At 54.9% G+C, this 120,119-nt stretch overlaps 9 protein-coding genes across 13 annotated transcripts; 6 read left to right on the top strand and 3 right to left on the bottom strand.

The window, feature by feature from the left end:
• Nucleotides 1-14,608: 14,608 nt before the first annotated feature.
• On the top strand, nucleotides 14,609-21,453 carry LOC120390325 (mucin-1-like). The gene is made up of 5 exons (XM_039512908.1): nucleotides 14,609-14,709; nucleotides 16,222-16,348; nucleotides 18,161-18,277; nucleotides 19,220-19,372; nucleotides 20,247-21,453. Exons 2-5 carry the CDS (start codon nucleotides 16,300-16,302, stop codon nucleotides 21,332-21,334), a joined length of 1,407 nt encoding a protein of 468 aa, XP_039368842.1. The 5' UTR covers nucleotides 14,609-14,709; nucleotides 16,222-16,299; the 3' UTR covers nucleotides 21,335-21,453.
• A 4,227-nt stretch (nucleotides 21,454-25,680) lies between these two features.
• On the top strand, nucleotides 25,681-31,179 carry LOC120390327 (phospholipase A2 inhibitor subunit gamma B-like). The gene is made up of 4 exons (XM_039512909.1): nucleotides 25,681-25,787; nucleotides 26,214-26,330; nucleotides 27,676-27,822; nucleotides 30,826-31,179. The coding sequence occupies exons 1-4, from the start codon at nucleotides 25,739-25,741 to the stop codon at nucleotides 31,038-31,040; spliced, it is 528 nt and encodes a 175-aa protein (XP_039368843.1). The 5' UTR covers nucleotides 25,681-25,738; the 3' UTR covers nucleotides 31,041-31,179.
• An 8,035-nt stretch (nucleotides 31,180-39,214) lies between these two features.
• LOC120390107 (phospholipase A2 inhibitor subunit gamma B-like) lies at nucleotides 39,215-49,448 on the bottom strand. The gene is made up of 6 exons (XM_039512419.1): nucleotides 49,431-49,448; nucleotides 44,336-44,468; nucleotides 43,700-43,816; nucleotides 42,104-42,256; nucleotides 41,591-41,731; nucleotides 39,215-39,494 (listed from the first exon to the last, which is right to left on the bottom strand). The coding sequence occupies exons 1-6, from the start codon at nucleotides 49,446-49,448 to the stop codon at nucleotides 39,280-39,282; spliced, it is 777 nt and encodes a 258-aa protein (XP_039368353.1). The 3' UTR covers nucleotides 39,215-39,279.
• A 6,043-nt stretch (nucleotides 49,449-55,491) lies between these two features.
• LOC120390004 (phospholipase A2 inhibitor subunit gamma B-like) lies at nucleotides 55,492-59,194 on the top strand. Its single transcript, XM_039512194.1, has 5 exons — nucleotides 55,492-55,612; nucleotides 56,112-56,228; nucleotides 57,406-57,558; nucleotides 57,927-58,067; nucleotides 58,932-59,194. Exons 1-5 carry the CDS (start codon nucleotides 55,564-55,566, stop codon nucleotides 59,141-59,143), a joined length of 672 nt encoding a protein of 223 aa, XP_039368128.1. The 5' UTR covers nucleotides 55,492-55,563; the 3' UTR covers nucleotides 59,144-59,194.
• An 8,108-nt stretch (nucleotides 59,195-67,302) lies between these two features.
• On the top strand, nucleotides 67,303-71,443 carry LOC120390106 (phospholipase A2 inhibitor and Ly6/PLAUR domain-containing protein-like). Its single transcript, XM_039512418.1, has 5 exons — nucleotides 67,303-67,366; nucleotides 68,384-68,500; nucleotides 69,732-69,884; nucleotides 70,233-70,373; nucleotides 71,253-71,443. Exons 1-5 carry the CDS (start codon nucleotides 67,318-67,320, stop codon nucleotides 71,441-71,443), a joined length of 651 nt encoding a protein of 216 aa, XP_039368352.1. The 5' UTR covers nucleotides 67,303-67,317.
• A 4,823-nt stretch (nucleotides 71,444-76,266) lies between these two features.
• On the top strand, nucleotides 76,267-83,672 carry LOC120390144 (phospholipase A2 inhibitor subunit gamma B-like). The gene is made up of 6 exons (XM_039512482.1): nucleotides 76,267-76,577; nucleotides 76,864-76,991; nucleotides 80,230-80,346; nucleotides 81,468-81,617; nucleotides 82,338-82,478; nucleotides 83,311-83,672. Exons 1-6 carry the CDS (start codon nucleotides 76,465-76,467, stop codon nucleotides 83,520-83,522), a joined length of 861 nt encoding a protein of 286 aa, XP_039368416.1. The 5' UTR covers nucleotides 76,267-76,464; the 3' UTR covers nucleotides 83,523-83,672.
• Nucleotides 83,673-90,034: 6,362 nt separating this feature from the next.
• Nucleotides 90,035-96,619, top strand: LOC120390145 (phospholipase A2 inhibitor and Ly6/PLAUR domain-containing protein-like). 5 transcript variants are annotated; one of them, XM_039512486.1, is made up of 6 exons: nucleotides 90,035-90,148; nucleotides 93,184-93,311; nucleotides 93,805-93,921; nucleotides 94,665-94,817; nucleotides 95,197-95,337; nucleotides 96,273-96,619. In XM_039512486.1, exons 2-6 carry the CDS (start codon nucleotides 93,191-93,193, stop codon nucleotides 96,482-96,484), a joined length of 744 nt encoding a protein of 247 aa, XP_039368420.1. In that variant the 5' UTR covers nucleotides 90,035-90,148; nucleotides 93,184-93,190; the 3' UTR covers nucleotides 96,485-96,619. The 5 variants fall into 5 exon arrangements, with proteins under 5 accessions (XP_039368420.1, XP_039368418.1, XP_039368421.1 ...); XM_039512484.1 differs by having other exon boundaries at nucleotides 92,960-93,311; XM_039512485.1 differs by lacking the exon at nucleotides 90,035-90,148 and adding an exon at nucleotides 91,948-92,503.
• Nucleotides 96,620-100,126: 3,507 nt separating this feature from the next.
• Nucleotides 100,127-105,154, bottom strand: LOC120390105 (phospholipase A2 inhibitor and Ly6/PLAUR domain-containing protein-like). The gene is made up of 7 exons (XM_039512417.1): nucleotides 105,133-105,154; nucleotides 104,929-105,034; nucleotides 104,236-104,363; nucleotides 102,882-102,998; nucleotides 101,865-102,017; nucleotides 101,348-101,488; nucleotides 100,127-100,486 (listed from the first exon to the last, which is right to left on the bottom strand). Exons 1-7 carry the CDS (start codon nucleotides 105,152-105,154, stop codon nucleotides 100,272-100,274), a joined length of 882 nt encoding a protein of 293 aa, XP_039368351.1. The 3' UTR covers nucleotides 100,127-100,271.
• Nucleotides 105,155-108,882: 3,728 nt separating this feature from the next.
• On the bottom strand, nucleotides 108,883-116,472 carry LOC120390148 (phospholipase A2 inhibitor and Ly6/PLAUR domain-containing protein-like). The gene is made up of 6 exons (XM_039512491.1): nucleotides 116,178-116,472; nucleotides 115,467-115,594; nucleotides 113,046-113,162; nucleotides 110,643-110,795; nucleotides 110,126-110,266; nucleotides 108,883-109,218 (listed from the first exon to the last, which is right to left on the bottom strand). The coding sequence occupies exons 2-6, from the start codon at nucleotides 115,513-115,515 to the stop codon at nucleotides 109,004-109,006; spliced, it is 675 nt and encodes a 224-aa protein (XP_039368425.1). The 5' UTR covers nucleotides 115,516-115,594; nucleotides 116,178-116,472; the 3' UTR covers nucleotides 108,883-109,003.
• Between the last annotated feature and the right edge of the window lie 3,647 nt (nucleotides 116,473-120,119).

Genomic DNA, 120,119 nt, shown 5'->3' with positions numbered 1-120,119 from the left:
GCTCAGTGGTTTGAGTGATTGGCTTGCTAACCCCAGGGTTGCGAGCTCAATCTTTGAGGGGGCCCCTTAGGGATCTGGGGCGAAATCGGTACTTGGTCCTGCTAGTGAAAGCAGAGGGCTGGATTCAGTGACCTTCCAGGGTCCCTTCCAGTTCTAGGAGATAGTGTAGCAGGGTGGACCCCTGTTCCGGCCCTGAAGGGGTTAAAAACAGTCCTGGGAAGGGGCCGAGGCTTGAGAAAGCAGCTTTTAAGCTGGGCTGATTGGGGAAGTGGCTGCAGCTGGGCTACGCCCCAATCAGGCCCAGCTGGCCCCTATAAGAAGGCCAGGGAAGCCAGAAGCCCAAAAAGTCTCTCTCTGTCTGTAGAGGGAGAAGGGCCTGGCTGAAGGGAGCTGGACACAGGGTACCGGAATGGAGCAGGGCTGGGGGAAGGCAGAGGAGCTGGGGAGCTCCAGCCTGGAAAGCCCCAGGCTGCGGCCTAGCACAAGGCTAACAGGTACTGGGGGTTGCAGAGGGCAGCCCAGGGGTAGGCCAAGGCAGCAGGTCCAAACCCTCCTTGCCAGTGCTGAGTGGCTGATGCTGCAGCCTGCCCCAGGGCGCGGGGCTAGACGGTGACTGGCAGTAGCCATACACTGAGGTGAGGTGGGGATAGAGGGTGGGGGTTCCCTGAGGAGGGGAGACCCTGAGAGAAAGGGGTCACTGCCAGGGGGAAGCACCCCAGATAAAGGGGCACCGGGTCCTGGGAGGACACAGGGGCCAAAAGGCAGCGGATCACCAGCCTGCAGAGGGCGCTCCGGAGGCTGGAGAGTTAATTGCCAGAACAGACCAGCAGGAGGTGCCGCAGGGGTGAGTCCGACCCGTTTACAGATAGGTATAGCGCCGTATACTTTATTTTAATTTTTTATTTTATCAAACAAAAGGAAAGAAAACACACATGTGATTACAGATGAAATCTGACCCTGAGAGATGTTCCAGGAAGCTTCTTTTACAGACTAGCCTCCTTCTAGTCTGGGTCCAGCCATCACTCCCACCCCTGTGGTTACTGCCCTTTGTTCCAGTCTCTTTCAGATAACCTTGGAGGTGGAGAGGCTCTCTTTAGCCAGCTGAAGACAAAATAGAGGAGTCCCTCAGGGGCTTAAATAGACTTTCTCCTGTGGGTGGAGACCCCCTCCTCTCTCCTATACAAAATACAGCTCCAAGATGGAGTTTTGGAGTCACATGGGCAAGTCACATGTCCATGCATGACTGAGTTCCTTACCAGCCAGGCCACATTCCTGGGAGAGCTCCGATGTGGATTGGCGTCTCCAAGTTCATTACTTGCTTAAGTGTTTCTTGACTGGGCACTTAACTTGCCAATTCCTTTCTCAAGAAGCTGCCCAAATGCTTTACTAAGGCTACTTAATGAAACCAGTACACGGCCAATATCCATAACTTCAAACACACAAATGACACGTGCATACAAATAGGATGAATAGATTGAGTGGATCATAACCTTTTGCAGAGATACGTTACATGGCATCTGTAGCATAAAACATATTCCAATTATGTCATATGTACATTCATAAGCATATTTCCATAAAGCTTTATGGGGTGCAAGGTCACACAGACAATCCCCATAAAGCTGGTGGATATTCCAACACTTAGATTGACCAGACCAGCATAAAACAGCTTCTCTATTACCTCACTGGTTACTCAGGAGTCCAGACAACACAGTTTCCTTAAAGTGATCCAGCCTCAGGCCTCCATCCAGGTACCCACGTCAAATACGATGAAAATTTCTGTAAATTTTATTTCATCATATAAAATAAAAGGTTCTACTAGTCCCAAAGGATCGGACACATCACCTGCCAGGTTAACGAATGTTCCAGATCTTACCCAAATACACGCTACAGCCAATTCTTATTAACTAAACTTTATTAAAAAACTAAAGAGAGAGAGTATGGTTAAAAGATCAATATACAGACAGACACGAGTTCAGTTCATTGAGGTGCAGATTCACAGCAGAGATGCTGAGCTTTGTAGTTGCAAAGAGTTCCTAGCTTATAGTCCAACGTTCAAATCTCATATTCAGGGCGTACCAGCATAACTGGGGCCTCAGGCTTGCGACTCAAACTTCCCCTGATGAAGCCCAAGCAGATCTGAGATGACAGAATCAGGACCCAAGGATCTTTTATACAATTTCATTGACAAGTTGGAGTTCCTCAGGGAACAAAAGGTAATTCGGGTGACTTTGAAGGACGTCTATCACCGGTACTTAGCTAAAGAATTAACATAAGGCCATTTGCTGGTTCCTCCACCATTCCCGGTACATTTCAAAGAGAGACGAATACCGAGATTCCCGTGTTTACAATTCATTTAAATGACAGGATGTTCTTTTGACCTCTGAGTGATCAGAATACAGCACAGACAGGTATCAGAGGGGTAACCGTGTTAGTCTGGATCTGTAAAAAACGACAAAGTCTATAAGGTGCCACAAGACTCAGACAGAAGTATTGGAGCATGAGCTTTCATGGGTGAATACCCACTTCGTCAGATGCATGTGTCTGACAAAGTGCGTATTCACCCACGAAAGCTCATGCTCCAATACGTCTGTTAGTCTATAAGGTGCCACAGGACTTTTTGTCACTTTTTACAGCATAGACAGGGACTGTTGAGTACATTGTCCACCCAACTCATACATCTGTAAATTCACAAAACTACAAACATTCTCTCCCCACATGTCTTCTGAGGGTTATTTATTTAGCAGGATGTTTAACTCTTTCTAACCATGCGTCACAGTGAGGCTGGTGTGGAAGGGAGAAATTAAAGCTCCTGGATACACCTTACGGACCTTCCAACACTGATATGAGCTGTGTTTACACTGAATTCGTTGTAAGGCCAAATTATTGAGGCATGCGTTGGCCCCAGCCATACTCTGGGAAACACGTTAGTGATTCCAGGGTTTGGTCTATGTGTTAACGTAACGTGGCCATTCATGTTTTTCAAAGAGCACTTACTCTGGCATTCAGCCGTGAAGGCTGAGAGCTGTTGTGCCTCAGTTTCCCCTTTGCACAGCAGTTCCAGCCTATAGTGGTTTTTTTCTGCTGTGTACAGTCCCGAGATCAGATACAGGCACAAACTGTGGGATATCAGCATCACCAGGCCTTTTAACATACAGTGTGTTGTCATGTCATGAAAGAGTCTAACCATGAAGGCTTTTACAACATCATGAGTTTCTTATGTATCACCCCCAACATGTTCAAGTGTTTTTCCAAAAATCCCTGCCCGCTGTACATTGTTACAGTTCTTGGTATCAGCTAACCACAGTCACAGAAGTGAACATGAGCATTAACATTAACATCACATATTACAAGCCTACGTTCACAACCATGTGTGGCATGCCACGCCTTTGGCTCAACGCCATCGGGGTTTGGGCATTTTAGGGTTAACCTCCGGCTTTCATGAGCAGGATCAACTTTTCCCCTTTCTCCCTGTTCCCCACCCTGTTCCGGAGGGTCAAAATCTGCTTAACAGAATCCATTGGCCGGCTGGGTGCGTCCTCTTTGCTAACAGCTCCAGGCGAGTCTTTCTCCTCCCAGCCAGACCGGTAATTTGCAGCAACACAGACACTCGCCTGTGCACCTGTTTTCAGATCCTCCAGCTTTACCAATTCCAAGGCTGGACTCTGCCTTAAAGAGAGACCGCCCATTTTCACTAGCACGTTAGACTCGGGGCTCTTTTGTCCTTCCCTTACCGACCTCTGGTTCCGCATGGAATCCGACGTCACGTCCACAAAGAGACTCCAAGTCAGATCCAAAATATCTAGAGATGAGAGTTTGCCTGCTCTCCCCTGCATCCTTGTGGGTTCAGTCATAAGGCCGTTCTGCTCTGAAAAACCAGTAACCCGATCTTCCCCCAGTACCTGAGTCACGGACTGCTTAGTCAAAGAATCAACATGGAGCCGTTCATTTACCAACAACATTGTCTCCCCAACAAGCTGGTGAAGATCGTAGGGCTGTTTAAACTCCCTAACAATTTGTATTCCATCTGAAATCTTTTCAAAGCTCTCCACACCGGGTCTTTCTGAAGCAAGGCCGGTGGCTTCATACACATTTGGAAGACTCTGGCCATTAGGCACCAACACACTTTCCTCAGAAGACAGACTGCTTCCGATCAACAACGGCCCATTAAGAGTCAATGGAAACAATTCCTTCACCCAGAAATTCCTTTCCTTCTGCAATATCCTGCACAGCAACAGATTCTTTCTGAGCGTTATTTATGTCCAGAACCGACTTGGGCACAACAGACAAATCGCCACATTTCTTCTGAGTTTCACTTACATCCAGAATCACCTCTGGCTCATCAGGAGGGTTTTCACACAATTCCCTTTCCGGTAAACTGCTAGATGTCACAGTCACAAGATTAGAAGCGTTCTCTTCCTTGTTACAAGTTTCCACACTGTCAGTGGGTAACAGTCAAATCACCTTCCTGCTTTTCTTGTGCCCGGCTATGCTATCACCCTGGGCAGAGAAGGTTGCCATATCTTTACCCAGCAACACACTAGCAACAGGCAGAAGAGAAGCACCAGAATCACTTGGTCTCTGGGAGCTATTTATGACATTAACTGGATGCAACCTAGTTACAATGTCATTATTCCTAACCGGCACAAATTCAGGACCACTTCCTTCCTGGGCTTTAGTTGTATCCAGAATCAATCCTGGGTCAACTGATAAATTTTCAACCATCACAGGCTTGCAGGTTTCTTCTGTCTGCTTTACAGACAGAAAAGAGCTGGAGAAACATTCCCCTTTACCAGACACACAGCTTGGGATCTCATTTCCCTCGGCCCAGCACACAGGGCTGTTCACGGACAATGGCTTGGAGATTGGGGTAGCTCCCTTCATGGGCAAGTCATTACCCTTAACAGACACAGGGACATTTCCTCCACTGTCACAATTCTCCACACTGGTAGCAGGTAAGGTGCAGGGATACTCATGTTCCACTAACCTTCCCTTCCCAAACTGCTGATTAGACAAAGCCATCAGCTCCCAAGGCTGCCTCTGCTCATCTGAACTCTCTGTGCCTCCCCTCCCTTAACAGATAAACTGCTGCTTTCCACAAATAGTTCTTATTACACTGAGCTGCTTTAAGCTCATCACTTTTACCTGGGTCAGGCTGACTTCCCCAAGCTTTACTAGCCAACAATTAATCACCCACCAAGAACGTCCCCCTTCCTTCCTCAGCCAGGGCTTTAACCTCATCACCAACTTTAATTTGCTTCCTGAGCCTTGTCTAATGCCGGATTCACTTCTGAGATACCAGAGAGACACTCAGAGCTTTCTTCCACATGTGCACTGCTTCTTTGCCCAGATAAACAGCCGTCTTCCTCAGACAAACGTTTGGAGAAACCCTCCATAGGCAAATCCTTGCCCCTAGTAGACACAGGTTCAGGATTATTTCTTTCCTGTGACTGATTTATGTCAACCTGGCTGAACAAAGCTTTAATATCATCCCTAATCATAAGATCCTTAGGTAATAACTTCCTTACCCCAGCTATAACTGCATGTTTAACACCATTCCAGTCCAGATGGATTCTGGCTAAAGTCACACACACAGTAAACTCATAGAGGATCACAATATTCACACTGATTTGGTAAATAATCTTCCTCTTTGACAAGATCTGTTTTAACAAGAGTGATCTTAGAAGCTGTAATTTCCCCTACGCAGCTTTTCCCATTGACTTTTACATTCTCTTCACAAGTTTCCTTCACCTGAGCTCACAGCAAAAGCATTTACATAAAAGGTGGCAGTGTCGGGGTATATTTGGTTACACACAGACAATTGCTTAGAGTCAAACAACATCCCAACATTGTTACAACCTGGATAGATTCCATCCCCATCTCTGTTGTTGAGGGGAGCCGGCTTTTCAGGATGAGACACTTCCTGTTGTTCCTTTATTCTCTTGAGTTGGAGCTTAAGTCTGTCCACTTTTGTCTCAGCTTCTAGTTCCTGCAATTGAATAGATGCCGTTCTTTGTTCCTGTTCAAAACACGGGCATTCTCTTTCCACAGCAGCTAGTTTTTGCTTTTCTTGCCATTGAAGGTAGGAATTCTCTGTTCATGTTCAAACTGCCGCGGGTTTCTCACCACAAGCATTTTCGCTGGCTCTGCTTCCTTATCGCTGGCAATTAACAGATTTTTCAGTTCCTGCTCTGGGGCCTTTTTCTTAAAAGACAGACCCTTCTGTGAGCACAATTCTTCCAGGATCTTGATCAGGGGTCATTCACTGTAACCGATTTTTAACCCTTTAACTCTCCAATATCAAAATTAAATGTTGACGAGCGTGTGGTTCTGATCCAAAACCCAATTAACCTGTGGTAATTTGCATCCAAGCGCGACTACGCCACGGTGACCAGGGTCCCAGTGGGGGCCAGCTGTGGTCACTCAATTAGGGTGAACTGCAAAGAACGGGGCAGACAATCCCTGTAGAGCTGGTGGATATTCCAATCCTTAGATTTACCAATCAGCATAAAACAGCTTCTTTATTACCTTACTGGTGACTCAGGAGTCCAAACAAGGCAGTTCCCTTCAAGTGATCCGCCCTCAGGCCTCCATCCAGGTACCCACGTCAAATATGATGAAAATTTCTGTAAATTTTATTTTATCATATAAAAGAAAAGGTTCTCCCAATCCCAAAGGATCAGACACATCACCTCCCAGGTTAACGAATGTTTCAGATCTTAATGTATCAGGGGGTGGCCGTGTTAGTCTGTATCCACAAAAACAACAAGGAGTCCGGTGGCACCTTAAAGACTAACAGATTTATTTGGGCATAAGCTTTCGTGGGTAAAAAGAAGTGGGTTTTTTACCCACGAAAGCTTATGCCCAAATAAATCTGTTAGTCTTTAAGGTGCCACCGGACTCAGATCTTAACCAAATACACACTACAGCCAATTCCTATTAACTAAATGAAACGTTATTAAAAAACAAAAGAGAGAGAGAGTATGGTTAAAAGATCAATATACAGACAGACATGAGTTCAGTTCACTGAGGTGCAGATTCATAGCAGAGATGGTGAGCTTTGTAGTTGCAAAGAGTTCTTGCAGAAATAGTAAATAGCTTATAGTCCAATGTCCAAATCTCATATTCAGGGCGTACCAACATAACTGGGACCTCAGGCCACGTTTACACTACCCGCCGGCGGGTAGTAATCGATCTATGGGGGGATCGATTTATCACGTCTTGTCTAGACGCGATAAATCAATCCCTGAATTGACGCCCGTACTCCACCTCGGCAGGAGGAGTAAGCGGAGTTGATGGGGGAGCCGCGGCAGTCGACTCGCCGCCGTGAGGACGGCCAGGTAAGTCGAACTAAGATACTTCGACTTCAGCTACGCTATTCTTGTAGCTGAAGTTGTGTCTCTTACATCGACCCCCCTCCAGTGTAGACCAGCCCTCAGGCTTGCGACTCAAACTTCCTCCAATGAAGCCCAAGCAGATCTGAGATGACAGAATCAGGACCCAAGGATCTCTCGTACCATTTCATGTCTTTTGACAAGTTGGAGTTCCTGGGGGGACAAAAGGTCATTAGGGTGACTTTGAAGGACGCCCATCACCGGTATTTAGCTAAAGAATTAACATAAGGCCATTTGCTGGTTCCTCCACCATTCCCGGTACATTTCAAAGAGAGACGAATACCGAGATATCCCGTGTTTACAGTTCATTTAAATGACAGGATGTTCTTTTGACCTCTGAGTGATCAGAATACAGCACAGACGGGGACTGTTGATTACATTGTCCACCCTACTCATACATCTGTAAATACACAAAAACTGAAGCATTATCTCCCCACATGTCTTCTGAGGATTATTTATTTTGCAGGACGTTTAACCCTTTCTAGCCATGCGTCACACCCAACCCGCTACCGCTACCCGCAAGTGGATGCAGGCACATGTCTCCTTGGTGATGGGCAGCAACAGTGGAGGACATCAACTCACCCTCTTCCTCCAGGTCCTGGCTGGGTCCATCCCCTCCTGACCCCCTTTCCTGCCAGCCCCCTGGGGCCCACTCGTTCAATAAGACCTCTGCAGTCTGGGGGGATCTTATGGTGAAGGCACAGGACACCTTGGTTCTAATCCCACTCTGCCACCAGCCCCCGTTTCTCAGTCCAAAAATGCATGGAAGTCAGTGGGGAGTCTCCCAGTGTAAGGGCTGGGTTTTGGATGGGGTCTGTGTTGTCCCACCATTAGCCAGGGCAGCTGGCAGGACCTTGGCTGGCAGGAGAAATACTTAGGGACCCACTCCTGACACCAGCACTTACCCTGGGGAAGTCTGTGCACTCCCATCTGAGGTGGCTCCCCTGCTGGTGTCAGGAGTGGTAAATCATAGGACAGTCTTGCAGTTAACACCCTGGACTAGGCTCTGGGTTTGATTCCTGCCTCTGGCACAGGGCTGGGGACTCAGGAGATGTGGATGCAGCTCCCTGCGTGACCCCGGGGCAAGTCCCGGCTCCTTGCCTCAGTTTCCCCATTTACAAAATGTGGATAATGATCCTTCTTTTGTCTATTTAAATGCAGTCTCTTTCGGGGGGCAGGGACTGACCCTCATTGTATGTCCCAATTTGGGGGGGGGGTGTCTGCACAGCACCTGGAGCAGTGGGGACCTGATTGCAGCTGGGGGGCGGGACGAGGAAGCTGGTGTGGCTGTCTCTCCACTTCCGCCTCTGAGGGAGGCTGCGCCGCCTCACAGTTTGGTCTGCAATAGACTTTTCCAAGCAAAGATAAAAAAGTGTGGGGGGGGGGGCATCAAGTGGGACAGGGCCGAACACAGTCCAGGCTCTGACCTGCCATCAGGCAGAGCTGTAGCCTTTTATTCACCCCACCTTTAAGCAGGGCTCAGGTAGGGGGTGAGCGCCATGCACAGTCTATGGGGCTCAGATAGGGGTGACCAAGGAGCGCAGGCCCCCTGGCCTATGGAGGGGAAGTCCTGGCACCCCAGGGGTGAGGTGGCAGGGGGGACGCAGGCTCACCCGTCTCCACCGCGTCCCAGCGCAGGGCTCTAACAGCAGTGGAGGGGTCTGCCACTGGGTCAGCGGGGATCCACCCGCAACACGTTGGCCAGATCTCGACCAGACGGTTGCCCGGTTTCCCCAGGCGGCTTCCTACTGTCCCCCTTGGGGGTACATGCATCTGGGGGTCCTCCTCAATCTCCCCAGAATACACCGCCAAGGGTGGTGGTAGCAGCTCCTCGGCGTCGGGAGTTGCAGGGCTTTCTGGTGGCTCGTGCAGGCCCTCGGGGCAGCCGCAGTCCTCGGCGCCCTGCTGGGGAAGACGCATCTGTCTCCCTCAGCAGCTGCCTCCGAACTGAGCTGCTGGGTCGGCCTTTTATACTTCCCCTTCCTGTCCCTGGCTCTGCGTGCGGGGTGTGGCCCCCTGGCTCCGCCCACAAGGCAGCTTGCAGCATGCCGCTTCCGTCTCGAGGCCACACCTCCTCGCTACAGGCTGGGTTTCACCCTTAGGAGATCTTAGCTGTTTGCTTGAAGTTGGTGCAATTTGTTTGCAGGACCACCCATAGGCTCAGCGGCAGCTGCCACCCCCTCCTCCAGCCCCACCTTTGCTTTTCCACCATTGCTTGGGCCCAGGGTGTCTCTGCGTCTCACCGTGATGCTCCCTTCTGGATGGGCAGATGTCCTGTAAATTGCAACAGAAATGTCACCCATCTCGTGGCATCTCCCTGCCCCAGGACAGCAGCGAAGGGGCAGTGCAAATTTCACTGGGACACAGCAGGGGTCGTGATGTAACCATTCGAGCCCACTGCTTCCCAGAGCTAGGGAGAGAACCTAGGAGTCCTGGCTCCCACACCCCCCACTCTAACCCACTAGACCCCACTCCCTTCCCAGAACTAGGGACAGAACCCAGGAGTCCTGGCTCCCAGACCCCCCACTCTAACCCACTAGACCCCACTCCGCTCCCAGAACTAGGGACAGAACCCAGGAGTCCTGGCTCCCAGACCCCCCACTCTAACCCACTAGACCCCACTCTGCTCCAGAACTAGGGACAGAACCCAGGAGTCCTGGCTCCCAGACCCCCCACTCTAACTCACTAGACCCCACTCCGCTCCCAGAGCTAGGGACAGAACCCAGGAGTCCTGGCTCCCAGACCCCCCCACTCTAACCCACTAGACCCCACTCCGCTCCCAGAACTAGGGACAGAACCCAGGAGTCCTGGCTCCCAGACCCCCCACTCTAACCCACTAGACCCCACTCCGCTCCCAGAACTAGGGACAGAACCCAGGAGTCCTGGCTCCCAGACCCCCCACTCTAACCCACTAGACCCCACTCTGCTCCAGAACTAGGGACAGAACCCAGGAGTCCTGGCTCCCAGACCCCCCACGCAAACCCACAAGACCCCACTCCCCGCCCCGAGCAAGGGCCCGACCCCAGGAGTCCGGGCCCCCAGCCCCCCCCCCCACTCTAACCCACTAGACCCCACTCCCCCCCCAGAGCTAGGGATAGAACCCAGGAGTCCTGGCTCCCAGACCCCCCACTCTAACCCACTAGACCCCACTCCCCTCCCAGAGCTAGGGACAGAACCCAGGAGTTCTGACTTCATTTCCCCAACGGCTAGACCCCACTCCCCTCTTGGTGCCATGAATAGAAACCAGGCCTCCTGGCTCCTTTTCCTTTAACTCATTACCCGCCACACCCCTCCTGGAGGCAGGAGAAGAACCCAGGAGCCCTGACTGCCCAGCTGATTTAGACACTCTGTTCCACACCCTACATTTGTTGGCCTCAATCCAAGGCCTGGCTGTATGAATATCAAAGGCTGTTTGTCAGGGCTTTCCTAGTTTGGCTGGCAGCTTCCACCAAGAAGAGATACCCCTTTGCAACATTCCCATAGCAGCCCCAAAGATGCACGGTGTGGTCCATTTTCCCTACCCAGAATTCCCCTGAGTGCATTCCCACGGCCGCCCCATGCACCCATCCTGTGGGTTGCACTCTGGTGCTTTATGACAGTGGTTCCAACCCGTCCCATGCTCTAACCCTGCCCTTCCCCCAGTTGGAAGGACAATGAGGCAGTGACTATGCTCCCCATGAGAGGCACTGGTGCCAGAAGTGAGATCCCCAAATATTTATTCTGCCAGCAAAGGTTTGGGCCTAAAGTCACACATGGGGCTAGATTATGGCAATTTACTTCTCACCCAGGCTGAAATAATTCCCCCTCCCCCCACAACTTCCCACCAAAACTTTTATGACTCTCAGATTTTTGAGCTTTTCAAGGTGTTGTTTTTTTTAAATTAAATCCGACGTTTCTTCTGGGTTGGGGGCGGGAATCCAGTTCTCCTCTTGCATAACATTTATGACACAGAGTGAGAGAGTTTGGGTGACCGATAGACGGAAGAGAAACAGAGGCCACACCCAATTTGCAGAATATTTGGGGGTTTAGGTTGAAATGATTCACTTTGGGCCAATAATTGTTCACTTAGTAGCAGGTTGTAGCCAAAACTTCTCCAGTTTTAAGCCCTTTCCAGCCCATCTTATTTCTTATTTTCATCTGAACAATTTTCATGTTTTGGCTGAAATCATCCCCCTCCCCCGGCAACTTCCCACCAAAAGTTTTATGACTCTCAGAGTTTTGAGCTTTTCAAGGTGGTTGTTTTTTTAAATGAAATCTGACGTTTCCTCTGGGTTGGGGGCGGGAATCCAGTTCTCCTCTTGCATAACAGTCATGACACAGGGTGAGAGAGTTTGGCTGCCTGATAGAAGGAAGAGAACCAGAGGCTACACCCATTTTGCAGCCGGCTTGAAACCAGAGCTGTTCCCAAGATCATTAGGAAGGTGATGGGAACCCCTGGGAGGATTTTGCCAGGTGCCAGCCTGGTAGAATCTCGACTGCTTTGCAGGGCCCTGGTTCTTCGTCATGCCCGGGTCCCCCTGTTCCGCTCTGCATTTAAACGGGGCTGAACGTGGGTGTCAATAGACCAAACATGGGGAAAGGACCAAAAACACCTCCAGAGCTTTAGCTGTCCCCATGCCCAGCACATCAATGTACCAAGAACTTGGCAAAGGTTCTTACGAGATCCGGTGGAGGTTGGCAATCTTGTTATAATGTATAAAACGAAAAGGAGAGACAGGCCCTGTGACTTTCCCAAGGACACAGGGTGATTGGTGGAGCTGGGAAGAGACCCGAACCCGGGAGTCTTGGTTTCCAGTCCTTCTGCACTAACCTACCAGAACCCACTCCCCTCCCAGAGCTGGGGAGAGGACCCAGGAGTCCTGACAACCAGTTTTAACTATTAGCCCCTCCATCACTTCTCAGTGGAACCCAGGAGTCCTGACCTGAAGGCCCCCTTCCTCCTGCGTTAATCCACTAGACCCCACCTCCTTATGGAACCCAGATTTCCAAGGTCCCAGGCATCCTGGTTCTCACCCCCACTTCTCTCACCCCTGAATCCCACTTTCCCAAGGACAGGAGTGGGACCCAAGGGTCCTGCCCTTGATCTACATGGCTCCAGGAACAGAACCCAGGAGTCCTGTCGCATTGTCCCATGTTTGACCTGTTACCCCACATTGCCACCCCAAGTCTTCCCAGGGGAGTTGCTTTCACTCATTCCCCTAATCCAGTGGTTTTTCCACCTGTATACCTGTTTCCAGATAACGCAGTCTACCATGAATGCCCGTCTGAGCAGAGCTGAATTTCAGAGCTGGGCGGCCGGAGAGCAGCAGCTGCTGGCCAGGGGGTTCATGTCATTTGAGTCGTGCGGGAATTAATTTCTCTAATCCTGCTCCCGTCCCTCCCCGTAATGCCCGTGGCCATTTTTGCTGACAAGAGTTTGTGTTTTCAGAGTTTGGGGTCAAAAGTTTTTGGGGCTTGGGTGGAAAACGATTCCCTTTTAGGCCAACAATTATTCACATAGTAGCCGTTTGTAGCCAAATCTGAGCCAGTTTTAAGCCCCTTCTCAACTCTTATTTTTTATTTTCATCTGAACCATTTTCATTTTTTAGCTGAAATTCACCCTCCCACCCCCACAACTTCCCACCAAAAGGTTTGTAATTCTAAGGGTTTTGAGGTTGTCAGGGTTTTAGTTATTAAATCTGATGTTATCGCTAGGCAGGAACCCAGCTCTGTGCTTGTATAATATTTATATCACAGCGTGTGGGAGTTGGGGTTGACCGACAGAAGGAAGAGGCGCCGAGGCTACACCCAGTTCACAACCAGCTTGAAACGGAGCTGTGGTCAAGGTCATTAGAAAGGCGATGGCTTACCCAGCCGGGGAGGATCAGTTCCCTTCTTCGCTCTGCGTTGTGTCTCGACTGCATTGCCGGGTCTGGGTTCTCCCTCTGTTCCGCTCTGCGTTTAAACGGGGCTGAACGTGGGTGTCAACGGAAGGACGGAGGGAAAAGAAGAAAACCACCCTCAGAGCTTTAGCCCTCCCCATGCCCAGCACTGCAAGGTACCGAGGACTTTGCAAAGGGAGAGGTTTCTCGTTGCTTTGCGTGTGGAAGTGGAGACGCATAAGAACGGTCAGACCAAAGGTCCATCTAGCCCAGTATCCTGTCTGCCAACAGTGGCCAATTCTGGGTGCCCGCCAAGGGAATGAACAGAGCAGGGAATCATCATCCAGCCCCTGTCGCCAGAGTCACCCCAAGCAAAAAAAAAAAAAGGCACCATCCCACCATAACAACCCCACCGTGCGCCACCCCATGAAACCGAAACAAAAAAAACCCCAAGCCCTGACCCGCTGAAACAACCCCCCAAGAGCCACCCCACCAAGCCAACCCCCCCCAGCACTGCCCTGCCGAAACAACCCCTCTAAGCACTGCCCCACTGAAACGGAAAAAAAACAAACCTGAACGCCGCCCCGCCGAAACAAACAAACAAAAAATCCCGGAGCGCCGCCCCGCCAACCCCCCCCCAAAACCCTGAGTGCCGCCTCACTGAAACAAACAACCCCCCCGAGCACTGCCCCACCCTGCCAAAAAAAACCAAACCCGAGCGCCGCCCGCCGAAACAAAACAAACAAACAAACCCCCCACAGCGCCGCCCCGTCACCCCAAGCTTGGCTGCCCCTTACAAGGTGCCGCCCCAAGCACGTGCTTGGTCGGCTGGTGCCTGGAGCCGGCCCTGCCTGTCACTCATTCCCAGCTGCTGGGAATGACTGGGGACACTGGGGACACCATCCCTGCCCAGCCCGGCTAATAGCCGTTGATGGACCCGTCCGCCATGGATTTATCCAGTTTTCTATAACCCTGTTATAGGTCTGGCCCATCTCTGAAGTTCTGAAGTTCTGCGCTGCTGCGGGCGGTGGTGCTGCCTTCAGAGCTGGGCGGCCAAAGAGCGGGGGCTGCTGGCCCGGGGCTCTGCCCCTCTGAAGATAGGGGTGCAACTACTCCCACGGTTCTCCGCCGTTACAGGATTTCTCCCACGTACCCACGACGAGAGCGCTGGTACACCTAGGGGTACGCGATCCCCAGTCTGGAACCCCCTGCTCGAATAGGATTTCCCGGCAGGAAGAGAGGAGTATTTGTCAGGGTGCACAGGAGGGCAGGGCTGGTGAGGGGAACAGGAATGTATAGGCATGACCAGAAGAAACCTGCTAAACCATTTGTTTCTATATTACATCACAGCATCTACCCAAGCCCGTCTATAAAAAGAGAAGACAGGAGCACCTTTCTGTTTTGCGGAATTAGTCATTTCCTTCACCCCAGGCAAACTTCTCTCTAAGGAGCGTTAGGTAAGTGATACCCCGCTGGTCTGTTGGTGCTCTAACCACTAGACCCTACTCCCCTCCCAGAGCTGGGGAGAGAACCCAGGAGTCCTGGCACCCAGCCCCCCTGCTCTAACCACTAGACTCCCATCCCAGAGCTGCGGAGAGAACCCAGGAGTCCTGGTTCCCAACCCCCCTGCTCTAACCACTAGACTCCCCTCCCCTCCCAGAGCTGGGGAGAGAACCCAGGAGTCCTGGGTCCCAGTCCCCCGCCCCAGCTCTAACCACTAGACACCACTTCCCTCTGAGAGCCAGTCATAGAACCCAGGAGTCCTGGTGCTCACCCCCACTCCTCCACCGTATGAATGCAGATGAGGGCAAGCGCCAGCATGCGAATGGGGTGGCTGATGGGTGCGGCAGGTTCGCATCAAAGGAGAAGCACCATTGTGCTCCGGTTCTCCTCCCAGCGGGTGCCTGAGACTGAGGGGAGGTGGGGTGAGAGAGCCGCTCACTCCGCACCGGAGAGGTGACTCTCTGACTCCCGTGTAGACACTTGGACTGCTTCAGCCGGGCTCAGGAAATCAGCTCTGCCCCCTGCCTCACCAGGGAGGATGGGGCAGAACAGAGACTGAGGGTGGCTGAGCTCCCAGCTAAATGTGGAGAAACTGAGGCAGCTGCAGACCCCCCCCCCCCGGCAATGCCGTGACACCCCCCCTAGGGTGGGAAGCCCCCAAGCGCAGTGCACAGGGGTGGGAGGGAGAGGGCAGAGGTCGCTGCCCCCAGGACGGAGGGGGAATGTCTCCCCCCACTCTATGGCTGCCTGGTGGTCTGTGCCAACATGCATGAGCCCAGCTGGGTGCGGGAGGTGTCACAGCTGTGTGGCGTGGGGAGCAAAACCCCCACTCAGTGTGGGGGAGGGGTCAGTCAAATTCCTCCTCCCCCTGGGGAACCTGGGGTGATGGGGCACGGCCCCAGGCCCTGGTCTGTGGGGAGGGGGCGGAGAGGGAATTTGGCTCTGGAAGAGGGATTAGGGTTTGTCCTGCCCCGGGATCTCTCCGCGGTTAAAAGCAGTGCATGGCTGAGAGCTGCTTTGCAGGGAGCTGGACACTGTGTATCGAGGACTGTTTGTAATGGCACGCTGTCACTTTAAGAGTGTGTGGGTCAGGGGAGTGGGGTTTCCTGGTCCTGCTGGCAGTCTGGGGGCTCTGCAGGGAAGTGTGGGACCGGAGGCAGCTTGCAAAGAACCAGCCTAGAAGAAGGTGGGTGAGTTGTCTCTCACCGCCATAGGGAGCAGCCTGTTTTGTCTCCCTCTTGTTTTTGGTTTTTTCTGTGTGATCATTCTGGATTCACAGAAACAGAGTCACCAGCAGGAGCATTTGAGGTTTGTCTCTGACTTCTCTGTGTGGGTGCCATGAACATACCAGCCACAAAGGGATCGGAGGTGCGGCTACCCCAGAACTGTGGCGAATAGCTCTGTGGTTCCACCCACCTTATCAATGGGCTCATGCACGTGCCGTCCCCCGTCTGATCTCATTTCAGCCCGTCTGTGATAAATCCCCCGGACGGAGATTTGGCTGCATCAGAGACCCCAGTGCCGATCTATGCTTCCCCATCAACATGGAGGCTTCTCTTGCCGCCTGCATCCTCGCTGCTCTCCTGGCTACGGGTGAGTGGGGTTGGCAGTTGGCGTGCGGGCCTGGTCTTTCCGTGTGCCATCCCAAGCCTGGATGGTATTACCCAGAAAGACACAGACTCGGTTCGGCGGCGAAAGGGCTCCAGGAAACACTGTCCTAGCGTCCCGGCTGCGTGGTTACAGCCTCCTAACAGCTCAGTCAGTTGCGTATCACACTCCCGACGTGGTGAGCCACCACCCTGGACCTTCTCCTGTTGGTTCAAACACACCGGGTCCATCCATCACTCTGTCCTCCTCCCTTTGGCTTTCCTGGGGGTCGGTGTGGCCCTGCTCCGGCTCCCAGGACGGTGTTTATCCGGTAGTTTTATGTTGGGATGGCCCTGTCCTCGCCCTCTGGAATGTGTTTACGTGAGTTCCCGGTGCCTGGTACTTCTCAGGAGAACTCGTGTTTTAGCAACACTAGCAACCCTGCTGCCAAGTTCCGGTACCAGACGCTGACCTGGTATCGCTCTGCTTTGACTTTGGGTCCAGCCACCGGGATTACCCCAGACCCTGTGCTCCTGGTGCTCTCAAGTGAGGCTGTGTCCCTACAGGGGCTGATTTCCTAACTTCTCCAACGTACCAACAGCTCAGAGCTGCCTGCCGGGTGAAACTCTGCATGAGCGAAACCGAAACGCAGCCACAGGATAACGGGGGCTGAGCTGGGGTGTCTGAGTGACAACGTCCGAGGAGGAGAGGGCTGGAAGTCACAAAGTCCCCGTGATGGCGAGTGCAGCAATTCTGGAAATGGGAGGAAATATTTACAGTTTAAATCACTAGAACGGAGTCATGACTGGGCAGGTTTCAGAGCTGGCCAGAGGCCAAGGGCATTTCGAACGGGGATTGTCTGTGGTGTGACAGGCAGCGGAGCTGAATTTGAGCAGCAGGAGCTCAGGGCAACATGAAGGGTCGATGAATGTGATCCCCAGCCGGTGTCAGGGGGGCGCAGCTGCACTGGAGTCAGTGGGGCCGGGCCCAGCCGGTGTCAGGGGGGCGCAGCTGCACTGGAGTCAGTGGGGCCAGAGCCCAGCCGGTGTCAGGGGGGCGCAGCTGCACTGGAGTCAGTGGGGCCGGGCCCAGCCAGTGTCAGGGGGGCGCAGCTGCACTGGAGTCAGTGGGGCCGGGCCCAGCCAGTGTCAGGGGACGCAGCTGCACTGGAGTCAGTGGGGCCGGGCCCAGCCAGTGTCAGGGGGGCGCAGCTGCACTGGAGTCAGTGGGGCCGGGCCCAGCCGGTGTCAGGGGGGCGCAGCTGCACTGGAGTCAGTGGGGCCGGGCCCAGCTGGTGTCAGGGGGTGCAGCTGCACTGGAGTCAGTGGGGCCGGGCCCAGCCAGTGTCAGGGGGGCGCAGCTGCACTGGAGTCAGTGGGGCAGGGCCCAGCTGGTGTCAGGGGGTGCAGCTGCACTGGAGTCAGTGGGGCAGGGCCCAGCCGGTGTCAGGGGGGCGCAGCTGCACTGGAGTCAGTGGGGCAGGGCCCAGCCGGTGTCAGGGGGGCGCAGCTGCACTGGAGTCGATGGCAGGTGGGACTCGGCCCTTGCTGCACCGCACTGGAGAGCGACACCAGCTCACACCCGCTGGGGATCAATCTGGGAAACCCCCCTGGGGAAATAAAACTTGCAGCAAACCCAGGGAGACGCAGCCCCCGAGCAGCGTGAAATGTCTGTAGCCAGCTGGGACCAGGGACCGAACTGGGGCAGCGCGGTGGATGAGGGACCCCAGGGCGCCGTACCCGGTGCTTCCCCACAGAGCCCAGGGGAAGGTGAGGGAGGGACAAATCCAGGTGGCTGATGTTCTCTCTCTGGCTCCAGGGGCCTGTCTGCGGTGTGAGGTTTGCAGAGGCGAAGGAACCAGCTGCTCGGGCACCGTCCAGACCTGCGCCACTGGGCAGGACTCTTGTGGCATCGCTCTGACAGAAATGACATGGGGTAGGTGAGAGGGACCCTACCCAACCCGGGCCAGGGAACAGCCTGGGGAGCCAGGATGCCTGGGTCCTCTCCTAGTCCCAGCTCTGGGAAGGGAGTGGGGTGGATGGGTCTGAGCGGCAGTTAAGGAGCCAGGACACCTGGGTTCTATGCCAGACCCTGTGGTTAGCTCCCCAACGGGACCTTCGGCTCAGCACTGCGATGCCGAACCCCCAGGCGAGTCACCAGCCAGTGGGTCGGGGCCTGGACCCCCCCGTATGGTGCATGGGCAGAGGGAGGTGCCTGAGGATGGGATCCATCAGAGCCTGCACACAGAGCAGACAGCCACCTAAACCAGCCAATAGGAAGTGCCGAGGAGAGGGGTGTGGCTTAAGCCCTGCCCCTCACCCCAAGTTAAGCCCCTAAGTCTGGGCTGAATGGAGGCGCCCAGCTCTGCTTGGGATCCAGAGCCGGGAGCCCCTCGCCGGGAATCCGGGGTCTGGACCGGGTCGGCCCTTCCTTGCTAATGTCGGCGCCGGAGGAGGGGCTGCCAGGAGACCCCAGTGGCTGGGGGCTCAGCTGGACCCTGAGGGAGACAAGTTCAAATCCCCGCTCGGCCCAAATCGGGCTGGGGTCTTCAGCCCCAATCTCTCCCCTCCTGCGGTCGTGCCTGGCCCCCTGGATCCGTGTGTGTGTGTGTGTGTGTGTTGAAGCCGCCCCACATTGTATGAAATAAACATTCCCTGGAACCTGATTCCCCCGCAGCAGGAGAGTGGGGAGCTGGAGAATGTAAATACTGGATTTAGGTGGTGAAATTGCTTTGTCTAGCCGTGCGGGACCTCAGGTGAGTCACTTCCATGCCCTGTGCCTCAGTTTCCCCATGGGTAGAGGAAAGCTAATGGCACAGGGCCATCAATGGGGTGTGAGTGGAAGGGGAATAAATCTTAGATGTCTCCTCCTGTGCAGCGGGAATGAAGACCCAAACCGTTCTCCAGGGCTGTGTTACATCCAGCCAATGTAGATCCGGCCCCGTCTCTGTGAATTTCGGGAATGGAATGGAAATAAGGACAAGCTTCACCTGCTGCGTGGGAGAGGCCTGCAGAACAACCACAGTTACAGGTAAATCTCCCCATCTCCGTCTCTCCTGCCCCATGCCTCTGCACCTCCTGCTGCCTGGAACCTACCTGGTGTTAACTTCCTCAGACTGCTCCTCTGACCCTGCAGGGGGCACTCCTTGGAATAACACTCAGCCCCTGGGAACAGTCCTCCTGTCCTGCAGGGGGCACCCTATTGAATAACACTGATCACTTGGGAACAGTCCTCCTGTCCTGCAGGGGGCGCTCCTTGGAATAACACTGATCACCTGGGAATAGTCCTCCTATCCTGCAGAGGACACCCCAAGGAATAACACTGATCACCTGGGAATAGTCCTCCTGTCCTGCAGGGGACACCCCATGGAATAATACTGATCACCTGGGAATAGTCCTCCTGTCCTGCAGGGGGCACCCCATGGAATAACACTGATCACCTGGGAATAGGCCTCCTGTCCTGCAGGGGGCACCCCATGGAATAACACTCAGACCCTGGGTAGATGGAGTTTAGTGGTTGGGGCTCAGGGTTCTCACCAGGTGTGAACCCAGCTGGCCCCACCCGGGGCAGGATCCAGGGCTCCCTGCTGCTAGGGTTGCCATATTTCCAGTTCCCAAATAGAGGACACTGCCAGGGAGAGGGGACCTGGGGGGTACAATTGAGGGGTGCATTAGGGGTAATTGGAGCTGCAGGAGGGGTGTGTGTGTACTGGGAGGGGGTACCTGGGGGATCCTGGGGGGGGGTGTACTGGGAGGGGGTACCTGGGGGATGCTAGGGGTACCTGCGGCCTGTCAGGTGGGGGCAGTGTTACTCCCTGTCACTGTGCAGGGCGGATGGTGCAGGCCCGGGATGCAGCGCCAGCCTGTCCGTCAGCGCCTCCCTATGGGTCTCTCCCCCTCTCCAGGTCACCCCTCCTGGACAGGCTCTGCGGCCTCCGGCACAATGGACGCGCCTCCGGGACCCGGGGCCTCCAACGCGACAGACGCGCCGCCCGGACCCGGGGCCTCCAGCGCGACGGACGCATCTCCGGGACCTGGGGCCTCCAACGCGACAGACACACCTCTGGAACCTGGGGCCTCCAATGCGACGGACTCACCTCTGGAACCTGGGGCCTCCAATGCGACGGACTCACCTCTGGAACCCGGGGCCTCCAACGCGACAGACACGCCGCCGGAACCTGGGGCCTCCAACGCGACAGACGCGTCTCCGGAACCTGGGGCCTCCAACGCGACGGACGCGTCTCCGGAACCTGGGGCCTCCAACGCGACGGACGCGTCTCCGGAACCTGGAGCCTCCAACGCGACAGACGCGCCTCCGGAACCTGGGGCCTCCAACGTGACGGACGCGTTGCCAGGACCCGGGGCCTCCAACGCGACAGATGCGCCTCCGGAACCCGGGGCCTCCAACGCGACGGACGCGTCTCCGGGACCTGGGGCCTCCAACGCGACGGACGCGCCTCCGGAACCTGGGGCCTCCAACGCGACGGACGTGTCTCCGGAACCTGGGGCCTCCAACGCGACGGACGCGTCTCCGGGACCTGGGGCCTCCAACGCGACGGACGCGCCTCCAGAACCTGGGGCCTCCAACGCGACGGACGTGTCTCCGGAACCTGGGGCCTCCAACGCGACGGACGCGTCGCCAGGACCCGGGGCCTCCAACGCGACAGACGCGCCTCCGGAACCTGGGGCCTCCAATGCAACGGACGCGTCGCCAGGACCTGGGGCCTCCAACGTGACAGATGCACCTCCTGGACCCTTGGCCTCTAATGCAACGGACACCCCTCCGGGACCTGGGGCCTCCAACGCTCCAAGCGTGGCTCCAGCAGCCACAACCTCCCGTGCGGCGGTTGTGACTTCAAAGACCACAACCTCCGGCGCGGTGGGCGTGACTTCAAGGACCACAACCTCCGGCGCGGCGGGCATGGCTCCAGGACCAGCCGGGTTTCTCCTTGCAGCTTTTGCTGGTCTCCTGCTGCTGACGCTTCTCTCCTAATTCCCCACCGGGTGCAATGGCCACTCTGCACTGAAATCCCCCCTGCAGCCTGCGTCAGCCCCTCATCCCTCCGGGGGTTCTCAGCTCCCCTTGATATTGTTGCACTGAATAAAACACACTGGAGATCAAACGCTCTGGGATTTTATTTATTCGTTTCAATGGAGGGAAAATGGGATTCTCGTGGGTGGGACCATCAAGAACCCCGGTAAGAACATAAGAGCAGCTACAGCCAGTCCGGTGCTGTGTCCCCGACACTGGCACAACCAGAACTTCCAGGGCAGTGCACAGAACATGGTAATTTAAGACAGACCAAGCCCTGTCTTCCCCTCCCGGCTTCTGGCAGTCACAGGTTTAGGGACACCCAGAGCAGGGGGCTGTGTCCCTGACCATCTTGGCTAATTGCCCTAATTGATGGCCCTATCCTCCAGGAACAGATCTATCTCTTTTTTCAACCCTGCTGTACCCATCCCCACATCCCCTGGCAGTGAGTTCCACAGGTTAATTGTACACTGCGGGAAAAAGTACAGCCCCTTGTTTGTATGAGACCTGCTGCCTGTTTGTTTCATTGGGTGACCCCTGGTTCTGGTGCGGTGGGACAGGGGAAATAGCAGTTCTCTGGTCACTTTCCCCACCCCATGGCATGATTTTCTAGCCCTCTGTCACATGCCCCCTGAGTTGTCTCTTTGCCAAGCTAAACGGCCCTAATCTTTCCTCATATGGGCCAAAAAATTGTTCCATTTTCAGCCGGAAACATTACATTTTTCACCTTTGTTTTGGCTGAAAATTGTTTGGGTTTTGATAATTTGGCCTCAAAACATTGTTGGGTTTAGGCTGAAAATCATTCATATTTAGGCCAATCGTCGGTCAATTTGTAGCAGTTTGTAGCCAAAACGTATCCAGTTTTTAGCGCTTTTCAACCCACATTTTTTTTGTATGATCAGCTGGACAATTTTCATTTTCCGGCCGAATTTTTTTTCACCTGCAATTTTCTGCCAACGGTTTCATGCTTGTCAGATTTGTGAGGTTTTCGGCGGGGCCGCGTGTGTGTTACTCTGGGACTGGGGGTGAGAATCCCTCTCTGCTCTTCCATAACATTTATGACACAGTGTGAGGGAGCTGGGGCTGAGGGACAGGAGGAAGAGGTGCAGAGATCAAGCACAAATTACAACCAGCTTGAACCCGGAGCTGCTGTCAAGGTGATTAGGAAGGTGATGGGAACCCCCAGGCATGACTTTGCCAGGCCGGTAGAATCTCAACTGCATTGCAGGGCCCTGGATGGTCTCCATGCGCAGGTGCCGTGTCATAGGTTTATTCCCCACTCTGAACTTTAGCGTTCACAAGATGGGGACCTGCACGGGCTCCTCTAAACTAAAATCCTAGTTTAGATCTGGTAAAGCTGCCACCAACTAGAAATTCCAGTGTCTCGCACACTCCCTGTTCCCCGAAACTTTCCCTGGGGAACACAGATCCCAACTTCCTTGGATCTTAACACAAAGGGAAATAATCCATTCCCCCCACCTCCTTCCCCCTCCCCTTGTCCTTGGGAGAGATACCTTGATTCAAACTCCTTGAATCAAACAAAGAGGGATTCACTTTCCCCCCCTCCCCTTCCCCTGAAAATCCAAACAAGGGAAGAAATCAATCAAGTTCTAAAAAAGAAAAGATTGTATTAAAGAAAGAAAAAAAAGTACATTATCTCTGTATTACCAGGATGCAAAAATACAGGGTCTAACTTAGAAGCCTGGAGAGGCTTTTCCTCCCCTCCTCCTTCCTCAGAATAATCAAAGTAATAGCAAACAGAAATAAAGATATTTCTTCAGCAAATACACAATTGCAAATGTAGAAATCAATTATAAGACTAAACCGCCTTCTAATACTCACTATACTGAATAGAAGAAAATACTTCAGGAAACCTTGGAGAACTTGAAGAATATGTCTGGCCTCTCTTAGATCCAAAGAGAGAACGAACTCAAAACAAAGAACACAGACAAAGGCTTCCCTCCACAGAGATTTGAAATTATCTTGTCCCTTGATTGGTCCTCTGGTCAGGTGTTCATCGGGTTACTGCTTGTTAACCCTTTACAGGTAAAAGAGACGTTAACCCTTAACTAACTGTTTTATGACATGCCGCTGTTCCGGTCTGCATTTAAATTGGGGCTTAAATTGTGTGTCAGTGGGATGCACGGGGAAAAGGATCAAAAACACCCTCAGAGCTGTGGCCCTCCCCACGCCCCAATGTACCAAGAACGTTGCAAAGGTTATTACGAGAGCTGGTGGAGGTTGGCAATATTGTTATAACGTGTGCAATGAAAAGAGAGACAGGCCCTGTGACTTTTCCAAGGACACAGAGTGACTGGAAGAGCTGAAAAGGGAACTCAGGCTCCTAGCCCGGCTGTAACCCAGGAGATCCTGCTTCCACCTAAGAGCTGGGCCTAGATCACAGGAGTCCCGACTCCCAGACCTTTTCTTTAATCCACCAGAGGACACAGCTGGTGGCAGAACGTGGAAGTCCAGCCCCCCTGCTTTACTTTAGTAGCCCCCACTCTCCTCCCAGAGCTGGAGAGAGAACCCAGGAATCCTGGCAACCAGTTTTAACTACTAGCCTCCCTCCCTTTCCACCCCTATGGAACCCAGGAGTCCTGACCAGCAGGCCTCCTTCCTCCTGCATTAACTAGACCCCACGCCCTTAGGGGACCCAGATTTCCAAGGCCCACCCAACCCTACTCCACTGTGCCCCACTGTATGGAACCCAGGAGTCCTGCTTCTCCCAAGCACAGGATCCAGAAGTCAGGCCTCTCTGTCCCTTGTGTGACCCGCTGCCTACGTTGCCACCCCAGGCCTCTTAAGGGGAGTTGGTTTCACTCCTTCCTCTCATTCGATTCCCTGGCAGGAAGGGAGAAGAATTTGTCCGTGTGCACAGATGACGAAAGGGTGGGCAGGGCCAGTGAGAAGAACAGAAACGTATAGACTCTACCTGGTGAAGAAATCTCACAGATTTCTATATTACATCACAGCAGGTACCTATAAAAACAGGCAGACACAGCCCAGGTGTGACAAGACAGAACAAGAGACAGGCGCAGCTTTTCCACTCTGCAGAATCAGCCACTGACCACCCCAGGCAAACTTCACTCTAAGGAGCGTTTGGGTAAGTGATACCCCTCCAGGCCGTTGATGCTGTAACCACTAGACCCCACTCCCCTCCCCAAGCTAGTATACAACCCAGGAGTCCTGGCTCTGAGCCCCACTCCTCCACCATATTAATGCTGATGAAGGCAAGAGCCAGCGTGCAAGCTGGCAACTGACAGCTGCAGCGGGGTCATATCAAGGGAGAAGCACCATTAAACTCCAGTTCTATACCCAGCGACTGCAAACAGCTGCCTGAGACTGATAGGCTGTGTCAGGAGAGAGCCGCCTGCTGCCTCACCGGAGAGGGGACTCTGACTTCAGTGTAAACTCTTGGACTCTTCTGCCGGGAGCAGGGAAATCAGCTCCGCCCTGGCACAACAGAGCATGAGGGTGGCTGAGAGTGGGGAAACTGAGGCAGCTGCAGAGTACTGGCAATTCTGTGACACGCCGCAAGGCTGGGAAGTGCCCCAGCACAGTGCATGGGGGCGAGGTGGGGGCGGAGATAGCTGTCACCAGGAGGGAGGGGAATGTCTCCCCCCAGCCTATGGCTCCCTGATGGTCTGTGGCAAAGTGAGGGACCCCAACTGAATGGGGGACGTGTCACAGCTGTGTGGTGTGGGGAAAAAAATTCACCTGAGTGTGGGGAGGGGTCAGTACAATTCCTCCTCCTCTTGGGGAAACTGGGGTGATGATGCCGGGCCCCAGACCCTGATCTGTGGGGAGGGAGAACAGAGATAATTTGGCTCTGGAGGAGGGATAAGGGTTTGCCTTTTTCCAGGCCCAATGATCTTTGTGTATCAAGCACTGTTTGCAGTGGCAAGCTATCGCGTTAAGAGTGGGCGGGGGTGGTTTCCTGGTCCTGCTGGCAGTCGTGGGGGCTCTGCAGGGAGACGTGGGACCAGATGCGGCCTGGACAGAACCAGCCTAGAACAAGATGGGCACATTGTCTCTCGCTGCCACAGGGAGCAGCCTGCTTTGTCTCACCCTGTTTAAGAGGCTGCCTGCTTTGTGTCCCGCTTGTTTGTGTTCTTGTGTGTGATTGTTCTGGATTCCCAGAAACAGCATCACCTCACGCTGTAACCTTCCAGCAGGAGCATTTCAGGTCAAGGGCTCAGTGCTACGGCTACCCCAGAGCTGTGGCAAATGGCTCTGTGGTTCCACCTGCCCTGTGTACGATCCTTCATCTGATCTCATTTCAGACCATCTCCGATAAATCCCCCAACTTGAGATTTGATTGCATCAGAGATCCCAGTGTTGATCTACTGCTTCTCCGTCACCATGGAGGCTTCTCTTGCCATCTGCATCCTCGCTGCTCTCCTGGCTATGGGTGAGTGGGGTCTGTTCCTACAGGGGCTGATTTCCTAACTTCTCCAATGTACCAACAGCTCAGAGCCACCTGCCAGGTGAAACTGTTGATGAACGGAACCGAAACGCAGCCACAGAATAAGGGGGGCCGAGCTGGGGTCGTCTGAGTGACAACGTCCGAGGAGGAGAGGGAAACCAGGGACATTCCTGAAAGGGGATGTGCACCAAGGATTTGTCTGAAAGGAAACAGATCTGATTCTCAGGCACATGAGCTCAAGGCAATATGAAAGGCATTTCTACATCATCATCCCCAGTTGGGGTCAATGGGCTGTGGCTCCACTGGTGTCAATGTGGCCAGATCTGCAGCTGGGTTCAGTTAAATTCAGGGGAAAGTGAGGGTGCAAGGAAGGGACGAATCTAGACCCTCATGTTCTCTCTCCTTCTCCAGGGACCTGTCTGCAGTGTGAGTTTTGCACTGGAGCAGGAAACAACTGCACGGGCAGCATGCAGACCTGCGCCGCTGGGCAAGACTCTTGTGCCTTCATTCGTACCGATGTCACAATGGGTAGGTGAGATGGACCCTAACCGATATGGGTCAGGGAACCGGCTGGGAGCCAGGACTCCTGGATTCTATTCTACGCCTTCCTCTGGGACGGGCTTGGGGTGGCTGGGTTCCACCAGGAAATGGCTGGGAGCCAGGACTCCTGGGTTCTGTGCTGCACCCTGTGGGCTAGTACGCGAAAGGCATCTCAGTATTGCAAACAGTCGGTCTCCAATAAAAGGCCCCCCAACTTTTAACTTTTTTTAAGGGGGAGAGGAGAGAAAGCCAGGTCCTCCCTCCCACGGACAGAGCCAGCCGCCCCACGGCTCTCTAAGGAAACACCACTGGGCCCCTAGTGCCGCTCCGGGGGGCAGGTGCTGGTGCTGGGAGCTTGGGGAAGGGGCTCTGGGACCCCAAAAGCTGCAGCGGCTGCAATTGAAGCCTCTGGTGGCCACATGTGTCCACTGCAGCTGTGCTTGGGAATCAGTCCAGGTGACTAGCCAGCCCGTGGGCCGGGGCCCACTCAGGATGGGAGCCGCAGAAGCCAGCACAACCAGCAGGGGCCGCCTAAGCCAGCCAATAGGAAAGGCCGAGGAGAGGGGTGTGGCCTAAGCCCCGCCCCTCACTCGGAGTTTGGCTTCACGGAGGCGCCCAGCTCTGGTTGGGATCCACAGCTGGGAACCCCTCACCGGGAGTCCGGCATCTGGACCGGGTCAGCCCTTCCTTGCAGAAGACGGCATTGAAAGAGGTCATGCCTGGCCCCCTGGCCTCTGGGTGGGTCTCTCTGTCTCTGCTGTTGAAAAAACCGCACATTGTATGAAATAGTAAATCGTTCCCTGGAACCTGATTCCCCCATGTCCACGGGGAGCATCCGACCCACTAGGCTCCTGGGTATCCGGGGGGAGCAGCCCAGCATCTCCTCCCCTGGCTGGGCTTTGTGCAGGGCCGGATCTGGTGTGCGTGCGCCAAAGGCATCCCCTGGCTCCGGCCCTGCAGGTGAGATCGTCAGGGGAACAACTAGTCTGTGAATCCCGCCATGGCTAAGGGGTGATGCCCAGTGTTGGGATCTCAGCAGCCTGGCACCTACCCCCTGGTGGGAACTTAGCATCAAAAGGACTTTCTGGGTAGGAGATTCAGGCCCCCAGGGTTCGGTGGCAGCTGAGTGGGGAGCTGGAGGATGTAAGCGCTGGGTTTAGGTGCTGAAATCTCTTTGTCTGGCCCTGTAGGACCGTGGGTGAATCACGTCGCTCCGTGCCTCAGTTTCCCCATGGGTAGAGGAAGGATAATGGCACAGGGCTTTGTTGTGAAGAGGGCATTGATGGGGTGGGAGTGGAAGGGGAACAAATCTCAGCCTTCTCCTCTTGTGCAGTGGGAGTGAAGGGACAGAGCTTTCTCAAGAGCTGTCTGCCATCCAGCGAATGTAAAGTCGGCCCCGTCTCGATGAATTTTGGGCAGGTGATGACAACAAGGACGAGCATCGTCTGCTGCGTGGGAGACGCCTGCAGAACAACCACAGGTACAGATACCTCTCCCCAACTCCGCCTCTCCTCCCCCATCCCCGGCACCTCCTGCTGCCCGGAACCTGCCCCATATTAACTTATTGAGCCTGGTCCTCCCACCCTGCAGGGGGCACCCCATGGAATAACGCTGAGCCCCAGAATGGGTGGAGTTTAGTGGGTGGGGCTCTAGGCTCCCACTTGGGTGGAGTTTAGTGGGCGGGGTTCTAGGCTCCCACCAGGTGTGAACCCGGCTGGCCCCACCCAGGGCAGGGTCCAGGGCTCCCTGCTGCAAACCCCTCCCCCGCCCCTGCTGCCCCCGGCGTCCCCGGAGCTACAGCTCCCCCTGCAGGGGGCACCCAGGGCTGAGCTGTGCAGCCCCCAGCTGCTCTCCCTGCCCCGACGCCTCCTGGGGCTCGTCCCCCGAGCTGACTGCGTTTGCTCCGCTTCGTCCCAGTGCCCCCGGCGAACACCACACCCAACGGCCGGCGCTGCCGTGGCTGCTACGCGTTGAACGCTGGTCGATGCAATGAGCAAACCATAGCGTGTACTGGACCTGAGATGCAGTGTATTGATATTGCTGGGACCATAACATCTGGTAACTTCCGTTCATTTATTCAGGGGTTCTTTTTCCTTTGCTGTTCACCCCCCATCCCCCCATAGGGCAGAAGCGAGACGCTGGGTGGGGGCCGTTGGGTAAAGGTATCGGCTGCAGATCAGGACACCTGGGCTCTGTTCCCGGCACTGGCCTCCACTGTGAACTTGGTGTGACGGGTTGGATCACAGAAACCCCCTGGGGAGCTGCCAACTGATGTGCCAAGACTACTTCTGCCCCTGCTTTCCCTGCCAGCCTGGGAATCCAGCACCCTGTCCTGCTGAGCCAGACACGCCCGTCTGCGCCAACACAGCCCCAGGGTCTGAACCACGTGCCCCAAAGCTGCAGGCTTTACTGAAGGCAGCTCACAGAAGTGTGCTTGTCTTTAACACTCAGATGCCCAACTCCCAATGGGATCTAAACCCAAATAAATCCATTTTACTCTGTATAAAGCTTATACAGGGTAAAGTCATAAACTGTTCATCGTCTATAACACTGATAGAGAGATAATACACCCCCGCCCCAGGTATTAATCCATACTCTGGGTTAATTAATAAAAAGTGATTTTATTAAATACAAAAAGTAGGATTTAAGTGGTTCCAGGTGATGACAGACAGAACAAAGTGAATTACCAAGCAAAATAAAATAGAACACTCAAGTCTGTATCTAATACAGTAAGGCCTGGTCTACACTAGGGTGGGGTGGGGGGTCGATCTAAGGTACGCAACTTCAGCTACGTGAATAGCGTAGCTGAAGTCGAAGTACCTTAGCTCGAATTACTTACCCGTCCTCACGGCGCGGGATCGACGTCCGCGGCTCCCCCGTCGACTCCGCTATCGCCACTCGCTCCAGTTCCGGAGTCGACGGGAGTGCGTTCGGGGTTCGATATATCGCGTCTAGATGAGACGCGATATATTGAACTCTGAGAAATCGATTGCTAGCCGCCGATCCGGCGGGTAGTGAAGACGTACCCTAAGAAAACTGAATACAGATAAAATCTCACCCTCAGAGGAGTTCCAGTGAGCTTCCTTTTCCAGACGAGTCTCCTTCTAGTCTGGGTCCAGCAATCACTCCCACCCCCTGTAGTTACTGTCCTTTGTTCCAGTCTCTTTCAGGTATCCTTGGAGGCGGAGAGGCTCTCTCTTTAGCCAGCTGAAGACAAAATGGAGGGGGTCTCCCAGGGGTTTAAATAGACTTTCTCTTGTGGGTGGAGACACCTCCCTCCCCCTGTGTAGAATCCAGCTCCAAGATGGAGTTTTGGAGTCACATGGGCAAGTCACATGTCCATGCATGATTGACTTTCTTACCAGCCAAGCCACATTCCTGGGAAAGCTCAGCTGTGGATTGGCATCTTCAAGTTCATTGTTGGCTTAAGTGGTTCTTGATTGGGCACTTAATTTATCCACTCTTTTTTCAAGAAGCTGCCCAAATGCTCTACGAGGCTGGTTAAAACCAAGCCAGTACACAGCCAATATTCATAACTTCAAACACAAAAATGACACATGCATACAAATAGGAGGAATAGATTCAGTAGATCATAACCTTTGCAGAGATATGTTACATGGCCTATGTAGCATAAAGCATATTCCAATTATGTCGTATTTACTTTCATAAGTATATTTCCATAAAGCTTTATGGGGTGGGCCAGTGTCTTCCCCTCCCTGTGCCTTTGGGTCTCCTCCATCCATTGCCTGTCAATAGTTACGTCTATAAACTCCTTATTGTAGGGCCTGGCTTAGTCCTGGGAACCCCTGTTGTGCCCGGCACTGGACAGACCCCTGACCAAGATTGGGGTCTCCTCTTGTGCTGGGTGCCGCAAAGACTTTTGACTGAGATCGGGGTCCCCTCTTCTGCCAGATGCTGAAGGACTCCTAGTGAGATACAGTCCCTGTCCCCAAAGAGCCTGCAATCTAAGCAGGCAAATGAAGGATCTTTCTCCCCATTTTAAAGGTGGGGAAACCAAGGCACGGAGCAGTACCAAGACTTGCCCAGTGTGACACAGGAAGGCTGTGGCAGAGCTGGGATCTGAACCTAGTTTTGCGAAGTCCCCTCATGGTGCCTTAATACACTACAAAGCTGCCCTGTTTAGAGATCCCACTACTGCCACCAGAAAAGAGCTGCTGCTTTGCAGATGAGCTGTGGGGTTAATACAGGCCTCATCCAATGTAGATGTTGTCAGTGGGCTCTGGATTGGGGCTGCAAGTGACTGGTTTACAGACACACAGCGAGACTCTGTCCGAGTGGAGGAGAAGGGGGAGGCCATCCTGGGCCAGACAGGCTGGCGGGAGCAGACAGATGGAGAGGTGAAGGCTGTGGGGGTCAGGGGAGGTTGGTGGGGCCCTGAGGAGGGGGAGGCCATTGTGTCCTAGTCCAGCTGGAGGAGTGGAGCTGCCCCCCTGACAGTCACCTGTTTCTCCCAAACACGCAGGTGGAAGTCAAATGCAGACGGTCATGAAGGGCTGCGCTTCCGAGTCCATCTGCGCCAATATAAAAGTGGGTTCAGGGACCTTCGCAGGCAGCAGTGTAGATCTAACCACGGCCAAATGCACAGTGGCCTCCGGTGCGGTGGGCGTGGCTCCGGGACTGGTCGAGATCCTCCTCCCGGCCCTCGCTGGGCTCCTGCTGCTGAAACTTCTCTCCTGATTCCCACCCGGTGCAACAGCAACACGGCACTGAAATCCACCCTGCAGCCTGCGTTAGCTGCTCTCCCCCCTGGCAGGGGTTTTCGGCTCCGGGATGGACTCACATCCCCTTGATGTTGCTGCACTGAATAAAACACTGGAGACGAAACGCTCTGGAAATTTATTTATTTATTTATTTATTTATTTATTTAAAATGGGAACAATTCAATTCTAGTGGGTGGGACCATCAAGAAGCCTGTTAGGAACAGAAGAGCAGCCACAGCTAGTCTGGGGTCCTGTCCCCGACAGTGGCACAACCAGAACTTCCAGGGCAGTGCCCAGAACATGGCCATATTGGAGAGACCCAGCCCTGTCTTCCCCTCCCGGCTTCTGGTAGACAGAGGTTTAGGGACACCCAGAGCAGGGGGTTTTGTCTCTGAGTAACTGGCAAATTGCCATTGATGGCCCCATCCTCCAGGAACTGATCTAGTTCTTTTCTGGACCCTGCTATACTTTTGCCCATGCCCACATCCCCTGGCAAGGAGTTCCACAGGTTAATTGTACATCGTGGGGAAAAGCACAGCCCCTGGTTTGTATGAAATCTGCTGCCTGTTCATTTCATTGGGTGACCCCTGGTTCTGGTGCTGTGGCACAGGGGAAATAGCAGTTCTCTGGCCACTTTCCCCACCCCATGGCATGATTTTCTAGCCTTCCATCATATCCCCCCTGAGTCGTCTCTTTGCCAAGCTGAACGGCCCTAATCTTTTTAATCTCGCCTCATATGGAAGTGGTTCTGTGCCCTCAGATCAGGCTTAGAACGACCCCAGTGGGAAATTAGGCAGCGCCGTGTCCCGGGCACCAGGCTGGAGGCTCTGAAACGGCTTGGAATGAAGTTCAGACAGGCCCCTCATGCAGTGACCCCCCTCGGGCCAGACTCTCACCAGGGCCAGTCTCTGACCTCGGGGCGTTCAGCCCCCTGTGCACACCGTGAGCTCCCCAGGGAGCCTGCCTGAATCGTACCCCTGTGAACGCCCCCCCGCCCCCCCTAGTGCCCTGCCCCCCAACGTCGCCGTCAGCAGCGACTCCGCCAGCGGGTGACACAGAAGGGTTGGTGAGGCTACGATGATGTCACGGAGTTAATGGAATCCGTGACTTCCAGAGAGCTCCGTGACATTTCCTGCTTCAGCCCCGGGGCAGTGGGGCTGGAGCTGGCAGCCAGTGGGGGCCCCAGAGATCTGAGCTACCGCAGGTGGCAGGACCCCCCCACAGCTCCCGGCCACCAGCCCCAGAGCTCCAAGCCGTGGCAGGCGGCAGGGGGCTCCCACTGTTCCCAGTCGCTGTGGGTGGAGGGCGGCCCCCGCAGCTCCCAGCCACCACGGTGGCGGGGAGAAAACCCTGAAGCTGGAGCTGCGGTGGGTGCTGGACCCCCCAACGCCCCATTTTGTTACCGTTAGTTTTAGTAAAGTCAGGGACAGTCACGGGCTCCTGTCAATTTTTGTTCTCCAGCTCCCCCAGCTGCTTTGTGCAGAGGATGGGCCCCGGCCATCAGTTGCCAGGGAGGGGGTGGCTGAATGGGGGTGCAGGGACACATAGGGATGGGGGGGGGTTAGGGACATGTGGACGTTGGCAGATGTGCCTGACTAAATGGGAGAAGCCAGGGGTCAGTCGGGGTCTGCATGGGGCAGGGTCCCCCACTCCCTAATAACCCCCCCTCAAAAAAACCTGTTCCACGCTTCTCCCACCCACACCCGACCACCCTCCAGATTTACTCCCAGGCTCCTGCCCTCCCTCAGCTCCTCTGTTACCCCGACTCCCCCCGGCCTTTGCAACGCTTCTGAGGGCTGCAGGAACTACGTAGTTGCGTTGTGGTTTAAATGAATTATCACTCGGAGTTCTGTATTAACGTGCCTAGTAAGGAATCTATTTATCAAAAAAACCCAACCATTTCTTGAAACTTTTTCGTTGCCTGCACTGTTACAGACATACTTGCTAACAGGTATTTTGAAATAAATTACCAAAATAATTGAAACTGGTGGGAGTATACTGTGTTCTTTTGACAGATAACATATGCAGAATTTTGAAGAATTGTACAATATTGTGTGCAGAACTTTTAATGTTTTGGTGCAGAATTAAAAAATTTTTGGTGCAGAATTCCCCCAGAGTAAATAATTTAAATGATCATTAACAGAAATGACATTTGCCACCTAGTGGTGCATTAAAAAACTACAAACAAGCTGATTTTATACAATTTATACGGACAATAATTCAAAAAAAGTCCCTCTTAATTTTTCACAGCTCCCCCCAAATGTCTAGGGGACAGAAATTGTCTATAGATGGAAAAGTCCCAGCCCTGGACACACGTAAGGAATTGTACTCACCGGTGTTCCCGATGCTGGCAGCTCTGGAGCAGCTGGCTGGATTAATAGCTGCATTTCTCTGATGAATGCATCTGTTCTGGAATTTGAATGCTCGTGCTCAGTTGGTTGAAGAGCTCAAGACAGGGCAGAGTGAAGTTTGTCCAGGCCCTGAGAGTGGCTTTCCGGCGTTTCAGCCTTGGATCTGGATTGTCCTGCTGGCCACACGTCGTTCATGGCAGAAAACACCCTCTGCACTGAAACATTACGGCCCGGCAGGCAGAGGCTCCATTCTGCATGTGGCACTGAGGATTTCCCTGAGATGTTTGATTGCTTTATCCCATCTGCCGCATACCAGCATCACTGTAGTTGTGTCATTCCAGCCACACAGTTCCCCCGCCCCCGGCACAAACTCCTTTAACCGAGGGACTCCGTCCAACAGCACCTCCTCGTCAAGCGTCACATTCAGGCATTTCTCGTGCAGTGACTCGACAGCTGCGTCAGTCTCAGGTCTGAAAGGAGCTGGCTTTAGAGGCAGACACTTCAAACCTCTCCAGTCCGCCGTGTGCTTTCCCCAGGCACGGAGGGGTTTAGCGAGGAAAGATCTTGACACACTGAGATAGCGCTGGGGTGACTCTCCTGGGGATGGTGTTTGCCCTGGGACACAGGACCTCGCCTGGCGACTGGCCCTGGAAAACGGGGCCGTATCGTCACCTTACCATGTGTCGAAGAAAAACTCAGTTCTCGCTTTTTGTTTGGGTGCAGCAAAATCAAATACTTTATTCTTTCTCTAGTAATTACAATAGAGGGAGGGAGTGTCCTAGGAAACAGGGTTGCCCCTTGTCCCGGACAGGTCTCTCTCAATTAGTAAACAATCACTACAAGCATTTATACCTTTGTTACAGACAATAGCTAGCAATCCTGGAGACAGTAAAAAGAAAACATTTGCATTTGTTTATACATAAGCTTCTTTGCTATCTTATTTGTCTTACTACTAGAAAAAAAACAAGACTGCACATTGCAAGGTCGTAATAACTTTTCACACAGTTCACTCTGTACCACATTATCTTGCTTCTACAAATTTCACATCATTAGGGTCACAGCCAGTCTAACTCATGCTAACTTAGCTAACATACATTTAAGATCCTTCAAATCCTTGTTAATTATTAATTGGCTTCCACACATGATAGGGCTTTTGACCAGAGCTGGCCCGTGCCACTGGAACCCCGCCAGTAATGCCATGGGGTGGAGCCTGCGGACAGGATCCTGTTTGTGGTGCCAATTATGTAAGCGGGGGATGGTCCCGCTCTTGGGGGGAACTTTCTTGGCTTCTGCACTATGGAGGTGGAATCGGACGGTGAAAGGATCCGAGTCCTCGCTCCCACTCCCTCTACCCAGGGGCCGGCCTGCCCTCGGGGGCGCCTCTTCCCCTCTGTCCCACGGGGCACAGTCCTCGTAGCCCCGACAAGGCAGGGGCAGCACTTAGGAAGGATGGAGCAGGGGTTTCTTCCCCCCCAGTTTTCTACCACAGTGGGGTGCAAACAGGAAAAGGCACCCGCAGCCCTTAGCTGGGGTCCGAGTGGGACGTGGCTGCTGCCAGGGATGTCCCCCAGGGCTTCCCCCGTCCCCTCGGCTCCGGGCTGTGGGACATGAGCGGCAGGTATCGTAGGCCGGGGGGGGGCTGAGCCTCCCCAAACAGCCAGGCCTGGCCCACGCTCTGCCCCAAGGCCCCGTCCTGCGTCCCGCGATTCCCCCATGGCCCCAGCCCCGGCTGCGCCTCTTCCCACCCTCGCTCAGCCTCTTCCCCGAAGCGGGTGGGGGCTGGGGTTGGGGCGAGGGGGGCTGGCCAGGGACTCAGGGCTGGGGATGCCAACTTTCTAACGGCACAACACCGAACACCCTAGCCCCGCCCCTTCCGTGAGGCCACACCCCCTTCCCGAGGCCCTACGCACCACTCGCTACATCCCCCCCCCGCCCGGTGCCTCGCTCTCCCCCACCCTCACTCACTGTCCCTGGGCTGGGGTGTGGGAGGGGGTGAGGGCTCCAGCCGGGGGTGTGGGCTCCGGGGTGGGGGCCAGAAATGAGGGGCGCAGGGTGTGGAAGACGGCTCCCGGCTCAGGCAGGGGGTTGGCAGGCACGGGGGCGAGGGGTCCGGATGGGAGTGTGGGCTCTAGCGCGGGCTGGGGATGAGGGGTTTGGGGTCAGGAGGGGGCTCCAGGCTGGGGATTGGGGATGCGGGGTTTGGGGTCAGGAGGGGGATCTAGGCTGGGGATTGGGGATGAGGGGTTTGGGGTCAGGAGGGGGCTCCAGGCTGGGGGGTGGGGCAGAGGGGATAAGGGTCAGGAGGGCTCCAGGCTGGGGATTGGGGCAGAGGGGAGTGGGGTCAGGAGGGGGCTCTAGGCTGGGGATTGGGGCAGAGGGGTTTGGGGTCAGGAGGGGCCTCCAGGCTGGGGGGTGGGGCAGAGGGGTTCAGGGTGTGGGAAGGGGCTCTGGGCCGGTGTTCGTGCCGCCTGGCGCTCCAGGCCTGGGCCTGCCCGGTGCTGGGGCTGGCCAACCCGAGGCTGGGCTGGGGTGGTTTGAGCTTGGGGCCAGCCAGGGCAGGGTGGCCTGGGGCCCGGGCTGGCTGGTGCGCCGGCGCTTGGGGCAGCTGGGGTGGGGTCCTCCGGCTGCAGTGAGGGGCTCAGGGCTCTGGAGAGGGAGGGGGCAGGGCCTTGGGCAGAATGGGTGGGGCCGAGTGATAGCATCCCCGAACGAGGGCTTCACGCGCTGCCCATGGTGGGAAATGTCAATCCCCCGGCTGTGTGGGCTGCTGCTGCTCCGTGGCCGGGACGGGGGAGCTGTCCAGATGGCTCTGTCCACCCCCACCCTGAGCAGAGCCGGTGTAATGCATTCCCCACATCCCCCCCAGGCTGGGCGGCTGAGAGCCTGGGCACCCATCAGCCCCCAGCAGCGCTCGCCGAACCAGCGCCGGAGGGGACTCAAAGCCCTTCCTGTGGGGAAATAGCTCCTCGCTCCCCCGCTGGTGGGATGGGCAGGACCTGGCCAGCCTTGGCCCAGAGAAGGGACCTGGCGAGTGCTGAGCTCCAGGAGTCTCCCCCACAAAGGGGCACCTGAGGACGTTATTGTCTGTATCTCGGCGTCTCCATCAGCAAATACAAATATTTATTTTCTGAAATTAGTTTATGGACCCAGGGGAACCGTGTGGCTGGAATGACACAACTACAGTGATGCTGGTATGCGGCAGATGGGATAAAGCAATCAAACATCTCAGGGAAATCCTCAGTGCCACACGCAGAACAGAGCCTCTGCCTGCCTGGCCGCAATGTTTCAGTGCAGAGGGTGTTTTCTGTCATGAATGACGTGTAGCCAGCAGGACAATCCAGATCCAAGGCTGAAACGCCGGAAAGCCACTCTCAGGGCCTGGACAAACTTCACTTTGCCCTGTCTTGAGCTCTTCAACCAACTGAGCACGAGCATTCAAATTCCAGACCAGATGCATTCATCAGAGAAATGCAGCTATTAATCCAGCCAGCTGCTCCAGAGCTGCCAGCATCAGGAACACCGGTGAGTACAATTCCTTACGTGTGTCCAGGGCTGGGACTTTTCCATCTATAGACGATTTCTGTCCCCTAGACATTTGGGGGGAGCTGTGAAAAATTAAGAGGGACTTTTTTTGAATTACTGTCCATATAAACTGTACAAAATCAGCTTGTTTGTAGTTTTTTAATGCACCACTAGGTGGCAAATGCCATTTCTGTTAATGATCATTTAAATTATTTACTCCTGGGGGAATTCTGCACCAAAAATTTTTTAATTCTGCACCAAAACATTAAAAGTTCTGCACACAATATTGTACAATTCTTCAAAATTCTGCATATGTTATCTGTCAAAAGAACACAGTGTAATCCCACCAGTTTCAATTATTTTGGTAATTTATTTCAAAATACCTGTTAGCAAGTATGTCTGTAACAGTGCAGGCAACGAAAATGTTTCAAGAAATGTTTTTTTTTTTGATAAATAGATTCCTTACTAGGCACGTTAATACAGAACTCCGAGTGATAATTCATTTAAACCACAACGCAGCTACGCAGTTCCTGCACCCTTCAGAAGCGTTGCAAAGGCCGGGGGGAGTCGGGGTAACAGAGGAACTGAGGGAGGGCAGGAGCCTGGGAGTGAATCTGGAGGGTGGTCAGGTGTGGGTGGGAGAAGTGTGGAACAGGATTTTTTGAGGGGGGGTTGTTAGGGAGTTGGGGACCCTGCCCCATGCAGACCCCGGCTGACCCCTGGCTTCTTCCATTTGGTCAGGCACATCTGCCAATGTCCACATGTCCCTAAAACCCCTCCCCCATCCCTATGTGTCCCTGCACCCCCATTCAGCCACCCCCTCCCTGGCAACTGATGGCCGGGGCCCATCCTCTGCACAAAGCCGCTGGGGGAGCTGGAGAACAAAAATGGACAGGAGCCCGTGACTGTCCCTGACTTTACTAAAACTAACGGTAACAAAATGGGGCGTTGGGGGGTCCAGCACCCACCGCAGCTCCAGCTTCAGGGTTTCCTCCCCGTCATGGTGGTGGCGGGGAGCTGCGGGGGCCCCCCTCCACCCACAGCGACTGGGAACAGAGGGAGCCCCCTGCCGCCTGCCACGGATGGAGCTCTGGGGCTGGTGGCCAGGAGCTGTGGGGGGGTCCTGCCACCTGCGGTAGCTCAGAGCTCTGGGGCCCCCACTGGCTGCCAGCTCCAGCCCCACTGCCCCGGGGCTGAAGCAGGAAATGTCACGGAGGCCTCTGGAAGTCACGATTCCATTACCTCCGTGACATCATCGTAGCCTAATCAACGCTTCTGTGTCACCCGCTGGCGGAGTCGCTGCTGACGGCGACGTTGGGGTGCAGGGCCCTGGGGGGTGCGGGGGGGCTTTCACAGGGGTACGATTCAGGCAGGCTCCCTGGGGAGCTCACGGTGTGAACAGGGGGCTGAACGCCCCGAGGTCAGAGACTGACTCTGGTGAGAGTCTGGCTCGAGGGGGGTCACGGCAGGAGGGGCCTGTCTGAACTTCATTCCAAGCCGTTTCAGAGCCTCCAGCCTGGTGCCCGGGACACGGCGCTGCCTAATTTCCCACTGGGGTCGTTCTAAGCCTGATCTGAGGGCACGGAACCGCTTCCATATGAGGCGAGATTAAAAAGATTAGGGCCGTTCAGCTTGGCAAAGAGACGACTCAGGGGGGATATGATGGAAGGCTAGAAAATCATGCCATGGGGTGGGGAAAGTGGCCAGAGAACTGCTATTTCCCCTGTGCCACAGCACCAGAACCAGGGGTCACCCAATGAAATGAACAGGCAGCAGGTTTCATACAAACAAGAGGCTGTGCTTTTCCCCACGGTGCACAATTAACCTGTGGAACTCCTTGCCAGGGGATGTGGGCATGGGCAAAAGTATAGCAGGGTCCAGAAAAGAACTAGATCAGTTCCTGGAGGATGGGGCCATCAATGGCAATTTGCCAGTTGCTCAGAGACAAAACCCCCTGCTCTGGATGTCCCTAAACCTCTGTCTACCAGAAGCCGGGAGGGGAAGACAGGGCTGGGTCTCTCCAATATGACCGTGTTCTGGGCACTGCCCTGGAAGTTCTGGTTGTGCCACTGTCGGGGACAGGACCCTAGACTAGCTGTGGCCGCTCTTCTGTTCCTAACAGGCTTCTTGATGGTCCCACCCACGATAATTGAATTTTTCCCATTTTAAATAAATAAATAAATGAAATTCCAGAGCATTTCGTCTCCAGTGTTTTATTCAGTGCAGCAACATCAAGGGGATATGAGTCCATCCTGGAGCCGAAAACCCCTTCCGGGGGGAGAGCAGCTAACGCAGGCTGCAGGGTGGATTTCAGTGCCGTGTCGCTCTTGCATCGGGTGGGAATCAGGAGAGAAGTTTCAGCAGCAGGAGCCCAGCGAGGGCCGGGAGGAGGATCTCGACCAGTCCCGGAGCCACGCCCACCGCGCCGGAGGCCACTGTGCATTTGGCCGTGGTTAGATCTGCACTGTTGCCTGCGAAGGTCCCTGAACCCACTTTTATATTGGTGCAGATGAACTCCGAAGCGCAGCCCTTCATGACCGTCTGCATTTGACTTCCACCTGCGTGTTTGGGAGAAACAGGTGATTGTCAAAGGGGCAGCTCCACTCCTCCAGCTGGACTAGGACACAATGGCCTCCCCCTCCTCAGGGCCCCACCAACCTCCCCTGACCCCCACAGCCTTCACCTCTCCATCTGTCTGCTCCCACCAGCCTGTCTGGCCCAGGATAGCCTCCCACTTCTCCTCCGCTCGGACAGAGTCTCGCTGTGTGTCTGTAAACCAGTCACTTGCAGCCCGGATCCAGAGCCCACTGACAACACCTACATTGGATGAGGCCTGTATTAACCCCACAGCTCATCTGCAAAGCAGCAGCTCTTTTCTGGTGGCAGTAGTGGGATCTCTAAACAGGGCAGCTTTGTAGTGAATTAAGGCACCATGAGGGGACTTCGCAAAACTAGGTTCAGATCCCAGCTCTGCCACAGCCTTCCTGTGTCACACTGGGCAAGTCTTGGTACTGCTCCGTGCCTCGGTTTCCCCACCTTTAAAATGGGGAGAAAGATCCTTCATTTGCCTGCTTAGATTGCAGGCTCTTTGGGGACAGGGACTGTATCTCACTAGGAGTCCTTCAGCATCTGGCAGAAGAGGGGACCCCGATCTCAGTCAAAGGTCTTTGTGGCACCCAGCACAAGAGGAGACCCCAATCTTGGTCAGGGGTCTGTCCAGGGCTGGGCACAACAGGGGTTCCCAGGACTAAGCCAGGCCCTACAATAAGGAGTTTATAGACTTAACTATTGACAGGCAATGGACGGAGGGGAACCAAAGGCACAGGGAGGGGAAGACACTGGCCCACCCCATAAAGCTTTATGGAAATATGCTTATGAAAGTAAATACGACATAATTGGAATATGCTTTATGCTACATAGGCCATGTAACATATCTCTGCAAAGGTTATGATCTACTGAATCTATTCCTCCTATTTGTATGCACGTGTCATTTTTGTGTTTGAAGTTATGAATATTGGCTGTGTACTGGCTTGGTTTTAACCAGCCTCGTAGAGCATTTGGGCAGCTTTTTGAAAAAAAGAGTGGGAAAATTAAGTGCCCAATCAAGAACCACTTAAGCCAACAATGAACTTGAAGACACCAATTCACAGCTGAGCTTTCCCAGGAATGTGGCTTGGCTGGTAAGAAACTCAGTCATACATGGACATGTGACTTGCCCAGGTGACTCCAAAACTCCATCTTGGAGCTGGATTCTACACAGGGGGAGGGAGGGGGTCTCCACCCACAAGAGAAAGTCTATTTAAACCCCTGGGAGACCCCCTCCATTTTGTCTTCAGCTGGCTAAAGAGAGAGCCTCTCCAAACCCAAGGATACCCGAAAGAAACTGGAACAAAGGACAGGAACTACAGGGGGGTGAGTGATTGCTGGACCCAGACTAGAAGGGGACTCGTCTGGAAAAGGAAGCTCACTGGAACTCCTCTGAGGGTGAGATTTTATCTGTATTCAGTTTTCTTACTGTATTAGATACAGACTTGAGTGTTCTATTTTATTTTGCTTGGTAATTCACTTTGTTCTGTCTGTCATCACCTGGAACCACTTAAATCTGACTTTTTGTATTTAATAAAATCACTTTTTATTAATTAACCCAGAGTATGGATTAATACCTGGGGGGTATTATCTCTCTATTGGTGTTATAGAGGGTGAACAGTTTATGATTTACCCTGTATAAGCTTTATACAGGGGTAAAATGGATTTATTTGGGTTTAGACCCCACTGGGAGTTGGGCATCTGAGTGTTAAAGACAAGCACAGTTCTGTGAGCTGCCTTCAGTAAAGCCTGCAGCTTTGAGGCACGTGGTTCAGACCCTGGGTCTGTGTTGGGGCAGACGGGCGTGTCTGGCTCAGCAGGACAGGGCGCTGGATTCCCAGGCTGGCAGGGAAAGCAGGAGCAGAAGTAGTCTTGGCACATCAGTTGGCAGCTCCCCAGGGAGTTTCTGTGATCCAACCCGTCACACCAAGTTCACAGTGGAGGCCAGTGCCGGGAACAGAGCCCAGGTGTCCTGATCTGCAGCCGATACCTTTACCCAACGGCCCCCACCCAGCGTCTCGCTTCTGCCCAAAGAAAAAGAACCCCTGAATAAATGAACTGAAGTTACCCATCGTTATGGTCCCAGCAATATCAATACACTGTGTCTCAGGTCCAGTACACTCTATGGTTTGTTCATTGCATTGACCAGCGTTCAACGCGTAGCAGCCACGGCAGCTCCGGCCATTGGGTTTGGTGTCAGCCGGGGGCACTGGGAAGAAGCGGAGCAAACGCAGTCAGCTCGGGGGACCAGCCCCAGGAGGCGTCGGGGCAGGGAGAGCAGCTGTGGGCTGCACAGCTCAGCCCTGGGTGCCCCCTGCAGGGGGAGCTGTAGCTCCGGGGACACTGGGTGCAGGGGAGGGGTTTGCAGCAGGGACCCCTGGACCCTGCCCTGGGTGGGGCCAGCCGGGTTCACACATGGTGGGAGCCTAGAGCCCCACCCACTAAACTCCACCCATTCTGGGGCTCAGCGTTACTCCATGGGGCGCGGAGGACCAGGCTCAATAAGTTAATATGGGTCAGGTTTCGGGCAGCAGGAGGTGCAGAAGGATGGGGCAGGAGAGGCGGAGCTGGGGAAAGGTACCTGTAACTGTGGTTGTTCTGCAGGCGTCTCCCACGCAGCAGACGATGCTCGTCCTTGTCATCATTCCCTGCCCAAAATTCATAGAGATGGGGCCGACTTTACATTCGCTGGATGGCACACAGCCCTTGAGAAAGCTCTGTCCCGTCACTCCCGCTGCACAAGAGGAGAAGGCTGAGATTTGTTCCCCTTCCACTCCCACCCCATCAATGCCCTCTTCACAACAAAGCCCTGTGCCATTAGCCTTCCTCTACCCATGGGGAAACTGAGGCACAGAGAGACATGATTCACCCACAGTCCTACAGGGCCAGACAAAGAGATTTCAGCACCTAAACCCAGCACTTACATCCTCCAGCTCCCCACTCAGCTGCCACCGAACCCTGCAGGCCCGAATCTCCTGCCCAGAAAGTCCTTTTGATGCCAAAGTTCCCACCGGGGGTAGGTGCCAGGCTGCTGAGATCCCGACACTGGGCATCACCCCTTAGCCACGGCGGGATTCACAAACTAGTTGTTCCCCTGACGATCTCACCTGCAGGGCCGGAGCCAGGGGATGCCTTCGGCGCACGCACACCAGATCCGGCTCTGCACAAAGCCCAGCCAGGGGAGGAGATGCTGGGTTGCTCCCCCCGGATACCCAGGAGCCCAGTGGGTTGGACGCTCCCCGTGGACATGGGGGAATCGGGTTCCAGGGAACGATTTACTATTTCATACAGTGTGCGGCTTTTTCAACAGGAGAGACTGAGAGACCCACCCAGAGGCCAGGGGGCCAGGCACGGCCATAGGAGGGGAGAGATCTGCGCTGAAGTCCCCAGCCTGATTTTGTCTAAGTGGAGATTTGAACTTGGCTCCCCCAGGGCCTAGCTGAGCACCCAGATGCTGGGGTCTCCTGGCAGCCCCTCTTTCAATGCCGTCTTCTGCAAGGAAGGGCTGACCCAGTTCAGATGCCCGACTACCAGTGAGGGGTTCCCAGCTGTGGATCCCAACCAGAGCTGGGCGCCTCCGTGAAGCCAAACTTAGGCCACACCCCTCTCCTCGGCCTTTCCTATTGGCTGGCTTAGGCGGCCCCTGCTGGCTGTGCTGGCTTCTGCGGCTCCCTTCCTGAGTGGGCCCCGGCCCACAGGCTGGCGAGTCACCTGGACTGATTCCCAAGCACAGCTGCAGTGGACACATGTGGCCACCAGAGGCTTCAATTGCAGCCACTGCAACTTTTGGGGTCCCAGAGCCCCTTCCCCAAGCTCCCAGCACCTGCCCTGCCCCCCGGAGCAGCACTAGGGCTCAGTGGTGTTTCCTTAGAGCGCCGTGGGGCGGCTGGCTCTGTCCGTGGGAGGGAGGATCTGGCTCTCCCTCCTCTCCCCCTTAAAAAAAGTTAAAAGTTGCAGGGCCTTTTATTTGAGACCCACTGTTGCAATACTGAGATGCCTTTTGCATACTAGCCCACAGGGTGCAGCACAGAACCCAGGAGTCCTGGCTCCCAGCTGTTTCCTGGTGGAACCCAGCCACTCCAAACCCGTCCCAGAGGAAGGCGTAGAATAGAACCCAGGAGTCCTGGCTCCCCAGCCTGTTCCCTGACCCATGTCGGTTAGGGTCCATCTCACCTACCCTGTGAGACATCGGTAAAAACGAAGGCACAAGAGTCTTGCCCAGCGGCGCAGGTCTGCATGGTGCCCGTGCAGTTTTTTCCTGGTCCAGAGCAAACCTCACACTGCAGACAGGTCCCTGGAAAAGGAGAGAGAACATGAGGGTCTAGATTCGTCCCTTCCTTGCACCCTCACTTTCCCCTGAATTTAACTGAACCCAGCTGCAGATCTGGCCCCACTGACACCAGTGGAGCCACAGCCCATTGACCCCAACTGGGGATCATGATGTAGAAATGCCTTTCATATCACCTTGAGCTCATGTGCCTGAGAATCAGATCTGTTTCCTTTCAGACAAATCCTTGGTGCACATCCCCTTTCAGGAATGTCCCTGGTTTCTGGCCAGCTCTGAATCCTGCCCAGTCAGGACACAGTTCTAGTGATTTAAAGAATAAATATTTCCTCCCATTTCCAGAATTGTTTCACTCCTTTCCACGGGGACTTTCCTCCTCGGACGTTGTCACTCAGACATCCCCAGCTCAGCCCCCGTTATTCTGTGGCTGCTTTTTGGTTACATTCACTAACAGTTTTACCTGACAGGCTGCTCTGAGGAGTTCGAGGAGTTAGGAAATCAGCCCCTGTAGGAACAGACCCCCCTCACCCGTAGCCAGGAGAGCAGCGAGGATGCAGATTGCAAGAGAAGCCTCCATGGTGATGGGGAAGCAGTAGATCGGCGCTGGGGTCTTGGATGCAGCCAGTTCTCTGGCCGGAGGATTGATCACAGAGGGGCTGAACTGAGATCAGAAGAAAGGTTGCACATGCATGATCCAATCGACAGCGGTGCGGAACCACTGAGCCATTTGGCACAGTTCTGAGGTAGCCCCACTTCTGACCCCTTGGTGGCTGGTATGTTTATGGCACCCACACAGATAAGTCAGAGAGAAACCTGAAATGCTCCTGCTGGAAGGTTGCAGCATAAGATGACTCTGTTTCTGGGCATCCAGAACAATCAGCCACAAGAACATAAATAAGAGAGAGAGAAAGCAGGCTGCTCCCTAAACCATGGGAGAGAAACCAGGCAGCTGCCCATGGCAGCGAGAGACAACTCAGCCCACTTTGTTCTAGGCTGGTTCTTTTCAGGCTGCATCTCGTCCCATGTCTCCCTGCAGAGCTCCCAAGACTGCCAGCAGGACCAGGAAGCCACTTTCTCTCCCCCTCACCCCTCTTAAAGTGAGAGCGTGCCATTGCAAACAGTCCTTAATACAAAACATCCATTAACAGTCATATGGTGGAGGAGTGGGGCTGGGAGCCAGGACTCCTGGGTTCTAGCCTTAGCTCTTGAAGGGCAGTGGGGTCTAGTGGTTAGAGCAGGAGGAACAGGGAGCCAGGACTCCTTGGTTCTAGCCTTAGCTCTGGAAGGGGAGTAGGGTCTTATGGTTAGAGCACAAGCAGATGGAGGGATATCACTTACCAAATGCTCCTTAGAGTAAAGTTTGCCTGGGTGAAGTCGGTGGCTAATTCTGCGAGTGGAAAAGCTGTGCCAGGCTCTCCCTGCTTCCTGTTACACCGGGGCTGCTCCTGGCTCTCTGCCTCTTTTTATAGAAGGGCTCAGGTACCTGCTGTGATGCAATATAGAAACTTGAACGGATCTGCACACTTTAGAGTCTGTACGTTCCTGTTCCCCTCGCCAGCCCTGCACGTTGAGCGTCTGTGCACACTGACAAATTCTCCTCCCTTCCTGCCGGGAAATCGAATGAGGGGAATGAGTGAAAGCAACTCCCCTTGGAGGGCTTGGGGTGGCGACCAGGGGTAGCCAGTCACGTGTCTGAGGGAAGGAACGGGGCAGCAGGACTCCTGGGTTCTGTTCCTGATGCGGGAGCAGGATTTTGTGGGTTTGACACTCAATCTTTCCAGACAACTGTTCCCCTTTCAGGACTCTGATTTGTCTTGTGTACCCCCAAGTTCCCCCTCACTTAAAAACGACTCGCTCCCAAAATCAGACATAACAATCCCAAAGCGCCACAGCCGCACTGTTACTGACACATTGCTGCCTTTCTCGTTGTTATCACATCATTATAAAATAAATTGATTGGGATGTAAATAAAATATTGCACTTGCATTTCAGCGGACAGTCTAGAGAGCAGTGTAAACACGTCATTGTATGAAATGTTAGTTTGTACTGACTTCACTGGGGCTTTTTATGTGGCCTGTTGTACATCTAGCCAAATGTCTAGATGAGTTGATGTACCCCCTGGAAGACCTTTGTGTACCCCAGGGGTACACAGATCTTTGGTTGAGAATCACTGGATTAGAGAAAAGGCAGCAATTTTTCAGTCAGAGGGTGCTGTGACTTTTGGTTTTTTTTATTTCTCCTTGTACAAGCAAGTCGTTTTTTAAGTGAGGGCAAACTTGGGGGTACGCAAGACAGATCAGAGTCCGAAAAGTGGTACAGTCTTCTGGAAAGGTTGAGAGCCACTGGGTTAGATCGAGGCTTCGACCCAGGGCTCCTGGCTTCTCTTCCCAGCCCCAGCAATCACACCGTGACCTTGGGAAAGTCACAGGACCCGTCTCGCCTTTTCACTGTAAACATTACAACAATATTGCCAACCTCCACCGGATCTCGTAATAACCTTTGCAACGTTCTTGGTACCTTGCAGTGCTGGGCATGGGGAGGGCTAAAGCTCTAGGGTGTTTTTGGTTCTTTTCCCTCCTTTGTTCCATTGACACTCACGTTCAGCCCCGTTTAAACGCAGAGCGGAACAGAGGGAGCTGGGCATGAAGAGGAACCAGGATCCTGCAATGCAGGGATTCTACCAGGCCGGCAGAAGCATTCCAGGGGTTCCCATCACCTTCCTAATGAGCTTGACAACAGCTCTGGGTTTAAGCTAGTTGTGATTTGTAATGGTTTTGGCCAAAAACAGAACAATTTTTGGCCAGAAATGTCAAAAACAAATCGATTTTAAGGCAAAAAAAGTCAAAAGCTGAAAATCGTTTAAGTTCACAAGTGAAGCATTTTCAGTGACAATGTCCTGGAAACTGAACAACTGTCAGCTGGAAACAAAACAAGTTTGGCCCAAAGTCACCCAATCTTTGGCCACAAACGGACAAAATCTTTGGATTCAAACTTAGTTGTGATGGGAAATTTCCTCGCAGCTCCTCATGGAAATGCCCCTCACTGAAATGTGTTGGGTGGGTTCTTGGTCAGCCCTCTGCCGGTACGAAAAGAAAGGGGAAGGGCGGAAGAGAAATCGAGATCTTGAGACTGACAGTCCCCAGGGCCAATGGGGAGAGGGCAGTGCTCCAGGTCAGCTTGATTGACAGGGCATTGAGGCAATCAGGACCCCGGGGGCCTGTCCTCTGTGTGAGCTGGGGCTGGCTGAGCCAGGGCAGGGCAGAGCTAAGGGGAGAGCAGCAGCCCGAGTTGGGAGCTGGAACTGGAGCAGGCCGGAGCTGGGTGGCTGAGAGTCTGGGCGCCCATTAGCCCCCCCGCCAGCCCCCAGCAGCGCTTGCCGCCCCGGCACCGGAGGGCACTCAAAGCCTTTCCTGTGGGGAAATAGCTCCTCGCTCCCCCGCTGGTTGGATGGGAGCCAGGGGAGGGCAGGGCCTGGCCAGCCTTGGCCCAGAGAAGGGACCTGGCCAGTGCTGAGCTCCAGGAGTCTCCCCCACAAAGCCGGGCAGTTTTATTTCCAGTGGCACCCTTGGTGCTGCCCTGAGACCTTTCAGTCGCTCCTGACGGAAACCTGAGGACGTTATTGTCTGTACTTCGGCGTCTCCATCAGCACATACAAATGTTTGCTTTCTGAAATTAGTCTATGGACCCGGGGACTTTTTCACAGTTCCTGGAGGGCTCTTAATCGTACCAGGTTGTTACAGCCTGGGAACAGGTCTCTTTCCTAACTTCCTTAATATCTGAGTGTGCTCTAGATATGACATTGCTTAGAGGGAAATGTTCTTGATAATATTTAACACGTCTAGTGTCAGATTGTATTTTCATTATGGCACGTTGAGAATCATTCAGTTGGGTAACTGTAGATACAGACTCAGGATTCCTCTAGTACATTATAAAACTGAACAGTTTCCAGAGGTTAAAACCAGCTTTTAGATCAGTCCTTTGTAAATACAAGTTCAATTTATAAATTGGTTTTTATGTTTGGAATCTTTACACCCGGAGTTCCTTGAACTCGAGAGTGTTTCATTTGTGCTGGAGAATTATCAAATGCATCGTATAAATAGATTACAATATTTAAGACTTTATTTCTAGTTACTGAGTAACTTAATAAGGAAAGAAAACACATCACCATTGGAAAAAGGTGATAACATTGTAATCTACTGGAAATACACCGTCAGATGTTGTAGAGATGATGGGAAACTGTTGTTGGCCAATCTATAGAAATATTTTCTTTCCAATGATCACTTTTAAAGCTTTTGGTTTTTCCTTTTTTTTAAACTAATGCCAAAATGACCTTCTCTAATTTATTAGTTATTCCATGTTTTAGAAGAATATTTGTGGGAAAACTGAACTGCTTTACTTCATAACTTTTTCATGAGCAATGAGAAACACAAATTAAAAGTGTGTATATTTGCTTGCTTATAGTTCTCCAAAAGGCAATATAAACTAAAATAAAAAAGTTTGTGGGTGTCTGAAGGTGATTGGTGTGACATGGTGCAAATATTCTGCATGAATTTTATTTACCCGTTAAAGTTATTAGTTCTTGTATTAAGGCTCCAAAACTGATAAAGGACAGGAAATGCAAAGTAATGCCTATTGGAAAACATTATCCCAGTTATACAGACAAAATGATGGGGTCTAAATTAGTTGTTACCACTCTAGAAAGAGATCTTGGAGTCACTGTGGATAGTTCTCTGAAAACATCCACTCAATGTGCAGTGGCATCAAAACAGTGACCAGAATGTTGGGAACCTTCAGAATGGGAAAGATAACAGGACAGAAAATATCATCATGTCTCTGTATAAATCCACAAGTGAAGCATTTTCAGCGACAATGTCCTGGAAACAAAACAAATTTGGCCAAAAGTCACCCAATCTTTGGTCACAAACGGACAAAATCTTTGGATTCAAACTTAGTTGTGATGGGAAATTTCCTCGCAGCTCCTCATGGAAATGCCCCTCACTGAAATGTGTTGGGTGGGTTCTTGGTCAGCCCTCTGCTGGTACGAAAAGAAAGGGGAAGGGCGGAAGAGAAATCGGGCTCTTAAGACTGACAGTCCCCAGAGCCAATGGGGAGAGGGCAGTGCTCCAGGTCAGCTTGATTGACAGGGCATTGAGGCAATCAGGACCCTGGGGGCCTGTCCTCTGTGTGAGCTGGGGCTGGCTGAGCCAGGGCAGGGCAGAGCTAAGGGGAGATCAGCAGCCTGAGCTGGGAGCTGGTGCTGGAGCAGGCCGGAGCTGGGAGCTGGAGTACTGGAGACCAGCCGGGCTGCCGGGGAGCCAGGACTGAGCTACACCAGAGGACCTAGTGCAGAGACACGTTGGCCTTGGAGAAAGACATTAACCCTGACGGGGAGGCCGACGCTGGGGAGAAGGGTCCTGCCCCCTAGCGCCTGAGGGCATGTGGGCACCGCCAGAGCAGGGGCCGACGAGCGGTGTCACCGCAGCACGGCTGGGGCCTGGGACATGCGAGGACCAGACTGTGAACTCCCCTTACGTCCCAGAGACGGCTGGCTGTGGTGTCCCCGGGCCCACAGGGCGGGGTCCTTGTTCCTTTAACCTGCAATTTTTTTCCTTATTTTCCTTACAGTTCCTGTTGAATACATTGTGTTGGGTTTGCACGTAATGCAGGGCTCAGGGACACGTCCGGTGTGGAGAGAACATCTGGGGGAGGGGACACCCTAACCCCTGGCCTAAGTGACCACCATGAGACAGGAGGGTCAGCCCCCCAGGGATCCTGAGCCCAGCCATGTTGGGGTCACAAGGACTCTGCTGCGCAGGAGGGAGGAAGGGGAGCCCTCGGGGGCAGCCGGCCTCTGGCGTAGGGAGTTGGACCGAGGACTCAGATCCTGCCCCCATCCGATACCACCTGGGATGCTGCAGAAGCCAAGAAAGTTCCCCACAATAGCGGGACCATCTCCCGCTTCCGCTTACATAATTGGTGTCACAAAGAGGATCCACCCCGTTGCCTTACTGGCTGGGTTCTGCTAGCACTGTCCAGGTCTGGCCACGGGCCCTGCCAGGGCTGGAATTGAAGAACTACAAACCCAGGTTGCTGAACTTCAGCGTGAATGATCAGAGCAGGCTGAGGCGTCCTGGGCCCATCCCAGCGGTACCATTTCAGATTGGGGGGGGTGGGAGGAGCAACTTTAACCATGATTCCGGGAGCTACTCAGGCACCTGAAAACGCTACATTTTTTTGGCAGGTAATAATTTAGAATTAGCAGACAGGAGAAAGAAAGAAATATCTAGATCTATATACAAACCCCAGTTAAACCCTCATTTTACATTTATATCTAAATTTAGAACAATCAGGAGTTAACACAGCAGGATATTCCCAACCCCAAGCCTTGAGGTAAAAGCATAAAAACGGCCAGATTGGGTCAGACCAATGGTCCGTCTAGCCCACTATCCTGCCTACTGTCGGAGGATAACGCCAGGTGCCCCAGGGGGAATGAACCGAACAGGGAATCATCAAGTGATCCAACCCCTTTCGCCCATTCCCAACTTCTGGCAAACAGAGCTATGTACTCCATCTTTGGATCTATCCTCCATGAATTTATCTACTTCTTTTTTTAACCCTGTTAACTCTTGGCCTTCACAACATCATCTGGCAAGAAGTTCCACAGGTTAACCGTGCATTGTGTGGAAAAATACTTCCTTTTGTTTGTTTTAAACCTGCTGCCTAGTAATTTCACTGGGTGACCCCTAGTTCTCATGTAATGTGAAGGAGTAAATAACACTTCCTTATTCACTGTCTCCTCACCCTTCAACATTTTATAGACCTCTATCATATTCCCACTTACTTGTATCTTTTCCAAGCTGAAGAATCCCAGTCTTTTTAATCTCTCCTCATACAGAAGCTGTTCCATCCCCTTAATCATTTCTGTTGCTCTTGTCTGTACATTTTCCAATTCCAATATATCTTTTTTTCAGATTGGCTGACCAGATCTGCACACAGTATTCGACGTGTGGGCATACTATTGATTTATATAGAGGCAATATGATATTTTCTGTCTTATTATCTATACCATTCTTGATGATTTCCAACATTCTGTTCCCTTTTTTGTCTGCCGCCGCCCATTGAATGGATGTTTTCAGAGAACTATCGACAGTGACTCCAAGAACTTTCTGGAGTGGTAACAGCTAATTTAGACCCCATCATTTTGTATGTGTAGCTGGGATTATGTTTTTCCAATGTGCATTACTTTGCATTTACTTACTTTTATCACTTTTGGAGTCTTAATACAAGAACTAATAACTTTAACCGGCAAATAAAATTCATGTAGAATATTTGCTCAATATCAATGTCCTTACCCTGTGCCACCAATCACTCTCAGACACCCACACACTTGTTTATTTTCATTTATATTGCCTTTTGGAAAATTATAAGCAAGCAAATATACACACTTTTAATTTGTGTATCTCATTTCTCATGAAAAAGTTATGAAGTAAAGCAGTTCAGTTTTCCAAAAAATATTATTCTAAAACATGGAATAACTAATACATTAGAGAGGGTCATTTTGGCACTAGTTTAAAAAAAAGGAAAAACCAAAAGCTTTAAAAGTGATCATTGGAAAGAAAATATTGCAATAGATTGGCCAACAACGGTTTCCCATCATCGGTTTCCCATCATCTCTACAACATCTGATGGTGTATTTCCAGTAGATTACAATATTATCACCTTTTTCCAATGGTGATGTGTTTTCTTTTCTTATTAAGTTACTCAGTAACTAGAAATAAAGTCTTAAATATTGTAATCTATTTATACGATGCATTTGATAGTTCTCCAGCACAAAAGAAACACCCTCGAGTTCAAGGAACTCCAGGTGTAAAGATTCAAAACATAAAAACCAATTTATAAGCTGAACTTGTATTTACAAAGGACTGATCTAAAAGCTGGTTTTAACCTCTGGAAACTGTTCAGTTTTATAATGTACTAGAGGAATCCTGAGTCTGTATCTACAGTGACCCAACTGAATGATTCTCAACGTGCCATAATGAAAATACAATCTGACACTAGTCGTGTTAAATGTTATCAAGAACATTTGGCCGCTAAGCAATGTCATATCTAGAGCACACTCAGATATTAAGGAAGTTAGGAAAGAGACCTGTTCCCAGGCTGTAACAACCTGGTACGATTAAGAGCCCTCCAGGAACTGTGAAAAAGTCCCCGGGTCCATAGACTAACAGAAGAAAGCAAACATTTGTATGTGCTGATGGAGACGCCGAGGTACAGACAATAACGTCCTCAGGTTTCCGTCAGGAGCGACTGAAAGGTCTCAGGGCAGCACCGAGGGTGACACTGGAAATAAAACCGCCCGGCTTTGTGGGGGAGACTCCTGGAGCTCAGCACTGGCCAGGTCCCTTCTCTGGGCCAAGGCTGGCCAGGCCCTGCCCTCCCCTGGCTCCCGTCCCACCAGCGGGGGAGCGAGGAGCTATTTCCCCACAGGAAGGGCTTTGAGTGCCCTCCGGTGCCGGGGCTGCGAGCGCTGCTGGGGGCTGGCAGGGGGGCTAATGGGCGCCCAGACTCTCAGCCACCCAGCTCCGGCCTGCTCCAGCGCCAGCTCCCAGCTCAGGCTGCTGCTCTCCCCTTAGCTCTGCTCTGCCCTGGCTCAACCAGCCCCAGCTCACACAGAGGACAGGCCCCCAGGGTCCTGATTGCCTCAAGGCCCTGTCAATCAAGCTGACCTGGAGCACTGCCCTCTCCCCATTGGCCCTGGGGATGGCAGTCTCAATATCCTGATTTCTCTTCCACCCTTCCCCTTTCTTTTCGTACCGGGAGAGGGCTGACCAAGAACCCACCCAACACATTTCAGTGAGGGGCATTTCCATGAGGAGCTGCGAGGAAATTTCCCATCACAACTAAGTTTGAATCCAAAGATTTTGTCCGTTTGTGGCCAAAGATTGGGTGACTTTTGGCCAAACTTGTTTTGTTTCCAGCTGACAGTTGTTCAGTTTCCAGGACATTGTCGCTGAAAATGCTTCACTTGTGAACTTAAACGATTTTCAGCTTTTGACTTTTTTTGCCTTAAAGTCGATTTGTTTTTTGACATTTCTGGCCAAAAATTGTTCTGTTTTTGGCCAAAACCATTACAAATCACAACTAGCTTAAACCCAGAGCTGTTGTCAAGCTCATTAGGAAGGTGATGGGAACCCCTGGAATGCTTCTGCCGGCCTGGTAGAATCCCTGCATTGCAGGACCGTGGTTCTTCTTCATGCCCAGCTCCCTCTGTTCCGCTCTGCGTTTAAACGGGGCTGAATGTGAGTGTCAATGGAACAAAGGAGGGAAAAGAACCAAAAACACCCTAGAGCTTTAGCCCTCCCCATGCCCAGCACTGCAAGGTACCAAGAACGTTGCAAAGGTTATTACGAGATCCGGTGGAGGTTGGCAATATTGTTGTAATGTTTACAGTGAAAAGTCGAGACGGGTCCTGTGACTTTCCCTAGGTCACGGAGCGATTGCTGGGGTTGGGAAGAGAAGCCAGGAGCCCTGGGTCGAAGCCCCGATCTAACCCAGTGGCTCTCAACCTTTCCAGAAGACTGTACCACTTTTCGGACTCTGATTTGGTTTGCGTACCCCCCAAAAACGATTTGCTTATACAAGGAGAAATTAAAAAAAAAAAAAGTCACAGCACCCTCTGACTGAAAAATTGCTGCCTTTTCTCTAATCCAGTGATTCTCAACCAAAGATCTGTGTACCCCTGGGGTTCCCAGAGGTCTTCCAGGGGGTGCATCAACTCATCTAGACATTTGGCTAGTTTTACAACAGGCCACATAAAAAGCCCCAGTGAAGTCAGTACAAACTAACATTTCATACAATGACGTGTTTACACTGCTCTCTAGACTGTCCGCTGAAATGCAAGTGCAATATTTTATTTACATCCCAATCGATGTATTTTATAATGCTGTGGTAACAACGAGAAAGGCAGCAATGTGTCAGTAATAGTGCGGCTGTGGCGCTTTGGGATTGTTATGTCTGATTTTGGGAACGAGTCATTTTTAAGTGAGGGGGAACTTGGGGGTACGCAAGACAAATCAGAGCCCTGAAAGGGGAACAGTTGTCTGGAAAGATTGAGAGTCAAACCCACAAAATCCTGCTCCCGGCTGAGAACAGGACCCCAGTATCCTTGCTCCTAGCCCCCTCCACTAACCCACTAGCCCCCATTCCCTCCCCAGAGTTGTGGAGAGAACCCAGGAGTCCTGACAACCAGTTTTAACTTACTTGACACCCCCCCACACTTCTCTACGGGACCCAGGAGTCCTGACCTGCAGGCCTCCTTCCTCCTGCATTAACTCACTAGACCCACACCCTTATGAAACCCAGATTTCCAAGGCCCACCCAACCCTACGCCACTGTGCCCCACTGTCCACTCTATAGAACCCAGGCGTCCTGGCTCCCGTCCCCACTTCTCTCACCACTGGATCCCGCTTCTCCCAAGGACAGGAGTAGGACGCAGGAGTCCTGCCCTTAAGCTAGATGTCATCAGGAACAGAACCCAGGAGTCCTGCTGCCCCGTTCCTTCCCTAAGACATGTGACTGGCTACCCCTCGTCGCCACCCCAAGCCTTCCAAGGGGAGTTGCTTTCACTCATTCCCCTCATTCGATTTCCCGGCAGGAAGGGAGGAGAATTTGTCAGTGTGCACAGACGCCCAATGTGCAGGGCTGGCGAGGGGACCAGGAACGTACAGACTCTGAAGTGTGCAGATCCGTTAAAGTTTCGATATTGCATCACAGCAGGTACCTGAGCCCTTCTATATAAAGAGGCAGAGAGCCAGGGGCAGCCCCGCTGTAACAGGAAGCAGGGAGAGCCTGGCACAGCTTTTCCACTCGCAGAATTAGCCACCGACTTCACCCAGGCAAACTTTACTCTAAGGAGCATTTGGTAAGTGATACCCCTCCATCTGCTTGTGCTCTAACCACAAGACCCTACTCCCCTTCTGCAGCCAAGGATAGAATCTGGGAGTCCTGGCTCCCAGTCACCCTGCTTTAACCCACCAAACCCTACTCTCCTCCTGGAACTGCAGGCAGAACCCAGGAGTCCTGGCTCCCTGTCCCTCCTGCTCTAACCACTAGACCCCACTCCCCTTCCAGAGCTAAGGCTAGAACCCAGGAGTCCTGGCTCCCAGCCCCACTCCTCCACCATATGACTGTTAATGGATGTTTGTATTGAGGACTGTTTGCAATGGCACGCTCTCACTTTAAGAGGGGTGAGGGGGAGAGAAAGTGGCTTCCTGGTCCTGCTGGCAGTCTTGGGGGCTCTGCAGGGAGACGTGGGACCAGATGCAGCCTGCAAAGAACCAGCCTAGAACAAAGTGGGCTGAGTTGTCTCTCGCTGCCATGGGCAGCTGCCTGGTTTGTCTCCCACTGTTTAGGGAGCAGCCTGCTTTCTCTCTCTCTTATTTATGTTCTTGTGGCTGATTGTTCTGGATGCCCAGAAACAGAGTCATCTTATGCTGCAACCTTCCAGCAGGAGCATTTCAGGTTTCTCTCTGACTTATCTGTGTGGGTGCCATAAACATACCAGCCACCAAGGGGTCAGAAGTGGGGCTACCTCAGAACTGTGCCAAACGGCTCAGTGGTTCCGCGCCCCTGTCGACTGGATCATGCATGTGCAACCTTTCTTCTGATCTCAGTTCAGCCCTTCTGTGATCAATCCTCCGGCCAGAGAATTGGCTGCATCCGAGACCCCAGCGCCGATCTACTGCTTCCCCATCACCATGGAGGCTTCTCTTGCTGTCTGCATCCTCGCTGCTCTCCTGGCTACGGGTGAGTGGGGTCTGTTCCTACAGGGGCTGATTCCCTAACTCCTTGAACTCCTCAGAGCAGCCTGTCAGGTAAAACCGTTAGTGAATGTAACCAAAAAGCAGCCACAGAATAACGGGGGCTGAGCTGGGGATGTCTGAGTGACAATGTCCAAGGAGGAAAGCCCCCATGGAAAGGAGTGAAACAATTCTGGAAATGGGAGGAAATATTTATTCTTTAAAGAACTGTGTCCTGACTGGGCACGTTTCAGAGCTGGCCAGAAACCAAGGATATTCCTGAAAGGGGATTTTCCCCACGAGTTTGTCTGAAAGGCAGCAGATCTGAATTTCACTAACGTGAGCTCAAGACAATATTAAAGGCATTTCTGCACGATCCCCAGCTGGGGTCAAAGGACCGTAACTCCACTGGTGTCAATGGGTGAGACCCACAATTAAATTCAAGAGAAAGTGAGGGTGCAAGGAAGGGATGAATCTAGACCCTCATGTTCTCTCTCCTTCTCCAGGGACCTGTCTGCAGTGTGAGGTTTGCACTGGATTTGGAAGCAACTGCACGGGCAGCATGCAGAACTGCACCGCTGGGCAAGACTCTTGTGGCATCTTCCTTACTGAAATCATAGTGGGTAGGTGAGATGGGCCCTAACCAACCTGGGTCAGGGAAGAGGCTGGGGAGCCAGGACTCCTGGGTTCTATTCTATGCCTTCCTCTGGGACGGGTGTGGGGTGGCTGGGTTCCAACAGGCAATGACTGGGAGCCAGGACTCCTGGGTTTCTATGCCAGTCGCTGTGGGGCTACCTCCCAATGGGGCTTAGCCTCAGCATTGCAAGCAGCGGGTCTCAAACAAAAGGCCCGGTCAGTCAGAGGGAATTCACGGTGTTTGCAGCTTGGAGAGTTCAAACACTGTCCTGGTGACGGTCGGACGTGCCGTCAGTACAGGCAGACACCCGTACCATGTGAAGAAGAGGTGCTAGGTGGAATACCACCACCACCGTGACGCGGTTGTGACTAACTGTATGAACTGAAGAGAACAAGTCTGCTCTAAGAAAGTGGCTCAGACATTTTTGCTAGCAGAGCACTTGTAAATATCGACTGGTCTCTTGGGTATATGGGAGGTAATCTCCCTCTCCCCCTCACCCGCCAACCTCCTCCCTGGCTGGGCTTTGTGCAGAGCTGGATCTGGTGGGCGTGTTCCCAGGGCGTCCCCTGGATCAGGTCCCACAGGTGATATTGGCAGGGGAACATTCAGTTTGTGAATCCCGCCCTGGGCTGGCTAAGGGGTGAGCAGGACACACGGCATCAGGATTTCGGCAGCCCTGCATGTACCACCTCCTGGAAACTTTGATAACTGACGCTTTCTTAGAGAAGACTTGTTCTCTTCAGTTCATACAGTTCGTCGCAACCGTGTCCCGTTGGTGGTATTCTTCCTGCCACCTCTTCTTCTTTCCACGCTCCGGGTGTCTGCCTTTACTGACACAGCACGTCACCAGGACAGCATCGGAACTGTCCAAATTGCAAACACTGCGGATTTCCTGTGACTGCCTGGACTTTATGGGCCGGAGATCCTGGGCCCCCAGGCTTAGGCGGCAGCCGAGTGGGGAGCTGGGGGATCTAAGCACTGGATTTAGGTGCTGGAATCACTTTGTCTAGCCCTGCGGGACCTTGGGTAAGTTACTTCCCCTCCCTGTGCCTCCGTTTCTCTGTAGGTAGAGGAAGGATAATTGCACATGGGCGTCATTGTAAAAAGAGCATCAGTGGGGTGTGAGTGGAAGGGGAATAAATCTGTCTTCTCCTCTTGTGCAGTGGGAATTGAGTCCCAGAGGATTCTCAAGGCCTGTGTGCCGTCGAGTCAATGTGAAGCCGGCCTCATCTCTGTGAATTTTGGGAACATAGTGACATCAAGGACGAACATCACCTGCTGCGTGGGAGACGCCTGCAAAACAGTCCATGTTACACGTAAATCTCCCCATGTCCGCCTCTCATCCTCGATCCCCCTGCACCTCCCGATGCCTGGAACCTGCCCCATGTTAACTTCCTGAGACTGATTCTCCCGCCCTGAATAACACTGAGACCCTGGGTATGTGGAGGTTAGTGGGTGGAGCTCACCAGGTGTGAACCCGGCTGACCCCACCTGGGGCAGGATCCAGGGCTCCCTGCTGCAAACCCCTCCCCCGTCCCTGCTAACCCCGGCGTCCCCGGCGCTACAGCTCCCCCTGCAGGGGGTGCCCAGGGCTGAGCTGTGCAGCCCCCAGCTGCTCTCCCTCCCCCGACGCCTCCTGGGGCTCGTCCCCCGAGCTGACTGCGTTTGCTCTGCTTCGTCCCAGTGCCCCCGGCTGACACCACACCCAACGGCCGGCGCTGCCCGAGCTGCTTCGCTCTGGACACTGAGCAGTGCCATGAAGGGACCTTAGAGTGTGCTGGATCTGAGACCCAATGTATTGACGCCACTGGGGCTATAATGTTTGGTAACGTCTCTTCATTTATTGTGGGATTATTTTTCCTTTGCTGTGTTCCCCCCGTCGGGCAGAAGCGAGACGCTGGGTGGGGGCCGTTAGGGAAAGGTGTCGGCTGTAGATCAGGACACCTGGGTTCTGTTCCCAGCACTGGCCTCTGGTGAGACCTTGGGTCAGTGTCTTCCCCTCCCTGGGCCTCTGGTTCTCCTCCCATGTGTTGCCTGTCTGTAGTTTAGACTCTTCGTGGCAGGGTCCGGTTTAGTCCTGGGAGACCCGTCATGCCGGGCACTGCGCAGACTCACAAGGAAGCTAAGGGACCCGTTCTGTGCTGGGCACTAATAACTCATAGGGAGCTATAGTCTGTGCCCCAAAGAGCCTGCAATCTCTGTAGGCTGAGTGGGGATCATTCTCCCCATTTAAGAGGTGGGGAAACTGAGGCACAGAGCACTGCTGTGACTTGCCCAAGGTCACACAGGAAGGCTGTGGCAGGGCTGGGAACTGACCCTAGTTTGTCCAGTCCCATCACGTTGCCTTAGCTCACTGCAAAACCACCCGTTTTAGAGATCCAACCAGAACTGAGCTGCTGCTTTGTAGAGGAGCCGTGGGGCTAATACAGGCCAGGTGTTGTCGGTGGGCTCTAGACTGGGGCTGCAAGTGACTTGGTCAAGGACACACAGTGAGTCTGAGTCGGAGGGGGGCGGCCATCCAGAGACAGACAGGCTGGGGGGGGCAGAGAAAATGAGTAGATGGAGGCTGCGTGGGGGGGGGAGTTTGGATGGGCCCTGAGGAGGGGGAGTCTGTTGTGTCCTGCTCCAGCTTGAGGAATGGAGCTGCTCCCCTGACAACCACCTGCTTCCCCTTCCCCTCCCCACGCAGGTCGCAGCCCAATACCGATCGTCATGAAGGGCTGCGTTTCCGAGTCCATGTGCCACCACTTAAATGAGACTTCGTCGGCCTTCGCAAGGATCAATTTGAATCTAACCAGAGAGAAATGCACTCAGCCCTCCGTTGTGGTGGGCGGGGCACCAGGAGCAGCCGGGCTCCTCCCGGCCCTCGCTGGGCTCCTCCTGCTGACGCTTCTCTCCTGATTCCCCACCCAGTGCAACGAGCCACACGGCACTGAAATCCACCCTGCAGCCTGCGTTAGCCGCTCTCCCCCCCCTGCAGGGGTTCTCGGCTCCCGGACGGACTCACCTCCCTTGATGTTGTTGCACTGCATAAAACGAACCTGAGACCAAACTCTTTGGATTTATTTATTTAAATGGGGAAAAATGTGATTCTCGTGGGTGGTGCCGTCAAGAAGCCTGTTAAGAACAGAAGAGCGGCCACAGCTAGTCCAGTGTCCTGTCTCCGACAGCGGCACAACCAGAACTTCAGGGGCAGTGCCCAGCAAATGGCAATTTAGGAGAGACCCACCCCAACTTCTCCTCCCGGCTTCTGGCAGTCACAGGTTTAGGGACACCCAGAGCAGGGGGTTGTGTCCCTGACCATCTTGGCTAATTGCCATTGATGGCCCCATCCTCCAGGAAATGATCTAGTTCTTTTCTGGACCCTGCTATACTTTTGCCCATGCCCACATCCCCTGGCAAGGAGTTCCACAGGTTAATTGTGCACCGTGGGGAAAAGCACAGCCCCTTGTTTGTATGAAACCTGCTGCCTGTTGGCTTCATTGGGTGACCCCTGGTTCTGGTGCTGTGGCACAGGGGAAATAGCAGTTCTCTGGTCACTTTCCCCACCCCATGGCATGATTTTCTAGCCTTCCATCATATCCCCCCTGAGTCGTCTCTTTGCCAAGCTGAACGGCCCTAATCTTTTTAATCTCGCCTCCTGTGGGCGCAGTTCCGCGCCCTCAGATCAGGCTTAGAACGACCCCAGTGGGAAATTAGGCAGCGCCGTGTCCCGGGCACCAGGCCGGGGGGTCTGGAACGGCTCGGAATGAAGTTCAGACAGGCCCCTCCTGCCGTGACCCGCCTTGGGCCAGACCCTCACCAGGGCCAGTCTCTGACTTCGGGGCGTTCAGCCCCCTGTTCACACCGTGAGCTCCCCAGGGAGCCTGCCTGAATCGTACCCCTGTGAAAGCCCCCCCGCCCCCCCTAGTGCCCTGCCCCCCAACGTCGCCGTCAGCAGTGACTCCGCCAGCGGGTGACACAAACGGGTTATTAGTTGTTGGGATCACGGTGTAGAACAGAGCTTGTCAGCAAAGTCCATCTCGGGGGGACCCAGAGCCCTGGGCTCCCCCCACCCCAATTCCCAAACCAGGAGACCACTCAGCGTCCAGCAGCCCACCCTCCATCACACCCAGGTGCCCGGCCTCCCCCTTCCTCTGCTCCCAGCTCCTCCGGCTGGCTCCTGCCGAGGATGGGCCCCGGCCATGTTGCCAGGATACAGTGTCCAGCCATTGTCTGGGCCCAGGCAGCTAGAGGACCTGGCGATCCCACCTGCCCTCTAGGGATCTCTGCACAATCACACACCCCTGTCCAGTATCAGAGGGGTAGCCGTGTTAGTCTGGTTCTGTAAAAGCAGCAAAGAATCCTGTGGCACCTTATAGACTAACAGATGTTTTGCAGCATGAGCTTTCGTGGGTGAATACCCACTTCGTCGGATGCAAGTAATGGAAATTTCCAGGGGCAGGTAAATATAAGCAAGCCAGAAGCAAGCTAGAGATAACGAGGTTAGATCAATCAGGGAGGATGAGGCCCTGTTCTAGCAGTTGAGGTGTGAAAACCAAGGGAGGAGAAACTGGTTCTGTAGTTGGCAAGCCATTCACAGTCTTTGTTTAATCCTGAGCTGATGGTGTCAAATTTGCAAATGAACTGAAGCTCAGCAGTTTCTGAGCAGTCCTCGCCCACAGACAACCTGCCAACCTGAAGCATATTCTCACCAGTAACTGCACACCGCACCTAGTAACTCTAGCTCAGGAACCAACCCATGCAACAAACCTCGATGCCAACTCTGCCCACATATCTACACCAGCAACACCATCACAGGACCTAACCAGATCAGCCACACCATCACCGGTTCATTCACCTGCACGTCCACCAATGTAATATATGCCATCATATGCCAGCAATGCCCCTCTGCTATGTACATCGGAAAACTGGACAGTCTCTAAGGAAAAGGATAAATGGACACAAATCAGATATTAGGAATGGCAATATACAAAAACCTGTAGGAGAACACTTCAACCTCCCTGGCCACACTATAGCAGATCTCAAGGTGGCCATCCTGCAGCAAAAAAACTTTAGGACCAGACTCCAAAGAGAAACTGCTGAGCTCCAGTTCATCTGCAAATTTGACACCATCAGTTTAGGATTAAACAAAGACTGTGAATGGCTTGCCAACTACAGAACCAGTTTCTCCTCCCTTGGTTTTCACACCTCAACTGCTAGAACAGGGCCTCATCCTCCCTGATTGATCTAACCTCGTTATCTCTAGCTTGCTTCTTGCTTGCATATATACCTGCCCCTGGAAATTTCCACCACTTGCATCCGAAGAAGTGGGTATTCACCCACGAAAGCTCATGCTGCAAAACGTCTGTTAGTCTATAAGGTGCCACAGGATTCTTTGCTGCTTCTACACCCCTGTCCCACCACCTAGATACTGGTGCAACGCACAGGGTAAACTGAGGCACACACCGGCTTCAGACATAACATTAAGAAAATTCCCACCTTGGCACGCACAGGCTGGGAGCTACAGGGGAGAACGTCAGTTCAGCCTCCAGCGGGGGTGCAAACCCTTTGGGACCTGTCGAAGGAGCCATGGTACGAAACAGACGTGCTGGAGCCAGGGACCCAGCTGTGGGGCTGTCCTGTGGGATTCTGGGGCCGGGCAATAAGAAGGGGACGTTCCCAGAGAGCCTGTATCACGGTGAGATGCATGGGACACTCTGGGGTGCTGCGACACGTCTGTTTCGCCTTAGCCCCACTCCCTGAGCCCCCCTGCTCCGTTTCAATCTGCCTTGCGGCGGGTCCGCAGTTCATCAGAGCCTTTTGTGCAGGGCCGGCCTTACCCACGCGCCAGCTGCGCAGGGCGCCAGGAAATTGCCCCAGCGGCCAGCCCGATCCCCCAGCTGAGCTACCCAGGAAAGCTGCCCCCTCCCCTGCTCCGCCTCGTCCCCATGGCCCCCACCCCCCACTCCACCCCGTCCCCAAAGCCCTGCCCCTGCTCTGCCCCAGCCCTGCCCCCACTCCACCCCTTCCCCTGAGCTATGCGTCCCCGTGGGTGCTGGGGGGCGGTTTCCCCCTGCCCTCAAGTCCCAAGGCTGGGAGCCAGGGGAGCAGAGTAGAGCAGGCTGGGGCCAGGTCGCTCCACTTCCCGCTGTTAGGCCTGAATGAAGATATAGCAGACAAAACAGGTATACCAACCTGACTGAAGTCAGGCTAACAGAGGTTTCTGGGTAATCCCAGAGTGGAAAAATACTGAGAAGCAGCATTGTCTCACAAAGCCCTGGAAAAAGTGAGATAAACCAGGGGTTGCATTCCTGGCATAGTACCAGCAGTGCAGTGTTAGGAACAGTGTTTGAAGAACTGATAAGAAACTCTAGCATCCCACAGTTCAGATTCTAACTCCCTGGTTGAGTTCTAGGCTTGTTTAAAACTCCCCTGTATTCCTAACTTTTGGTGCTTGTTAAGATATTATTAAATAATCTGTAGTTGTAGACATAAAGTCTAGGCATGTGTGTATATTAAAAGTGTCTAGTTTCAAGTTGTTAGACAAAGGGGGGGTGGGCTGCTCAAGTGAATGGTGTATGACGTAATAAAACTGTCTGTACAGGCTAATACTAAGTTGTAAAGGGGGGCTGGTTCTCTCTCTGGAGACGAGCTGCTCTCTATTGACGCGTGCACTTGTCAATAAAGAGCTTTTGATCGGACCTTGCTGGTGTTGCCTGTCTCTCTGCGGTCAGACAACGAACTTCGCTGTCGGGGTTAGAGTCCCTGGCACCGCCGCCCCGTGAGTGGGGGTCGGGGCCGCCCTGCAATCACCGGGCAGCAGGATGTGGAGCAACCTAGCCCCATCCCCCTCCACTGGGAGGCGGTTTCCCCCCTGGCCCCCAAGCCTGCTCCTGTCCTCCTGCGGAGGCCTGGGGCCAGCCCGCCCCCCGGCAGAGGCCTGGGGCCGGGGCCAGCCCCCTCCTCCTACAGGGGGCTTGCGTAGGGCACCAAAATGCCTAGGGAGGGCCCTGCTTTTGTGTGCTGTCCATCCATCTCGGCTTGGCTCTTCCAACCTGCCTCTGAGCCTCCACCGTGAAGTTTAACACCCTGGTTCTTTGAGAGTTTTTGGATTTCCTCCAACCAAACCGGCTCAGCCTGGCCTCCCTCCGCTGTTCATTGGTGCCAGCATAACGTTCTGCTTTCCAGCCTGGTCAGGATCTGCTTTTACTTTCACTTTGCTGGGCATTGGCCTAGCACAGACCTGCACATCTGTAGACCCTCTAGCTCAGGGCTGGGCTTACGGTCCCAGTGGTTGCAGGTTCGATTCCACCCAGTAATGACACACGCAGGAGGGCTGCTCCGTCCAAAGAGACAGCAGCACCAGTCTGAAAAAGCACCTGCCACTTAACCTCTGCGGGAGGGGAGAGAGTTCAAATATTTGATTATTATTGTCGGGCCTAGGACCCCCCCAGGGCTAGGTGCGATACATTGTGATTGCTATTTATTAGGTGTATTACGGTAGCCCCCAGGCACCCCAGTCATGGCCCATGACGCCACTGCGCTAGGTGCTGTACATCATTAATGCCATTTATCAGGTGTCTCCAGCCTATCACGGTGACCTTTGACCCAGTCACCTCATCCTCCTCAGGGTCCTACCTGTCCAGAATAGCTAACGGGAACTGGGGATCTCTCCCGACCAGGAGATATAAAGGAGCATGACCTGTCCACGAATGGGTGTGGCCGTTGTCGGCCAAGCCCAGCTCAGGGAGATGTTCCTGCCAGGCCCACAGCTCTTCAGGTGGGAGTGTCCGGAGCAGGCCATGCAGGGTCCGGTGAAACCTCTCGCACTGAGCATTTCCTGGAAGGTGACAGAGTGTCGTTTGGCTTTTGGCTATGCCGGACGGTTTGCACAGTTCAGGTATTGCCTCTGACTGAAAATTCCTCCCACACAATGGCGTCAGCCTGCAAAAAGCTGAATCATTCATACACATAACTGGCCCAGGTGGCTACAGACGCCACCTTGTTACTGTGATTTTGCACAGGAGAACAAAGGGGTTTCCGCCCACAAGAGAGAGAATATAAAAGACCCTGGACGCCTCTCCAATTTTGTCTTAGCTGGCTCAGAAGAGAGCCTCTCCGCCCTAAAGAGATGCCTGAAAGAAAAGGAACAAAAGAAAGTAACTACGGGGGGGTGTGAGTGGTTGCTGGACCCAGACTAGGAAGGAGTCTAGTCTGTGAAAGAAGCTTATTGGAACATCTCAGAGGGTGAGATTTACCAGCATTTAGTTTCCTACTGTATTAGGCTTAGACTTGTGTGGTTTTGTTTTATTTAGCTTGACAATTTAATTTTGTTCTATCTACTATTACGTGGAACCACTTAAATGATCCAGTTACTATCCAAAGCACCTTGTTTATATAGTGATCTTCCTTCACTGGGACCAATGAGTTTCGCATCGTCAAGCTGTGATCAATTGTTGTTTGACGAGGGCTTGTTTTCTTAAATTGTCCTTCTCATCCTTTATCATGTTCTCTCATCAGTCTTTCAGAGAGTTACCCAAGGCTGATTGTGATCACAGCTTTCTTGTGCCTGTTGAGAGGTGCCTGCCCCAGCTTTTAGAGTCATCAATCTGCCCTCCTCTGACATCTCAACTGGGGCAGGTTGCAATCTCCTGGCGCCTTTACGTCAGTTCTTGATTCCTCCCTAGAAGATCTGGTCTGGTGATGCCCTTCACACTTATCTTCTAACACACACATTCCTCATTCCCACACAAAACAGGATTGATTTACACGGAGCATTTGAACAGGAACATCAAATTGCAATGCAGGAGAAAACAATCCGGGAATCCTTTTACTTATTTCAAAATGCTAATTTTAAACCTACAACAAAGACGTGACCCTAAAGGTCTGTTACTGCCTTGAAATCAGCTCCAGACACAAGATTCTGGCTGATGCATCTTTGCCAATGGCCCACTAGGCCGTTCCTTCCTGCTTTCAGAGAGGGTGGCTGGCAGAATATGGTCAAATCATACATCAATACATTTAATTCATGCTATGTTATTATTCTTTATCCTTCATTCTAAATTATACAAATTACAAACATAAAAACCTGCTACTACAACTCGACTATGACCCACTTTCCAGACTGTAGAACCCAGGCGTCCAGACTCCCACCCCCACTTCTCTCACCATTGGATCCTGCTTCTCCCAAGGACAGGAGTGGGACCGAAGGGTCCTGCCCTTAATCGACATGGCACCAGGAACAGAACCCAGGAGTCCGGCCGCCCTGTCCCTTGTTTGACCCCCCATTGCCATCCCACACCTTTTTAGGGGACTTGGTATCGCTCATTCCTATAATTCGATTTCCCGGCAGGAAGGAAGGAGGATTTGTCAGTGTGCACAGATGCCTAAGGGGTGGGCAGGGCTGGTGAGAGGAATAGAAACTTATAGACTCTCCCAGGCGAAGTGAGCAGACCCATGTAAGTTCCTCTATTACATCACAGCAGGTACCTGAGCCCTTCTATAAAAAGAGACAGAGCCAGCCCCAGTGTGACAGGGCGGAACGAGAGACAGGTGCAGCTTTTCCGCTCTGAGGAGTCAGCCACCCGCTTCACGCCAGGCAAACTTTAAGGAGCGTTTGGTAAGTGATACCCCTCTGGTCTGTTGGTGCTCTAACCATGAGACCCCCTCTCCTCCCCTCCCCGAGCTGAGGAGAAAACCCAGGAGTCCTGGCTTGCACCGTGCCCCCTCTCTGACCCTCAGTCCCCTCCCAGAGCTGGGGAGAGAACCCAGGAGTCCTGGCTTGCACCCTGCCCCCTCTCTGACCCCCACTCCCCTCCCAGAGCTGGGGATAGAACCCAGCCCCACGCCTCCACCCTATGAATGCTGATGAAGGCAAGAGCCAGCATACAAATGGGGCAGCTGGCGGGTGCAGCGGGGTCGTATAAAAAAGGCAAATATTGTTGCACTCCAGTTCTCTTCCCAGCGAGTCTAAACAGCTGCCTGAGACTGAGGGGAGGTGGGGTGAGAGAGCCGCCCGCTGCTGCACCGGAGAGGTGACTCCCTGACTCCCGTGTAGACACTTGGACTGCTTCAGCCAGGACCAGGAAATCAGCTCTGCCCCCGCCCTTACCAGGGAGCATGGGGCAGAACAGAGACTGAGGGTGGCTAAGCTCCCAGCTAAATGTGGGGAAACTGAGGCAGCTGCAGAGCACTGGCAACGCTGCGACACCCGCCAAAGGTGGGAAGTGTCCAAGCGCAGTGTACGGGGTGGGGGAGGGAGAGGGCAGAGGTAGCTGCTGTCAGGAGGGAGTGGGAATTTCTTACCCCAGCCTGTGGCCGCCTGATGGTCTGTGGCAACACGAATGACGTCAAGCGGGTGTGGAAGGTGCCACTGCTGTGTGATGTGGGGCGGGGTCAGTACAATTCCTCCTCCCCCTGGGGCATCTGGGGTGATGGTGCAGGGCCGCAGACCCTGATCTCTGGGGAGTGGGACACAGAAGGAATTTGGCTCTGCACAAGGGCTAAGGGGTCGCCCTGGCCTGGGACCTGGGATCCCTACGCTGTGCGTGGCTGAGAGCTGCTTTGCAGGGGGCTGGACGTCGTGTCTCAAGGACGGATCACACTGGCAAGCTATCGCTTTAAAAGTGGGGGCGGGGGAGTCTGTGGGGTTTCCTGGGTCTCCTGGCAGTCTAGGGAGCTCTGCAGGGAAGTGTGGGACCAGAGGAAGTTTGTAATGAAACAGCCTAGAACAAGGTGGCCTGAGTTATAGCTTGTTGCCATAGTGAGCAGCCTGTTTTGTCTCCCTCTTGTTTGTGGTTCTTGTGTAGGCTTGTTCTGGATCCCCGGAAACAGTCACCTTAAACCGCAACCTTCCAGCAGGAGTATTTCTGGTTTGTCTCTGACTTCTCTGGGTGGATGACACGAGCACACCAGCCACGAAGGGGTCAGGGTTTTGGCTACCTCAGAACTGAGGATACCCCCACCCCGTCGACCAGCTCATGCATGTCCAATCTCTCTTCTGATCTCAGTTCAGACCATCTGTGATAAATCCCCCAGCCGGAGATTTGGCTGCATCACAGATCCCAGCGTCGATCTACTGCTTCCCCATCGCCATGGAGGCTTCTCTTGTCGTCTGCACCCTCGCTGCTCTCCTGGCTACGGGTGAGTGGGGTCTGTTCCTACAGGGGCTGATTTCCTCACTTCTCCAACGTCCCAGCAGCTCAGAGCCACCTGCCGGGTGAAACTCTTCATGAGCGAACCCGAAACGCAGCCACAGGATAATGGGGGCTGAGCTGGGGCGTCTGAGTGACAACGTCGGAGGAGGAGGGGGCTGGAATTCACAAAGTCCCCGTGACAGCGAGTGCAGCAATTGTGGAAAAGGGAGGAAATATTTACAGTTTAAATCACTAGAACGGGGCAGGTTTCAGAGCTGGCCAGAGGCCAAGGGCATTTCGAACGGGGATTGTCTGTTGTGTGACAGGCAGCGGAGCTGAATTTCAGCAGCCGGAGCTCAAGGCAACATGAAGGGCCAGTGAATGTGATCCCCAGCCGGTGTCAGGGGGGCGCAGCTGCACTGGAGTCAGTGGGGCAGGGCCCAGCTGGTGTCAGGGGGGCGCAGCTGCTCTGGAGTCAGTGGGGCAGGGCCCAGCCGGTGTCAGGGGGGCGCAGCTGCACTGGAGTCAGTGGGGCAGGGCCCAGCCGGTGTCAGGGGGGCCCAGCTGCACTGGAGTCAGTGGGGCCGGGCCCAGCCGGTGTCAGGGGGGCGCAGCTGCACTGGAGTCAGTGGGGCAGGACCCAGCCGGTGTCAGGGGGGTGCAGCTGCACTGGAGTTAGTGGAGCAGGGCCCAGCCGGTGTCAGGGGGGCGCAGCTGCACTGGAGTCGATGGCAGGTGGGACGCGGCCCTTGCTGCAGCGCACTGGAGAGCGACACCAGCTCACACCCGCTGGGGATCAATCTGGGGTTTGGGAGGTGGGAAAACCCCCTGGGGAACTAAAATCTGCAGCAAAATCCAGGGAGACGCAGCCACAGATCAGTGTGAAATGTCTGTAGTCAGCTGGGACCATTGACAACACTGATGAGGAACCCCAGGGCGCCGTACCCGGTGCTTCCCCGCCGAGCCCAGGGGAAGGCGAGGGAGGGACAAATCCAGATGGCTCCTGTTCTCTCTCCGGCTCCAGGGGCCTGTCTGCAGTGTGAGGTTTGCTTCGGCCTAGCAACCAGCTGCACAGGCGACCTAGAGACCTGCGCGGCCGGGGAAGACTCCTGTGGCGTCGCTCTGACAGAATCCACACTGGGTAGGTGAGATCGGGGTTAATTTGTCATGGGAGAGGTGCTGGGGCTGAAGCATTTTTTTTCACTTTCATAACTGACGCAGCGAGACCAGAGGTGCCGCCGGGGCTCAGAACAGCGCGAGATGGACCCTGAGCAACGTGGGTCAGGGAACAGGCTGGGGAGCCAGGACGCCTGGGTCCTCTCCTAGTCCCAGCTCCGGGAAGGCAGTGGGGTGGGTGGGTCTGAGCAGCGGATAAGGAGCCAGGACGCCTGCATTCTATGCCAGACCCTGGCGACCAGCTCAATTGCAATGCCGAGCTCCCAGGCGACTAACCAGCCCCGATCTCCCCCCTCCTACGGTTGTGCCTGGCCCCCTGGCCTCTGGGTGGGTCTCTCTGTCTCCCCGTTGAAGCCGCCCCACATTGTTTGAAATAGTTAAACATTCCCTGGAACTTGATTCCCCCGCGTCCACACGGAGCATCCTCCCCACTGGGCTCCTGGGGTCCCAGGGGCCACTCCCCGCTCACAACTCCTCCCCCCGGCTGGGCTTTGTGCGGGGCCAGATCCGGTGGGCGTGCTCCGGGGGCGTCCCCTGGATCTGGCCCTGCAGGTGAGATCGGCAGGGGAACGCCTAGTCTGGGAAGCCCACCAGGGCTAAGGGGTGAGCCAGACGCACAGTGTCAGGATTTCGGTGGCCCTGCACGCACCCCCTGTTGGAAACTTTGGCAACGAAAGGACTTTATGGGCAGGAGATTTGGGGCCCCAGGGTTACGCGGCAGCTGAGTGGGGAGCTGGGGCAGGGACATTTGGTGCCTGCTGATAGTGGAGGGGGGCACAATTTAAATGTTCACCCCCACTATAGCTTGAGCCACGGCCCCTCCAAACACCCCCCCTTACCCTCTGCATCCCCCCCCCAGCTCTCAGCTGTTTGCTGCCAGTCCTCCCCCCGGCAGCAGCTTCCGGCTCACTGGCTCCAGCAGCTGCTGTGCAGGGAGTGGAGCGAGCGGGGCCAGAAAATCAGGCCTACCGCCCCCATCCCCGTCCCGTGTGTCGCCTCTGTACTGGTGGTTATAAACGCTGGATTTAGGTGCTGAAATCGCCCTGTGGGACTGCAGCTGACTCACTTTCCCCTCTTCATGCCTCAGTTTCCCCCGGGTAGAGGAAGGCTAGTGGCACAGGGCCGTCGCGGTGAAGAGGGCGTCAATGGGGTGGGAGTGGGAGGGGAATAAATCTCCGTTTTCTCCTCCTGTGCAGCGGGAATTAAGACCCAGAGCATTCTCAAGGGCTGTATGCCGTCGAGTCAATGTAAAGCCGGCCCCGTCTCTGTGAATTTTGGGCAGGGAATGAGAACACAGACAAGCTTTGCCTGCTGCGTGGGAGACGCCTGCAGAACAACCACCGTTACTGGTAAATCTCCCCAGCTCCGCCTTGCCTCCCCCATCCCCGGCACCTCCTGCCCCACGTTAACTTTCTGAGACTGGTCCTCCTGCCCTGCAGGGGGCGCCCCTTGGACTAACACTCAGCCCCTGGGTGGGTGGAGCTTAGTGGGTGGAGCTCACCAGGGGTGTGAACCCAGCTGACCCCAGCCGGGGTGAGGTCCAGGGGTCCCTGCTGCCCCCGGCCTCCCCGGAGCTACAGCTCCCCCTGCAGGGGGCACCCAGGGCTGAGCTGTGCAGCCCCCAGCTGCTCTCCCGGCCCCGATGCCTCCTGGGGCTCGTCCCCCGAGCTGACTGCGTTTGCTCCGCTTCGTCCCAGTGCCCCCGGCTGACACCACACCCAACGGCCGGCGCTGCCCAGCCTGCGTCGCTGTGTTTGCTGATCAGTGCAGCGAGAAGACCATACAGTGCACGGGCGACGAGACCCGATGTGTCGACATCGTCGAGACCCTAACAGCTGGTAACCGCCGTTCATTTCTTCTGGGCTTATTTTTCCTTTGTTGTTTTATCCCCCGTCGGGCAGAAGCGAGACGCTGGGTGGGGGCCGCTAGGGAAAGGTATCGGCTGCAGATCAGGACACCTGGGTCCTATTCCCAGCATTGGGCCAGTGTCTTTCCCTCCCTTTGTGTCTGGTTCTCCTCCCGTCCATTACCTGTGTGTAGTTTAGTCTCTAAGCTCTCCGTGGTAGGACTGACTCAGTCTTGAGAGCCCCTGTCGTGCCAGGTGCTTCACAGATCCCCCACCCAGATCGGGGGCCCCTTTTCTGAAAGATGCTGAAGGACTCCCAGCAGGATACCGTTCCTGCCCTCCAAAGAGGCTGCAATCAGAAGAGGCAAAATAAGGATCGTTCTCCACCTTTTAAAGATGGGGAAACTGAGGAACAGAGCGGTGCCGTGACTTGCCCAAGGTCACACAGGAAGGCTGTGTCAGGCCTGGGAATTAAAACTAGTTTTGCAGAGCCCTATCATGATGCCGTCAATCACTATGAAGCCACCCTGCTTAGAGATCCCACCGCTGCCACCAGCACTGAGCTGCTGCTTTGCTAGATGAGTGATGTAGCTAATTCTGGCCAGATCCAATACGGGTTTCATTGGTGGGCTCTAGATCAGGGCTCCAAGTGACCTGTTCAAGGACACACAGCGAGTCTGCATCAGAGCGGAGGAGAAGGGAGAGGCCATCCAGGGTCAGACAGGCTGGGAGAGGTGGGGGGCAGATGGCGAGATAGAGGCTGTGGGGGAGTCTGAAGGGGCCCTGAGGATTGGGGGGACCATTGTCTCCTAGTCCAGCTCAAGGAGTGGAGCTGCTCCCCTGACAACTGCCTGTCCCCTCCCCCCCACAGGTGGAAATCCAGTGCAGATGGTCATGAAGGGCTGCGCTTCCGAGTCCGTCTGCGCCCAGATAAAATTGGGTTCGTCGACCTTCGCAGGGCTCAGTGCTGATCTAACCACGGCCAAATGCACAGTGGCCTCCGGCGCGGTGGAGGTGGCACCAGGGCCAGGCGGGCTCCTGCTGCTGAAGCTTCGCTCCTGATTCCCCACCGGGTGCAATGGCCACAGCGCCCTGAAAAACACCCCTGCAGCCTGCGTTAGCCGCAGTCCCACCCAAGGGTTCTCGGTTCCCCGGATGGAGTCAAGCCCCTTGATATTGCTGCACTGAATGAAACAAACTGTAGAGCAAAGTCTTTGGAATTTATTTCTTTCTTTCAATGGAGAAAAATTTAATTCTCGTCATTGGTGCCGACAAGAAGCCAGTTAAGAACAGAAGCGTGGCCACACCGGGTCAGGTGAATGTTGCAGCTAGTCCGGCATCCCGTGTCTGACAGTGGCCACCATCAAAGCACATGGCAATTTGGGACAGAGCCACCCCTGACTTCCCCTCCTGGCTTCTGGCAGTCAGAGGATTACAGGCACTCTGAGCACGGGGTTATGTCCCTAACCATCTTGGCTAATAGCCATTGATGGACCTCGCCTCCAGGAACTCATCTAATTCTCTTTTCAACCCACTTATACTTTTGTCCATCACCACATCCCCTGGCAAGGAGTTCCACAGGTTAACTGTGCATTGTGGGGAAAAGTGTGACCACTTGTTCATATTGAAACTTCTGCCTGTTTATTTCATTGGGTGACCCCTGGTTTTGGTGCTGTGGCACAGGGGAAATAGCAGTTCTCTGGTCACTTTCTCCACCCCATGGCATGATTTTCTAGCCCTTTGTCGCACCCCCCCCCCTCTTTGTCGTCTCTTGGCCCTAATCTTTCTAGTCTCGCCTCATACGGAAGCCGTTCCGTGCCCTAAGATTAGGCTCTTAAAGCAGGAAACACACACTGGGGGTTACACAGCTCAGGAGAACATCACTTCAGCCTCCAACAGGGACTGGGAGCCAGGACTCCTGGGTTCTATCTCTGGCTCTGGGAGGAGACAGGCGTCTAGAGGATAGAGCAGGAATAGCTGGGAGCAAGGACTCCTGGGTTCTATCTCTGGCTCTGGGAGGAGAGGGGTGTCTAGTGGTTAGAGCAGGAATAGCTGGGAGTCAGCTATTCCTCCTGGGTTCTCCTGGGTTCCGTACAGAAAGGTCTGGGGGTCTGGTGGCTGTCACCCCTCCCCCTCCCCACAGCACGGTGCCCACGGCCCGCCTGCTGCATCTGACTACAGTGAGGCCCAGCGCAGGGTGTGAGCCGGCTCCCACTTCCATCTCCCCAACAGCACCGCAGGTGGCAGCGGTTTGAAAGTGAAGTGGAGTGCATCTACACTTCCAACGGGGAACCGGGGCTGCTGGGTTCTCTCCCTGCTGTGGGGTGAGGAGTGCAAGCCAATGGCTGTGACAGGGGATGACCTGGGAGGTCAGATCTCTGCCCCACCTTTAGCAGGGAACCCGGAGCAGGACAGAGCATGGCCGGGGATGAGCTCCCGGTCCAACGAGGAGTGAATCACCAGCTAAGACGTACGTGGGTGTGAACCTGATGTGGAGTTTTTGGAGTAGGGCCAGAGGCGTTTTTGCTGAGTGTTGTTTGAGGATGACCTGGTAACAAGGCAGGATGGTTCCAATGTGCAGGTTTGGTCACTAAAATATTCATCTTGCAAAAAGGGAAAGTCGCTGTCCACCAAATATTGGTGCCCGCCCGGCTCGGTAGGACGGTTGCCCTTGCAGCTGATGAGAGAGGAAAAGGCCGATAAATTCAAAGCAATTTGGGCTGACTTTTTAGAGGTCTGTGATTAACGTAGACGCTGAAGATGGATATGTCTGGACAAACTGGAGAAATGGTCTGAGGTAAATAGGATGAAATTCAATAAGGACAAATGCAAAGTGCTCCACTCAGGAAGGAACAATCAGTTGCCACACACAGAATGGGAAACGACTGTCTAGGAAGAAGAACTGCAGAGAGGGCTCTGGGGTCATAGTGGACCACAAGCTAAAGATGAGTCAACATGTGACGCTGTTGCAAAAACAGCAAACACCGTTCTGGGCTGTATTAGCAGGAGTGTTGTAAGCAAGACACGAGAAGTGATTCTTCTCTGCTCCGCGCTGATTAGGCCTCAGCTGGAGTTTTGTGTCCAGTTCTGGGTGTCACATTTCAGGAAAGATGGGGACAAACTGGAGAAAGTCCAGAGAAGAACAACAAAAATGAGTAAAGGTCTAGAAAACATGAGCTAGGAGGGAAGATTGAAAAAATGGGGTTTGTTTAGTCTGGAGAAGAGAAGATTGGGGGGAGGACTTGATACCAGTTTTCAAGTACATAAAAGGTTGTTACAAGGAGGAGGGAGGTAAATTGTTCTTCTTAACCTCTGAGGACAGGACAAGAAGCAACGGGCTTAAACTGCAGCAAGGACAGTTTAGGTTGGACATTAGAAAAAAGTTCCTAACTGTTAAGCACTGGAATAAATTGCCAAGGGAGGTTGTGGAATCTCCATCACGGAGGATTTTTAAGAGCAGGTCAGACAAACACCTGTCAGGGATAATCCTTAGTCCTGCCTTGAGTGCAGGGGTTTGGACTAGATGACCTCTCAAGGTCCCTTCCAGTCCTACAGTTCTATCATTCTATGTCGCTTCCCCTCCTATTTACGTTGTGTATTCTGATGAATCTGGTATTTATACATAGAGAGAACATGAAAGGGGTATAAATATCTTCTTGCTGTATGTTCCAGGCTATGCATCCGATGAAGTGGGCTGTAGCCCACGAAAGCTTATGCTCAAATAAATTTGTTAGTTTCTAAGGTGCCACAAGTACTCCTGTTCTTTTTGTGGATACAGACTAACACGGCTGCTACTTTGAAACCGGTCTTTTTTGAATGGAACTGGACCTTTGATTTAAAACGTTCTGTTCAGCCGAAGGATCTGGAGATGGTGGCAGTTTTAGACTCTGGCTACAGAAGGCAGAAGCTACCACAACGTACCGGTATATGGGACACTTAACAGCAATAACTAAACGTGCAACCTGAAAGCATGAGGAGGTACGCAGCCATTAGCAGCACTGCGCGAAACTCCAAGCCCAGCCATGACTTGACTGTTAAAAAAGCCTGTGCCGTTACGAAAATACATCAAGGCATCTACATTTGTAGTAACAAAAACAACAAAGAGTCCGGTGGCACCTTAAAGACTCTGAAGAAGTAGGTTTTTTTTACCCACAAAAGCTTATGCCCAAATAAATCTGTTAGTCTTTAAGGTGCCACCGGACTCCTTGTTGTTTTTGTGGATACAGACTAACACGGCTACCTCCTGATACATTTGTAGTGGTATTTTATAGAGCTACCTGCAAAACAATTTCCCTCCCCCCCCAGCACATACCCATTTTATTCATCATGACACTGAAACAGCTCCAAAGAATTAAATTTCTGGCAATTATCTAAAACTTTTCATATACGGTCCCAAACTTTTCCCAATAGCATTCACTTGCATGCAAAAACCCTCCAAAACCCTTCAACCAAACACTTTGCCAAATGCAGTAAAAGTCTATTTTAGGGTTAGTATTCGTAAATTGTGAAGAAAATTTTAGATTACAGGGTAAAAACCTCTCATTTACACAGGGCTTTCTACAGTTAAAAAATAAAATGTGAAAAGAGCTGTCACAGCTTTCTACTTGCTGGCAGGGCCGAGATACCGGCACCATGGAACACCTTCACCAGCACCAACCTGTCTTCTTGACTTTTGAGTGATTATCTTCAAAAAACATCTCTCTCAAACCTCCTCTCTTTTCCTGACTTTTTCAGATGGTTCCTAAAACTGCATCTTCTCCAGCTAAATACATTGTTTCCAATCAAAGGCCTAATGCAATAAAAATGACATGAAAAAAAAAGTTGTATAATATGAATTATCTTAAACGTTTCAAAAATAAATAAATAAATCCAAAGCAGAGGGGAAGTTTTACCCCCTGTCCCAATGGTGGAAGAGACCGTACCATGCTGGCAGGCAGCTGAGTCAGCTTTATCCCTGCTTCCACGCGGTACCTAGCAGAGGGTGAGAAGATTCGTCCCCCTGATCCTGCTGATATCAATGGGTTTGTTACGTCCCACAAAACAAAACATACAAAGGGATAAGGTGCAAACCGTTAAAGGATTTATTGACTCAAGGTAAGTGTAGCGAGATGGTGTGGTTCCCTGCCGCCCCGGAGAGGGACGAGTCTCCAGGAATCAGATATACAGCCAAGAATGAAACTTAAGGGATGGCAAAAAACTTGGTTAACGCCAGGTGAAGAAAAATCTTGGGCTCCTTCCTTAGAGAAAATCTAGTTGTGCCCCAGCTTCTACCCACTAGACTCCCCTCCCCTCCCAGAGCCAAGGATAAGACCCAGGAGACCTGGCTCCTGGCCCCACTACTCTAACCACTAGGTCCCAGTCCCCTCCAGGAGCCAGGAGCAGAATGCAAGACACTTCATTTAATCCAACATACCCCTAGCAGGCCAGGAATAGAAGCTACGTTACTTTTGGCATCTGGTTCATGGCAGGTCTCTGACCTTTTAAAATCTAGCTTTCAATTAAAACTTTTCTTGCAATTATGTTTTCTTCTAAAAAATATCAGGCCTTGTTGAAAAAATTCTCCACCTTTTTTTCCCCAACCAAACCAGAAACCAATTTTGTGGGGGAGGGGGATGGAGGGACGTGGAAAAGAAAATAATTGGGGGAGGAAATGAGAAATGTGGACAACATTTTTGAGGAATATTTTGGTGAAATTTTGGGAGTTAAAAAAACCGAAAGGCAAAGAAAAAGGATCTCCTTCTCGAAAACAATGCCTCGTTCCTCAAAAACAAATTGCGAAAGCTGTTTCCCACCATCCCTTTTTGCGACTTTAAGCTAACACATGCAATTCTTGGTCTGGGTTTCCAGGAAGTTGCATAAACGAGCATTTGTCAAGTGCTCCAGCTTCTACATTCATGGTTGGATCTTCCTGAAAATCCATACACCTTTAAAGGAGCCAGGGAAGAGCTAGTGACGCAGATTTGGCATCGTTTCGGGATGGGGGAGATTCCTGAGATGCGGCCTCTCCGCCATTAAAAGTAGAGTGTGGTTTCGTGCCACTTCACGTGAAGCCGGACATTGTGTCTTGAGGATCGTGTTTAGGTATGGGTTTAAGTTTAAGAAACGGTGGTTTCCGGTCCTGCCGGATGGCCAAAGAACTCAGAAGGGAAGCGTGGATCAGAGGCAGTCTGCAAAGAACCAGCCAAGAACAAAGTGGGTGAGTTCTCTCGCTCTGCCATACGCAGCAGTCTGCGTTGTCTCTCTTCTTTTGGGTTCTTGATATTTTTCCTAGATTCTCAGAAACAAAGTCTTTCAAGACAGCAACCTTCCAGCTGGAGTATTTGTGGTTTGTCTCTGACTTCGCCAGGTGGACGCCGCGAACATACCAGCCACGAAGGGCTCCGTGATGCGGTTACCCCAGAACTGTGGAAATAGCTCTGAGGATCCTCCCACCCTATCAACTGGATGTGGCATGTGCAATCTCCCTTCTTATCTCATTTCAGCACATCTGTGATAAATCCCCCAGCCACAGATTTGGCTGCATCACAGACCCCAGCACCGATCTACTGCTTCCCCATCACCATGGAGGCTTCTCTTGCCGCCTGCATCCTCGCTGCTCTCCTGGCTATGGGTGAGTGAGGTCTGTTCCTATAGGGGCTGATTTCCTAACTTCTCCAACATACCCAGCAGCTGAGAGCCGCCTGCCAGGTGAAACTGTTAACGAACGTAACCGAAAAGCAGCCACAGAATAAGGGGGGCTGAGCTGGGGGCGTCTGAGTGACAACATCCGAGGAGGAGAGGGCTGGAAGATGCAAAGTCCTGGTGACAGTGAGTGAAACAATTGTGGAAATGAGAGGAAATATTTATTCTTTAAATCACTAGAACCAGGGGCGGCTCTAGAAATTCCGCCGCTCCAAGCAGGGCGGCGTGCCGCGCCACTCACGCCGCCCTTCCCCGGTCCCGCGGCCGGGGCAGAAGTGCCTGCGGACGGTCCCGTAGTCCCACGGCTCCCATGGAGCATCCGCAGGCCTGCGGGAGCGCCGTCTGAGCCGCGGGACCAGCGCACCCGCCGCAGTCATGCCTGCGGGAGCTCAAGCAGAGCCGCGGGAAGAGGGGACCCTCCGCAGTCATGCCTGCGGCAGGTCCGCTCGTCCCGGGGCTCCGGTGGACCTCCCGCAGGCATGACTGCGGAAGGTCTGCCGGAGCCAAATGCTGCCCTGCCAGGACAATGCCGTCCCACGCGCCTGCTTGGCGCGCTGGGGATTGGAGCCGGCCCTGACTAGAACGGAGTCGTGACTGGGCACGTTTCAGAGCTGCCGAGGACAAGGACATTTCAAACGAGGACAAGGACAACCCTGTGGTTGGGTGGGAGGAGGGATAGCTCAGTGCTTTGAGCATTGGCCTGCTAAACCTAGGCTTGTGAGTTCAATCCTTGAGGAGGCCACTTAGGGACCTGGGGCAAAAATTGGTCCTGCTAGTGAAGGCAGGGGGCTGGACTCAATGACCTTTCGAGGTCCCTTCCAGTTCTAGGAGATTGGTATATCTCCAATTATTACCACTGGAGTCAGTGGGGGCAGGGCCCAGCCAGTGTCAGGGGGGCGCAGCTGCACTGGAGTCAGTGGGGCAGGGCCCAGCTGGTGTCAGGGGGGCACAGCTGCACTGGAGTTGATGGCAGGTGGGACTTGGCCCTTGCTGCACCGCACTGGAGAGCGACACCAGCTCACACCCGCTCGGGATCTCTCTGGGAAAACCCACTGAGGAAATGAAACCTGCAGCGAATCCAGGAAGATGCAGCCAGGGCTGGCTCTAGGCTTTTTGCTGCCCCAAGCAAAAAAAAATTTGGTGGCTCCCCCCCCCCCCCCACGCATACCCCTGCTGCCCCAGCCCTGGGCTCCCCCCTTCTCCCCCACCAGTGCCCCCCCACACCTCCTGCCGCCCCAGCCCTGGGCTCGCCCCACCCCCTCCTGCACCCTCCTTCCACCGTAGCCCTGGGTCACTGGTAACTCGCTCCCAGGGCGGGTTATTCAGCAGGAATTTTGGATGTGCACAAAACACAGACAGGATTGGTTCCCATATGGTTACAGAACTGCATTAAAGTGGGACAATTTTCAGCTTGTGTGACTGGAAGATATCTGGATGCATATTATAAGACTGCTCCATAAATGAGGAAAAGTTGAGGTGCCTTTATTATTGTTTTGTTCCATTCTTTCTTTCTATGGGGAATTTGCCAATGCAAATATCACTGTCTTCCTTTTAAACAAACAAACAAAAAGGCAATGGCTGTTGAAAATAGCAATTCCAGTTCTAATAACCACTGGGAAGCATTTCTTGCCCAATTTTATCCTACTTTTCTACAGCAAGTTACAGTGGATCAGTATATTTGATTTGGGAGAAATGAAGTAACAGCTGCCCAAACTGAGCTTGAGCACTCCTGAATTTTTGAGGTGTTCAAATCTGGAAGGCAGGTGCTGGGTGTGTGGGGGGGGGGACTGTGGGCTCCGTGGGGGAGCACGGCAGCATGTATGCAGCAGCGTGTCTGGAGCTGCACAGAGCCAGACATGCTGGTCTGAGTGGCACGGTAAGGGGGCTGGGGGGTTGGAGAAAGGGTGGGGGGTTCTGGGGGGGCAGTCAAGGGACAGGGAGCAGGGCGGGGTTGGATGGGACGGAGGTTTTTGGGGGCAGTCAGGGGCAGGGAGAAGGGGGTTAGATGAGTCAGAGGTTCGTGGGGCAGTCAGGGGATGGGCAGCGGTTGGAGTCCGAGGGGTTTGTCAGGGGACAGGTAGGGGGTGGGGTCCTAGGGGGAAGTTGGGGTGGCCTCAGGAGGGGCAGTTGGGACAAGGGAAGGGAGGCTTAGATGGGGGTGGGGTCCTGGGGGCAGTTAGGGGCAGGGGTCCTGGCAGGGGCAATCAGGGGACAAGGACCAGCAGTGCTTAGATAGGGGTGGGGTCCTGGGGGGCAGTGGGGGGCAGGGGTCCTGGCAGGGGGCAATCAGGGGACAAGGACCCGCGGTGCTTAGATGGGGGGTGGGGTCCTGGGGGCAGTTAGGGGCAGGGGTCCTGGCAGGGGGCAATCAGGGGACAAGGACCAGCGGTGCTTAGATAGGGGTGGGGTCCTGGGGGCAGTTGGGGGCAGGGGTCCTGGCAGGGGGCAATCAGGGGACAAGGACCAGTGGTGCTTAGATAGGGGTGGGGTCCTGGGGGCAGTTAGGGGCAGGGGTCCTGGCAGGGGGCAATCAGGGGACAAGGACCAGCGGTGCTTAGATAGGGGTGGGGTCCTGGGGGCAGTTGGGGGCAGGGGTCCTGGCAGGGGCAATCAGGGAGCGTGGGGGTTGGATGGGTTGGGGTTTCTGTGGGGGGGGGCAGTCAGAGGGAGTGGATGGTGGCAGGGTGGGGCTTCCCTCCCCCTGGAGTGTCCTGTTTTGTGAATGTTAAAATCTGGTCTCCCTGCCATCCACAGCACGCTGCCGCACGAGGTCTCTCTCCTTCCTTTCCAGTTGGTAGTGGCCAAGGGAATGCTGGGAAATGTAGTTCTGTCCCTGCTCCAGGGCTGGCTCTATAGGCAGGGAGCTAACAAGGAACTACAGCTCCCAGGGCCCCCTGTTGGTTCTCAGCTCCCAGGCTGGATCCCTGCCGCCCCTGTAAATGCGCTGCCCCAAGCACCTGCTTGCTTTGCTGGTGCCTAGAGCCACCCCTGGGTGCAGCCACAGAGCAGTGTGAAATGTCTGCAGCCAGCTGGGACCATCGTCAAAGCTGGGGCAGCGCGGTGGATAAGGGACCCCAGGGCGCTGTACCCGGTGCTTCCCCACCGAGCCCAGGGGAAGGCGAGGGAGGGACAAATCCAGGTGGCTCCTGTTCTCTCTCCGGCTCCAGGGGCCTGTCTGCGGTGTGAGGTTTGCAACGGACCAGGAACCAGATGCACGGGCCAACCAGACACCTGCACTCCTGGGCAGGACTCTTGTGCCATCGCCTTGACAGACTCCACATTGGGTAGGTGAGAGGGACCCTACCCAGCCTGGGCCAGGGAACAGCCTGGGGAGCCAGGACGCCTGGGTCCTTTCCTAGTCCCAGCCCTGGGAAGGGAGTCAGGTGGGTGGGTCTGAGCAGTGGTTAAGGAGCCAGGACACCTGGGTTCTGTGCCAGACCCTGTGGTTAGCTCCCCAATGGGGCCTTTGGCTCAGCACTGTGATGCCGAACCCCCAGGCGAGTCGCCAGCCAGGGGGCCACCAGAGCCAGCAGGCTGAGTGATCAGCCGCCTAAGCCAGCCAATAGGAAAGGGCGAGGAGAGGGGTGTGGCCTAAGACCTGCCCCTCCCCCTTAGTTCTGCCCAAAGTCCCGGCTGCACGGAGACACCCCGGTCTGCTTGGGATCCACACCCAGGAACTGCTCGCCGCGACTCTGGCGTATGAACCGGATCAGGCCTTCCTTGCAAAAGATGGCGGTGGAGGAGACCCCAGAGGCTGGGGCACTCAGCTGGGGTGTGGGGGAGCCAAGTTCGAATGCTCACTCGTTCCGAATCCAAGTGAGATCTGGAGCCCAGCGCTCTCCCCTTCTACAGTCGCGCCTGCCCCCCCGGCTCCTGGTGGGTCTCTCTGAGCCTCCCACATCCGTGAGGAGCCTCTAACCCACTGGGCTCTTGGGAATACGGGGGGGGGCACCCTTCCACCTCCTCCCATGCCTGGGCTTGGTGCGGGGCGAGATCCGGTGGGCGTGCTCCGAGGGTGTCCCCTGAATCAGGCCCCGCAGGTGCTATCGGCAGGGGAACGCCTAGTCTGTGAATCCCCCTGCGGCTAAGGGGTGAGCAGGATGCACAGTGTCAGGATTTCGGAGGCTCTGCACGTACCCACTGGTGGGAACTGTGGCAACGAAAGGACTTTATGGGCAGGACATCTGGGGCCCCCAGGGTTAAGCAGCAGCCGAGTGGGGAGCTGGCGGATCTAAATACTGGACTTCGGTGGTGGAATCAATTTGTCTAGCCCTGTGGGACCTTGGGTAAGTTGCTTCTCCCCATGCCTCAGTTTCCCCATGGGTAGAGGAAGGCTAACGGCACAGGGCCATTGATGGGGTGTGAGTGAAATGAGAATAAATCTCTGTCTTCTCCTCCTGTGCAGTGGGAAGCAAGAGTCAGACAATTATCAAAAACTGTGTGTCCTCCGACGTATGTAAAGCCAGCCCTTTCTCCGCACACTTTGGCAACGCAATGACAAGGATGAGCTTCAAATGCTGCGTGGGAGACGCCTGCAAGACCACCGATATTACAGGTACCGCTCCCGGCTCTCCGTCTCCTCCTCCATCCCACGGCACCTCCTGCTGCCTGGAACCCACCCCATTTTAACTTCTGAGACTGGTGCTCCCACCCTGCAGGGGGCGCCCCATTGAATAACACTGAGCCCTGGGGTTAGTCCTCCCACCCTGCAGGGGGCGCCCCATTGAATAACACTGAGCCCCTGGGATTAGTCCTCCCACCCTGCAGGGGGCGCCCCATTGAATAACACTGAGCCCCTGGGATTAGTCCTCCCACCCTGCAGGGGGCGCCCCATTGGATAACACTGAGCCCTGGGATTAGTCCTCCCACCCTGCAGGGGGCGCCCCATTGAATAACACTGAGCCCTGGGATTAGTCCTCCCACCCTGCAGGGGGCGCCCCATTGAGTAACACTGAGCCCTGGGATTAGTCCTCCCACCCTGCAGGGGGTGCCCCATTGAATAACACTGAGCCCCTGTGCAGGTGGAGTTTAGTGGGCGGGGCTCTAGGCTGCCTCCAGGTGTGAACCCAGCTCTGACCCCACCCACGGCAGGATCCAGGGCTCCCTGCTGCAAAGCCCTCCCCCGCCCCTGCTGCCCCCGGCATCCCCAGAGCTACAGCTCCCCCTGCAGGGGGCACCCAGGGCTGAGCTGTGCAGCCCCCAGCTGCTCTCCCTGCCCCGACGCCTCCTGGGGCTCGTCCCCCGAGCTGACTGCGTTTGCTCTGTTCCTTCCCAGTGCCCCCGGCTGACCCCACACCCAACGGCCGGCGCTGCCCGGGCTGCTACGCGTTGAACGCTGATCATTGCAATGAGCAAACCATACATTGTACTGGATCCGAGACCCAGTGTATTAATGCCACCGGGACCATAACAATTGGTAACTTCTGTTCATTCATTCTGGGGCTATTTTTCCTTTGTTGTTTCTCGCCCACCCCCTGTAGCTGTGAAGTGAGTCACTCTTTGGGGTCACTAAGTGAAGGCGATTGGCTGCAGAGCAGGACACCTGGGTCCAATTCTCAGCACTGGGCTGAGGTGTGACCTTGGGCCAGTGTCTTCCCTTTCCTGTGCGTCTGGTTCTCCTCCATCAGTTTCCTGTGTCTAGTTTAGTCTCTAAGCTACTCGTGATAGAGACTGGCTTAGTCTTGGCAGCCCCGGTTGTGCCAGGTGCTGCACAGACTTTTGATGGAGATTGGGGTCCCCTCTTGTGCCTGATGTTAAAGGACCCCCGGTGAGATACAGTCCTTGCCCCCAAAAGCCTGCAATCTAAACATGCTAAAAAAGGATCATTCTCCCCATTTAAAAATGGGGAAACTGAGGCACAGATTGTGCCATGACTTGCCATAATGGTGCCTTAAGTCACTACAAAGCCACCCTTCTTAGAGATCCCACTACTGCCACCAGCACTGAGCTGCTGCTTTGCTAGATGAGCCGGGGGCGCTATAACTGGCCTGACACAATCTGGGGACTGTCGGTGGGCTCTAGATTGGGGCTGTGAATTATTTGTTCACGGACACACCGCAAGCCTTTGTCAGAGCACAGGAGAGAGGGAGGCCATGTAGGCCCAGACAGGCTGTGGGGGGACCAGAGCAGATGGGGAGATGTAGGCTGTGGGGCACCTTGGTGGGGATCTGAGGCGGGGGGGGGGTGTTTCATCTTAATCCAGCTTGAATAGCCTGACAAAAATTGCCTCCTCCCCCTCCCCCTTTCAGATAGACGTAAAATGCAGACTGTGATGAAGGGCTGCGCTTCCGAGTCCATCTGCGTCATGGCACAAGTGGCTTCGAGGATGTTCACAGATATCAGTGCAGATCTAACCATGGCCAAATGCACAGAGGCCTCCGGCGTGGCGGGCGGGGCTCTGGGACCAGCCGGGATCCTCCTCCCGGCCCTCGCTGGGCTTCTGCTGAAGCTTCTCTCCTGATTCCCCACCCGGTGCAACCGACACGCCGCACTGAAATCCGCCCTGCCGCCTGCGTTAGCCGCTCTCCCCGCCAGGTGTTCTCGGCTCTCGGATGGACTCACCTCCCCTCGATGTTGTTGCACTGAATAAAACACACTGGAGAGCAAAGTCTTTGCATTTCTATGTCTCTGTTTATTTCAACGAGGAAAAATTTAATTCTCGTGGGTGGGGATGTGAGAAGCCAGAAGCGCGGCTGCACCAGGTCAGGTGAATGGTGCAGCTGGTCCAGTGTCCCGTCTCCGACAGCGGCACACCCAGAATGTACAGGCAGTGCCCAGAACATGGCCATATTGGAGAGACCCAGCCCTGTCTTCCCCTCCCAGCTTCTGGCAGTCAGAGGTTTAGGGACACCCAGAGCAGGGGGTTTTGTCTCTGAGCAATTGGCAAATTGCCATTGATGGCCCCATCCTCCAGGAACTGATCGAGTTATTTTCTGAACCCTGCTATACTTTTTCCCATGCCCACATCCCCTGGCAAGGAGTTCCACAGGTTAATTGTGCATCGTGGGGAAAAGTACAGCCCCTTGTTTGTATGAAACCTGCCGCCTGTTCATTTCGTTGGGTGACCCCTGGGTTCTGGTGCTGTGGCACAGGGGAAATAGCAGTTCTCTACTCACTTTCTCCACTCCATGGCATGTTTTTCTAGCCCTCTGTTGCACCCCCCTGTCGTGAGGTGGTGTGGCCCCCCCCACCCAGAGGGGGGAACCACCCTCTGTGCCCAGGTAGGTGGAGCCAGATCCGCCTCGCCCCTCCCACAGGCGCAGTCTGGCTGCCGGAAGCACAGTCGGCATCTTGCGGCTGGATTCCCCGCTGACTCAGTGGCGGCTTCTCCACCAGTGCTGGGGCCCTGGGTCGGGGTCCGGTGGAGCTGGGTGGGCCCGGGCCCCCCCTGCCGCCCCACCCCGGGGTGGCAGCCTCCCCTCTCCAGGTCAAGAGGCCTGGGTTTGTCGGCCACCCGCAGGAGCTAGGACGCCTGACTACGGTATTTTCTCTGCCCCTGCTTGACGGGCCCAGGGACTAGAGACAGCAGGCTGCCCTGCCCTGCTCAAGGACCGGAGCACAGGGACTCCTGGGAGGCCTTGCTCCTGCCTCGGGGCCGGAGCCTGTTCCCTCTTTGGGGGCCCAGACCCGTTAGCCCGGTCGGGATGCTCACGCCTAGTGAATTTGCTAATTCCCCTCTGATACTCGGTGGTGGTCCCGACGGTGTAGCGGGGCGGTGTGGCCTCCCTCCGACTCAGAGGGGGAGGGACGACCACCACACCACTACACCCCCCTGGCTCGTCTCTTCGCCGAGCTGAACGGCCCTAATCTGTTTAGTCTCGCCTCATACGGAAGCCGCTCCGTGCCCGAAGATTAGGCTCAGAAGGACCCCAGCGGGGAAATCAGGCCGCACAGGCTGAGGGTTACACAGCCCAGGAGAATGTCAGTTCAGCCTCCAACGGGCACTGGGAGCCAGGACTCCTGGGTTCTATCCCTGGATCTGGGAGGGCAGTGGGGTGTATTGGGTGAGGGGGGGGTTGGGAGCCAGGACTCCTGGGTTCTATCCCTGACTCTGGGAGGGCAGTGGGGTGTATTGGGTTAGGGGAGGGGGAGTTGGGAATCAGGACTCCTGGATTCCATCCAGAAAGGTCTGGGGGTCTGGTGGCTGTCACCCCTCCCCCTTCCCATCCCTGCAGCACGATGCCCACGGCCCGGCTGCTGCATCCGACCACACTGAGGCCCAGCCCAGGATATGAGCTGGCTCCCACTTCCATCTCCCCAACAGCACCGCAGGTGGCAGTGGTTTGAAAGTGAAGTGGGTGGGGGGCTGCGTCTACACTTCCAAAGGGGAGTTGTGGCTGCTGGGTTCTCTCCCTGCCGTGGGGCGAGGAGTGCGGGCCAATGGCTGTGACGGGGGGATCTGGCCTCGCCCAGGCGCTGCTCAGGAACAAGCCCTCACCACCACTTCCTTATCTGCAAAATCCAGGGCCTGGGGCATCAGGTAACCACTGCTGACAGATGGCAGGGGTGGGGCAGGGAAACCCCTTTCCTGGAAGCAGGGCTCGGCAGACGCCAGCAGCTCTGAGAACACCAGCGCCGGCGTCTCCAAACGAACCTGGGGGCCCTCCAGCCAGCGCTGCTGCAGAGCAGCGAGATCAGGGGCTTTGCTGATGCAGTTCCCCCTTTCCCACCCAAGCAGCTAGTCAAAGTGCAGCCGCGGTTAATGTTGGACCGGGCTGGAATTGCAAAGCCCCCTGCTCCCACGCTGGAGACGTGACTCTCCCGGGCTCCAATTAATGTTCTTGGAGGTCTTTGTCCGTGACCCAGGAGGTCACATCTCGGCCGCACCCTTAGCAGGGAACTGGGGACAGGACAGAGCGTGGCAGGGTATCAGCTCCCGACCCAAGGAGGGGTGAATTGCAAGCTAAGACGTACGTGGGTGTGAACCTGACTTGGAGTTTTCTGATTAGGGCTGGAGGGGGGTTTGCTGAGCGTTGTTTGAGGAAGCATTGGGGCGGGGGGAGGTAGAACGGACACAGGGCCACTCGGAGGCAGGGATAAAGCCGACTCAGCTGCCTGCCAGCATGGTACGATCTCTTCCACCGTTGGGACAGGGGGTAAAACTTCCCCTCTGCTTTGGAGACCAGCTCATCCAGTGATGGTTCCGACCTACCTGGCTCTCCTTCCACCTTGTCCTGGTTTGCCTCCCGTCCAGCCGGACCGTGGGTGTCTTTGAATGGAGTCGCTCAGGGATCAGCGAGCGACGTGTCCCCAGGAAGCTGTTATTCTCTCACCAAGCGTCTCAACTGATTGTGCTGTTGTAGAATAAATCCTCCTCATCGCCCCGTCAGTCGTAGTTTGGGTTATCCAGCTAATTTTTATCCTTCTCCTGTAATGCCGAAACTCAAATTCTGGAGTCATCTCTCAATGTTCTTTCTAAGGACGTCTGGACAGAAGGGCCGACCACATCTAGTGCAATTTAGTGCAGATGCGGCCCCTTTAACTTTCGATGACACGGAAGTTGTGGGAAGTTGTTGGATGCAGTTTTTGCAAGCTGTGTCCTTCTGGTTTCTTCCTCACTTCTTCAGTCAGATGTCATTAACTTCCCTAAATAGGGGAAACTATTCATTGGTTTCACCACTTGACCATCAAGACACAAGTGTTGCCTTCCAAGTGCCTTTTACGTATTGCCATACTTTTTGTCATCCTAACATAGAAACATAGACTCATAGAAGATGAGGGTTGGAAGGGACCTCAGGAGGTATCTAGTCCAACCCCCTGCTCAAAGCAGGACCAACCCCAACTAAATCATCCCAGCCAGGGCTTTGTCAAGCCTGGTTTAAAAACCTCTAAGGAAGGAGATTCCACCACCTCCCTACGTAACCCATTCCAGTGCTTCACCACCCTCCTAGTGACATCGTGTTTCCTAATATCCAACCTAAACCTCCCCCACTGCAACTTGAGACCATTGCTCCTTGTTCTGTCTTCTGCCACCTCTGAGAACAGCCGAGCTCCATCTTTGGAAACCCTCTTCAGGTAGTTGAAGTCTGCTATCAAATCCCCCCTCACTCTTCTCTTCTGCAGACTAAATAATCCCAGTTCCCTCAGCCTCTCCTCATAAATCATGTGCGCCAGCCCCCTGATAATTTCCATTGCCCTCCGCTGCACTCTCTCCAATTTGTCCACATCCTTTCTGTAGTGGGGGGCCCAAAACTGGATGCAACACTCCAGATGTGGCCTCACCAGTGCTGAATAGAGGGAAATAATCACTTCCCTTGATCGGCTGTCAATGCTCCTACTAATGCAGCCCAATATGCAGTTAGCCTTCTTGGCAACAAGGGCACACTGCTGACTCATATCCAGCTTCTCATCAACTGTAATCCCCAGCTCCTTTTCTGCAGAACTGCTGCTTAGCCAGTCGGTCCCCAGCCTGTAGCAGTGCATGGGATTCTTCTGTCCTAAGTGCAGGTCAATGCACTTGTCCTTGGTGAACCTCATCAGATTTCTTTTGGCCCAATCCTCCAATTTGTCTAGGTCACTCTGGACCATATCCCTACCCTCCAGTGCACCTGCCTCTCCCCTCAGCTTAGTGTCATCTGTGAATTTGCTGAGAGTGCAATCCATCCCATCATCCAGATCATTAATAAACATGTTGAACAAAACCGGCCCCAGGACCGACCCCTCGGGCATTCCGCTTGATACCGGCTACCAACTAGACATCGAGCCGTTGACCACTACCCATTGAGCCCGACGAGCTAGCCAGCTTTCTATCCACCTTATGGTCCATTCATCCAGCCCATACTTTTTTAATTTGCTGACAAGAATATTGTGGGGCACCATATTGAAAGCTTTGCTAAAGTCAAGATATATCATGTCCACCACTTTCCCCATATCCACAGAGCCAGTTATCTCATCATCGATATAATCATATCGTTAATCCTCATTCCATATTTCTTGCTGCCATTGCTCCCAAAAGGAAGCAGTGCCATGAATTGGTTCCTTGGCGTGTCTTACGTTGTTGTTGTCTGTGCTATTGACCTGCATGCCCTGGTTGGTGTCTTCTAAACGTTCCCTCATTCTGACTTTTATGTATATGCTAAATAGTTGCAATGATACAATGCAACCACGGGGTTCACCGCTTTGATACTGCAATACATAGTTCACACTTCGTTTGGATTGCTGCTTTCTGTCCCCAGGACAAGCTTGTTATTAATTACAGATCTTGGAAGTCAATCCTACATTCTTCAAGAATATGTATCATCTTGTCGTGTTGGAGCTTATGAAATCCCTTCCCATGCTCTACAAATTACTTCTTTCCCACGCTACCATAAGATCCTCCGGGCAAAAATTGCCTCTCGCATAGCCACTCCTGGGCGAAACCCTGCTGGCTTCTGCTAATTCTTGTCTCAAGATGTGTCCATATGCCAACAACTTTCCACAGATCTGTGAGTGAGTGGCTTCTTGGGTTTAGAGTTATATGTTCTTCACAGTCTCTAGCATTATCAGACTTCGGCAGAGGAATACCTCTTGGAGTCCTCCAGAAGTTCTCCTGGTGTGCATATCTGATTGAGAAGTTCTGGCAGGTAAGTTTCTGAATTGTCCTTCAGGGATTGTAGCATTTCAACCATGATCCATTCCTCCCCATCTACTTTCCCTCACTTTATACTTTCTAGTGCTCTTTCTAGTTTCCACGTTGTAATAGCCAGTGTTTTTTCTTCTCCAATTTCAATGTCTCTATCTTCCAGTTTTTCAGGATCATCAAACATTCTGTCACATATTCCATCCATCTTCCTAGGATGTTGTTGGCTTTGTGGCATCCTCCGACTCATTAGTTTTGATAGAGTTTGTTCCTTTTCTTAACTTCTCTATTTGTCTCATGGTTCTTTTTGTGGTTCAGTTAATCTCTTTGTGGTTGTATCTGATATTCTTTGATTTCAAGGCCTCTTTGTTCTAGCCATTTTTCATTTTCCTCTTTGCATGCTTTTGGGATGGGTTTGTGTATCTTTCGATCTCCCTCACTCCACCAATCACTGCAATCTGTTCTTGAGTTTATTATTGGATGGTTTAGGATAAATAATTTTTGTAAAGCTTCTTTTCGTGTAATTTTTTATCGCATTAGACCTTTGACTAGAAACCTCATGTTTAGCAGAAGACACTGGAGAAGATGCAGTTTTAGGAACCATCTAAAAAGGTCAGGAAAAGAGAGGAGGTTTGGCAGACATGGTTTTTGAAGACAATAGCTTGAAGTGTCAGAGGGTGCTGTTATCTCGGCCCTGCAAGCAGTTAGAAAGCTATGACTGCTCTTTTCACATTTTATTTTTGTAATTGTAAAAAAAAACAAACCACCCAGTTGTAAATGCTGGGGTTTTACCCTGAAATGGAAAATTTTCTTCACAAGTTACAAATACCGAGCCTACGACGGGTTTAAATTGCATTAGGTGAAGTGTTTGGATGAGCATTTTGGTTGGTTGGTTGGTTGGTTGGTTGGCTTTTCCACGCTGTTCAATTTATTTCAGGAAACTTTGCAAGACAAGTGAAGGCTATTGTGAAAGGATTGGGATCGTAAATCGTCTGTACAGCATTTTGTAATTCTTATTCCAGTAGATCTCTTCTTCTTTGGCTAAGGCAAAGCCGAACGGTTGAGTTGAGAGGTGTGTGCCAGATGGCACAATGTGTGTAAAAGGCGTTATTCTAGTCTCTATAAGTTTTTATACCATGTCTATCACTGTAGTGTCTGAGTGTCTTCCAGAAGTCCTGCCACCCTGTCCCTGGTACGACCAGCTACCCTAAGTTGCATCCCAAGCCTTCCAAGGGGAGTTGGTTTCACTCATCCCTCTAACTCGATTTTCCAGCAGGAAGGGAGGAGGATTTCTCAGTGTGCGCAGACGCCCAATGGGTGGGCAGGGCCGGCGAGGGGAATAGCCTCTTATAGACTCTCCCGGGAGCGCAAATCGAAGTTCTCATATTGCATCACAGCACATAACTGAGCCCGTCTATAAAAAGAAAGAGACAGAGACAGGACAGAGCGAGAGACGGGTGCAGCTTTTCCACTCTGCAGAACTAGCCACCGACTTCACCCCAGACACACTTTACTCCAGGGAGCTTTTGGTAAGTGATACCCCGCTGGTCTGTTGGTGCCCTAACCACTAGACATCACTCCCCTGTTGTAGCCAGTGATAGAACCCAGCAGTCCTGGCTCCCAGCCTCCCCTCCCCACGCTGTCCACTAGCTCCCACTCCCTTTCCAGACCTGGGGATAGAACCAAGGAGTCCTGCCTCCCAGCCTCCCCCACGTCTAACCACTAGACCCCACTCCCCTCCCAGAGCCAGGGAGATAACCCAGTAGTCCTGGCTCCTAGCCCCCTGCTCTAACCACTAGAAATCAATTCCTTGATGGAGCCAGGAATAGAACTCAGGAGTCCTGGCTTGGAGCCCTGCCCTCCTCCACTAGATCCCACTTTCTCCCACAGCCAGGGAGAGAACCCAGGAGTCCTGGCTCCCAGGCTCCCCTCCCCACCCTATCCACTAGCTCCCACCCACCTCCCACAGCCAGGGATAGAACCCAGGAGTCCTGGCTCCCAGGCCCCACCCCAGCTCTGTCCACGAGTCACCACTCCCCTCCCAGAGGCAGGGATAGAACCCAGGAGTCCTGGCTCCCAGCCCCACTCCTCCACCACACACATTGTAATGAAGGCAAGAGCCGGCTTGCAGTCCCGGCACCCGAGGGGAAGCACCAGTGAGTGCGAACAGCTGCCTAAGCCTGAGGGGTGGGGTGGGGTGCGAGCCGCCCGCTGCCGCATGGGGTAAATTTACTCCCGGGTCAATTCTTGGACTGCTTCAGCCGGGCCCAGGGAGATCTGCTCTGTCCCCCACCCCCCCGTCACAAAGTTCAGTCCCCGCTAGTGGTGCCTCCTGCTGGCCATCCTGGGGACTAGCTCTGCCAGGCATCACGTTCTCCTCCAGCGTCTTTCTCTCCAGGAACTGCAGCCTCCTTTTCACGACTCAGCCCTCCAGCCGGGTCACCATAGGTGTCCCCCCCTCTTCCAGGGTAGCAAATTCCCTCTTGTCCAACGCGCTCAGCATCAGCAGCTGGGAGGGGGACCCGGGCCCACCCTCTAAGCCAGCTCCTGGCTCAGGGACCGTGTAGTCAGCAGCCGAGTTCGGCACCATCCCGTTCCTCGCTGCTTTCCCCCGGAGCCTTCTGCTACCGCCTCACTCTCCCCGCTCCTCTGGGTTTGTGGGTCCTAAAGTACTTCCTGTGGGCCACCTGCCTTTAGCCCCCCACCACACCACCCCCCACCCTGGCCAGGGAGCCTGGGGCAGAATAAAGCATGAAGGCGGCTCAGTGCCCAGACACATGGGGGAAACGGAGGCAGCTGCAGAGCACTGGCAATGCCATGACACCCTCCAAGGGTGGGAAGTGCCCAAGCGCAGTGCATAGGGGTGGGGGGCAGAGGGCAGAGGCAGCTGCCACCAGGAGGGAGAGGGAATGTCTCCCCCCAGTCTGCTGGATGGTCTGTGGCAAGATGAGTGACCCTGAGGAAGTAGGGGAGGCACCACTGCTGTGTGGTGTGGGGAGCAAAACCCCTCCTCCTTGGGGGGAGGGGTCAGTAGATTTCCCCTCCCCCAGGGGAACCTGGGGTGATGCTGTGGGGATCCCCAGGCCCTGATCTCTGGCGAGAGGGGCTGTGGCAGGGTGGAGTAGGTCCGGAGGTCCCCGCTGGAGGCCTCATGGCCCTGCCTCACCCTGCCCGAGAACAGAGCAGAGAGAAATCCTCCAGGCAGCCTAGAGTGGCTGCAGAGGAGCGGCCAATCAGAGGGGCTGATGGAGCAGCCAATCCGAGGCCAGAAGGGTCCTATATAAGACAAGCAGCAGAGCAGAGAAGTTCAGTTCCTGCCTGGAGCTCGATGAGGGAGGACCGGGTGCCTGGCTGGCTCGACGAGCAGCAGGCCACGGGCAGCTCGCCAGGCAGAACCAAGCCCAGGGAAGGCTGCCAGAGACCGGCTGCCTGGCTGGCCGGATAGAGCAGCAGCAGGACCATGAAAATGTCAATGTGGGCAGGCTGAGCCCAGGGGGCTGAGCCCAGGACCTGGCCAGACCTGAGGAGGGAACCGAGATGGGCCCTGCTGGTCTGGCTGCAGACTGAGCCCAGGGAGGGCTGCTGAAAAGGTCACCGGCTGCGGGTACCGGCTGGGCCCCGGCTGGGTGGCTGAAGAAGGCAGTGCCGCGGGGAAGAAGCCTCTGAGCTACAGCCCCATAGCAGGGCCGTGATAAGAACTCGGGACTGTATATCCCGGAAGGGGGGGCAGCGTGTGCGGCTCGGCCGGAGACTGAGCTGCGAAGACCAGCCGAGAGAGCCAGCGGCCGGGGGGTGCTTGCAAGAGGCAGCTGCCACCCTGCTGTAAGACTGAAAAAGAAAAGCAGGTCACACCTAACCGAGAGCAAGGGGGCCAGCCACGAGAGGTGGGTGCCCCACCCCCAGGAAGAACTGTGTTTGCAGGCACTATCGGCCAGAGAAAAGGGGCCACGCACGAGAGGCGGGCGCTGACCCCGTTACAGGGGCACACGAAGGAATTTGGCTCTGGAGGAGGGATAAGGGATCCCTTTGCTGTTAGAAGTCGTGCGTGGCTGAGAGCTGCTTTGCAGGGAGTCGGACGTTATGTATCGAGGCCTGATTGCAATGGAAAGCTGTCACTTTAAGAGTGGGGACAGGGAGTGGAGTTTCCTCGTCCTGCTGCCAGTCTTGGGGGGAGGGGGGGGCTCCATGTGGAAGCATGGGACCAGAAGCAGCCTGGAAGAAACCAGCCTAGAAAAAGGTGGGCTGAGTTCTCTCACTATCATAGGGAGCAGCCTGCTTTGTCTCTCTCTGTTTACGGAGCAGCCTGCTTTGTCTCTCTCTTGTATGTGGTTGCTGTGTAGGATTGTTCTGGATCCCCAGAAACAGAGTCACCTTAGGCTGCAACCTTCCAGCAGGAGTATTTGAGGTCTGTCTCTGACTTCTCCGGCTGGGTACTGTGAACATACCAGCCACAAAGCGGGTCAGAGGTGCCGTTACTCCAGAACTGTGGCAAACGGCTCTGTGATTCCACCCATCCTGTCGACCAGCTCATGCATGTGCCGTCCCTCGTCTGATTTCATTTCAGCTGATCTATGATAAATCCCCTGGCAGGAGATTTGGCTGCATCACAGACCCCAGCGCCGACCTACTGCTCCTCCATCACCATGGAGGCTTCTCTTGTCGTCTGCATCCTCGCTGCTCTCCTGGCTACGGGTGAGTGGGGTCTGTTCCTTCAGGGGCTGATATTTACTTCTCCAACGTACCATCAACTCAGAGCCACCCGCTGGGTGAAACTTTTAATTTAATGTAACCGAAAATCAGCCACAGAATAACGGGGGCTGAGCTGGGAGCGTCTGTGTCCGAGGAGGAGAGGGCTGGAAGTCACAAAGTCCCCATGACAACGAGTGAAACAAACGGAGGAAATTTTTATTCTTTAAATCACTGAAATGTCCTGACTGGGCATGTTTCAGAGCAGGCCAGAGGCCAAGGGCTTTCCAGACAGGGGATTGTCTCTGCTCCGAAAGGCAGATCTGAATTTCAGTAACGTGAGCTCAAGACGCTATAAAAGGCATTTTGGCAGGATCCCCACCCGGGGTCAGTCGGCCGTAGCTCTGTTGGTATCCGTGGGGCCAGATCCCAGCTGGGCTCAGTCCAATTCAAGGGAAGGGACAAATCGAGACGCGTCATGTTCTCTCTCCTTCCCCAGGGGCCTGTCTGCAATGTGAAGTTTGCGAAGGCCAAGGAACCGGCTGCACGGGCACCATGCGGCCCTGCCCAGCTGGGCAGGACTCTTGTGCCATCGCTGTGAGAGTAACCACAATGGGTACGTGAGAGGGACCCTAACCAACCCGGGTCAGCGAACAGGCTGGGGAGCCGGGACGCCTGGGTTCTAGCCCCTCCTCTGGGGCACCCCCCAGCTCCCTCCCCTCCTATGGTTGTGCCTGGCTCCCTGGCCTCTGGGGTGCGTGTGTGTCTCTGTTTCCCCTGTTGAAGCCGCCCCATATTGTTTGAAATAGTTAAACATGCCCTGGAACCTGATCACCCACATCCACAGGGAGCATCCAACCCACTGGGCTCCTGGGGGGCCACCCCGCCCCCATCTCCTCCTCAGCTGGGCTTTATGCAGGGCCCGATCCGGTGGGCATCCTCCGAGGGCGTCTCCTGGATCAGGCCCCGCAGGTGATATCGGCAGGGGAACGCCTAGTTTGGGAATCCCACCGTGGCTCAGGGGTGAGCAGGACACATGACATCAGGATCTTGGCAGTCCTGCACATACCCACAGGTGGAAACTTTGGCAACGAAAGGGCTTTATGGGCAGAAGAATCGAGGGGTGCCCCCAGGGTTCCACGGCAGCTGCATGGGGAGCTGGGGGATCTAAATGCAGGATTTAGGTGCTGAAATGGCTTTCTCTAGCCCTGCGGGACCTCGGATTAGTCACTTCCCCTCTCTGTGCCTCAGTTTCCTCCTGGCTAGAGGAAGGCTAATGGCACCTAGGCGTCGTTGTGAAGAGGGCGTCAATGGGGCGGGAGTGGGAGGGGAATAAATCTGTCTTCTCCTCCTGTGCAGCGGGAGTGAACAGCCGGAGCATTCACAAGGGCTGTGTGATGTCCAGCCAGTGTAGCACCGGCCCCATCTCGATGAATTTTGGGCAGGGAATGACGACAAGGACGAGCGTCGCCTGCTGCGTGGGAGACGCCTGCAGAACCACCACAGTTGCAGGTACCTCTCCCCAGCTCCGCCTCGCCTCCCCCATCCCCTGCACCTCCTGCCCCATGTTACCTGCCTGGGCCTGGTCCTCCCGCCCTGCAGGGGGCGCCCCATGGAATAACACTGAGCCCCTGGCTGGGAGGAGTTTAGTGGGCGGGGCTCTAAACTCCCACCAGGTGTGAACCCAGCAGACGCCACCTGGGGCAGGATCCAGGGCTCCCTGCTGCAAACCCCTCCCCTGCCCCTGCTGCCCCCGGCGTCCCCAGAGCTACAGCTCCCCCTGCAGGGGGCACCCAGGGCTGAGCTGTGCAGCCCCCAGCTGCTCTCCCGGCCCCGACGCCTCCTGGGGCTCGTCCCCCGAGCTGACTGCGTTTGCTCCGCTTCGTCCCAGTGCCCCAGGCTGACACCACACCCAACGGCCGGCGCTGCCACGGCTGCTACTCTCTGTCCTCTGAGCAGTGTCGCGAAGAGACCATAAATTGTACTGGATCCGAGACCCGATGTCTCGACGCTACTGGGACCATAACACCTGGTAACTTCAGTTCATTTATTCTGGGGTTATTTCTCCTTTTGGTTCTCTCCAGCCAGGGCAGTGGGGCTCGGGCGGGCTCAGGCCTCAGTCCTCCCGCCAGCAGTCGTTAGTAATTTTTGTCGTCAGAAGGGGGTCGCGGTGCAATGACGTTTGAGAACCGCCGCGCTAGGGAAAGGTGTCGGCTGCAGATCAGGACACCTGGGTTCTGTTCCCAGCCCTGGCCCCCGGTGTGACCTTGGGCCGGTGTCTCCCCCTCCCTGTGCCTCTGGTTCTCCTCTGTCCATTGTGTGTCTATAGTTCAGTCTCTAACTTTTTAATGGCAGGGCTTGGCTTAGTCCTGGGATGCCCTGTTGTGCCAGGCACTGGACTGACTCGAGATCAGAGTCCCCTCTTCTGCCAGATGCTCATAAGAAACCGCCCCTGCTGCCAAAGAACCTGCAATCTGAACAGACAAAAGAAGGATCGTTCTCCCCCATTTTAAAGATGGGGAAACTGAGGCACAGAGCAGTGCCATGACTTGTCCAATGTCACACGGGAAGGCTGTGGCAGGGAATTGAACCTAGTTTTGTGGAGTCCCACCATGGTGCCATAACTCACTACAAAGCCACCCTGCTTAGAGATCCCACTTCTGCCACCAGCACTGAGCTACTGCTTTGTAGATGAGTGATGGGGCTAATACAGGCCTGATCCATTATGAATACTCTTGGTGGGCTCTAAGTGACATGCTCAAGGACACACAGTGTGTCTGCCACAGAGGAGGAGGGGGAGGCAATCTAGGCCCAGACAGGCTGGGGGGAGCAGAGCAGACAGGGAGATGGAGACAGGGGGAGCTTGGCGGGGCCCTGAGGAGGGGGAGGCCGTTGTGTCCTAGTCCAGCTCGAGGAGCAGAGCTGCCCCCCTGACCACAATCACCTGCTTCCCTCCCACCCCCGCAGGTCGAAACCCAGTGCAGATGGTCATGAAGGGCTGCGTCTCCCAGTCCATCTGCGACCAGCTACAAGTGGGTTCGGGAACCGTCGCAGGGGTCAGTTCAAGTCTAACCACGGCCAAATGCACAACGGACTCCGGTGCGGCGGGCGGGGCTCCAGGACCAGCCGGGCTCCTCCCGGCCCTCGCTGGGCTTCTCCTGCTGAAGCTTCTCTCCTGATTCCCACCCAGTGCAAGAGCGACATGGCACTGAAATCCACTTTGCAGCCTGCGTTAGCCACTCTCCCCCAGGGCTTCCCGGCTCCCGGGTGGACTCGCACCCCCCTTTATATTGTTGCACTGAATAAAACACACTGGAGAGCAAAGGCTGGATTTGTTATTTCTCTCTTTATTTCAATGGGGAAATTTTCATTCTCACGGGCGGGGTCAGCAAGAAGCCAGTTAAGAACAGAGGCGCGGCCGCACCGCGTCAGGTGAATGGTGCAGGTGGCCTGGTGTCCGACAGGGGCACCCCCAGAACTTCACAGACAGTGCACAGAATGCTGCGATTGTGGAGAGACCCACCCCTGTCTTCCCCTCCCGGCTTGTGGCAGCTGGAGGTGTAGGGACACCCGGAGTATGGCGTTGTGTCTCTGATGGTTTTGGCCAATAGCCATGGATGGCCCTATCCTCCAGGAATGTATCTAGCTCTTTTCTGAACCCTGCTGTACTTTTGCCCGTCCCCTGGCAAGGAGTTCCACAGGTTAATTGTGCGGCGAGGGGAAAAGTACAGCCTCTTGTTTGTATGAAACCTGCTGCTTGTTCTTTTCTTTGGGTGACCCCCTGGTTCTGGTGCTGTGGGACAGGAGAAATAGCAGCTCTTCAGTCACTTTTTCCATGGCCTGGCACGATTTTCTCCCCATCTGTCACATCCCCCTGACGCTGCCCAAGGCTGAGAATACCACATTCAGGACACACTGCTGACAACTAGGACAGACGCACTCCACCCGCCTGGTGATTCTAGCATTAGCGCTTACCGAGCCAGGAACAGAGATGGGCTGGTGTGTCACCACGCTGGTTAACAAGAAGCCACAAACACAGGCCCCCGCAGGCAGGCCAGCCCTTGGCTCACCACCCAGATACTTTTTAGGCTTTATGATGAATTGTTCCTGAAAACCAGTTTCACCAGAATTAGCGTCCTTCCGCTCCCAATGGATTAGCCACTTAGCCAGCTCAATATGAGTCAGATCTTACCCAGGAAACATGCGACTGCCGATCCTTATAGTAACTAGAACCTACAGGTTTAATAATAGGAGAGAGTTATAAGTGGTTAGTGGATCATACACCCACAAGTATCAGGGGGTAGTTGTGTGGGCCTGTATCCACACCAAAAACCAGGAGGCCAGTGGCATCTTAAAGACTAACAGATTTATTTGGGCGTAAGTTTTCACGGGTTAAAAAACCCCACTACCCACGAAAGCTTGTGCCCAAATAAATCTGATAGTCTTTAAGGTGCCACCGGACTCCTCGTTTTTTTTTTTAATACCCACAAATGATTGTTAGTGTCCATAGATCAGGATCACAGCAGGGATGGGATAAACTGCTAGCGGTCAGGGGTCTCTCTGGACTCACCCAAACAGCTTGGGGGTCGTCAGCCCGTGGTAGAAAGCCAGCCCGGAGAAATGAGGTAGGGACGCAAAGACAGTATGGAGATTCCTCAAGTGCCTTTTTATATCCTGTGCACAGAAATGTACTGACCCACACGAAGGCCACGGCCCCTGTTTGTGGAAAGTTACTGGCCCAAGATGGAGTCCAGGGTCACGGGAGCCTATCACGTGGTTTGCTGAATCGCAGGGGTTGGCCATTGGCTCCTCGGGGGGGAGGAGTTTCTTCAACGGCCCATTGTTAGAGTGCAGGTCTAACAAGGCTGAGCCAGGCACGCCAACGGGATAATCGTTCGTAGCAAATCGCACTTGTTCCAGTGACACCAGCCCGGACGTCCTTTGGACAAGACGTGTTACACCTGTATAACCGTGGCAGCAGCAGAGACACAAACGGTCTTTCCTATACACAACATCGCCCCCCGCTCCATCCCGAGTCGTCTCTTTGCCAAGTCTCGCCTCATACGGAAGCCGCTCCATGCTCTGCGATTAGGCTCAGGAAGACCCCAGTGGGGAAAACAGGCAACCCAGGCTGGGGGTTACACAGCCCAGGGGAATGTCAGTTCAGCCTCCGATGGTGGCTGGGAGCCAGGACACCTGGGTCTGGTGCTGCATTACTGCTCTCAAACCAGACCCTCTAGCTCAGGCCCAGGCTTATGGACCCAGAGGGAGCGGGTTCAGTTCCCCCCATAAGTGATGTGCCCAGGAAGGCTGCTTCCCTCAAAGTGACAGCAGCTGTCTGATAAAGCACCTGCTACTCAACCTTTGCTGGAAAGGAGAGAGTTCAACTATCTGATTGTTATTGTTGGGGCTAGGACTCCATTGTGCCAGGTGCTGTACATTGTCATTGCTATTTATTAGGTGTATTACAGTAGCGACCAGGTGCCCCAGTCATGGCCCAGGACCCCACTGCGCTAGGTGCTATACATTGTCATTGCTATTTATTAGGTGTATTACAGTAGCCCCCAGGTGCCCCAGTCATGGCCCAGGACCCCACTGCGCTAGGTGCTGTACATTGTCATTGCTATTTATTAGGGGTATTACAGTAGCCCCCAGGTGCCCCAGTCATGGCCCAGGACCCCCACTATGCTAGGTGCTGTATGTTGTCATTGCTATTTATTAGGTGTATTACGGTAGCCCCCTGGCACCCCAGTCATGGCCGTTGACCCTGCTGTGCTAGGTGCTGTACATTGTGATCACTATTTATTAGGTGTATTACGGTAGCCCCCAGGCACCTCAGTCATCGCCGTGGACCCTGCTGCGCTAGGCACTGTACATTGTGATTGCTATTTATTAGGTGTATTACGGTAGCCCCCAGGCACCCCAGTCATGGCCGTGGACCCCACTGCGCTAGGCGCTGTACAGCCACAGAGGAAAGAGACAGTCCCTGCCCCGCACGAGCTTCCAGTCAAATAAAACCTGAGACAACGGACAAATAATTCAGAGTCCGGGAAGCTCTGTTGATTTTTACATTTTGAACTGGCAGAGATGGGGGCCGGAGCCGGCTGGAAAAATGGGTCACAGGGGCGGGGGAGTTGTGAACCATTTTGCTGTAATTTGTGCCGAGGAAAGGAAGGTTTCCCACTCTGGAGGGCAGGATGAGCATTCAAAACGGCCGTGCCAGATTGGTCGCCATTCAACCAGCTGAAACTCAGTCAAGACACGTGCAAAGTCCGACACTCAGGAAGGCAAAAAAATCAGATGCAGCCCTACCTACTGGGGCATCGCTGGCTGGGGGGGAGGGGGGGTCGTACTGCTGACAAGGAGCTGGGGGTGATCGTGGATCACAAATTGAACAGGCGCCAACAATGTGACGCGGCTGCAAAAAAGGCAAACGTCCTTCGGGGGCGTAGTAATGGGTGTGGCGTATAGGACAGGGGTGCTCAACCTTTTCCATTCTGAGCCCCCCGCCCTCAACATGCTAGAAAAACTCCACACCCAGCTGTGCCACAACACCTGGCTTTCTGCATGTAAAAGCCAGGGCCGGCGTTAGGGGGCTGCAGCCGGGCAATGGCTCAGGGCCCCAGGCTAGAGGCGGCATCGCAACGCTAAATTGCTCAGGCTTCAGCTTCAGCCCCGGGGATTGTAGCTCCTGGCCTGCGTCGCCTCATTTCACCACTAGAGGCCACTCTAAGACTGATTGACGGCCCCGCCCACTAGAGTTGAAATTTCCTCCCACAAAATCAATTAAAAATTTCCAAAGACTTTGGTCTCCAGTTTGTTTAATTAAGCGGAACAATATAAAGGGGAAGTGAATCCGGGCAGGAGCCCAGAGCCCCTGGGAGGGGAGAGTGAGTACAGATTGGGGCAGACACAGGCTGCCGGGGTGTTGCCGAGTGCGGTGTGGCCATTGCACCGGGTGGGGAATCAGGAGATTGGTGTCAGCAGGAGGAGCCCAGCGAGGGCAGGAAGGAGGAGCCCGGCTGGTCTCAGAACTGAGCCAGCTGCGCTGGAGGCCGCTGTGCATTTGGCCGTAGTTAGGTCTCCACTGAACCCTGCGAAGCTCACAGACCCTGCTTCTATCTGGGCGCAGACGGACTCGGTAGCGCAGCCCTTCATGACGGTCTTACTGGCAGTTCCACCTGCGGGCGAGGGGGAGAAGGAGGTGGCCGGTGTGAGGGGCGCAGCTCGAGTCCTTGAGCCGGACGAGGACACAACCCCCTGCCCCCTCCTCAGCTCTGGCCCACCTAGGCCCCCCACCGCCTCCATCTTCCCTTCAGCTCCACTCCGCCCAGCATGTGTGGCCCTGAACGGCCTCCCCCTTCTCCTTTACTGTGACACGGACGCACTGTATGTCCTTGAACAGGTCACTTGCAGCCCCGATCTAGAGCCCACCCATGACATCCGGATTGAATCAGGCCTGTATGAGCCCTTTCTTCATCTAGCAGAGCAGCAGCTCCCTGTTGGTGGTAGTAGTGGGATCTCAAAGAAGGGGGGCTTCGTAGTGCGTTAAGGTATCATGATGGGACTCTGCAAAATTGGGGTCAGTTCCCCAGCCCTGCCACAGCCTTCCTGTGTGACCTTGGACAACTCACGGCTGTGCTCTGTGCCTCAGTTTCCCCACCTTTAAAATGGGGAGAAAGTTCCCCATTACACCTATTGAAATTGCAGGCTCTTTGGGGTCTGGGCTAAATCTCCCTATGAGACTTTTAGTGCCCAGTGCAACATGGATCCCTGATCTTCCCTGGGGTTCTGCGCAGTGCCCGGCATGACAGGCGCTCCCAGGACTGAACCACAAGAGTTTACAGGCTAAACTATACCCAGGCAATGGATGGAGGAGAACCAGAGGCACAGGGAGGGGAAGACACCGGCCCAGGGTGCCCTGATCTGCAGCGGATCCCTTTACCTAGCAGCCCCCCCCCCCCAGTATCTCGCTTCTGCCCTATGGGAGGCGAGGGCTGAACAAAGGAAAATAAACCCCAGAATAAATGAACGGAAGTGACCTGATTTTAGGGTCCCGGCGATCTCGACACACCGGGTCTCGGCTCCAGTGCAATTTATGGTCTCTTCGCGGCACTGCTCAGAGGACAGAGAGTAGCAGCCGCGGCAGCGCCGGCCGTTGGGTTCGGTGTTAGCCGGGGGCACTGGGACGAAGCGGAGCAAACGCAGTCAGCTCGGGGGACGAGCCCCAGGAGGCGTCGGGGCAGGGAGAGCAGCTGGGGGCTGCACAGCTCAGCCCTGGGTGCCCCCTGCAGGGGGAGCTGTAGCTCCGGGGACACCGGGGGCAGCAGGGATGGGGGAGGAGTTTGCAGCAGGGAGCCCTGGACCCCGCCCCGGGTGGGGTCAGCCGGGTTCACACCTGGTGGGAGCCTAGAGCCCCGCCCACTAACACCACCCACGCAGGGACTCAGTGTTACTCCATGGGGCGCCCCCTGCAGGGCGGGAGGCTCAGGCCCAGGAATAACGTGGGACAGGAGGTGCAGGGGATGGGGAAGGAGAGGCGGAGGTGGGGAGAGGTACCTGAAATGGGGGACGGTAGGCAGGCGTCCCCCTGGCAGCAGGTGAAGCTCGTCCTTCTGGTCTTTCCCATCCCAAAGTTCATAGGGAAGGGGCTGGCCTTACACTGGCTGGATGTCGCACAGCCCATGAGAATGCTCTGGGTCTTCTCTCCAGCTGCACAGGAGACAAGATTTGTTCCCCTTCCACTCCCGCCCCGTCGACGTCCTCTTCACAACGACAGCCCTGTGCCATTCGCCTCCCTCTCTCTGCCCTGGCACGGAGCGGGGCAGTGACTCACCCGACGTCCCGCAGGGCTAGACGGAGTTTTCAGCACCTAAATGCAGCATTTAGATCTTCCAGCTCCCCTCTCAGCTCCCACCCGGATCCAGGCACGACCGCAGGAGGGGAGAGATCGGGGCTGAAGACCCTAGCCCCATTCAGGCCAAGTCGGGATTTGAACTTGTCTCCCTCAGGGCCCAGCTGAGCCCCCAGCCGCTGGGGTCTCCTGGCAGCCCCTCCTCCGGCGCCGACATTAGCAAGGAAGGGCCGACCCGGTCCAGACCCCGGATTCCCGGCGAGGGGCTCCCGGCTCTGGATCCCAAGCAGAGCTGGGCGCCTCCATTCAGCCCAGATTTAGGGGCTTAACTCCGGGTGAGGGGCAGGGCTTAAGCCACACCCCTCTCCTCGGCATTTCCTATTGGCTGGTTTAGGTGGCTGTCTGCTCTGCATGCTGGCTCTGATGGATCCCATCCTCAGGCACCTCCCTCTGCCCATGCACCATACGGGGGGGGGGTCCAGGCCCCGACCCACTGGCTGGCGACTTGCCTGGGGGTTCGGCATCGCAGTGCTGAGCCGAAGGCCCCGTTAGGGAGCTAACCACAGGGTCTGGCATAGAACCCAGGCGTCCTGGCTCCTTAACTGCCGCTCAGACCCACCCACCCGACTCCCTTCCCAGAGCTGGGACTAGGAGAGGACCCAGGCGTCCTGGCTCCCCAGGCTGTTCCCTGGCCCAGGCTGGGTAGGGTCCCTCTCACCTACCCAGTTTGGATTCTATCCAGGCGATGCCACAAAAGTCCTGCCCAGCAGCGCAGGTCTGTAGGTCACCCCTGCATCTGATTCCTTCGCCTCTGCAAACCTCACACCGCAGACAGGCCCCTGGAGCCAGAGAGAGAACATCAGCCACCTGGATTTGTCCCTCCCTCGCCTTCCCCTGGGCTTGGTGGGGAAGCACCGGGTACGGCGCCCTGGGGTCCCTCATCCACCGCGCTGCCCCAGTTCGGTCCCTGGTCCCAGCTGGCTACAGACATTTCACGCTGCTCCGTGGCTGCGTCGCCCAGAATTTGCTGCAGGTTTCATTTCCCCAGTGGGTTTTCCCACCCCACAAACAGAGAGATCCCCAGCGGGTGTGAGCTGGTGTCACTCTCCAGTGCGGTGCAGCAAGGGCCGAGTCCCACCTGCCATCGACTCCAGTGCAGCTGGGCCCCCCTGACACCGGCTGGGCCCGGCCCCACTGACTCCAGTGCAGCTGCACCCCCCTGACACCGGCTGGGCCCTGCCCCACTGACTCCAGTGCAGCTGCGCCCCCCTGACACCGGCTGGGCCCTGGCCCACTGACTCCAGTGCAGCTGCGCCCCCCTGACACTGGCTGGGCCCTGCCCCATTGACTCCAGTGCAGCTGCACCCCCCTGACACCGGCTGGGCCCGGCCCCACTGACTCCAGTGGAGCTGCACCCCCTGACACCGGCTGGGCCCTGCCCCATGGACTCCAGTGCAGCTGCGCCCCCCGGACACCGGCTGGGCCCTGGCCCACTGACTCCAGTGCAGCTGCGCCCCCCTGACACTAGCTGGGCCCTGCCCCACTGACTCCAGTGCAGCTGCACCCCCCTGACACTGGCTGGGCCCTGCCCCACTGACTCCAGTGCAGCTGCACCCCCCTGACACCGGCTGGGCCCGGCCCCACTGACTCCAGGGCAGCTGCGCCCCCCTGACACCGGCTGGGGATCACATTCACCGGCCCTTCATGTTGCCTTGAGCTCCTGCTGCTGAAATTCAGCTCCGCTGCCTGTCACACCACAGACAATCCCCGTTCGAAATGCCCTTGGCCTCTGGCCAGCTCTGAAACCTGCCCAGTCACGACTCCGTTCTAGTGATTTAAACTGTAAATATTTCCTCCCATTTCCAGAATTGCTGCACTCGCTGTCACGGGTCTTTGTGACTTCCAGCCCTCTCCTCCTCGGACGCTGTCACTCAGACGCCCCCAGCTCAGCCCCCCTTATTCTGTGGCTGCATTTTGGTTACGTCCATCAACAGTTTCACCCGGCAGGCGGCTCTGAGCTGTTGGGACATGGGAGAAGTTAGGAAATCAGCCCCTGTAGGAGCAGACCCCACTCACCCGTAGCCAGGAGAGCAGCGAGGATGCAGGCAGCAAGAGAAGCCTCCATGGCGATGGGGAAGCAGTAGATCGGCGCTGGGATCTGTGATGCAGCCAAATCTCCAGTCAGGGGATTTGTCACAGAGGGGCTGAAATGAGATCAGAAGGGAACTTGCACATATGTGAGCCAGTCGACAGGGTGGGTGCAACCACAGAGCCGTTTGCCACAGTTCTGGGGTAGCTGCACCTCTGACCCTTTCGTGGCACCCACACAGAGAAGTGACAGACAAATATCAGATACTCCTGCTAGAAGGTCGCAGTGTAAAATGCCTTTCTGAGACTCCAGCAAAATTACACACAAGAACCAAAACAAGAGAGAGGTGAAGCAGGCTGCTCTGTACGACAGAGAGAGACTAAGCCGGTGGCTCTCTAGACAGAGGGTGACAAAACAGGCTGCTCCCTTTGTCAGGAAGAGACAGCTCGCCCGTCTTGAGTCTACTCCTGGCTCTAGGAGGGGACTGGGACATAGTGGTTAGAGAAGTGAGGCCCGGAGCCAGGACTCCTGGGTTCTACCGCTGGCTCTGGGAGGGGCGTGGGGTCTCGTGGTTGGACCAGGGATGCCTGGGACCAGGACTCCTGGGTTCTATTCCTGCTCTGGGAGGGGAGAGGGGTGTAGCGGTTAGAGCACCAACAGACCAGAGGGCTGTGACTTACCAAATCTCCTTAGGGGCTTCAGGCTGAGTAACGTTTCCTGGGGCTGGAGCAGACGGATAGTTCAGTGACGCAGAAAAGATTTGCCAATGTCTGTCTCTCTCCTCCTCTTATGGAGGGGCTCTGCTACGTGCAATGATGTTATGCACTTTTGTTTCGTTGAGCCCATAAGTTCCTAGTCCCCTCCCCAGCCCTGCCCCCACCCACCGGTGACACAATTTGGACTCATGAACACGATGGCAAATTCGCCACCCTTCCTGCTGAGAAACAAAAACCACAGGGATGAGTGAAACCGCCTCCCCGTTACGGGAGGGGGCAATGTGGGGAAGTGGGTCACACAATGGACGGGGGAGGGCAGGACTCAGACTCCTGGGTTCTATTTCTGCCTTGCTAAGGGCATGTGGGTTAAGGGCGGGATTTCTGGGTCTCATTCCTGCCCCTGGGAGCAGTGGGGTGAAGTGGATAGAGGCATGGGGGGGGGGAGTGGCAGGACTCCTGGGTTCTGCAGCGTGGGGAGGACCGTGCACCCCTTAGAGCAGGGTGGGGTCCGCAGCAGGGCCCAGGGGAGCTGGCAGGTAGAGGGTTAGGTGGTATGTGGAGGGGCCGGAGAAGGGCACAGAGCGGCTGTGACGTTTTCCACACGTCGGGGCAGAAGCTGAGTGTCAGGAGGCAGGGGCAGTGCGGGGAGCCCCTGGCCATTGCCGTGAAAAGGCAGCGGGTGGGAAGGTGTCCCAAGGGCACTGGGGAGCATCACTGGGAGAGGTCACAGACAGCCTGGCGGGGCCGGCGTTTGCCTTAACTCACAAGTTCCTGTTTTTCAGCTGTTTGTGTTTTGCTGAACTCAAGGCTCTGCCGGGGCAGGACCTGTCACCAGGCAGCCTGAACCCAGAGTTAACCAAGTTCCCTCCTGCCTTGCCCCGCCCCGCCCCCACGCCCCGCCCCAACCCACCCCCTCCTGCACCCTAACCCCCTCCCAGAGACCCCCAGCACTCCAACCCCTCCTGCACCCTATCTCCGCCAGAGCCCACCCCCAGCACTCCAAACCCCTCCTGCACCCTACCCCCAGAGCCCACCCCAGCTCTCCAACCCCCTCCTGCACCCTAACCCCTCCCAGACCCCACCCCAGCACTCCAACCCCTCCTGCACCCAACCCCCTCCCAGAGCCCACCCCAGCACTTCAACCCCCTCCTGCACCCTAATCCTCTCAGAGCCCACCCCAGCACTCCAACCCCTCCTGCACCCTAACCCCTCCCAGAGCCCACCCCAGCACTCCAACCCCCTCCTGCACCCTACCCCCAGAGCCCACCCCAGCACTCCAACGCCCTCCTGCACCCTAACCTCCCAGAGCCCACCCCAGCACTCCAACCCCTCCTGCACCCAACCCCCCTCCCCGAGCCCACCCCCAGCACTCCAACCCCCCTCCTGCACCCTAATCCCCTGTCCCAGCCTGGAGTCTGAACCCAGCACCCAACCCCCCTCCCAGAGCCTTAAGCAGGGGTGGGGGTGGGGGCGGGACTTGGACCCATTCTGGGCACCACCAAAAATTATACAAACCCGCTGCCCCTGCACTGCAGGTACAACGCCAGTGGGAAATACCGACGGTTATTGAATTTGCTTGGCAGCTAGGAGGGGACACGGACATCAGGGTCGTCATGGAATTCAATGAATGTAAGATGGGTTCCCATCTGGGAGTGTTCTGAGTGGTAGGGGATTGTACCAGTGAACGCTGGCAAGCGGATCCTAGGAAAAGTGGAGCCCCCAGAATGAATCAGAGAAACCCAGGGCAGTAAATGTATCAAGAACCAGCCTAAAGTTCACTTACAATATCAGCGTCTGATCACTTCTTCATACTGTCCCTACCCAGTTAGGTAACTATCCATGGCTAAGCATTTGGGTACAATTCAGCCTTAAGGTACTTGCAACTGAATCTGATATTTAAAAAACACAACCAAGACGACACCCGTCGAATGGACCACGTGCGGTAAAACTGAATTATAGGGAACAAGTTATTGTAACACCAATACGAGCCCTAAAAGAAATTAACTTGGACCTCACCAGGTTAAAGGTATCCAAGCTCGCACCTCAAGGCGTCCCAGATGTACAGACTCTTCATAAGGGCTCGGCAGCCTGGTTAAAATGATGGTATGTGGGAAAATCCATAGGAAGGACCCCACCGGTGTATTGGAAACTGCTGTGGGTGGAACTGAATTAGGAGTGGAAACACTGGGTGTTACTAACACCGGGGGAGGTGGGGCAGGACGGACAGGGTCTACATCGTACATGAGTTTCGAAAATATTTTCAGTTTCAGCCACAAGGAAAACTGAAAATTGATGTTCCCCTGCCTTCTCTTTTTCCATTTTTCAGTCGGGGGGAAGGTTATAAGGAACAGCCGGCATGGATTTATCAAGAACAAATCATGTCAAACCAACCTGGGTTCCTTCTTTGACAGAGCAACTGGCCTAGTGGACGGGGGGAAGCAGCAGACATGAGAAATCTTGATCTGAAGGAGGTTTTTGACACAGTCCCACATGACATCCTCCCAGCAAATCAGGATGAGATGAAATGACTATATTAGGTGGGTGCACAACTGGTCGAAAGACCCCCTCAAAGAGTAGTTCTCACCGGTTCACTGTCAGACTTGCAGACTGTCTCTAGTGGGGTTACAGGGTCAGCCCTGGGTCTCGTACTCTCCAATATTTTCATGAATGACTTGGGTAATGGAGCGGAGAGTGTGCTTTGCAGATGACACCCAGCCGGGAGGGGTTGCAAGCACTTGGGAGGGCAGGATGAGGATTCAAAATGTCCTGGCCGAATTGGAGAATTGGTCTGAATTCGACAAGATGAAACTCAATCAAGACAAGTGCAAAGTACGACACTCGGGAAGGCAAAAAATTAAATGCACTCCTACCCAATGGGGCACCACTGGCGAGGTGGTCGTACCGCTGCCAAGGATCTGGGGGTGATAGTGGATCACAAACATGAACCAACAACGTGAGGCAGTTGCAAAAAAAGGCTAATCTCATTCTGGGGTGTAGTAATGGGTGTGTCGTATATGAGACACGGAAGGTCGTTGTCCTGCTCTGCTCGGCACTGGGGAGGCTGGAGAACTGGGTCCAGTTCTGGGCACCGCGCTCTAGGAGAGATGGGGAGAAACTGGAGAGAGTCCTGAGGAGAGCAACAGAAATGATCAAAGGTTTAGAAAACCCGACCTGTGAGGAAAGGTTAAAAAAAACTGGGCATCTTTAGTCTGGTGAGAAGACGACTGAGGGGGGACCTGTGAACCATCCTCAAGCGCTGTTATTAATCAATTGTATTTGATTTGCTTCCCTGAAGTGTCCTCACCTCTCTCCATTCACCCCCCTCTACCTACCTCCCTCTGTTGCTTCGAGGGACCCTGCCGGGAGGATCAAGTCCTTCTCCTTATCCCTGAGAAATGCCCCGAATTCTGCAGGGATGCAAGTGTGCAGAGCCAACAGCGGGGTCCTTCTACCACAGGTCCTGATTCAGCGAGGCACTGAAGCCTGGTGCTTAATGTTGCTTAAAGCTAAGCATGTGCTTACGTCTTGGGTCAGGGCTTTCGAGACCAGGCTTCTGCTCCCAGCTGGGCCACCCAATCTCCCTCGCAGGTTTGGCCAACCATTTCCAAAGTGGCCTGTAATTTGGGCGGACCTGCTGTAGGGGGCGCTGCCAGGGGCAGCAGGGGCTGGGCTTGGCTGTGATGACTATAAAGGGAAGTTCTTTACTGTGTCTGCTGGAGCCGGACTGAGCCTGTGAGCTCCCCGGGGATTGTAGCGCCTGGCCTGTGCTGCCTCATTTCACCACTAGAGGCCACTCTCAGACTAATTTGGCTCCTTGACGACCCCGCCCCCTAGAATTGAAATTTCCCCACAAAATCAATTTAAAATTTCCAAAGACTTTGGTCTCCAGTTAGTTTTATTAAGTGGATCAATATAAAGGGGAAGCGAATCCGGGCGGGAGCCCAGGGCCCCTGGGAGGGGAGAGCGGCTGCCGACAGGGGCTAACACAGGAGGCTGGGGTGTTACTGAGTGCGGCGTGGCCGCTGCACTGAGTGAGGAATCAGGAGAAAAATTTCAGCAGGAGGAGCCCAGCGAGGGCGGGAAGGAGGAGCCCGGCGGGTCCCAGGGCTGTGCCGGCTGCGCTGGTGGCTGGTGCGCATCTGTGCTTGGGTAGATCTCCACTGATCCCCAGGAAGGTCCCAGAACCCGCATTTACCTGGGCACAGACGGACTGGGTAACGCAGCCCTTCATGATGATCTCATTGGTACTTCCACCTGTATGGGGGGAAGGATGAAGGAGGCGATCGGGGTGAGGGGTGCAGCTCCATTCCTTTAACTGGACTAAGAAATAACACCCTCCCCTTCCTCAACTCTGCCCCTGTGACCCCCACCTAGGCCCCCCACAGCCTCCATCTCCCCATCTCCTCTGCTGTCCCCAGCACGTCTGGCCCTGGATGGCCTCCCCCTTCTCCTTTAATGTGACACAGTCTCACTGTGCCCATGAACAAGTCACTTGTGGTTCCGACTTAGATCCCGCCAACAACACCTGGATTGACTCACACCCGTTTTATCCCCACAGCTCTTCTAACAAAGCAGCAGCTGCCTGTTGGTGGCAGAAGTGGGATCTCTAAGAAGGGGGGCTTCATAGTGAGTTACGGCACCATGATGGGACTTTGCAAAACTAGGCTCAGTTCTGAGCCCTGCCACAGCCTCCCGGTGTGACCTTGGGCAAGTCATGGCACTGCTCAGTGCCTCTGTTTCCCCATCTGTTAAATGGGGAGAATGATCCCCACTAAGCCTACAGAGATTGCAGGCTCTTTGGGCCACAGACTATATCTGCCTATGAGTTTTTAGCGCCCAGCACAGCCTGGGTCCCTTTTCTTCCCTGGGGGTCTGCGCAGTCCCAGCATGACAGGGGCTCCCAATACTAAGCCAGACCCTACCACGAAGAGCTTAGACTGAACTATAGACACACAATGGACAGAGGAGAACCAGAGGCCCAGGGAGGGGAAGACACCGGCCCAAGGTCACCCCGGGGGCCAGCGCTGGGAACAGAACCCAGGTGTCCTGATCTGCAGCCGACACCTTTCCCTAGCGGCCCCCACCCAGCGTCTCGCTTCTCCCCTACAGGGGGAAAAACAGCAGAGGAAAAATAACCTCAAAATAAATGAACGGCAGTTACCAGATTTTAGGGGCCCGGCGACGTCCAAACACTGGGTCTCGGATCCAGTACAATGTACGGTTTGCTCATTGCAATGATCAGCGTTCAACGCGTAGCAGCTGCGGCAGCGCCGGCCGTTGGGTTTGGGGTCAGCCGGGGGCACTGGGACGAAGCGGAGCAAATGCAGTCAGCTCGGGGGACCAGCCCCAGGAGGCGTCGGGGCCGGGAGAGCAGCTGGGGGCTGCACAGCTCAGCCCTGGGTGCCCCCTGCCGGGGGAGCTGTAGCTCCAGGGATGCCGGGGTCAGCCGGGGCAGGGGAGGGGTTTGCAGCAGGGAGCCCTGGACCCTGCCCTGGGTGGGGTCAGCTGGGTTCACACCTGGTGAGCTCCACCCACTAACCTCCACCCACCCTGGGTTTCAGTGTCATTCAGTGGGGCGCCCCCTGCAGGGAGGGAGGACCATGCTGAGGAAGTTAACGCGGGGCAGGTTCCAGGCAGCAGGAGGTGCAAGGGATGGCAGAGAAGAGATGGAGATGTACCTTTAACAGGGTCCGGTGTGCAGTTGTCTGTCTGGCAGCAGGTAATGCTCATCCTTCTGGCCTTTGCTGTCCCAAAATTCATGGAGATGGCTCCAGCGTTACATTGGCTGGATGACAAACAGCTCTTGAGAACGGTCTGGGTCTTCACTCCCGCTGCACAGGAGGAGAAGTCTGATATTTATTCCCCTCCCACTCCCACCCCATCATAAGAACATAAGAACATAAGAAAGGCCGTACCGGGTCAGACCAAAGGTCCATCTAGCCCAGTATCTGTCTACCGACAGTGGCCAATGCCAGGTGCCCCTGAGGGAGTGAACCTAACAGGCAATGATCAAGTGATCTCTCTCCTGCCATCCATCTCCATCCTCTGACGAACAGAGGCTAGGGACACCATTCTTACCCATCCTGGCTAATAGCCATTTATGGACTTAGCCACCATGAATTTATCCAGTCCCCTTTTAAACATTGTTATAGTCCTAGCCTTCACAACCTCCTCAGGTAAGGAGTTCCACAAGTTGACTGTGCGCTGCGTGAAGAAGAACTTCCTTTTATTTGTTTTAAACCTGCTGCCTATTAATTTCATTTGGTGACCCCTAGTTCTTGTATTATGGGAATAAGTAAATAACTTTTCCTTATCCACTTTCTCAACATCACTCATGATTTTATATACCTCTATCATGTCCCCCCTTAGTCTCCTCTTTTCCAAACTGAAGAGTCCTAGCCTCTTTAATCTTTCCTCATATGGGACCCTCTCTAAACCCCTAATCATTTTAGTTGCTCTTTTCTGAACCTTTTCTAGTGCTAGAATATCTTTTTGAGGTGAGGAGACCACATCTGTACACAGTATTCGAGATGTGGGCGTACCATGGATTTATATAAGGGCAATAATATATTCTCAGTCTTATTCTCTATCCCCTTTTTAATTATTCCTAACATCCTGTTTGCTTTTTTGACCGCCTCTGCACACTGCGTGGACATCTTCAGAGAACTATCCACGATAACTCCAAGATCTTTTTCCTGACTCGTTGTAGCTAAATTAGCCCCCATCATGTTGTATGTATAGTTGGGGTTATTTTTTCCAATGTGCATTACTTTACATTTATCCACATTAAATTTCATTTGCCATTTTGTTGCCCAATCACTTAGTTTTGTGAGATCTTTTTGAAGTTCTTCACAATCTGCTTTGGTCTTAACTATCTTGAGTAGTTTAGTGTCATCTGCAAACTTTGCCACCTCACTGTTTACCCCTTTCTCCAGATCATTTATGAATAAATTGAATAGGATTGGTCCTAGGACTGACCCTTTTCACAATGACGGCCCCATGCCATTAGCCTTCCTCTACCCATCGGGAAACTGAGGCACATAGTGACTCACCCCACGTCCCGCAGGGCTAGACAAAGCTATTTCAGGAACAAAATCCAGCATTTAGATCCTCCAGCTCCCTACTCAGCTGATGCCTAATTCTGGGGGCCCCGAATCTCCTGCCCGTAAAGTCCTTTTGCTGCCAAAGTTTCTACCAGTAGGTACATGCAGGGCCACCCAGATCCCACCGCCATGCATCCCGCTCACCCCTGAGGCACGGCGGGATTCACAAACTCGGTGTTCCCCGATGGTATCACCTGCGGGGCCTGATCCAGGGGACGCCCTCCGAGCACAACCAATGGATCGGGCCCTGCACAAAGCCCAGCCTGGGCAGGAGACGGCGGGGGGTTGCTCCCATGTACCCAAGAGCCCAGTGGGTTGGATGCTCCCCATGGATGTGGGGGAATCAGAGTCCAGGGAATGTTTAACTTTTTCATACAATGTGGGGCAACTTCAACAGGGGAGACTGAGATACCCACCCAGAGGCCGAGGGGTTGAGCACCACCAAAGGAGGGGAGATCTGGGCTGAAGACTCCAGCCAAATTCGGCTCCCACTTGGCTCTCCCATGGCCCAGCTGAGCGCCCAGCCGCTGAGGTCTCCTGGCAGCCCCTCCTCCACCGCCGTCATAGGCAAGGAAGGGCCGACCCGGTCCAGACGCTGGACTCCCGGTGAGGGGTCCCCAGCTGTGCCGCGGGGACTCAGGGGCCGAACTTAGGTGAGGGGGCGGGGCTTAGGCCACACCCCTCTCCTCAGCATTTCCTATTGGCTAGCTTTTGTGGATCCCATCCTCGGACACCTCCCTCTCCCCAGGCCCCGACCCACTGGCTGGCGAGTCGCCTGGAGGTTCGGCATCGCAGTGCTCCCGTTGGGGAGCTAACCCACAGGGTCTGGCACAGAACCCAGGCGTCCTGGCTCCTTAACCGCCGCTCAGACCCATCCACCCCACTCCCTTCCCAGAGCTGGGACTAGGAGAGGACCCAGGCGTCCTGGATCCCCACCGTCTTCACTGACCCGTGTTGAGTAGGGTCCCTCTCACCTACCCATGGTGTCTTCTGTCAGAGTGATGCCACAAGAGTCGTCCCCGTTTTGGCAGGTATCTGAGTCACCCGTGCAGCTGGTTCCTGTTCCACTGCAAACCTCACACTGCAGACAGGCCCCTGGAGACGGAGAGAGAACATGACTCCAGTGCAGCTGCGCCCCCCTGACACCGGCTGGGCCCTGCCCCACTGACTCCAGTGCAGCTGCGCCCCCCTGACACCGGCTGGGCCCTGCCCCACTGACTCCAGTGCAGCTGCACCCCCCTGACACCGGCTGGGCCCTGCCCCACTGACTCCAGTGCAGCTGCGCCCCCCTGACACCGGCTGGGCCCTGCCCCACTGACTCCAGTGCAGCTGCGCCCCCCTGACACCGGCTGGGCTCTGGCCCCACTGACTCCAGTGCAGCTGCGCCCCCCTGACACCGGCTGGGCCCGGCCCCACTGACTCCAGTGCAGCTGCGCCCCCCTGATACCGGCTGGGCCCTGCCCCACTGACTCCAGTGCAGCTGCGCCCCCCTGACACCGGCTGGGCCCTGCCCCATTGACTCCAGTGCAGCTGCGCCCCCCTGACACCGGCTGGGCCCTGCCCCACTGACTCCAGTGCAGCTGCGCCCCCCTGACACCGGCTGGGCCCTGCCCCACTGACTCCAGTGCAGCTGCGCCCCCCTGACACCGGCTGGGCCCGGCCCCACTGACTCCAGTGCAGCTGCGCCCCCCTGACACCAGCTGGGCCTGGCCCCAGACTCCAGTGCAGCTGCGCCCCCCTGACACCGGCTGGGGCCGGCCCCACTGACTCCAGTGCAGCTGCACCCCCCTGACACCGGCTGGGCCCTGCCCCACTGACTCCAGTGTAGCTGCGCCCCCCTGACACCGGCTGGGCCCGGCCCCACTGACTCCAGTGCAGCTGCGCCCCCCTGACACCGGCTGGGCCCGGCCCCACTGACTCCAGTGCAGCTGCGCCCCCCTGACACCGGCTGGGCCCTGCCCCACTGACTCCAGTGCAGCTGCGCCCCCCTGACACCGGCTGGGCCCGGCCCCACTGACTCCAGTGCAGCTGCGCCCCCCTGACACCGGCTGGGCCCTGGCCCCACTGACTCCAGTGCAGCTGCACCCCCCTGACTACGGCTGGGCCCTGCCCCACTGACTGCAGTGCAGCTGCGCCCCCCTGACACCGGCTGGGCCCTGGCCCCATTGACTCCAGTGCAACTGCGCCCCCCTGATACCGGCTGGGCCCTGCCCCACTGACTCCAGTGCAGCTGCACCCCCCTGACACCGGCTGGGCCCTGCCCCACTGACTCCAGTGCAGCTGCACCGCCCTGACACCGGCTGGGCCCTGCCCCACTGACTCCAGTGCAGCTGCACCCTCCTGACAGTGGCTGGGCCCTGCCCCACTGACTCCAGTTTAGCTGCTCCCCCCTGACACCGGCTGGGCCCTGCCCCACTGACTCCAGTGCAGCTGCATCCCCCTGACACCGTCTGGGCCCTGCCCCACTGACTCCAGTGCAGCTGCACCCCCCTGACAGTGGCTGGGCCCTGCCCCACTGTCTCCAGTGCAGCTGCGCCCCCCTGACACCGGCTGGGCCCTGCCCCACTGACTCCAGTGCAGCTGCATCCCCCTGACACCGTCTGGGCCCTGCCCCACTGACTCCAGTGCAGCTGTGCCCCCCTGACACCGGCTGGGCCCTGCCCCACTGACTCCAGTGCAGCTGCGCCCCCCTGACACCGGCTGGGCCCTGCCCCACTGACTCCAGTGCAGCTGCGCCCCCCTGACACCGGCTGGGCCCTGCCCCACTGACTCCAGTGCAGCTGCGCCCCCCTGACACCGGCTGGGCCCTGCCCCACTGACTCCAGTGCAGCTGCACCCCCCTGACACTGGCTGGGCCCGGCCCCACTGACTCCAGTGCAGCTGCGCCCCCCTGACACCGGCTGGGCCCGGCCCCACTGACTCCAGTGCAGCTGCGCCCCCCTGACACCGGCTGGGCCCTGCCCCACTGACTCCAGTGCAGCTGCACCCCCCTGACACCGGCTGGGGATCACATTCACTGGCCCTTCATGTTGCCTTGAGCTCCTGCTGCTGAAATTCAGCTCCGCTGCCTGTCACACCACAGACAATCCCCGTTCGAAACGCCCTTGGCCTCTGGCCAGCTCTGAAACCTGCCCAGTCACGACTCCGTTCTAGTGATTTAAACTGTAAATATTTCCTCCCTTTTCCAGAATTGTTTCACTCGCTGTCACGGGGACTTTGTGACTTCCAGCCCTCTCCTCCTCGGACGTTGTCACTCAGACACTCCCAGCTCAGCCCCCGTTATCCTGTGGCTGCTTTTCAGTTACGTTCGTTAACAGTTTCACCCGGCGGGCGGCTCTGAGCTGTTGGGACATGGGAGAAGTTAGGAAATCAGCCCCTGTAGGAACAGACCCCACTCACCCGTAGCCAGGAGAGCAGCGAGGATGCAGACGGCAAGAGAAGCCTCCATGGCGATGGGGAAGCAGTAGATCGGCGCTGGGATCTGTGATGCAGCCAAATCTCCAGTTGGGGGATTTGTCACAGAGGGGCTGAAATGAGATCAGAAGGGAACTTGCACATGCATGAGCCCGTTGACAGCGTGTGTGGAACCACAGAGCCGTTTGCCACAGTTCTGGGGTAGCTGCACCTCTGACCCCTTTGTGGCTGGTATGTTCGTGGCACCCACACAGAGATGTGACAGACAAATATCAAATACTCCTGCTGGAAAGTTGCAGTGTAAAATGACTTAATTTCTGAGAATCCAGCAAAATTACACACAAGAACCAAAACAAGAGAGAGGTGAAGCAGGCTGCTCTGTGCGACAGAGAGAGACTAAGCCAGTGGCTCTCTAGACAGAGGGTGACAAAGCAGGCTGCTCCCTTTGTCAGGAAGAGACAGCTCGCCCACCTTGATTCTAGTCCTTGCTCCAGGAGGGGACTGGGGCCTAATGGTTAGAGAAGTGAGGCCGGAGCCAGGACTCCTGGGTTCTCTCACTGGCTCTGCGAGGGGAGTGGGGTCTCATGGCTGGACCAGGGAGAGCTGAGGCCAGGACTCCTGGGTTCTATTCCTGCTCTGGGAGGGGAGAGGGGTCTAGCGGTTAGAGCACCACCAGACCAGAGGGCTGTGACTTACCAAACCTCCTTAGGGGCTTCAGGCTGAGTAACGTTTGCCAGGCGTGGAGCAGACGGATAGTTCAGTGAAGCAGAAAAGATTTGCCAATGTCTGTCTCTCTCCTCCTCTTATGGAGGGGCTCTGGCACATGCGCAGATGTCATACGGAAACTTTGAAATCCCCCCGTTCTCCGATTGCTTCGTTCCATAAGTTCCCAGTCCCCTCGCCAGCCCTTCCCCCACCCACCAGTGACACAATTTAGACACAGGAGCATGTTGAGAAATTCGCCAGCCTTCCTGCTGAGAAACAAAAAACCACAGGGATGCATGAAACCACCTCTCCTTTAAATCTGGGGGGGGGGACATGGGCAAGCAGGTCACACAATGGATGATGTGGCAGGACTCCTGGGTCCTCCTTCTGGTTTACTAAGGGCATGTGGACTCTGGGGTCTCTTTCCTGCCCCTGGGAGAAGTGGGGCGAAGTGGTTAGAGGAGGAGGGGGTGGGCCGGACTCCTGGGTTCTGCAGAGTGGAGATTGGGGTGTAGCACTTAGAGCAGGGTGGGATTGCGACTGGAAGTCAGGATTCCTGGGTTCCATAGAAAGTTGAGTGGTGTCCAGTCATTAAAACTGGTTGTCAGGACTCCTGGGTTCTATTCCAGGCTTTGGGAAGGGAGTGGGGTCCAGTGAGTTAGAGCTGGGGGAGCTGGGAGCCCGGATGCCTGGGTTCTATCCACAGTTCCGGGAGGGGAGTCGGGTCTAGTGGGTTAGAGCAGGGGGGAGGGCTGGGAGCCAGGACTCCTGGGTTCTATCCACAGTTCCGGGAGGGGAGTCGGGTCTAGTGGGTTAGAGCAGGGGGGAGGGCTGGGAGCCAGGACTCCTGGGTTCTATCCACATTTCTGGGAGGGGAGTGGGGGCTAGTAGCTTACAGTGGGGCAGCTGGGAACCAGGATGCCTGGGTTCTATCCCTCGCTGTGGGGGTGGGGCCTAGTGAGTTAGAGCAGTGGGGGTTAGGGACTGAGCGCTGTCGCTATGCCAACCTACCCCCCAGTGTAGCAGCAGCTAGGCTGAGGGAAGCTGCCATTGCTTGGGGAGCCGGAGGTCCTACAGCCACAGAACACCCTCCCCCCCAGCCCCATAACCTGTGGTTACACTCTGCCCTAGCTGTCCTGCTACACTCTGCCCATCTCATAGACCCTGCAGCTCAGAGCCGAGCCGCGTGGGCGGACGGGATTGCCTGGTTGCACACCCAGGGGCAAGGAGGGAAGGTGGGAGCAGCAGCGGTGGGTAGGACCCTGGGAGGAAGCAGGGAGAGAGCTTCTTGGGCACAGAGCCCACCAGAAAGGCAGGCGCGGGGATTTCTGAGCACGGGAACGGGCTGCTGCTGTTTGTGCCTGCTGCTCTCCAAGACGCAGGATGCTGAGGGGGTGCACTGCGCGGTCTTTGCACTGCAGAGAGACCTGCCTTGCATCATCGCGTTCTTCTCCTAAAGGAAACAGCCTTGCAGTGTCCCCACACGGCGGCTAAACCACACGGGGCCGCAGAGGGGGAAATAACAGCCCTGCAACAAAATACATACAGGCCTAAGGCTAGATTCCCGGCTACCGCAAGTCCCGGCCACACAGATTTAGGCACCGCCGGCATTCACAAACATTCCCCTGCTTCTGGCTTCTGCCAAGCCCTCCGGGCAGCTAGCGTCATTCAGCCTCGACATTTGTACCGTGAAGGGTCACACCTCAAGTTTATGCCCCAGAACAGCCTGACATCTGCACCCCAGCAAGAGCCGTGAGCCAGCGGAAGACAGACAGAGGAGCCCCGATCTTGCTGCCGAGCTCAATCCAGGAGGTGCTCAGAACTGGCTCCACGCACCACAGAGGAGGAGCTGGTGGCAGCGGTGGCATCCCTTGGATCCACTAGTCCAGTGGCCAGGCTCCTCCCCTGGGTTCATTCACCCCTGTGCCGGATGGGCAGGGCCGGCTCCAGGCACCAGCGCAGCGAGCGGGTGCTTGGGGCGGCCAACGGAAAGGGGCGGCGCGTAGGGCTGTTTGGCAGCAAGTCCCTCAGCCCCCCTTGGAGGGAAGGACCTGCTGCCGAAGTGCCGCCGATCACGGCTTTTTTTTTTTCTGCTGCTTGGGGAGGCAAAAACCCTGGAGCCGGCCCCGCGGAGATGGAAAAGGGACTTGAACTTGCGTCACCCGCTTCTGAGCTGAGAGCTGGCACCGCAGGGATGTACAACCTCCTAGTGTGGGGGGTCCCGCAATCTCTCCTCTTCAAGCTGTTCCGCTGTATGGCCCCCACACGGCCAAACACCGATGTGAGTCATAGAAAAGTCAGCCCAAATTGCTTCAACCGTCACGGGGCTCCCCGTTCTGCACAACACCGGTCGCTCGTTAGCGGTGAAAGCGGCCGTCCTGCTGAGCCGGGCATCAATATTCGGTGGCAATCGACTTTTCCATTTTTGCAGGATTAATATTTCAGTCACCGGAGCAACCACGCCGCCTTGTCACCAGGTGACCTCCAAGTGTCAGGAATAGATCCAAGGATGAAACTTAAGAGTAGCGGGGCAAAACCTTGGTTAATGCCGGGTTCCGGTTGCCCGTTGATAGCTCTTGTCCTTCCAGAGTGTCGAGTCCAGCAAAATCCAACCTTCTGGAAACCAGGAAATACCGCGTTACGGTAAATGCCCAGGCAGCCATCGCTCTGTCCCCATGGCGGTGGGACTCCAGCGGCATTCACTGGAGCGGCGCTGAATGGTGGCGAGAGGTGCTGGAAATGCTCCAAACCTCCATCCGTTTGACAAAGAGGGTATTGAAGGGTGGCCTGACCCCAGTTTATAAACGGTGGGGAACAAATATTGGATCACGGGGTCTTCAGCCAAGCCAACTCCCAGCCACAAGCCAATGGCTGGGAGTTGCAGCTGGACAAATTCAGCCTGGAACGAAGGCGTCGTTTTTCAGTGGTGAGAGTAATTAACCACTGGGACAATTTACCAGGGAGCGCGGTGGATTCTCCATCGCCGACCATTTGTAAATCCAGATGGGATGTTGTTCTCAGAGGTCGGCTCAGAGGAGGGGGGGGGAGGCTGGTGTGACGCAGGGGGGTCAGATGAGACGATTCCAATGGTCCCTTCTGGGCTTGGACTCAATGGGCTGCGATTGTGATATGGGGAGATCTGGGCTGACTCCCCCCTATGCCACGAGGGTCCCATCTGTCTCGTGTTGTCCCAGACTCCTATGAGTCTATGATTCTCTCCCAGCTCCTCACAGTCCCTGGGGGAAACCCCCTTCAGAGCGACAGCCCTTCTCGGGGGTCCGCTGGCTCTCGGGGGTTAAGCCGTGGGCCCCTCTCCCTACTGTACCTCTGAGCCTCAGCACACCTGTCTCTCTCCGTGGGCCCCTCTCAGGGAGTCCACTCACTCTGGACCCCTGGGGCCTCCACGCCCAGAGGGAATAATGAAACCCTGATCCATAGGCACCGACTTCTACTGGCGCTGGTGGGTGCTCGACCCCTCTCTGCCCCCGGCCCCACCCCAACTCCACCCCTGCCTCGCCCACTGGCCGGAACCGGCTGGCTGCCAAACTGGGGTGGGAATCTTAGTCACCAGGTCACCAGTTGTTAGGGTTCCCCATGTCCAGGCGATTGTCTGGGGGTCCCTGCTGCCAGGCGAGGTCACCCCGGCCCTCGGCAACAACAAACCCTCTCCAACCACCTTGTGAAACATGCAGCACACAGGGAAACTGAGGCGCACACACGCTAGTCATGTAAAACGCTACAGAACTCCCCAACGTCGTCACACGCGTCAATACACGATCGGGTGGATCACGTCCGCAGCAGGGCCCAGGGGAGCTGGCAGGTAGAGGGTTAGGGGGGTTCCCGAATCCGTATGTGGAGGGGCCGGAGAAGGGCACGGAGCGGCTGTGACGTTTTCCACACGTCGGGGCAGAAGCTGAGTGTCGGGAGGCAGGG

The sequence above is a fragment of the Mauremys reevesii genome, linkage group 24 (assembly GCF_016161935.1).
Source record: "Mauremys reevesii isolate NIE-2019 linkage group 24, ASM1616193v1, whole genome shotgun sequence".
Classification (NCBI taxonomy): domain Eukaryota; kingdom Metazoa; phylum Chordata; order Testudines; family Geoemydidae; genus Mauremys; species Mauremys reevesii.
Note: the sequence above shows the minus strand (reverse complement) of the source record. Positions and strands in the feature narration are given on the sequence as shown.

Coding starts and splice junctions, on each gene's coding strand:
- LOC120390325 (XM_039512908.1), top strand. CDS start 16,300: ATGGAGGCTTCTCTTGCCGCCTGCATCCTCGCTGCTCTCCTGGCTACG. Junction 18,278..19,219: donor TCTGACAGAAATGACATGGG/GTAGGTGAGAGG, acceptor CCTCCTGTGCAG/CGGGAATGAAGACCCAAACC. Junction 19,373..20,246: donor CAGAACAACCACAGTTACAG/GTAAATCTCCCC, acceptor CCCCCTCTCCAG/GTCACCCCTCCTGGACAGGC.
- LOC120390327 (XM_039512909.1), top strand. CDS start 25,739: ATGGAGGCTTCTCTTGCCATCTGCATCCTCGCTGCTCTCCTGGCTATG. Junction 25,788..26,213: donor CGCTGCTCTCCTGGCTATGG/GTGAGTGGGGTC, acceptor CTCCTTCTCCAG/GGACCTGTCTGCAGTGTGAG. Junction 26,331..27,675: donor TCGTACCGATGTCACAATGG/GTAGGTGAGATG, acceptor CCTCTTGTGCAG/TGGGAGTGAAGGGACAGAGC.
- LOC120390107 (XM_039512419.1), bottom strand. Junction 42,257..43,699: donor TTTTACCGATGTCTCACAGG/GTAGGTGAGATG, acceptor CCTCTTGTGCAG/CGGGAGTGACGGGACAGAGC. Junction 39,495..41,590: donor TGCTGGGACCATAACGATGG/GTAACTTCAGTT, acceptor CCAAACACGCAG/GTGGAAGTCAAATGCAGACG.
- LOC120390004 (XM_039512194.1), top strand. CDS start 55,564: ATGGAGGCTTCTCTTGCTGTCTGCATCCTCGCTGCTCTCCTGGCTACG. Junction 55,613..56,111: donor CGCTGCTCTCCTGGCTACGG/GTGAGTGGGGTC, acceptor CTCCTTCTCCAG/GGACCTGTCTGCAGTGTGAG. Junction 56,229..57,405: donor CCTTACTGAAATCATAGTGG/GTAGGTGAGATG, acceptor CCTCTTGTGCAG/TGGGAATTGAGTCCCAGAGG.
- LOC120390106 (XM_039512418.1), top strand. CDS start 67,318: ATGGAGGCTTCTCTTGTCGTCTGCACCCTCGCTGCTCTCCTGGCTACG. Junction 67,367..68,383: donor CGCTGCTCTCCTGGCTACGG/GTGAGTGGGGTC, acceptor CTCCGGCTCCAG/GGGCCTGTCTGCAGTGTGAG. Junction 70,374..71,252: donor CGTCGAGACCCTAACAGCTG/GTAACCGCCGTT, acceptor TCCCCCCCACAG/GTGGAAATCCAGTGCAGATG.
- LOC120390144 (XM_039512482.1), top strand. CDS start 76,465: ATGGGTTTAAGTTTAAGAAACGGTGGTTTCCGGTCCTGCCGGATGGCC. Junction 81,618..82,337: donor CAAGACCACCGATATTACAG/GTACCGCTCCCG, acceptor GTTCCTTCCCAG/TGCCCCCGGCTGACCCCACA. Junction 82,479..83,310: donor CACCGGGACCATAACAATTG/GTAACTTCTGTT, acceptor TCCCCCTTTCAG/ATAGACGTAAAATGCAGACT.
- LOC120390145 (XM_039512486.1), top strand. CDS start 93,191: ATGATAAATCCCCTGGCAGGAGATTTGGCTGCATCACAGACCCCAGCG. Junction 93,922..94,664: donor TGTGAGAGTAACCACAATGG/GTACGTGAGAGG, acceptor CCTCCTGTGCAG/CGGGAGTGAACAGCCGGAGC. Junction 94,818..95,196: donor CAGAACCACCACAGTTGCAG/GTACCTCTCCCC, acceptor GCTTCGTCCCAG/TGCCCCAGGCTGACACCACA.
- LOC120390105 (XM_039512417.1), bottom strand. CDS start 105,154: ATGAGTCCAAATTGTGTCACCG. Junction 105,035..105,132: donor GAGTCCAAATTGTGTCACCG/GTGGGTGGGGGC, acceptor CCCCTCCATAAG/AGGAGGAGAGAGACAGACAT. Junction 100,487..101,347: donor CGCCGGGACCCTAAAATCAG/GTCACTTCCGTT, acceptor CCTCGCCCGCAG/GTGGAACTGCCAGTAAGACC.
- LOC120390148 (XM_039512491.1), bottom strand. CDS start 115,515: ATGGAGGCTTCTCTTGCCGTCTGCATCCTCGCTGCTCTCCTGGCTACG. Junction 110,796..113,045: donor TCTGACAGAAGACACCATGG/GTAGGTGAGAGG, acceptor CCTCCTGTGCAG/CGGGAGTGAAGACCCAGACC. Junction 110,267..110,642: donor CACACCGGACCCTGTTAAAG/GTACATCTCCAT, acceptor GCTTCGTCCCAG/TGCCCCCGGCTGACCCCAAA.